The sequence below is a fragment of the Rhineura floridana genome, chromosome 11 (assembly GCF_030035675.1).
Source record: "Rhineura floridana isolate rRhiFlo1 chromosome 11, rRhiFlo1.hap2, whole genome shotgun sequence".
In the NCBI taxonomy this organism is placed as follows: domain Eukaryota; kingdom Metazoa; phylum Chordata; class Lepidosauria; order Squamata; family Rhineuridae; genus Rhineura; species Rhineura floridana.
Window position 1 is genome coordinate 24,823,002 of NC_084490.1, and position 121,896 is coordinate 24,944,897.

Genomic DNA, 121,896 nt, shown 5'->3' on the forward strand with positions numbered 1-121,896 from the left:
GTTTCATTATTATAATAGTCCACATTTTCTTGACTTTCTCTGCTGTAGTAGGAGTGGTGTTTCTTTTCCAGTTCTTTGCAATGAAGATCTTTACAGCTGTCAATAAATTGCCCATTATTTCTTTATCTGCTTCTAATACTAAACACTGCAATTTATCTAACAGTAAATGTTAGCATCCAGGGGTAAAAATATACCATATCATTGCATCAAATATTTGTCATATTGTTGTCTAGAAAGTATGTATTATTGGGGCAGCCCAAAAATATGTGAATGAAAGTTGTCCCTTAGGTCCCATACCTCCAACAGTTAAATCTTGAGTTCTTGGGTAAATCTGACTCAGTCTCTGAGGGGTTAGATGCCATAGATATTGTATTTAAAAACAAACTCTCAACTCTGCTGAAATGAAGTCTGGTGAAATCTTACCAAATCTTTTTAACATACATACATACATACATAAAAAATATCCTAGATATAACTTCCCATCTTATTTGAAACTGATCCATTTTTTTCCCTAAAGCACAAAATAAAATCTGGAAGGACCAAAGAAGCATTTAAAAGTATTAAATTCCTATCATCTACACATATGCACAGGCACACATGATTTACCTGTGGAATCTTATATATATCCAGGATATTTGCCATAAGAACAGAGGTTCTGGAGTCCAGTCCCCCAATCACTGATGTCAGATGATTCTGAGTGTCACATGTGTAATTGGGGACAAACCTTTTCAGTGTAGATGAAAGTAGCATGGTAGCATGATAAGTCCTCTTTGCATTGAAATAGCTGTCATAGATGTGGAAGCCCAAAGTGACATTGGGTAACAATTCAGGGTTTTTGTTGATCTCCATTACTGCAAATGCCAAGGCAAGAATGTGCTGGTAATTCTTAGGCACTATACTAGGAAAAGAGAGCATAAATAAAGTTGCATTCTGTATCAGTAGGATATTCCATACTTCAGAAAATAAAGCTGATGCCACTGTGGTGATGATGATGATGATGACGATGATGATGATGAATATTATTACCAACAACAACAATAACAATTTTAGTATTTACAGTATATATCACCCAGCCTGCACTTTAAGATCAGCAACTGAGGTCCTTCTTACCTGCTCATCTGAACAAAGTCGAGACACTGCCATGGAGGAGGCTGTATTGCATGTCACTACTCAATGTACTTGTCCTGTTGGTGAGATGACAGACAGGGACCCCCGACCCACCTCAGATCTAAGGACATTAGGAAAGTTGTTTGGCTGCAAAGCTTCCCGCTATTAGTGTAGAGTGAAAAGATGGGTTCCCTATGCACAAACGTAACAGGGACCCAAGGTTAACAGAGCTATTTACTTGAGTTATTACTGAGATTTCATGTGGGGATGTTCCTAACCTACATTCATGCCTTAAACCTCCTGTTTATGAGGCTAGCCACTGCACACCACTATTCACTTACTCTGTTGTGTTTGCTGGTGCTGTCACTTGCACAGTGAAGCTTCTCAAAGTGATAAGGGATATACTTAAAATGGCAGTGAGGCTGAGCTCCTCAGTAACATTAGCTGAAGCTGCTTTGTGCTAAGATAACAGAACCAAACAATTTCAGTGTTCCTCTCCAGAACACTTTATACTTACTGTTGGGTTCTGTACCTGTTTAGGGAAAATGTACTAACAGGAGTCAGCAACATTCAAAAATAAAAACACATATAGATGTAACCCAATAAGTTCTCATTTGTCACCTACTGTCTTATGAAGAGCAAGCAAAAAGAGACCTGTTCTAAGATGAGGAATGTATGGAGGTAATGGTGGAACTCATGAGTGGCATAATTCCCACAATGTAAAAATATATGTCCTATGTGTGGCCAGTATTATACATTTGCTATGAAAACGTGCAGAATAAGGAAACAAGGGGCATAAAAATGGAGACAGGTGAGGCAAAGAAACCACAGAAGAACTTTAGGTGACACAGAACTGGTAGAGGAAATGATTGAAATTAAAAGAAAATGTAAAAATAGCTTGTGAAAGCTTCAATGTATACCATTTGGTCTTTCACCTGTGGAGGAAAGGAGGCTTCTTTCTTTCTACCTTCCCTTAGTTCCATTCCCCCCCTACAGCCTAAGCCAATAAACCATTGTTTTAAGACTATAGCTCTAGGACTGGTGATGCTAGTAACAAAATACATGAGGATAAAAATGAACAGAAATGTATGTCCTTACACAAAATCTCCCAGCAATGGTGGTGGGGGTTCTTCAGTGAAAGCTAATAAACTATTCATGAAGCCACCATGAGTTGCAATGCCACCAGTGATGAGGTCTCCTGACTGATGGTACACATGATGTGGATGATGTGGACTATGAATCCTACAATTCATACTGTGAGCTTTGCAGCCCTTTGCATAGAATACTAGGAGGAAGACCACTAAAACCACCATCCTCAGTAGAAGGGCAATTTTCCTCTCAATTCCCTAATCTAAGACTCTATATGCTTAAAACATACTCTTCTAATGGTAGTTTACTCTGGTCACAGACTCAACTCTTGCAGTATGGAATGCCAGTTATGGAAGATCAAACTGTCAGATCCTTGTCTTTTTTTCACTCCCTGTTCCTAACTCTAAATGGTACCAGGGATATTTATAACATCCTTCATAATATTTGCTGTTGATTTTGCTTGTAGTCGTTGACACTTCACCACAGAATTAACTTCACCATGTTTCTCATAATTAAAAAGGGAGGTAATCACCCATTCAGCTCCTGGGATTCCCTGTGGAATTGCTGAAGGAAACTTGTTTTTCACAGCCGAACAGATGTTTTCACTCCTGCTCAGTTTGATAGAAATGGATGCTTGCATTTGGAATGATCACTAGCAACAACAAAAAGAGAGGAACATCAGAAATAATACACTGTGAAGTGGAACTAAAGAACAAATTAAACTCCGCCTTTCTTTACAAATGACATTGAGAGATGTAATCCATGCAAAGTGAGCTGACCCTAGATGTGATGTTATCGCCCTGCCACTGCTTGCAAGTCTCCACATGGCACGGCAACTCTTTCCTTGTATCTGCCATCCTATCCTGCCCCTATAAGGAAGGGAGCAAACCACCTCTTTTTATACTATCAGAAGGTGTTGGGGAAAAAAAATAAAACTAGGAAGCTTCTCCCCTGTCAGGCAGGAGTGTTTTTACATGTCTTACTGTGCTGATGCTAGAGAGAGGTGAAAAAGAGGCAGACATAGATTGCTGTGGGCAGGTCTTTGTTAGTGCTAAACCAGCTCACGATGTCCCTTAGAAGCTCTAGGGGAATCTTTGCCCCTTTTCTTCCCCCTCCCTCCTAATTTGCTTCACTGCTCCTGCCCATGTTTCCTGTTCCTCTGCTCCCCTTCCCTCCCTCCCGGATGGATGGCTATCTGCCTGTAGAGCCCCAGAGCCCTCTTTTCCTGGTTCATGTTGGGGTATACAAAAGTCGTGACTCTCATTTTTTCTGGGATGTGTTTCTCCCATTCCTGCTGTTACCCCACTGGTTTTTATTGGAGAAATGAACTGAGCTGCTTTCTTAAAGTAGCAGTACACTTTTACCATTTTAAACAAGAATCAGGTGACATGCATATATGTGTCCAGTACTGAACATATTAATAATGTGAAGACTTAAATAAACAACAATATATTTCTTTGAACTTCAAGGTAAATCTCCTTGTCTGATTATCATATGCCTAATCTAATCTAAACTAAAGACACAACTACTCAGTGGATGAAGTTCAAGGACACTGAAGGTTCATTATGAATTGGACTGGGACAGAAATTAAATATAAGGAAAACAGGTTTGATTCCCTAATATCCTTAAGGATCATACGGATCCCAGTATTTCACAAATGATGACCTAGTAGTGGATGCTATAAAGTAAGTACCCCACTATGGAACACCAGCCCTCTACATGCTGGTGCTGGATTTTTGTGGGAATGAGAAAGCAGAGGTAAGGGTTAGTCTGACTCAGTATAAAACATATTTCTGTGTTCCTGTATCCCTAGTGATGCCAACAGAGTTCTCAATGTAGAGAGAGGTAGACTGCATTGTTTAGATCACATTCATCCCTTTCCCCCTTCAGTATTCCAGTAGAAGTGTGTGTGCAGGGTCAGCTTGTTCTGGTGTATACACTGGGGCTGTGCTTCTATAAGGCAAATGTGTTCAAGAGGTATTAACTGCCAAGGCTCCCATCAAATCCTATTGCCCTTAATTATATTTATAGCAAAGTGTCCAGTTTCATTAGTCTCTGGTGTGCCATGTGATACAATTAAAAACACAGTATCACAAAACAAAAACAGATTTCTACCTTATTCTTTTACTTGGTGGAAATTTTTATGCAGGACGTTTCTCTCTCTCATCCATGTCTATCTTCCTCCTCCCATCTTTGCTGTTCTGAATTATTTGCAGTGCTCCTCTCTCCTAACTGCCAGGTGTGGTCTTCATTCCATTCCAAGCTTTCTGTCAGCAATGATCAGTGGGCCACAGATGGGAACTGAGTTTGGCTCTTGCCCAAAAGCAGCACTGCTGTCCAGCCAGTGCTTAAACAGCTGCATGGGGGACTAGTGAGAAGAATGCTAGGGCAGCCTTTCCCAATCAGTGTGCCTCCAGATGTTGTTGGACCACAACTCCCATCTTTCCAGACCATTGGCAATGCTGGCTGAGGCTGATGGGAGTTGTGGTCCAATAACATCTGGAGGCACACTGGGTGGGAAAGGCTGTGCTAGGGTGACAATGGGGTGAGCTTGTGAGAGGCCCCTCTGAGCCTCTGGGGCCCTCAGCCATTGCCAATTTCACAGTGACCTCAGCTATATGGGCTTCCTGGCAACTGCCAGCATCACCATGGTCTTATTTGCCAGGAAATCACCTGACATTTTTAATGAAGCCAGTTTTATCATGGTTAGCATGCTAATATTTTATAGTGTTTGGCTATCTTTTGTTCTATTTGAGTTCCAAGTGAAAATACATGCTAGCTGTGGAGATCTTCTCTATCTTAGCCCCCAGTGCTCGGTTCCTGGGTTGCATCTTTCCCCACAAATGTTACATTATTGTGTTGAGTTGAAAAACCCTTCATTACATTCCTGTACAATTTGTTCAATCACAGAATGCACGTCCATATCTGGAAATGGGGTAAGCTGCCTTTCCACTTGTCTTTCCACTTTTTCTTCAATTTGAAATCAGAGTTCAGCTTTTTGGCTTGCATGTTTTCTTTCTGGATTCCAAACCCAGCCTTATACATACATCCCTCCACCAATTCAAAATTAGGGTCAGGGCTGCCAGAGAAAACACCTTGTTTTTTTTTTTCATTTATTACACTTATATTCCATCTTTCCTCCAATGTGTTCAAGGTGGCAATCACAATTCTCCTCTTCCCATTTTATCCTCACAACAATCCTGTCAGACAGGTTGGGCTGAGACACTACCCCAAGGCCACCCAGTGAGCTTCAAGACTGAGTGGGGATTTGAACCCTTGCTTCCCAGGTCCTGGTCCACTTAATATCCTTCCACTTTATTCCACATTCTTGAAAAGGCATATGTAGAAGTGAACAAGCAGGAAATTTATTAGGTCCCTTGTTTATAATCCTGGGTAGCACTTTAAGACTAACCAATTTAGGTTACCATCTCATACCCGTTTACCAGGGAGTAAGCCATATGGAATTCAGTAGGACTTACTTCTGTGTAAACATGTGGGAATGTACAGTTATTGTGGCATAAACTCACCCTGTTACTCCAGAGAGTTAAGGTATAAACGTAAAGAGTAATGTATGTAGAAACAAGATGTTTTAATACAAACGTGTATGCTGGCAAATAAAAATACTCATAAAAGTGCACATACAATAGTGCACATAATAAAACAGAAGCGGCCAAAGGACAAATTCTATGTAGGACCCATGTCCATACAAGTTAGAGGATGAGAAAATCAAAACAGTACCAAACTGTTATCCTAAATTGACTACTAAGCAATGGCCTATTAGCAAAACTCAATACCCAGAGAATTTAAAGTGCATATGATGGCCAGACGTGTTTCGACTAGAAAGTCTTTCTCAATGGCCTTGCAGATATATGTTAATTATTATTTATATTCTGGGATATGGACTGATAGTTGGATAATCTGTAGGTTCAATTTGTTCATTTCATTTTCTCAGTCATTCTCGAATCCCATTCAAAGATTTTTTTGGAATTAGATGCCAATGACCAATAGTGAAAATTCATAGACCTTGCCCCCCCCCCAATATTTCTGTGGACACTCTTGTGGAAAGCCCTCAACAAGAGCCAGTGGAAGCCTGCTCAACCAAGGCTGAACAGCTGGCATGTTTTTTTTTAATACATTTTATTTCTTCTTTGCCATACAAATATCAGAACAATATAAAACAATACATAATACACAACCAAAGAAAGATAAAATAAAATGGCAGTTTTAATATTCAAATGTCACATAGTTTTCTGTCCAGAGACACATGGAAGGGCCTTCTTTCCCATAGTGATACTCTTGGATTAGGATTGACTGTGTGGTGCAGAGAGCTGGCTGGACAGAGAATAGGAGATTGACAGAAATGTACCGTGGAGCCTCTGAAAGTTTAAAGGGAAGTATAACGTATGTGTAGGACAGAAAAGAGTGTATGGTTCTGGTGGATTTTTTTTTTAAGAAAGTTGCTTGACATTCTCCTTGAGAGGGCTATGTCCCAATAGCCCTAGGGCAGGAGACGCTACTGCTCCTAGCTGAGGAGCCTTCTCTCCATGCCAAGCTCTGTGTCAGCAACTATCAATGGGCCATGGATAGGAGCTGAGGTTGGCTCTTGTTGAAAAGCAGCAAAATGGTCTACCCAGTGCTTAAGCAAGTGCGGGAGTTGGCAAGAAAGGTCCTAAGATGGCAAAGCTGTTTTGGGATGGTGAGGAGCCCTGGCTGGCAGATGGTGCTGAACACACCTTTTGGGAAATCATGTTACAGTTTTCCACCCAAATTTTTCAACCAGGGGCATTCTATAAGGAATTTTTTTGCTGCGGGCACGCATGTGTGAGTGTGCGTGTGCACACACACAAACACACATATTTCTAGATCACAAACTATTGCAAATAAAATAAATATTCAAATTCTTAAGCCTTGTCTTCTTATGAGCTGCTCCCTATTGTTCAGCTTTGGCCTCAACAGAATAATATAACATTTGGGAGAAAAGATGCAACCAAGCAGTCCAGCAGTGGAGGATAAGATTGAGAAGATCTCCACAGCGACCACATATTTTCCCTTGGTGCTCAAGTAGGCTGGAATAAAGGATAGCCAAACACTGCAAAATACTAGCATACTGAATGAGATAAACTTGGCTTCATTGAAACTGTCTGGTAGCTTCCTGGCAAAGAAGGCTATAGTGAAAGTGGCAGTTGCCAAGAAGCCCATGTAGCTCAGGACAGTGTAAAACATAGTCACAGAACCTTCATTACATCCCAATACAATTTCTTCAGTCACAGAGTGCATGTCCATATCTTGGAATGGGGGAAAGTTTGATAGCCACATGGAACAAATGCCTACTTGGACAAGAGAACAAGAAAGGACAATGGAGGTGGCCAGGCTTTTCCCCACCCACTTCCTCATCCTGGATCCTGGCTTGGTAGCCATGAAAGCCAAAACCACAGTGACAGTTTTTGCCAGCACACAAGAAACAGCCACTGAAAAGATTATGCCAAAAGCTGCTTGACGGATGAGACATGTCACCTTCTGAGGTTGTCCAATAAATAGCAATGCACAAAGGAAACAGAGCAGGAGAGAGACAAGGAGAGTGTAGGTGAGGTTCCTGTTGTTGGCAATGACAATGGGAGTGTCATGGTGCTTCAGAAATGTTCCTAGCACCAGAGCTGTGATCAAAGAAAAAGAAAGAGCAAAAGATGCTAAACTGAGCCCCAAAGGTTCCTCATAAGACAAGAAGGTTATATTCTTGGGAATGCATAAATCCTGGTTCTTACTTGGATACTTCTCATCTGTGCATTTATTGCAGTCATTCATATCTGAAACAGAAAAGACAGAAGCCCTCTTTCTGCATTACTGGTGTGTAGAGGGCTAATGTGGTAAAAAAAAGGCATCAGGGTTGTACGTTTAGCCTTGCCCCCAAAGTCACACTGCTTCTCTTGCTTCCACCGTTTTGATCATAGTATCTGCCATGAGGAGACTTCTATTAGTGTGGGATCCCCACATCACTTAGAAGTTCTGTATCATTTTGAATTTCACTCACCAGTAATGTGTGAATAGGACTATAGTCTTGAACTTACAAACATGCAGCCTTATACAGCTTGGGACCAGGATACCTGAAAGATAGTCATACCCCTTATATACCCAGTTGATCACTGCTTTCTGTAGGTGAGGGCCTCCTGAAGATACCATCTTATCAGAAGTTCCATTTCGCATAACACAGGAAGTGGACCTTTAGTGTTGTGGCACCTACCCTTTGGAATTCCCTCCCCATAAATATTAGAGGGGGCCATTGTGACGTCCTTCCCTGGTTCTCCCTGTCAGGTTCCCACCTGCTTGTGGCTACTGCCTTTCACTAGGCACCACCAGGGATACCACCAGTCCGGACCGTCCTTTATATGGTTTCTCACTCCGCTCTAGCACAGATCTCACTAGATCCCCCTGCTAGGCAGCACTACCAGTCACATCCTATAACCAATACTTCCAGAGACATTGCCTGAGTCTCTCTCTAGCTGGTTACTATTGTGACTGCGTGCTTATGCTGTTCCCAACCCCCTTGTATCTTTATAGATAACGCATACAACTCTGGGTTGCTCTGGATACTTGAATTGTTATTAATCCTCCCTTCACCACTGCCACCATTAGATACTGTTTCTGTTCAGCCTTGGTAATTACCTTGCCCTCCCTTCTGGTATGTATATCCCCCAGCCAAGGATCAGGCCTTTGGTAAACCAAATAAGTATTTATTAAATATCAGAAATAAGATTAGTTTTAGAATGTTTCACAAGTGTATGGTTTCATCTATTCCTCTTTTATACTTGACTTATTATTAATCAGAACTCCAACTCCCTCTTTCTTCACACTCCTGACCTCCACCCTCAAACACCTCTTTCTCCACACTCCCAACATCCACCACCAAACACCTTCTTCTCCACCCTACTAACATCCACCCACCAAACACTTTCTTCTCCACCCTACTAACATCCACCCATCATATGTCTTCTATATAAACAGCACTTACCATATTTACACTATAAGCAGGAACATCACAGCCATCTCTGTTATCTTTTCAGTGCCTGCTGAAGACCTTTCTCCTTCAACAAGTGTTTTAAGTAGAAATCTCATCCCCGGCTGCGTCTGTTCTGGAATTGCTTTTCAATATGTTTTTAAACTCTTTTTTTTTTTAAAAAAAGATGTTTTAAAGATCTTTTTGTTTTAATATGTTTTTAAAGATGTTTTGTTTTAATATGTTGTAAAGTCTTCTGTTTTTAAGATGTTTCAGAGTGCTATTAGTGATTTTGTTTGCCTCCCTGGGCTCCTTCTGGGAGGAAGGGTGTGATATAAATGTAATAAATAAAATAATAAAAAATAAAACGTAATAAAATCTCAATAATATGCCTGAACTGTCCCTTTCGTAGGGGTATAATTTGCCTGTACAAATTACTGGCTGCATTCAGTGCTGGTATTGTGAATCTTTGCCTAAAGCAACGTCTTTATTATCAACACTAAGGATGCAGTAAACAGATTGAAATAAATATGACCAGATACAGTACAGTCTTATACTGTACTCACAACTTCCCTATTACTTGCTGTTTTTTCCGGTCAGACAATACTCACTAATGGTCAAGAAGAAACCTGGTTTGAGGATTCTAGTGAGCAGTTTAACAATATATTCAAAAGATGTATTCTGAAATAAAGTATCGTCACAGCCACTGAAATATGGCTACCCAGAATATATTGCCATTGTTAAGTATCCTTGATGCATTCAGGATTGCATATGCATGTTTCTCTGGATTACATCCATTCAGTTTTATAACTCTGTACAGCAGAGTTAGGCTCACTTACCCTCCTTGTCTGAAATCTTCTCTTTTGGACATGGGATGCAATTGTAGCAGCAAAATGGCTTCCCCTCTTTCACTTTCTTGCTGGAGCCAGGATGGCAAAGCTCACTACATGCAGAAAGAGGCTGAGCCTATTCCATAAATGATAGAGCACAATAAGGAGTCTGGGCTTGGGTTCTAGGGCCTTTCCACTTCTTTCTACAACATGAAGGGGTTTCAGTAATGTATGCAATACAAATTAAAGTACAATTTCCATTCCAACTTTACCTTGTGGAAGGATTACAAAAGTTGCTTATTGAAAAACATAATCAGCTTGTGCCAAGGTGCATCTAAACAACTAAATAATAATTCCTAGATATAACCTTTCCTATAATCAGTTACTGTCTTTGGGTCACTAACAGAGAAACCAGTTTTGTCTTCATATATCTGCATTGTGAGAGCCAGGGTGGCGCAGTGGTTAAGGTGTTGGACTACGACCTGGGAGACCAGGGTTCAAATCCCCACATAGCCATGAAGCTCACTGGGTGACCTTGCACCAGTCACTGCTTCTCAGCCTCATGAAAACCCTGTTCATAGGGTCGCCATAAGTTGGAATCGACTTGAAGGCAGTACATTAAAAAAAATTATATTTGCATTCTTTCTTAGGCTGCAATCGATAAGCCCTAAAAGTGTTTTGCCTCAGGCCAAATTCCCTAAACCTCTATCCCAACCAAATTCACTCAGAGCCTGGTCCAACTACCTGGGGTACAATATGACTCTGTCCTCAAAGCTCTTCTGGCAGTGTTTCTGGGTGCTTAGACAGTTCAGCTGATTTTTAAAACTCACTTGCATGACCTCCTGTTAAGACCTTTTACACAGAGCAGCCTCTTAGCTTAACACAGCCACTGGCTCCCTTCTGACAAGATGAGAATAGTTACACACCAAAGAAGAATAGCTTAGGCCACATTCACATTATGTTTATTCCAGTATTATTTCACTTTAAACGGTCAGGGCTTCCCCCAAAGAATCCTTGGAAGGATAGTTTGTGAAGGATGCTGAGAGTGGTTTAACAGTCAATTCCTCTTCCCAGAGAACTCCAGGAATTGTCACTCTGTGAAAAGAATAGGAGTCTCCTAACAACTGCTGACAACCAATAAAGTTGTGACCAATTTAATCCCACTTTGAGCCACACATAGTGATTTGCTCCTACATACCAGACATTATTGTGTGCTGGTGCACAATAGATGCACAGAATAAATACATCTGAATGGTCGCCTCATTGAGACAGGATATTATTCAGGCCTATGGACAGATTTCTGTTGAATATTACATAGCATCACTTATGATTTTACAGATGTTCAGTTTCCTCCAACCATTTTTCAATTAATGATCTAAAGATCACATCAACTAGGACAAAAACTCATGAAGCTTTAATAGTTTCATCAGGTCATAAAATGTTCATTGCTCATTCAAAAATTGAATATTTCTACACAGCCAACAATTGGATTCTACCTGGTTAAACCAGTTGTGCCATGTTATAGCATCCTTGTTGATGGTCAGTGCTTCATCTGGGGGAACATGTGGATCCATATATCCAACTCTCATTCTGTGAAAGGACTGGTTTGATGAAACAATCCAGTTGATAACATCAAATCCAGCTATTAATTGCCCATTATGATCAAAGGAAATCTTGTCCCCAGCACTGTTATTAAACAAAACACGTCTCAGAAAGTGATGGAGCTAGATGGAAAAGGAAAGTGTTTAGGATTTTCAGACTAAAGTTTAAGGGCTGTAGCAGAATGTTTTCCTGAAGTTTTGAGTAGGAGAACATTGCTGAAATATCTGCTCACCAAGGAGATGTCACTATGTTAGGTAGGAAAATTATAAGAATATACACTGTTCATATACTAAGTTCAAAGATCTAAAAGAAGGAAACGGGATGTTCCATGCTGAGAATTTACTTCCTTTGTTCACTTTTGATGGTGCATCTTAATGACTTTTTGAGTAAAACATCCATATTTTCCCTATTCAGCTTCTGTTTTTTCTCTCAGTTACTAAGAAACTGTGGCCTTTTTTCTTAATACATTTGAAGAGCTGCACAATCTCTTCAAGTGTAAATAACTAATCACAAAATTGTTCTGTTGCTTTCTTGGCTGATTGTGACATGTATGGGGTACTTTAACCATATTCTTCCCTATGACTAGTCCCCACCCACATTCTAGGAATCAGTTCTAACACTTCCCTTCCAATATGCATTTATTATATCTCTTTGTCTCTACTCCGTACCATTATATCCACAAAGGGAGGGGGGATCACCAGCTGCAACTGGAATTGTGGGAAGGGAGCAGGTAGCCTTTAGGGTTTTCTGCCCATACCGTTTTCAATATGATCTAAATAACAATTTGCTGCCCCTTCATACCACCCAATGGCAGCTGCTTAAGATCCCTATTTTACTTTATGCAATGAACGCACAGACCCAGGAGGCTAGGGAAAAGGGGACTGCCAGCCCAGCTACTGAGATCTTGAATCAGAATTTCTATCCCACTTGCAGGTCAAAGTAGGATGTTACTTCCTAGTTACTGATAAGCAATGCATGACTATGGGCACCCAAAGAAAGTTGACTAAAGTATAGACCAATCTATCACTTCTAGATGGTTTGAAGAGAAAGAATGGTGAAAATGCAGGTTTTGGAAGAGTTTGGAGAGAATGTTCCCTACACCGATTGGAGCCTGTTGTAATCCCCAAGATAATATGTATTGCTGCTACCTGCCACTTCTGTTGATTCTGAAGTCTCAATCTCACTCCATCCACAACTGAATTGTGCTTGATTCTACATGAAGACATGGCGTGTAAAGCATGGGCCACAGCATAGACAGCATTGTAGATATTGTAGCTATGGCCAGTCATGTTCATTTCAAAAAATGTTCCAGGAAGGCTCTCCAGCTTTTCCTTCCCAGTGCAGATATCCCCATTCACTGTGCCCACAACAGTGTCAGGAAATGTACAGCCAAAGGCCTGTTGCCAGAAGTCCCTGATAAAGCCATCTCCTTGTGTGTTGGAAGGATTTCTGCTCTCAATAAATGAGTGGAATCCTGGAAGGTCATTGGAGTGAATTGCGAAGGACAGAGCACCGTGGATTATTTCTGTATCCCAATCTCTTTGATAGACCAATGAAGTGAGCTCCATCTGGGCTGTCATTATCCACACTTTACCTTTTGGTATACTTGTTGCATCTTCTCGTTCTGATAGATATGGAAGCCATCTCATGTACACAACAGCATTAGATTCTCCATAAAAAACTACTACATTGGCTTTGCTGTCCATGATTTCATTATGTAGTTTAGCTCCCTTTTCTAATTTGTTTTCAACTTCATTGAGTGAAATTAACATGGGGATTCTTTCTACGAAAGCAGAACAGACACCACTCTGAGAGAACAGCGGGACAATCATTTGCACAAATCTTTCTCCATTGTCAGTATCCATAACTACCACTCCAATCCACGTCCATCTGAAATGAAGAAGCAAAGAGAGTATCCCTGTGTACTGAAGGGTTTCTGGAGGGGTCATCTGGTAGAAGTAAAGTCCTGGGGTTTTATCATCCCTCATTGGAGCAGAACCATACACAAGCTAAAGAGAGATTCAGAAAGGCAAGAGTTGCAGTTATAGTCACTTTAAAGCTGTAGTTTCATGTCTTCTGATCACTTAATACATTGATATAGAAGGTTGACAGCAATGTAAATGAATAATATCCCATATTAAAGAAGGGAGCTAATCCTGAGAGAATAGTACTAGACCATCTAGATGGTTTACCACTGAGGGAAAGATTGCACTGTGGCTACCTCTCTCAGAACTCACACTCTTTCACAGGTACATTATATCAGCAGTTAGATTCAAATTGGAGTAAATGTTCTCCATTGTTAATTCTGTGGCTGCTCATGGCTAATGTGGTGGGGTAGAGCAGCCCTCCTGATGCCTGTGTTGCTGCAGCGTACCTAGATGGCCCTGGTGTTGGTCAAGGTAGCAGCGAGGTCAAGGCAAGATGGACACACCAGCAGGAGCACTGGATTGGCTCTGCTAGTGCATCTGAACAGTCCTGACCTTGCCACCACCATACATGCTGAAATAAGCTTCAGTGATGCTGGTGCCAGGATGGTGGCTCCACCACACCACACTGGCTGCTACCATCTGTACCTATGTACATGATCGCTTATGCATAAACTACAATCTCTCATATTCATCAGTTATAATGTTTGAGGTGTGTTTTGTTGGGACACGGATGGCTAGGTGATGGAACTTTTTTCTTAGGGAGACCCATCTTACCACATCTCTCATGCACTTTCTTTGCAGTGTCAAGTCTTTTCCATGCCAGCAATAAATTAATATTTATTTATTAAAAGAATAATAAGTAAGAAAGCAAAAAAAAAAAAATCACTTAGCTACGATGTCAGGAGCAAAGAGTAAAACGCACACAAGTTAAAAAATAAAGGAAACACAAACCCTATGTTTCTTTGTCTTGCCATTACAATTTTAATTTGTTTTATCATTGTGTGGGTGTTTTTGCTATGTATAACATTTATTCATTGTGTTATAATGTCATAAGCCACCAGTTATATAATGGAAAGAAAGGATAAATATGATTTTTAACAGAAATAAATAAATAAATGTTATTTTTACTTAGCCAGGACATAACATTCAACAACTCCATCTCATTATTTACAATTCACCCATGTCTGCTGAAACAACAAAATAAAGTCTGGAAGGACAAAAGCAGTATGAAAAAGTACTGCATTTCCATAGTTCAAGCATACACAGGGCTCATTTACTCTACCTGTGGAATCTTATAGCTATCCAAGATATTTGCCATAAGAACAGAGATTTCAGAATCCAGTCCCCCGATGACTGCTGTCAGATTATTTTGGGTGCCACACACATAGTTGGGAACAAACCTCTCCACTGAAGATAAAAGTAGCATTGTAGAATGGTAGGTCATTTTTTCATTAAAATAGCTATCATAGATGTGAAAGCCCAGGGTGACATTGGGTAAGATCTGAAGGTTTTCTTTGATCTCCTTTACTGCAAGGGCCAAGGCCAAAATATGCTGGTAATTCTTTGGCACTACACTAGAATGAAAATTGCATTCTCTGTCAGAAGAATATTCTGCACATTTAAAAGACCAGTGACACTATGTTCTGTATTTTGTTGTTGCTGCTGATTTATTTCAGTATTACAGAACAATCCCAAAGTCAAGATTTTCTGTTGGGGGAGTTATTATTGTGAGGAAGGCAGAGAAGAGCTCATCTGCCACAGATGCCTGTGCTATGCTCATGGAGAGCTCTGTGGGTATAGATACCTACGACAGATTGCCCACTTACAGTTGCCAGCATTAGGCCTCAGAGTAGATTAGTTCATTTTATTTTATTTATTAAATTAATATCGCACCCATCCTCCCAGAAGCCCAGGGTAGCAAAGATTCATATCTGGATCCCTAGGCTCCTTCATCTTGAAAGGGCAGATCCAGGATTGGGATCCACGCCATCCAGGAGCTTGAATAACTAATTTCCTGCTGATTAGAATTGGGTGGTGGTGGTGAAATAATATAGAACATAGTGGCATGGGGAGAGGGAGGTGAGTCCATACACACCCACACCCCAGCTACAGTCTTGGCTGGTGCAAGCCCACCTCACCCCACTTAGAATTGTGTACTGTATTTCTTGAGGCACTCTTTAGTGTTAAGATGAATCCCCAGTTACATGTGCATGCTGCATGGATGTGTCATCAATACTTGTATTTTCTGAGTTCTTGTGCCTGAAAGCACAATGTACCATGTGGATGTCGCCTTATACATTTATAACAGGTGGAGACTAGCAACAGACAAACCACAGGCTAAACTCTATATCTGAATATATAACATTAGAAAATATAAACAGGCTAGATGGTGTGAATATAGGCACAAATAGATATGAAGACTATGCAAAATACATCTTCAACCAACAGATTATCCAATTAGATCAATGGAGGGAGAGAGCGAAATGGACAAAGGCAGAGTAATTACTGATGCCAAACAAGGATATGAGAGGAACAAAGGAAGCTGCTTTATACTGAATCAGTCAACTGGTCCATCTAGCTCAGTATTGTCTACACTGACTGGCAGCAGATCTCCAGGGCTTCAGATGGTGGATGCTCCTGAATTTACCTGGAGATAGGGATTGAACCTGGAACCTTCTGCAAGCAAATCAAATGTTCTTCCACAAAACTATGACCCTCCCCCTGGGCAGTAAGGATCTGGTAGATGCATGGAGGCTAGACACAATTCAAGATGTACATGAAATGGGGTTTGGGCAACATAAGGAGTAGGACAGAGAGTCAAGAGGAGAGATCAAGGAGAGAAAGAGAGACTGAAGGACAGGTATTTATTTACCTATTCCAGAGGGCCAGAAAGACCGGGAAGCTCCTCCTTGGATGCTCATGGTGATCTGAAGATTCATCAAGTGGACCAGATATCACAGCTACAGAGAAGTTGTTCCTCACAAGTTCCAGTTGGGTTTTCCACCCAACCTCTACAAAAACAAGCTGTGGGTTGTTTTCATTCCCCTGCAGGCAAATTTTGTGATGGGAAACTGGCGACTGGCAAGGACTTTTACATTCTGTTGAGTCCTGAACAGTGTATTTCTTAAAGCAAGGTGATATGGTTTCTCTTTGAACCCTTCTAACTGGTGAAAAATAAGTGTCTTAAAGTAGGATCATAGGGTTGTGTATTCTCATAGGTCCCTATCATTAAACAAAATGGATGGTATACAATGATGTTAGGGGAGAGGAGGTAAGGAAGGGAGTGTAGCCGACTGAGGATGGAGTAAACCATCCCAGGAAAAATACAATGAAGGCTGAAATAGCTTGGAATGATCTAGGTGAGGAGGGAATCAATGAGGACTAGTTCTTTGGCAGATAATTTTGAAAGATTCTGTTTCCTAAGGAGAGGAATTTACCTAGAACAAAAGAATCTGCAGGGTACTTAACCTTTCCATTAAGATTTAGGATCAAATTCTGGTTGGTCTCAGATCTGCATAGGGCTGCAGCAACATCTGCCCTGTCCTGATTCCATGTGGATATTTTAGGAGGAATTTGCACAAATCCTTAAAAAAAACCCTGCAAGGACTTTAAAAAAAACAACACCACACACTTATGAGGTAGATTCAGGACTGCCTACAAATGGTTAGCCAGCAGCCAGAGCTATTGCTGGGAGTGATGGGTCTTAACAACATGACTTTTTTTACATACAAAGTATTTTGCATATATTTTTAAGCATCCAATTCTCCCTGAGAGTGACAGCGCATCATCAAGATCCATTGCTCCTATGAAGACTTGCTCATTTTCAATATGTGCAACACCAGGAGCCACTTGCGGAGAGCTGTAGTTACTTTTTTGAAGCAACGAAGTGAAGACAGAGATGTAACCTCAGACCACCTTGTATGAGATCCATAGGGAGGATCCAGCAATGTGCAGTTTCTCAAGCTGAGAGACCAAGAAAATCCACACATTGACTGGGATGGTACATTAGGATTTGCTTTCACTGGCCTCCTGCACCATCCCAATATGGATTACAGAATCTAATTCAAAAGTGCATCTATCTGAATTAGAGTAAGCAGTGTTGTACACCAGCTGCTGCCCTAGTTACTGTCATGAACAGGAGGTGAAGGACTCTAGATGCATGCAAATACCTAGCTCTGTACCTGATGCACACAGCCACAACTAGCATCTTCTTCTATTTGGACAATGAACAGTTCCAGTGTAAATAAATTCCTATGTCATAAAGCAATATCCCTACTTGGCAGTAATCAACAGTCACTGCCACTATATAGGTTAGAAAGCAATTTCCATATGAAACCCCAGTAAGAAATGATTTCAATGTTCATCATCAGACTATGACACCCTATATACTTTGTGGGTAAAGTACCCGTTAGAGAAAGTTTAATTATATGATGAATGTCATTCAAATTTAACTCAAAGAAGCAAATATACATTTTGAAATGTGGGCCTTTACCATGTACTGTGTAATAAGATACTTTATGTGAAACAGAGTTATAGAAGATAATGAAATCAAACACAGCAAGCAGGAAATTATCTGTTTTCATATCAAGAATCAGGAATGTATGAAGCTGTTGGAAGCCCTCATGAATGGAAAGATTCATATAATGTACATGAGATGAAACAAACAAACAAAACTCAGAAATATCAGAAAGACCAGAGTTTGAGAAGCATGAAAAGCAGAAGCAGTAATGTTTCCATACATCACCCAAAAGCCAGCAGTAAATGGATTTTTAAAAGAAGAACCCTTAATTATTTTGGTGATTGTGGTGGGTCCATATCTCCAAGTTACCACACACACAAAAAAACATGTTCAGCAGAAAAACAGAAGTGGAAGCGGAAGGAACATAGATGGGGAGGGGCCACAACTAGAGGCAGAACACATGTTTTGTTTGCAGATGGTCCTAAATTTCGTCCCAACATTTCCACTTAAAAACAGTTCTCATGCAACAGAGTTGGGACAGACTTCTGCTGCTGCTGCCAATAGGCATGGATGATCCAGTGATCTGACTCAGCATAAGGCCACTTTATGTTTTCATTTGAGAGTCCTGTTCATGAGTAACACCTGTTAAAAGTTTGTAGGTAATATCAAAGGAATGTAAAGGGGCCAGTGTGCCAATCTCTAGGCTTTGAAGGTGTGAGATCTGGGTGTATTTTTTGTTCTTTTGTAAGCCTTAAATATAGTCCCTGGAAATTCTCAAGGAAGACTGTTAATCTTTATGTTAACATTTAGCATTAAAAGGTGCTGAACAAAGAAATGAGAGGGCTAACAATGGAAGCAGAACTGAGGCATAAGATTAGTAAAAAAAAATGCACAGTATAACTTTTATACACATTCAAGTAAAGAATTAAAAGTAGGTGAACAAAAATGTAGTTAAAAGAAACAAGGTCATTTTTGAAGGCTTAAATGTATTCCACACAAGTCTTTTTTCTTTGGGGAAAATGAAAGGTTTTTTTTTCCTTTCAGCTTTACCTTAATTTCATTATTTTTTCCTACATGCTAACCCAAGAAATCTCTCCTTATAGGCTGTAGCACAAGCACTGTACATTTCAGTGAAAGATGCATGGAGTCAGAGATAAACAGAAAGAAGAATTAAGTCCTCACATAAACTCTTCAAGCAATGCCACTGGGGGTGCTTCAGTAAAAGTTGTTAGAGTTTTCATGAAGCCACCATGAGTTGCAATGCCACCAATGATGAAGTCTCCTGACTGATGATACATGTGATATGGGTGATGTGGACCACGAACCCTACAATTTACAGTCTGAGCCAGGGATACTTTGTGAGGAACCAGTGCCAGAAGCAAGACCACTAAAACCACCATCCTCAGTACAAAGGAAAATATTTTCTCAGATCTTCCTCTTCTACAACTCTGTCATTGCAGTTGCCATGACTAAATGCATATGTTTAAATGGTACTTTACTTTGTTCACAGACTTGAGCCTTGGAGTATGTAAAGCAGACTATTGGAGATGAGGAACACTATGGGTTCCTTATTTGGACCCAATCCCTCTCTGGAGCTAAATGGTGCTGCATGTATTTTTAACATGTATTAGACTTTGCTGTTAATTTGTCTCATAGTTGCTAAAACTCCACAGAGGACTGAATGAGCAGTAGAGTCAATTACCATGCTTTGGATAATCAAAGAGGAAGACAATCAGCAGTTCAAATCTGGGGATTCCCTGTGGAACTGCAGAAGAAAATACATTTGCCACAGCTGAATGAATGTTTTCACTCTACTTAGTTTCATAGAAATGGAACCTGTGGAATGAGTCACAGCAAGAAAGGGACATCAGAAATTATAAACTATAATTTGGAACTAAAGAAGAAATCAACTTTTATTTATTCCATTCATTTATTATTACGTTTATTTTATTTATTTATTTATTTATTTATTTTATTATACTTGTATACCGCCCCATAGTCGAAGCTCTCTGAGCAGTTTACAGTAACTAAAAACATTAAGACAGTCTTATAAAAACAATTTAAAACACAATTTAAAAATTTAAACAGTTTAAAACACATGCTAAATGCCTGGGAGAAGAGGAAAGTTTTGACCTGGCGCCGAAAAGATGTGTTGGCACCAGGCGCACCTCGTCAACTAGATCGTTCCATAATTTGGGGGCCACCACTGAGAAGGCCCTCTCCCTTGTTGCCATCCTCCAAGGTTCCCACAGAATAGGCACCCGGAGGAGGGCCTTTGATCTTGAACGTAGTGTACAGGTGGGTTTGTATTGGGAGAGGCGTTCCATCAGGTATTGTGTTTCCAAGCTGTGTAAGGCTTTATAGGTCAAAACCAGCACCTTGAATCGAGCTCAGAAACATACAGGCAGCCAGTGCAAGAGGGCCAGAATCGGTTTTATATGTTCAGACCATCTGGTCCCTGTTACCAATCTGGCCGCTGCATTTTGCACAAGCTGCAGTTTTCGAAACTTCTTCAAAGGCAGCCCCACGTAGAGTGCATTGCAGTAAACTAATTTGGAGGTTACCAGAGCATGGACAACTGAAGCCAGGTTATCCCTGTCCAGATAGAGACGTAGTTGGGTCACCAACCGAAGTTGGTAGAAGGCACTCCGTGCCACCGAGGCTACCTGAGCCTCAAGTGACAGAGATGATTCTAGGAGAACCCCCAAGCTACAAACCTGCTCTTTCAAGGGGAGTGCAAGGACAGGCTGGACATCCACAATCCAGTCAGAAGAACCACCCAATAGCAGCATCTCAGTCTTGTCTGGATTGAGCCTCAGTTTATTAGCCCTCATCCAGTCCATTGTCACAGCCAGGCACCGGTTCAGCACATTGACAGCCTCACCTGAAGAGGATGGAAAGGATAAATAGAGCTGTGTGTCATCAGCATACTGATGGCAACGCACTCCAAAGCTCCGGATGACTGCACCCAACGGTTTCATGTAGATGTTGAACAGCATGGGGGACAGAACTGACCCCTGCGGAACCCCATACTGGAGAGTCCAGGGTGCCGAGCAATGTTCCCCAAGCACCACCTTCTGGAGAGACCTGCCAAGTAGGAGCGGAACCACTGCAATGCAGTACCTCCCACTCCCAACTCAGCCAGTCTCCCCAGAAGGATACCATGGTCGATGGTATCGAAAGCCGCTGAGAGATCAAGGAGAATCAGCAGACTCACACTCCCCCTGTCTCTCTCCCGACAAAGGTCATCATACAGGGCGACCAAGGCTGTTTTTGTGCCAAAACCATGCCTGAAACCCGACTGAAATGGATCCAGATAATCAGACTCATCCAAGAGTGTCTGGAGCTGGCCCGCAACCACTCATTCAAGGACCTTGCCCAGGAATGGAACATTTGCTACCGGCCTATAGTTATTAAGATTTTCTGGGTCCAGGGAGGGTCTCTTCAGGAGTGGTCTCACTACTGCCTCTTTCAGGCAGCCAGGGACCACCCCCTCTCACAGCGAGGCATTAATCACCTCCCTGGCCCAGCTGGCTGTTCCATCCCTGCTAGCTTTTATTAGCCAAGAAGGGCAAGGATCCAGCACAGAAGTGGTTGTATGAACCTGTCCAAGCACCTTGTCAATGTCCTCAAGCTGCACCAACAAACTCATCCAAGAAAGCGGGACAAGGCTGTGCTCTGGATACCTCACTTGATTCATCTGCTATAATGGCATACAAACATTATTCTCCCCCTCCCAATTTTATCATCACAATGACCCTGTGAGGAAGGTTTAGCTGAGAGACAGTGACTATTCTAAGGTCACCAAGTGAGCTTCATGATTGAGTGGGGATATGAACCATGGTCTTCCAGGCAGGGCTGGCTCCAGGCATGCCGGGGCCTTTGGGTACCAGCCTGCCCTGGGCCACTCCACTCCCCCTCCACAATCTGCAGAACTTAAGCATCCACGGACCGCAATACAGGAGTTCCATGCCGCCCACCATCCCCCCGCTATCCCCATGCTTCACCTACCTTTCCATTGTTTTTTGCGGCGCACACAGGTTTGCCATCAATCAAGATGGCGGCTGAGGTTTCCTTAAGGGGCTGAAGCCTGTGCTGCCATCTTTGTTGATGGCAGCAATGCGTGCGTGTAGCACGCATGCATGCCATCTGCCAAGATGGCGGCAGAGGCTTCAGCCCCTTAAGGAAACCTTGGCTGCCATCTTAATTGATAGCAAACCTGCGCGCCACAAAAAACAACAGAAAGGTAGGTATAGCAGGGGGATAGCAGGGGGATGGCAGTCTGCGGATGCTTCCGTGAAATGCAGAAGGAAAGCGGAGGGCCCCCTGTAGCTCCAGGGACCCTCGGGCCAGTGCCCCACCTGGTCACCCTTTAGAACCGGCCCTGCTTCCAGGTCCCAGCCCAGCTCTTTAACCACTACACCACACTGGCTCTCAGTGTTTGAGGACGTGTTTGATGACAAGGGAGGCTTGGACAAAATGGCATTGACAGAATGTAAACTAAATCTACACATGATCTTATTCCTCTCCCACTGCTTCCACATCTCCAAAAGGTGCAGCAATTCATTGCTTTTATCTGCCTTCCAGGTTTGTGCTTACAAGGATGGGAACATATCACAGTGCTAATCTTGGAGAGGAGTGAGGGGGAGGCATACTTGTCTTCACTGAGGTACACATTCCTGCAAACAGAAGTTGCAAATCTTCCTTAGTGCTAATGCTACCTGTGATATACCCTGAGGTCCCTAGGAGGGTTCTTAACCCTTTCCTTAATGAAGACATGTTAAACAATTCTACATGCCCAATTTTACCATTGGGACTGGGCTCACAATACAACAGACCCATAAATCACTTGGTGCCACCATCTAGTAAATTGACTGCCCTATAGCACAAGCACCCAGCAGGGCCCAGTGCTGTCTGTAGACCATCATCCCAGCCCTCTTCCCACCTTGACTGCTATCTTTTACTAGCACAATGTTTCTTTGCCTTCATCAGGTGCTAACATACAAATGCTAACTGTTACCAAGATACCAAGCTTTGACGATGGAATGCTCAGAAGGGCTTCATTTGTTGTTGTTGTTTCTGGCTTTATTATTATTGTTATTATTATTATTATTACATTTATTTCTACCCCAAAGGCCCTCAAGGCGGCTTACAAAAAAATAGGCACAAGCATAAAAATACATCAATGAAGGCAATACAATTTACAAATATTAAATAACAAATATCATTATTAAAAAAACAGCAATTACAACATTATTAAAAACAGCAATTACAACATTATTAAAAACAGCAATTACAACTTATACCCCTGCAGATGTTACTGGACTGGATTGGATGTATGCATTGCCGCCTATTCCCACAAATGGAACCTGAGAAACAATGAACAGTCACCTATGCCATGAATAACATCAGAAGTAGACAGGACAGAGTAATTGAACTTGTTAGGAGTTGCTGGCACATTTAGTTGGAATCAGCATGAATTAACGGGAGTCTTCTGATAGTGCTGTTGAAATCTTAGTGCCGCTTGCAGCAGCTGCATGGCGTGGGTGGAGGAAGAGTCCAGGCTGTCCTTCTCAGCCATGAGTTCAGGCAAGTATTTATTTATTTATTTATTTATTTCATTAAACTTATAGACCGCCCCATAGCCGAAGCTCTCTGGGCGGTTCACAAGACAAGAAACATCAAAAATACAATAAACGTGTAACAATATAGACACATTAAAAGTTTAAAATGTTAAAAAATTAAAACAATATCAGCGCATACAAACATATTAAAAAGCCTGGGTGAAGAGAAAAGTTTTAACCTGGTGCTGGAAAGATAGTAATGTTGGCGCCAGGCATATCTCCTCTGGGAGATCGTTCCACAGTTCGGGGGCCACCACAGAAAAAGCCTTTTTCCGCGTTGCCACCCTCTGAGCTTCCCTATAAGTAGGAACTCGGAGGAGGGTCTTTGATGATGAGCGTAGTGTACCGGCAGGTTCGTAACGGGGAAGGCGTTCCAACAGGTATTGTGGTCCTGTGCCATGTAAGGCTTTGTAGGTCAGAACCAGCACTTTGAACTGGGCCCGGAAACAAATAGGCAGTCAGTGCAAGCGGGCCAGAGTCGGTGTTATGTGGTTGAACCGTCTGGTCCCCGTGAGCAATTTGGCCGCTGCATTCTGCACAAGCTGCAGTTTCCGAACCGTCTTCATAGGCGGCCCCACGTAGAGCACATTGCAGTAATCTAATTTTGAGGTTACTAGCGCATGAACTACTGAAGAGAGGTTCTCTCTGTCCAGATAGGGGCGTAGCTGGACCACCAGCCGAAGTTGGTAAAAAGCACCCCGTGCCACCAAGGCTATCTGAGCCTCATGTGACAGGGATGGATCTAAAAGAACTCCCAAGCTACAAACCTGTTCCTTCAGGGGGAGTGCAACCCCCACCAGAACAGGTCGAACATCCCCCATCCTGTCAGGAGAACCACCCACCAGCAGCATCTCAGTCTTGTCTGGATTAAGCCTCAGTTTGTTGGCTCTCATCCAGTCCATTGTCGCAGCTAGACATCGGTTCAGCACGCCGACAGACTCACCTGGAGAAGATGAAAAGGAGAAATAGAGCTGCGTGTCATCAGCGTACTGATGGCAACGCACTCCAAAGCTCCTAATGACCACACCCAGCAGCTTCATATAGATATTAAAAAGCATGGGGGACAGAACTGACCCCTGCGGGACCCCATACTGGAGATCCCAGGGTGCCGAGCAATGCTCCCCAAGCACTACCCTCTGGAGTACTTGCTCTCAGGCTAGGTCTTGGCCACAGACTCAGCGCCGGACAGCAATGGGGTAAGGGTGGTGCTGGAAGCTGGCAGGGGTAAGCTGGTGGCTGAGGGCAGCAGGAGGGGCGGCGGCGGCAGCCTGTGGCAGCCTCCACAAGGAAGACACGGGCTGGCATGACTGGAGGCAGTCCAAGGGAGCCACCAGGCCCAGAGCCCTGGGAACCCGCTGCTGGAAGCCGGCGGGGCCGAGCCAGTGGCTGAGGGCGGCAGGAGGAGCAGCAGCTGAAGCCTGTGGCAGCCTCCATGGGGAAGACATAGCCTGAGGTGACTGGAGGTGGTTCGAGGGAGCCGCCAGGCCCAGAGTCCTGCCCAGGCAGCCAGGTCAGGGGCTCCTCAGTGACCCGGGGCTGCAGCTTGCTCCGCAGCTGGGCCCAAGGCAACTGGTGGAAATTCTGCAGCTGGCCCAGCACAAGCAAAGGGTGGCTTTGCGGGTCTGCCTCGCCGGCGCTGGCCTGGAACTCCAGCTGCACATTTGCCATCTTTCTCTATCTCAGGTTCAGCTTGCGTTCTTCATCACTGCCCCTTGCAAAAGCTAAGTGATTTTTGTACTGTCCTTTAGGTTAAGGCCATGTGGTGCCAATGTGTCTAGGAGTTCCAGAAGTTCTCCCTCTTGGTCAATGCTGCTGGATCTGCTGGCATCTCTGTAGCTGTTATTGATAAGTCCAACAGGCTGTTGCCCTCGGTGTTAAAATGTTTTGCAACTGGTTGCTCCACTTTTTTAGTCAAGATTGCCGATTTGTGGTTTCTGAAGCCTGTGCGTACGTCAGTTGTATTTTTTCCTACATACTGGATATCACATCCTTTTTTTTTTTCATTTGGTGACATAAATTATATTGCAGGACCTGCAGGTGATGTTCTATTTGATGTAATATGTTCTGCCTGTCCTAGTGCTTTTGAAAGTAGTTGTCTCTATGAGGTATACACAGGTGATACAGCGTTTAGAGTGACAAGGATGAGATCCAGGATTACTGCTAGGCGGCTTAAACACAGACCTCGCTATTAGTCTGCGTAAATTAGAAGGCTGATGAAATGCTACAACAGGAGGCTTGTTGATGGCTCCAGCAAGACATTCAGAGTTTTCTAGGTGATTGCTAGGTGATAATTAGGAGATGTTGAGTAGAAATTTACCACAAATGGAATATGTTGTTCTTTGTTTTTTTGAAATGTATTATGATGGAGGAGGTTTGCTCTATACAGAATGGAAGCTCAGTGGATGTTGCAATCGATTACATGTGGAGGATATCCTTTCAGAAGAAGGTGTTCTTTAAGTTCATTAATCCTTCTTTGGTATTTCTTTTCATTGCTGCAAATATGTTTGATTCTGAGAGCTAAGCTATAGATAGTGTTTTTCTTTACATGCTTAGGATGGCAGGAATTCCAGTTTAGACAAGTGTGGGCATAGGTGAGTTTGCTGTAGAGATCAGTGGCTATTTTTATTGGTTTCAATTGTGAGAAGGACATAAAAAAAGAATGTGTGGGTTATCATTTGTACTACTTAGTGTAAACTTAAAAGATGGATGAATAGTGTTGAAGTAATTTTTAAATTGTTCTAAGCTCTCTTTGCCATTTGTCTAGACCACAAGGATGTCATCAATGTATCACCACCATATAAGTGGTTTGTTAATGGCCTTTTTGAGGATCTCTTGTTCCAGGTTACCCATAAATAGATTCACATATGATGAATTCATATGAGTTCTCATAGCTGTGCCTTGTAGTTGCAGGTAGTATTCTCCACTGAATGTAAAGTTGTTGCAAGTCAGGACTAGTGTAGCTAAAGTTGTGATAACCTCTGTTGGAGGACTGTTAGAATTTCTAGTGTTGAGCAACTCATTGAAAGCCTGAATCTCATCATTATGTGGTATATTGGTGTAAAGAGATGTGACATCTAGAGTAGCTAGTATAGTATTGTGGAATTGATACTGCTTGTTTAGAGACTCAGTTTTAAGGAAGAGGTCATTGGTGTTTTGTAAATTTAAGTCAATGTACAGAGAAATCCTTTCAGTAGCTGTCTTGTTGCCTGAGACAATAAAGCATCCAGGATTGCTGGCTTTGTGGATTTTAGGCAGCATGTAAAACCTTCTTGGATTAACAAGCAGATCAGCAGTCTCTTCTTGAAGAAGTTTCCTACTTGTAAGGTTTTTTAAAGTTGCAGTGATATGAGTATTGAGATCTGTGGTGATGTCTTTATCAAGAAGTCTGTGTGTCGTTTCATCCTTTAGTTGTCTCGGACCTTCTGTTATGTTGTCTTGCAATGTTAAGCACCACGACAGCACCACCCTTATCCACAGGCTTGATGACAACATCCCTTTTTATCTGAAGATTCCTTGGGGCTATTCTTTCTTCTTTTGAAAAGTTGTCATAAGAAGGAGTTGGTGTGCGGTTGTTAATGACTCTTTACTGATAAGAGAAAGGTTTTTAGGTCTGAACTCCTGTTAATGTTTGGTGTCCAAGTTTCAGTGGCAGAAACTGTAGCAGAGGATCTCTATTGTAGAGGACTATGTTGTTCTTAGAGTCATCATAAAAAACTCATCCAATATATGTATTCCAATTGTATCTGTATCAACAGTTCCAGCATGGGACAATAGATTCCCTGTCGTTGTGCTCACATGCTCCTGGGTTACTGGGCATGCTATACACATCCTGCATAAGAAGAATGAGTAGAGCTTCATACTAGAGGAGTGAGATGTACCCTGGTGCAGGACTCCCATTTGTGTGGCTTCCCTTGATGTCCAGTTGCCTGCCAGCCATGTCCTGGCCCCTGTCTGCTCCCCTTTCCTACTGGATGGCTCTCTTCCTGCAGAGCTCTGGGACTCCTTTTCTCTGTGAATGACAGCCATTTCATTTCCCCTTTCCACTTTGGAAGTGTTCAAAATCCGACCTTTTTTAAGGTAAAGCTGTGGGCAGAGTGTTTCTTATTCCTCCTCCATGTTTTCTTCTTTTTAATCTTCCTTCCTCCCTCCCTTCCTTCCTTTGTTTTTGGCATTTCTTCCTCCTGTACTGTGCTGGGTGAGCACAGTATGCAACAGAATTTATGTCAGTGTAGCAACAATGGATCTCTTCCTTGGCAGGAATATATCGGTAATAGGTTCACTTTCACTTTATTAATTTTTTCCTATTAAATATAGTTTTAAGTTTGTTTATTTTCCCAGATTTTCCTGAACTTTTTTTTTGCGTATGATACAAAATTATTTTGAAGGGGACAAACAAAACGAGAGTAAAAAAATATTAATCACAGGATCAGCGCCTAGTTAAGCTATGAAACTTGCTCCTACAGGAGATAGTAATGGCTACCAACTTGGATGGCTTTAGACAAATATATGAAAGATAAGGCTATCTATGCTAGTAGCCGTGGTGGTCAGCCAGAGATGCAGGAAGGAAGAGTGCTGTTGTGCTCAGGTCCTGCTTGTAGGCTTCCCAAAGGCATCTAGTTGGCCACTGTGAGAACAGGATGTTGGACTAGATGAGCCACTGGCCTGATCCAGCAGGCTCTTCTTATGCTTTCTGTTTTCCCACAAAAAGAAAATAGTCAATATGCCACTTTTCAGCATTGGAACAGACCCCCTCCACATACTTCTTTTAATATGCATGAGGATGGAGGTCAGAAGGTGGGAAAATACTCCAGTCTGGAATCTGTGCCTGATATAACTGCTTCACCCTCCAGGTTCTCCTCTTGCCATGAATTTCTCATCACCATCGCCCAGGACAAGCTATAGAAATAAATAGCCAGTGTGTTGTAGTGGTTAGAGTGTCAGACTGGGAAGGTTTCAAATCCCCACTTGGCCATGAAGCTCACTGGGTGACTTTGGGCCAGTCACTACCTCTCAGCCTAACCAACTTCATAAAATAGCAAAGAGGAGATCCATGAATGTCACCTTGAGCTCATTGGAGGAAAGGTGGGATATAAATAAATAAACAAATAATTAACAGCTGAAGACCTGTTACCAGACTTCCCTGTCAAATTTATATATCTTCCCTTTTTTTGCTTTTTTATTTTAATTTCTTGGTAAGGAATATACATATCTGCTCTCAACAGATGGTTAAAATCTCAATACATCGTTAGAATTAATAATGAAGGATATAACACAGTAGATTATTTTTCTATTTATTTATCAATTGTTTGTCCCACCCTTCCTCCCAAAGAAGTACCAAACAATAAAACTACACACCAATATATTTGTTACAGTCATATACCCTCACAGCTAATGTTGCCAGGAACAGTATTGTTCGGCCATCAAATGCCTGGGTGGATAAGAATGTTTTAAAGTTCTTACTGAATGTTAATAATGAGGGAGACAGACACACCTAATTAGGGAAAATGTAACAAACGCCCACAATATTTGTTTTATTGTTAGGCGAGGATCCGCTCCCAAGTACAAGGTTTCAATATTACTCAAGGAACGACGAAACGGTCTTAAAAGTAAAGCCAGAGTTTTATTGAAGCACTTGCAAGTGGAGAAACGAACAAAGCCGAGTCTGCCCCTCCCTGGTCGCAGCCAGGTCTTATACCCTCGGCACCACATACATCATGCATACATTAACTGCCTGTTCCGCCTACTTCCTTATTCCCGGTCTTTTCCATATAAGGTCTTTTTGGCTCTTGGCCACATTCCTGAGACAGGCGTTGTCTCTTCACTCGGTGCCATTGAAGCACTTGCAAAACCGGTTTTGCAGGCCAAGGTAATTTACACAAGCAAAGAGATAGCCAAGCCAGCTTATGTAAACAGCAAAGTACGTGCCTATGGAATGTTCACTAAGTCACAGGCATTGTCTTTATTTTCCTTAAGCCAAGCAAATTCTACAAAAGCCAAATAAGCATTATTTCTTGTTTATTATTTTCTACAAAAGCATTTCATAAATGGGGAACCGCTACTGAGAAGGCCCTGTCATAGGCCCTCCTCACAGCCAGGCAGCAGTATCCCAACTCCTTTCACAGAGTCTTTTATGTACTTTGGATAATAACAGGGATATGCTAATACTAGCTGGACTGATCTACATTCTTTTAATTTAAACTTAAGGTTTAAATACAGTAAAAAAAGCCATATTTAGGGTTTGCAGTACCTGATGTGGCCCAGGAGGAAATATGGAAGAAGACCCCCTGCAAGTTCATATGAACCTCTATAAAGGTGCCTGCTCTCAAAGTTATATGTTACTAGTATTTAACCACTTTTACGCTGAGCTATATAAGTAATAGAGCTGTGCACTGGATTCAGCTGAGGACAAAACCAAATTGGGCTGAGCCAGGCATTGGTTGAGTAAGCCAGACCCGAATAAGTTCAGGGATGTTTAACTAGGGCCAAAACTCTCTAATTAAACATATGTCAGCAATCAGTTCTGCAGCGCGCTGTTTCATGCAGGAAACCTGTTTGTGGATGAGCACCCTGCAGGAACAGCACCCTGTTCAGCAGAGGCAGAAATCCTGCACAGTGCTGCTTTGTGTAACTTATGCCAGTGTTAAATTCTCTGGGGGAGTGGTGGAAGTGGGACTGAGGGGGGAGATGTATGCTGGATCCTCAGTCAGCTCAGTCACATGATCTGGCATCCCAGCAGAACTTACACCAGCAAAAAGGATGGTGTAAGTCAAATTCTATTTTCAAGGCTTGTTTTCTCCCTGCCAGCTTTGGTTTAGATCTGGTGTACTTTACTGGTTTAATTTAAATTAAATTATGCTGGCTTCCCATAGATTCCTAAGATTGCTCCTTAAGTTTGAAAAATAATGAAATAAAAATAATAATAAGATTGTTCTGATTCTGTCAGAAGCCTTCACTGGCAGATGTCTTCCTCGTGTTTTACTCATGCTGCAACTCTTTATAGTGTTCGCCTCTGGCCGATTAACCTGCAATTGTAATTTAAGGCTAAACTTTCTCTATCTAAACTCAGGAGAACATAATACTTGACTCAGACAAGGATGATGAGGACCCTAGAAATTAAAGGAAGGGCCATCAATTATGGTCTAAATCTGAAGGCCTTGCTTTGAAGTTTAAAGGAAGATGAAGGTTCCAGGCTATGGTCTGAAGGCACAAGAGGCCAGCATCTTGCTGAAGCTAAGCAGGGTCAGGTCTGGTCAGTGCCTGGATGGGAGACAGCCTGGGAACCATATGTAAGCCACCTTGGGTTTCTATCATGAAAAGAAAGGTGGGGTATAAATGAAATAATAAATAAATAAATGACGGAAAGATATTAGTTCCAGATTAGAGCTGAAACTGCCTGAAAAGTTTGAACAGCACTTTCTCTGTTAACTGTTAAGCATTAGAGCAGTGTTTCTCAAATGGTGGTTCAGAGCCTGTCAGCGGGCCTCAGGCTGCTTTCAGGTGAGTCTCAGTACCACAACCCACCCGGTACTTCCTCAACCCACCCTGTGCTGCTCCCTGGTGTGCTGTAGCCTTCTGATTAAATCACAGGTGGTTGGAAGACAAGATAATTTGCAGGGAGGGGATGAAGGGAGGCCTCCCTTCTTTAAGGAGAAAGGGCCAAAGCAGGTGTTGAAGGAAATTGGAGACATAAGAGGTTAGATAATAGTAACAGCAGCAGCAGCAGCAGCAGTAACAATAACAACAACAATAGGAATAGATAGAAGACAAGACAGGTCTTGAAGGAAGAAGAAGCTGCAGGGAGGATGAAAGCAGCAAATAATTTTGAAGGAATGGGTTACAAATTAAGTCTGTAAACATCTGCCCTGGATGACTGCAATTTTTGTCATTGTCCTCTCTGAATCCAGAGGTTTTGGAAAATGACTTTCCAGGCTCTAATATTCCTTTCCTCAGCAAGGTGAGTGAGAAGGAGGTGGCCAGCCTGCAGCAGGTATGTCTGGAGGAAGCAGATCAGCTAGACTAATTTCAATCTGGATTCAGGGCACTGAATAGTGTTAGTTGCCCTGAAGGATTACTTTTATTATGATAGAGACAGGGAGAATGTCACCCTCTTGGTTCTCCTTGATTTCGCAGTGTTTTTTGACAACATTCACCACGGTGTCCTCTTGGGATCACCCAGGGAGTCATTCCTACCTGCAAGGTCATCACCAGAAAATAGGATTACAAGAGTCCCTTCTGTCATCCAGGATTTTGAAGAAATGGCGCAGCTCTATCTCTCTATTCCATCTGAACCAGAAGAGTTTATGAAGGTGTTGGACCAGTGTATGGAAGCAGTGAAAGGCTGGATGGGGGCCAATAAACTGAGGCTAAATCCAGATATGACAATGGTACTGTAGGTAGAAGGCTCCCAAGTCTGGGAATTAGGTGTACAACCTGTTCTGGGAGGGGTTGCATTCCCCCTGAAGGAGCAAGTTTGTAGTCTGGGAGTAGTCCTGGATTCCAACTTGTCACTGGAGTCTCAGGTGGCTCCTGTGACCAGGAGTGCTTATGCTTATTCTTGGACCAAGGTAGCCTGGCCTCAGTTGGTCATGCTTTAGTGACCTCCCACTTGGACTACTCTTATGTACTCCGTGAGGCTGCTCTTGAAGATAGTCCAGAGGCTACAGTTAGAGCAGAATGTAGCTTCTAGGTTTGTAAGTGGGGCAGCCCAATGGGACCATGTGCCATCAATCCCAAAAGCTCTGCAGTGGTTACCAGTGAGCTACTGGTATTCAGGATGTTAGCAATTCAAGGTGTTAGCACTGATGCACAAATCACTAAATGACATGGGATCCAAGTACCTAAAGGAGTGACTCCTCCAATACCAGTTATCTCAGGTTCTACAATTGGTAGGGGAGGCCCTGTTGGTGGTTCTTCATTGGGTTATTGCCCAGTTAGGAATAACCCATGACTGGACCTTCTCAGTGGTTGTTCCCTGTTTGAGGTATGCCAACTTTGGTGAGGTTGTCTGTCTCTCCCATTATTGATTTTCAGGAGAAATTTGAAAACATACTTCTTTACCCAGTAGGGATGGGTGAAAATTCCACTGAATTCAGATATAGCACCAGATTTTTCAGTGGTCTGCATATTCTCCATCTTTGTAGTGAGATCCAACTTCATGCTCCAACCTCAGTGGCTTTCCCCCAACACCAGATTTTTTTACTCTTGAATATTCCCTCGAATATATTGTTCTTTTATTCATTTTACTCACAGCACAGAAGAGCACTACAGGTTTCCCCTTTCTTTGGCATCCCCTCCACTCAAATAATCCAAGCTCCAAATGAAATTAAGCTAACCAAGTCTTAGACACTTTATGTACTCTCTAGGCTTGCTGAGGAGGAGTGGTTGGGGGCACTGAAAGCTGCTTTTCCTCCTTTCCTTTCCAAAAGGAAATCAGTCAGTCTCTGCCTGCTAATGTAAAAACTGACCAATCTCAGTTGCAGTGGAGGAGGCGATGGTGACAAAGCCACATTTCTTTCCTTTACTGATATTTTATTTCAAAAATAGTGATATATCAATGTTTTTGGGAAGGGGAAATCAAAGTGGACAAAAAATGAACTCAAATTGATACTGCCTGTTAGGTTGATGGAATGCTTTCAAAGCAGCACCGGCCAATGGATCCCATCCCTATAACCCAGGCATTTGATGGCTGATAGACACTGGCTATTGCAACCTTGACATTAGTAACTATGAGGATATGTGATTGCTTTTAAACATTTTTAGATGTTTTGAAATTGTTTACATGTTTTTATTTGTAGTTCACAAAGCTGCAATTCCCTGAACAAACTGCAGTTATTTTGGGGAGGGAACACCATGTGCTTTAAACGTGTGTTAAATCTGCTTTAAAATTATGGTGTGGATGTGACTTACAAATTATAACAAAGGACACAGATATTGAAATCCTTCATACTTTTCTTCTTATTAGCTGTTCCCTGTTGTTCAACTCAGGCCTCCACATAATAATGTAACATTTGGGGAAAAAATTGCAACCCAGCAATCCAGCACTGGAGGCTAAGATAGAGAAGATCTCCACAGCTACCATGTATTTTCCCTTGGTGCTTGAGTAGGTTGGAACAAAGGATAACCAAACACTGCAAAAGACCAACATGCTGAAAGTTATGAATTTGGCTTCATTGAAACTATCTGGCAGTTTCCTAGCAAAGAAGGCCACAGTAAAGCTGGCAAGTGCCAGGAAGCTCATGTAACTTAGAACAGTGTAAAATATTGTTACAGACCCTTCATTACATTGCAGTACAATTTCTTCAATCACTGAGTGCATGTCCTCATCTGGGAATGGAGGAGAGGTTGCCAACCACACTGTACAGATACCTACTTGAACAAGGGTACCAAAAAGAATAATAGAGTTGGCCAGTCTCTTCCCCACCCATTTTCTCATTGTGGATCCTGGTTTTGTGGCCATGAAAGCCAGAACCACCAAGATGGTTTTTGCCAACACACAAGAAACAGCTACTGTGAAGATGATCCCAAAAGTGGTTTGCCGGAGGAGACATGTCACATTGTGAGGCTTGCCAATGAATAGCAATGCACAAAGAAAGCAGAGCAGGAGGGAGATGAGGAGAGTGTAGGTGAGATTTCGGTTGTTGGCTTTGATGATGGGAGTGTTGTGATGCTTCATATACATTCCTAGCACCAGAGCTGTGATCAGAGAAAAAATAAGAACAAAGGAGGCTAAAATGACTCCCAAAGGTTCTTCATAAGACAAGAAGGTTACAATCTTGGGAATACATAAATCTTGATTCTTGCTTGGATATTTTTCTTCAGCACATTTATTGCAGTCATTCATGTCTGATATAGAAAATATGGAATTGTTATCTCAAAAATATGCAATGAATTCTAAATAACAGGCTTAAATTGTTCCTTTCACAGAAGTAAATGTTGTCTATAAATTGCTGGATAAGTTTATTGCTAATACTCTGAAATGTACTTAGAGCTTTGTACAACTAAAGCAGCATCTTTAATTTTGAGGACATAGTTGTAGTAAGCAAACTGAGATCACAGAACCCATCTAAATGTGGCTATTGTTGTGTATAATCTGAAGCTTGTAAGAAGTGTTTGATGAAAGATGCAAACAAAACACATTGCAGTGAAGTGTGAAGTTGACAAATGCGTGAATACTAGGTACTAGGTCTAGAGTAAAGATAACAGCCTCCCTGTTAATCATTACTGATTTCAGACAATATTCCCTGATGATCAAGGAACAGCCCTAGTTCGATAATTCCAATAGGAATGGTGATTCTCAATACTATATTTCAAATATAGGGCTCCTGCTGGGAGGAAGGGTGGGATATAAATCAAATAATAAATAAATATGTGTTTAGCAGAAACACCCAGCCTCTTTATATTCAGAATGTATTTTTCTTTCCTCTATGGCAGCTTCCTCTCAGATTTTACATTTCAAACACATTAGAAATACTGGAGAGAGAAAAAAGTAATCTTGGCGCACAAATTACCATGTGTTCATATTCCTCTGGATTACAGCCATTCTGTGTGATAATTTCATACAGTATATTTCTTACCCTCATGGTCTGACATCTTCCCTTCTGGACATGGGATGCAATCATAGCAGCAAAATGGCTCCCCTTCCTTCACTTTCTTACTAAAACCAGGATGGCAATTCTCACTACATGTAGAAAGAGGCTTGGCCTAATCCATAAATGAAAGAGCAGAAAAAGTGGTTAAGGTTTGGTGAGCTTTGCATTTGTTTCTATGGTGAGAAAGGATTTCAGTCACGTGTGAAGGAGCAAAATGATGCAGGCTTCTAAAATCTTATTCAGGCATTGAAGACATATGATAAGGCCAGAGAGGGAGGGGGCATGGATGCTTCCTCACCTCCACTGTCATATACTGTGATGGATTCTCCCAATTTTTTTTGTTCTAGATGCTGTGGTCATAGGTTTGCTGCTGGTTGACAGGGATGGGAAAGCATTTTATCCACTGCTGTGATGGATTTATCATTATGGTGGTTTTTTGCTTCCTCAAACAAATATTGCTATGAGGGAGAAACTACCATAATGATAAGCCCATTACAGCTGTGGATAAAATTCCTTCCCATCTCTGTGGTTATTGATGTACAACAGCCTTCACCAACCTGGAGGCTTGGTCTGATGGGAGCTGTAGTCCAAAACCTCTGTAGGAGACCAGATTGATGAAGGCTGATCTACATTAATATTTGTCATAACTTTTTGTTGCACACATGGGAAGCATTGGTTAGATGCATGGTCTAGTGAGTGAGGGTGGGGTGGGGGCATCTGCTTCCCATCTGGGCTGCCACCTTATATGGTTTTGGCATATTGTTTTAAGACTCAGCTCTGGCACATGGATGACACAGAACACTCTCTTTCAGAATCATACAACACTCTTTGACACAGCCTTTCCCAACCTTTCTGTCCCCAGATGTTGCTGGACTACAGTTCCCATAATTCTTGACCAATGGCCACATGGGTTGGGGCTGATGGGAGTTGTAGTCCAGCAACATCTGGGGACCACAGGTTGGGAAAGGCTGTTCTAGCATACAGGCTGAGATGGGGACATTGGCCACCAAGTGGGCTGCTCAGTAGCTGGATCCCCACCCTATGCTACACCCAACTTGCTGAGCTGTAACCAATTAAGTTTTGGCCAACCTAGCCCACCTTAAGCCTGTGCATAGTCATTCTCTCCCATACACCACACAATATTGCACATTGGGTACACAATAAATGCACAGTACAAACATATCTGAGTAGTGGTCACATTCAGGCAACATTATATTCAGTCCCACGGAAAGAGTTCTGTTGAATATTGAATAGCATCATTTGTTATTTTAAAACCAGGAAACTAGAATTATTATTTTTCTAACAACTTTTCAATTAATCAAGTAAAGAACACAACAACTAGGACAAAAACTCATGAAAGATTAATAGTTTCATCAATTCGTACAATGTACATTTCAACCAAAAATCAGTTTTTAATAGAAATTTACCATTTCCCAATGAAATTTACAAATCCATTTGAGAGTCAGTGCTGATTCAAAAATGGAGGATTTCTAAAACTGCCAATGATTTGATCCTACCTGGTTAAACCATCTGTGCCATGTAATGGCATCCTCATCAATGAGGAATGCTTGGTCTGTGGGATCTTCAGGATCCATCCTTCCAACTTTCACTGCATGAAATGATTGATTTGAAGAAACAACCCAGTTGATAATATCAAATCCAGCTAATAACTGTCCATTGTGATCAAATGAGATCTTTTCCCCAGCACTGTTGTTAAATGAAACATGTCTCAGAAAGCGATGGAGCTAAATTGGAAAAGAAAAGAGTTTATCAAGAGGTGCAATGGGATTTTTTAGTCTAACATCAACAGCAGAATAATGTCATGTACAGTTTTCAAGTAGGTTAAGATTTATGAAATATCTGCTCACGCCTTGATGACCCACAGATGACAAGTAGTGTCACTATGTGAAAAAGCAAAATTACAGGAGAGGATGCAGAGGATGCTTCCGCACTGGGCATTTATTTGTGTGGATGACTCATAATAAAGATGTCTCATTTAGAGATGGTCAGACCCATTAAAGTCTGGTCTACCTCACTTGCCCAAGGGGACAGGACTAAGTCCATTCCATCTCGTTTCCAGGTGAATTTTTAATGGAAAATCATTGAAAATCTAAGTGGATACCCACTTTTTAAAAGTTGCTTATATGTTTTTGATTTTAAAATATCAGCCATCCAGGCACCCACAGTCGAGAGTGGCTAGTGCAGAGTTCTTTGCTACCATGCACTTTGAATGCAAATGCAGCAAGCAATGGTACTTGATGACATTTTGTTGCTGCCAGGGGAAATTGTAAGGGAAAAAAGCATGCCCCCTATGTTTACATGGGCCCCTCAATGCTTGGGAAGAAGGAGTCGCCAGCTTTGATACAAAATGTCATTTGAATTCAAGCAGAGTTGCTATTCCATATGAAGATTGAAGAGAATATCATATATTGGTAGCTGATAAATCTATATAGTTTGGAGAGGACAAATGATGAAAATGTGATTACATGAAGAGCTTTGGGAACAGTTTCATACATGGATTTGGGCATATTGAAACACCCAAGATATTTTACATTGGCACATGAGGATGGTCAGATGGTTACCTGCCACATCTGAAGATTATGAAGCTTCAATCCCCTTCCATCCACTATTGCCCTGTGTTTGACTCTAGATGAGGACAGGGCATGTAAAGCATGGGCCACAGCATAGACAGCATTGTAGATACTGTAGCTGTGACCAGTCATGCTCATTTCAAAAAAATCACCAGGAAGGCTCTCCAGCTTCTCCTTCCCAGTGCAAATGTCCCCTTCCTCCTCATTTAGAACTGTATTTGCGAATACACAGCCAAAAGCCTGTTTCCAGAAGTCCCTGATAAACCCATCTTCTTCTATGCTGGAAGGATTTCTGTCTTCAACATATATCTCAAATCTTGGAAGGTCATTGGTGTGAATTCTGAAGAAGAGAGCACCATGGAATAGTTCTGTATACCAATTCCTTTGAAAGGCAACTGCAGTGAACTCCATCTGGGCTGTCATTATCCACAATTTGCCTTTTGTTAAGTTGATGTCATTGTCTTTTTTTGATAGATATGGAAACCATCTCAGCAGTACCATGGAGATAGCTTCTCCATAAAACACCAATACATTGGCTTTACTGTCCATGACTTTGTCATGTATTCTTGCCCCCTGTTCTAGCATATTATTCAATTCTATGATAGAAGATAACATGAGGATTTTTTCTATGAAGGCAAAGCAGATACCACTTTTGGAAAACTGTGGAACTACCATTTGCACAAATCTTTCTCCATTGTCATTATCCATAACAGCGACTCCAATCCATGTCCATCTGAAATGCAGAAATAAAGATAGAATTCCTCTATACTGAAGGGATTCCATAGGGGTCATCTGGTAAAAAGAAAGGCCTGGCATTTTATCATTCATCACTGGAGCAGATCCATATACAAGCTGAAAGATTTGGAAGGGAATGAGAGATGCTAAGAGTTGTTTTTAGGTAGCATTTTCACATGTTCAAATGCTTACAGTGCAAGATGTTGAACACCTCTGTAATGTCAGTTAATATTATTCCTATTCTAAAGATAGGGGTCAAGTCCCGAGTGGATTATGTCTAGGCTAAGGCCACATAGTCATCTTACAGCTCATAGAAGAATTGCAATGGGAACTATTTGGCGCAGAAGTCACTTTCTTCCACAAATACATTATACCAGCAGTCAGAGACTTACAAAAAATCACAATGTAGTATGCATGTGCATGGTCATGCACATTACAGTGAAAATTCATTTCAACCTGGGTCAAAGCCAGATTTTTCTTCAGTTAATGATTATGTGCAGTTCATGCATACAGGAGACTGTACCCAAAAGGCATCCCCACTCAACAATCTTCCTATCATGAAAACATTTTGCAACTGTTTTCATTACAACAACAGTGGCTGAGGGTCTATGGCACTGAACCACAAAGCTCAACTCCCCCCCCATCCACTCATTGTTTGCTTTTTGACATGCACAAAAATTAAGACCTTGGAAAATGTAAACTACTGAAACGGGTGTACGATTTCATGTGACCGTTTATACTGAATATATTTTCTCTTTCTTTAGCTCCTTGGGTGCCCATATAAATATAGCCCTGAATCACAATTTCCATTTTTTTCTCCTTTATGTCTGAATTATAATGTCTGATATGTGCTTGTTCGAATGGCCACACCTAGGAGATGGGATTTCCAGACATGCTGAATTTATGAAGATTTTCTGGCATTAGTAATCAGAACTACTGGGAAAGATATGCAACAAGTTGCAGGATGTTATATCCTCTCTCCCCTGAATGCTAAAATAAATACTATTTTTCCCTAAATGAAACAGCTCTCTGTGAAAGGGCAGTATTCAAGAACACAGAAACATTTAGTATCTAAACTCAGCAGCATAGTGGCAAATTCAGAAGTGCAGGGTCCCTGCATGATAGTTATGCCACACACCCTCACAGCCCTTTTCCACTTTCCATCATCTCCCTTGCTCTCCCTGTCATCTTGTGAGTCCGCACTCCCCTACAACAGACATCCCTAGAAGCCAATCAGCATGAAAGGAGAGGCTGTGTGTTAGCTACTGAGAAGATTCTTCTCAGTGGCTGATTCAACTCCTTTCACTCTGATTGGCTTCAATCAGTATGAAAGGACAAGGACTCTTCTCAGTGGCTAACACGCTCCCTTTTCAAGCTGATTGGCTCCTACATAGGGCCTGGCTTCCCAAAATGTAATGGGTCTATGACCCCTGGTGTCCCCAGATGACTACACTCCTGTCTAAACTATTTCTAGAATAGATAAATTACTTTTTAAATATAGAACAAATTAAGAGCTATAAGATTAAATGAGTTGAAAGTGTAGGGGAGAAAGCATAGGGAGGATAAAAGGATTTCAGCTGGAGCTAAGGGCTTGGGTTCTGAGATATGCCAATAGAGGGGTGGGTTGAAGCACAGCAAAGTGAGAAAGAAGCAAACACAGAGTGTGAGAAAGTGAGGGACAGAAGTGGTGAGAGCAAAGTGAAAGATGAAGTACAGGAGAAATGGGAGGAGAGTGTGGAAGTGTAAGCAGTGGGAGAATGAATGCGAGAGAAGGAAAGACAGACAAAGGAGATGGAAGATGGGTGTGAATGGGGAGCTGAGAGAGGAGATGGTTGTAACTGGACAACCAAAAGGGGACAAGCTAGCAGACTGCTGGAAGGTGTGGGAAGGAATATCTGAGAAGCACAGACAGTGACAGCTTCAGTGGGAGGGAGGCAGAGCAAATGAAGAGGGAGACAAAGATTAAACAGCAGCAAGGAGAGATTAAAGATGCTGATAAGGAATGAAAGGGACAAGAAGCAAATCCCAGTAGGAGGCAGATAGTGAAAGAACTGGCTGTGGGGAACCTAGTATAGAAAAGGTTACCTGGCTGATTCTCTCACATCATAAGAAAGGGAGCAGAGGCAGGAAGGTTCTGAAGATTTCTGGAAATAAATACCTCAGTGGCAGACCAGAGTGTGAGGAAGAGTGGGAGTATTTAGGCAAAACATATTCTGTGATGATAAGCGATAAGAACACAGGAGTATCACATACTCAACAGGGGGCCCTTGTTAAAAATCACACTGGATATCTGAAAGCTCTATAACCAAAACAAATAATAGCTGAGAAAAGGCCATCCTTCCCTTGTTCCTTTTGATAGATTAAATGTTTTCAAGCCATTTACAAGAACCTTGGCTTTAGGATTGGAGGAAATAGCTTGAACCCAATTTACAGAATTAGCTCCAAAATTACAATTACACAGTACTCCAAATAGAAAAGGGCACTCCGCATTATCAAAGGCCTTCTCCATATCCACAAACATAAACAGTGGTTCTTGATTTTCATTATATGAATGATTCATAATATTAAATGCCTTTCTTATATTATCTCATTCTCCTGCTCCTCGACATTTTTAAAATGGAAAACAGGGAGAAATAGTTTTAACAAATATAAATGAATGCTTGTTATTTTTCTTTGCCAGAATACAATATTTATATAAAAAGTAAGGTCAATATTATTATTGCTTCCTGTCTCCAAATAACAAAATAATCTGAAAGGAACATGAAAGAAGTATTAAATCCACAGAAATGACACATACACATACACCCATGCTCATATATCCTACCTGTGGAATCTTATAACTGTCCAAGATATTTGCCATATCAATGGAGACTTGGGAGTCCAGTCCCCCAATCACTGCTGTCAGATTAGTGTGGATGTCACATATGTAGTTGGGAACAAACTTCTCCAATGAAAATATTAGTAGCATTGTGGCATGATAGGTCTGTCGAGAACTGAAATAGCTGTCATAGATGTGGAAGCCCATGGTGACATTGGTTAAAATCTGGGGGTTTTCATTGATCTCATTCACTGCAAATTCAAAGGCTAGGATGTGCTGGTAATTCTTCGGTACTACACTAGAAAGAAAGTTGCATTCTGTATCAGTAGGATATTCCATGCTTTTTAAAAAACATGCCCTGTGTTCTGCATTTTCCCTCATTATTCATTGCAGTATTTATATACTGTCTTTCTTGAGACATTTGTTAGCCTAAGGAAGGCTATGGTAAGGTAACAAAGATGAACAAAATCACTGTTCAGCTTGAGAAAATAACACTCCTTATACTTTCTCGGTAAGGTACCTACTGAGAGAAGGTTTACTTATATCAGTCTTTTGAACATAGAAAACAAATATGCAGACACTTTCAAATAAGTTCTTATTCTACAGTATATATGGTTTTATCAGCTGTTTCCTTATGAAGACACACTTTACTTATTTTATTTAGAAGAATGTATAAATCACTCAATCAAAGAATCCCTGACTGGTGTACCTAAACAATTATCAACATACAAATAAAATCAGCAAAAAATAAAAACAGGTATACATTGCTCATTTACATGTCTGGGTACTTGCCAAAGAAGGAAAAGTTTTAGCAAGCATCTAAAACAGCACAATGAAGGTGCCTTCCTAATATTAATAGGCTGGGAGTTCAAGAGCACAGGTGCTGCCATATTGAAAGATCCACAGATGTGGAAGTTCGACAGATGGAAGCAGCTGACATAGGGAGAAAGACAATCTCTCAAATACACTGGTTCCAAGCTGTTAAGGGCTTTAAATACTAACTGTAAGACCTTGACCTTGGCCCAACTGCAAATCAGCAGCTACTAACTGTAGCTTCTGCACAAACCACAAGAGAATCCCCACATTGACTGCATTGCAGTAATTCACTCTTGAAATGAAGAACGCCTGAATCACTGTGGTCAAGCTATCTCAGTCCAGGAACAGCAGAAGCTGTCAGAACAGCTGAAACTGGTGGAAAGTGATCCTCATCACCAAGGTCACTTAGGCCTCTAATGACAGATCCAGGAGCACTCTCAGACTATGAACCTAATCCTTCAGAAGAAGTTCAACCCCATCCAGGGCAGGCAACTGGCCTGTTTTTAAGACACTGGAACCACTCACTCACTGAGCCTCCAACTTTACTGGATTCAAGCTTCATTGATTCACCCACACAAAGCCCACCACTGCATTCAGGCATAGGGTTGCCAGGTCAGAAGCATTCCAAACCGTGAGATATCAAGGGCGGGCCCTAGTGATTGTCATGGAGCTGGTCCTGGTGATGTCACAGAGGCGGGCCCAAGTGATGTCATTAAGCATGATACATTAAGCATCAACCACAGTTGCTTGGAGCATACAATTCAAACAAAAACATTTCTCTGATTGGAAATTAAGATAGAAATCTTAGCTAAAAGTTAGAGTCTGAGTAGAGAACATTTAATCTAGCCTACTTGCTTTCAGCAAGAAGGGTTTAAGTACCTCAGGCCAGGCCAGGCCCCAGAAGGCCATTGTAGGAAGAAAGGAGCCTAGTGTTGTGGAGATGTTAGATGGGAGCACTCAGGAGTAAAGATGGATGTCCCTGAAGGCTGCAATTCTAAACACACTTACTAAGCCCCATAGAACTCATTTGGACTTACTTCTGAATAGATATGGTTTGGATTGTGCTGTTGGTAAAGCTTGACTAGGAATCCTCTGCAAAGATATGCATATCCAAGCAGGGTTGGCAACCCTCTGCCTGGAATGCCCTGCCCCTATCTTTTAACATGGCTGCTCCAAACATCTTTACAAATTTGACCCTTCACTTCAGAAAGAGATTTGAGAAATGAGTAAGAGTAAGAAGATTCTCTACAGAAAACTCACTTCAACAGCCAACCCAATTCCAGTGAGTAATAACTGACAGAGAGAAAACACACATGGTTTGATCTACCTTCACAGGCAACAGCTTGGGAACAACAACAATTGCAACCACAGTATGTGAATTCTCTTTTACCACTATTGGGCAAGAAACAAACCGTCATGCAACCAACAAGGTGCATCATCAGTGGGTTTAAAGGGGTTGAGCTGAGTACATGGAACCACTATTGTTGCTTCTATGGATGTAAGGGAGTGAGATTAACAGTAAATGAAATGCAAGTAGAAAAACAAAAACAAAAGAAAGTGATCATCTCCTAAATGCAACCACAACAAAATTCGTATGCATTAGGCAGAAAACTCAGCATCACACAACTATCCAGGGTTCCTAACCAAAAACCAAAACTAAAAAAATCCCGGCAGCCAGTCAACCAAGGTCACAGAAATCCCCATGCAGCACTACCTGGCTTGGGGACTGCAGTTAGTGCAGAATGCTGTGGTACAATTGCTGACGTGACTGAAACCCTATCAGCACATCTTACTTCTGTTCTAAAATCTGCACTGCTTGCTGATTTGCTACCAGGCCAAGTGCAAGGTGTGTTTTCCATGTTACGGGTGCCACATAGTACTTGTTCTGCTCTTGTAAGAAATCAGTCTTTTCGTGTGGCAGTACCTACACTGTGGAACTCCCGGCCTATTGATATTAGGCAGAGGCCTTCATTGTACTCTTTTTGGCACCTTCTAAAAACATTTTTGTTTAGGGAAGCCTACCCAAGCATGTAGAAGCTATTGTGGTTTTTATCTGTTTTTAACTCATTGTTGGTTTTATTATTTTGAATACTTTTAAATATCGGTCTTTAACTGTTTTTGCCAATAATTTTATAGTTTTAATTCCTTCTGTAAACTGCTTTGAGATTTTTTAAAAATAAACCGGTATATAAATGTACATAAAATACATATATAAATTTTGGAGTCACTGTTGCCCTTGAGTCTCTTTACTCTTTTAGGGACAAAGGAATCTGCCTTATACTGACTCAAGCCATTTGGTACTATCTAGCTCAGTACTGATGACATGGATTAGCATTGACTCTCCAGGATTCCAGGATATTCCAGAGATTGAATTTTGGACCTTTGCATTCAAAACATATGCCCTACCACTGAGCTGCAGCCCTTTCCCTCCATTAACAGTGATCTTGTAGCTCAAGGGTTGGTAATATGGTGCCCTGAAGATGTTCTGGTCTACAACTCCCATTTAGCCTAACGATTAGTCACGGTACCTAGGGCTAATGGATGTTGTAAATCCAGATAATCTTACATCTGCTCTAGCTGTTCCACTTCTTTATTCCTCTTGCATTCCCACATTACCAGATAGCATCTGCAATATGTACATAGCGGTGTGAGCATTTAAGTGGGACTCCATAAAAGCAGAGCCTACCCTTTTTAATGTCACTGACTAATTATAAATGGCCATGGAATCTGTTGGACCTTGCAGACAGGGCCGGCCCCAGGCATGCCGGGGCCCTTGGGCATCAGTTTGCCCTGGGCTCTGGCATGTGTGCGGGCCCCCCACATACCTGTCTCCTGTCTTTTAGCATTGCCGTTAACCAAGATGGCAGCAGCGGTTTCCCTAAGGGGATGAAGCCTCCGCTGCCATCTTGGTTGATATGACATGTGCGTGCTATGTGCATGCATCTCTGCCATCAACCAAGATGGCGACAGGGGCTTCAGCACCGTAGGGAAACCTCAGCTGCCATCTTCATTAAGGGCAATGCTAAAAGGCAAGAGACAGGTAGGTGGGGCGGGGGAATGGCCGGCATGTGGAAGCTCCTGCTCTGCGATCCGTGGCAGCAATCCTGCCACGGGCCCCACCTGGCCGCCCTTTAGAACCAGCCCGGCTTGCAGAGAACACAGAGAGCTCTATGCCCCTTCCTATTAAGCATCCCTCCTCCTTAAATCTCTCAACCTAGCCTACTTTACAGGGTTGTTGTGAGGATAAAATATACGCCACCATGAGCTCCTTAGAGGAAAGATGGGATATACATATAATAATAAAGAAATAAGTCATTCTCCTCCCCCACTCGACTGCCACAGGTTTCCTTGCCTTTCCTCGACTCCTTTGCTAATTCCCTTCTTATTCATAATATCTGAGCCACTTTGCCTGCCCCTACACCAACTTCTCTGCCACTTCTCCCATCTCACACAGACAGACAGACAGACAGACACACAGACAGACAGACAGACAGACAGACAGACAGACAGACAAGGCATCATAGATCTCCCTTCCATTTTTCAGTCTTTCCTCTCATGAACTGGCAGGAATGATGGGATAGCACCGACGGTGCCTGAAATAAATAGGCATTTTTTTTTTGCCTGCTGTGGTTTAACCAGCTTCGTCCAGATGACGGAAAAATCATGGAGACTGCTACAGGTAGGGAAGTAGCTGGGTGTCATGGCCCCGTCAGAGGACTCATCAGAAGAGGATGACTCAGGAGTAACAGCAGCAGACCCAGAAGGAGAAACGGAGGAAACTCCTGAGAACCCAGCTCCTTCTCCCTCTCAGCTGCAGAGCACCCCAGACACAGCTGAAGCCCTTCAGCCAGATTTATTTATTTATTTTATTTTATTCGATTTATATACCGCCCACAGCCCGAAGGCTCTCAGGGCGGTGCACAACATAGGATAAAATACAATAAAATCACAAAAACAGTAGAGCATAAATATTAAACAATAAACAGCTTAATATACGTTAAAAGCATAAAAGATAGATTAAAATGCCTGGGAGAATAAAAAGGGTTTCACCTGGCGCCGAAAAGATAGAAGTGTAGGCGCCAGGCGGACCTCATCGGGGAGACTGTTCCATAATTCGGGGGCAGCCACTGAAAAGGCCCTAGATCTTGTTACGACCCTCCGAGCCTCTCTGTGAGTCGGAACTCGGAGGAGGGCCTTAGATGTTGAACGTAGTGAACGGGTAGGTTCATATCGGGAGAGGCGTTCCGCTAGGTATTGTGGTCCCGCGCCGTGTAAGGCTTTATAAGTCAAAACTAGCACTTTGAATTTAGCCCAGAAATGGATAGGTAGCCAGTGCAAACGAGCCAGAACAGGTGTTATATGTGCGGACCGCCTAGTCCTCGTCAGCAGTCTAGCAGCTGCGTTTTGCACTAGCTGTAGTTTCCGAACTGTCTTCAAAGGCAGCCCCACATAGAGGGCATTGCAGTAATCCAATCTAGAGGTTACCAGAGCATGCACAACTGAGGCGAGGTTGTCGCTTTCCAGATAGGGACGTAGCTGGGCTACCAACCAAAGGTGGTAGAACGCATTCCGTGCCACCGAGGCCACCTGCGCCTCGAGAGACAGGAATGGATCGAAAAGAACCCCCAAGCTACGAACCTGTTCCTTCATAGGGAATGTGACCCCATCTAGAACAGGTTGAACATCCACCATCTGGTCAGAGAAGGCACTCACCAACAGTGTCTCAGTCTTGTCAGGATTGAGCCTCAGTTTATTAGCTCTCATCCAGTCCATTATCGCGGCCAGGCAGCGGTTCAGCACATTAACAGCCTCACCTGAAGAAGATGAAAAGGAGAAATAGAGTTGCGTGTCATCAGCATACTGGTGACAACGCACTCCAAAACTCCTGATGACCACACCCAGCGGCTTCATGTAGATGTTAAAAAGCATAGGGGCCAAGACCGATCCCTGCGGGACTCCACAATAGAGAGTCCAGGGTATCGATCCATGCTCCCCAAGCCCTACCCTCTGGAGACGATCCACCAGGTAGGAGCGGAGCCACTGCCAAGCAGTACCTCCAACTCCCAACTCTGTGAGCCTCTCCAGAAGGATACCATGGTCAATGGTATCAAAAGCAGCTAAGAGATCAAGGAGAATCAACAGAGTAACACTCCCTCTGTCCCTCTCCCGACATAGGTCATCATACAGGGCGACCAAGGCTGTTTCAGTGCCAAAACCGGGCCTAAAACTGGATTGAAACGGATCTAGATAATCGGTTTCATCCAAGAGCACCTGGAGCTGGCTGGCAACCACCCATTCTAAGACCTTGCCCAGGAATGGAACATTCGCTACTGGTCTATAGTTGTTCAAATTATCTGGGTCCAGGGAAGGTTTCTTCAGGAGTGGTCTCACTACTGCCTCTTTTAAGCAACTAGGGACCACTCCATCTCTCAAGGAGGCATTTATCACTTCCCTGGCCCAGCCGGCTGTTCCAACCCTGCCCGCTTTCACTAGATGCAGGCAGTGAACAGGATACCCCCCTTACCTGCAGAACGTAGACAGCAGAAGGTCAGGCAGAAGCGGGGCAGGCCTGTCCACTTAAGGCCAAAATGCTGAGGGCTCACACCTGCTGACAAACCTGCTCCTTAAAAGTCAAACCTTGGCTTCAGCTTGTTGCTGACTACAACGTCAGGCATGGCTTCGTGTGTTTCTAGTTTCCCTGAATCTTATCTTGGACTGACCCCTTGGCAAATGAACCCGGACCTCTACTGACCTCGCTTCTGGACTTCTGGCTTGGCACGTACGCTTAGGACGGGCCTTGCCCTTATCATGCTTCATCCTCGTTAGCCTGGCAGATTTACGACCAGACTGCCAGCTAAGGACTTTCCCGCCCTGATAACTACCCAGGAATTTCCAGCCCCCACCGGCACTGCTGTCTCAGTGCAGAGCTGACAGTGGGGGTGATGCTTTCTGAATGTGTGTCGATAGGTGGGCTAAGCACACACTACTGACATCAATAACTGTCCTCTGCTCTTATGGTTGCAAATCCATTGGGAAGAACTCACTGAGAAACAAAATGACATAATTTGTAGTTTGGCCATAAAGGAAGCTATCCAAGCTTCATAAATGAAATATTACTTTGTGTACAAAGGGTTGCCCTGGGATATCACCCCCCCCAAATTTCTTTGAGCTGCAGACTTCCAAGCCACATTGCACACTGAATTTGAATTTTCCCTAAGTTCCAAGAACAACTTCAATGTGCATGGATCCTGTTGCCATTGGTTAACTACTGGGGGGGGGGGATTAGGGCACCCATTGCCTGCTGCACTCAGACAGGCTCCATCACTTCACTTGTTAATTCCTTGACATCCTTCCCTCCTAGCTCCTCCTTTGCCTTCACCTCCATCTTACAGGGCAGCCATGGTGCTGCTCAGCTGCCTGGGTGCTCTCCAGCAGGTGGTGAGACACCCCCATGCCTTCTCTGCATGCAGGGAAAGGAAGCTGGCCCTCCCATTTGGCTCAGTGCAATGTAGACAGCCCGAGTAGAGGCCATGCGGGCGGGACTACCCATTCCCCAAGGCCAGGCCAGTGGGGTTCTTTGCAGGTACAGTAGCTTCCTGCCAAGGAGCAGAACTGGGCAGGGTGAATCCTCTTGCTTAACCAACTGATACGCGAGTGGATCCATCCAGTCTGGCTGCTGCTCCTTGGCGGGTGCCTTCTCTGCATGCAGGGAAAGCCCATCTTTCCAGCACAGCTTCCCAGTTGGCTCAGTGTAGTGTTGGCTCCCTATACACCCAATTTGCCTTGCCGGCCTTGCCCTCCAGGTAGGGAAGCCAGCCAGCCAGCCAGCCAGCCACCCTCCCCACCTTGTTCCACCTTCACTTTCACCCAGGGGTGTAGTCATCCAGGATCTTGACGGGGTCTTAGACCCCTTACTTTTTTTAGGAGCAGGGTCCCAATGTCTCCAGTGACCTATGAGCCAATCAGCATGAAAGAGGAGTGTGTCAGCCTAGAAGAGTCTTCTAACATCTTTCCTCGTTCTTTCCTCCTGATTGGAGCAAATCAGAGTGAGTCAGCCACCGAGAAGACTGTTTTCATTAGCTAACACTCTCCCCTTTCATGCTGATTGGCTCCTAGGAAATCTATTGTTGTGGGGGAAGGCATTAACTAGGATCTCATTCTCAACCCAGCAGCAAAAAAGGTGTGTGTGTGGCTGTGACTGTCATGAAGGGACCCAGTACTTCTGAATTTGCCACTACACTACTGCTTTCTGTACCTGTACCTCCTTGCTGCAACTAAAAAGTGATTTTTAAAAAATAAATACTTGATGCCATAAAGTTAGGGGTACCCTCTACTATAAGTGGGACTTACTAAGTTGATAAATTTCCTTCAGACACCCACCTCACTGCAAGAAGAAACTCCTAGACAACAAGAAAGTGTGGTTATACAGATCACCAGCAGCCCCAGGTAGCTTGACAGACAAAAGAACAAAGAAAGAAAAGGAAGACGGAGGGACAGAGGAGAAAGGCAAAGCCAGCAACTAAACTTTGAGGGGACATGAAGCTTGCTGCTGCACCTCTGCAAGCATGCAGAGGGAACTGGCTGCCAAGCCTTCCTCGCAATGAGCAGAGCTAGTGAGGAGGCAAAGACAGTGCTAGTCTGGGCTCGTCTACAGCACCGGGATCAGCAGGGAAGGAAGCCTCCCCTCCCCCGAGTGTCAGTGGGGGTACCCAGTAGAGACTCCAAGATAAAGTCAGCTTTCTTATTCTCACTCCAGGGCTGCCCCAAAGCTTCCAGCCTCCATTGACCGAGCTGATCCAGCATTCTCTGTTGCTGCCAGATCGACTCATGCTCTCTCCCCCTCCAACATCTGAAATTACCATACAAGCATGAAGCTACTTTATGCAATAACAACCACCCCAGGACTTTCTCTTGAGACCTGCCAAGGTCTGTAGGAGACACATGGAAGCAATTGAAGAGGTGCTCTGATCTACCCATGAGCTGGTGGGTATATGGCAGCTCATCTTCACCCTCACCCCTAGTGTTTTCCCTTCTTGTTTTTTATTGGGAGATAGAGAGGAGGCTCTGGAGTTGCCAGCACAGGGAGCATATGGTGCTTCCTCCTTCCCCTTAGGAGCGATCCCTTCTTTTCTGCCCCAGAGACCTGCCACCAGCTGGCAACTCATCCAGCCTTAACTATTCTCCTCACTCTAGATCTCCTTCATCTCCAGCCTAGCAGTAGCACAGATAAAAACTTTTTTTAAAAAAAAAATCTGACCAGGCTGCCCTTTGAAGGCAGGTTAGTAAATATTTGCACTCAGGAAAAGACAACATTTCTGACCAAACACTTCCTTTTGTTTCAAGGCCTTTAGAACATAGGAGAAGAGAGAAGGGGAGAGGAAAAGAACTATTGCTTTCATCTAAACTTGTGGGGTGTTATCATATATTCTAATGTTATTTTTCATAAATTAATTAAAAATTAACCATGCAGGGTTTTTTTTTACTTTTAAACTCCTGAAGATTATGCTTTGAGTTTGGGGCAAGCTCACAGATTTGATTAGAGATGCTCTATTATCATCTGTAACTTTTAATGAATTTCAAAAAAATTATGAGATCTTCTGCAGAAAAATGTCCAAGAAGCTTCTTGAATTTTTCTTGTTTTTCATTTTAACTTGTGGGTTCTCTCTCTCTCTCTCTCTCTCTGTGGGGGGTTGTGTTTCACCATAAAACTTTCAAGGTTGTAGAGCAAGCGATTCTGAGCCTAACAGTATAAGGCTTTCAAGTTTCTGTTTTGAATTGGGGTTATACAAAGCACCAGGAATGGTGCGTGTGTGTGTGTGTGTATGTATTTTAATTTAACATGGTGGAACATGAAAAATCTATTCCGGCTATAGTATCCAGTCACTCTCGTGGCTGTATAATCTACTTAGGAGTAAGAATCACTGAGTTCACTGGACTTACTGCCAGGAAAGTATCCATAGGACTGTGGCCCAAATGAAGTAACTGTAGGAAGACTGAGGGAATATAAAAGAATGCTGGTGAGATTGAAGGACCTGCTATCAGTGTGCAAATATGGCTCCTGAAAAAATGCAAGGAAGATTGTTCAGATATTTCCCAATATGACTAAAAATGTTTGTTCTATACATAAGAAATATATATTTTGAAGGAAGAAGAAATTAGTGGAAATTGAGATAGAAGTGAAGCATAAGATTGGGCAGAGAAGCCACAGAGGAACATGTTGTGACACAGAACCAGTGGAGGAGAGAACTGAAAACAGAAGAAAGAAAATATAGCTGGAAGAAGCAAAATAACTCCCAAATGCTTGGATGTATAACACATTATCTTTTTTCCTATAGAGAAGGAGAGTTTATCTTCTTTAGCACTCATTCATTTCAGTAATGTTTTCAACAGACTAAGCAGAAATAACTACAGTTTAGAGCAGGCATGGGGAACAAAATACAGCTGATGGGCAGGATCCTGACCTTTTCTACTACCTGCAGATGACTTTGACAGGTGGGTAGGCCTCCCAGCTGTCAGTCACCTAATATCACTGTGATTTCAGGAAATTCAACATGGCTTTCTGATATGCTAATCAGCTACTAGAAGCTTATAGCAAGCCCCAATTTCATTAGGAATCATGAACTCCGATTCAAGCAGGGCTGTCTGTAAGTACGCATCAGCTGATTGGCACTAACAGGAATCCCTGGTCTGGTATGGGTAGGTGGGCATGGTTTTGGGGGAAAGGTTGTAGGTTCTCCACTGCAGGACCACAGGCTGTAACTATGAAACAGGTCATTTCAATGAAAAATATATGGAGATAAAAACAAGCAAGAATACCTGAGCTGTTCAAGCAATGCAGGTGGGGGTTCTTCTTTGAAAGCTATTTCATTATGTAAAAAGCCACCGTGAGTTGCAATTCCACCAATGATGAGGTCTCCTGACTGATGGTACATGTGATGTGGACGATGGGGACCACGAATCATACATTTCATAGCATAAGCCTTCCAGGTCAATAGCAAGACCAATAAAGCCACCATCCTCAGTACAAGGGTAAATCTTCTCTATACACACAGATCCTCCTATTCTCTTCTATAACAAACCACCCACTTTAATGGCAGTTTACTCAGACCCAAGTCTTGGAGTATATAATGCAGACTATTGGAGATGAATGATGAAACTGAGGTTATCATACTTTGGACACATCATGAGAAGACATGATTCACTAGAAGAGACAATAATGCTGGGAAAAACAGAAGGAAATAGAAAAAGAGGAAGGCAAACAAGAAATGGATTGATTCCATAAAGAAAGCCACAGACCTGAACTTACAAGATCTGAACAGAGTGGTTCATGACAGATACTCTTGGGGGTCACTGATTCATTGGGTTGCCATAAGTTGTAATCAACTTGAAGGCACATAACAACAACAAACTGGAGATCACATTGTTAGATCCTTGTATGGACTCAGTCCCCGTTTCTAGCTCTGAATGGTGCTGGGTTTATTTATAACATACTTTACAGTCTTTGCTTTTCGTATTTCTTGTAGTCACTGAATCTTCAGAAAGGACTGAACGAGTAGCAGAGTCAATTACTGTGGTTTGGGTAATTAAAGAAGGAGGTAATCAGCAGTTCGGGCTCTGTGGATTCCCTGTGGAATTGCTGAAGAAAACATGTTTGTCACATTGGAACAAAAGTTTTCACTGCTGAAGTGGGATCCTGACGGGTAGGGGCCTGACAAAGTGGTGAAAGCAGGTGCGAGCCTGACAGAAGCACCTCCATAGCACTGTGGTGTAGGCTGTTTTGTTTTTTATGCCCATGTGGCCATAGCATACCAGCAAATCAAACATGGATGCAAATGTTCTTTCCTCTTAGGCTGTCTGCCCCATTCATGCCTCCTCCTCCTCGTCCTCCTCCTCTTTGTGAAACTAAACAATCTGCACCCAGTTTCCTGGGACGGGAGAAGATTGCACTACTTCTCTTTCAGGCACCCAACTTTCCCAGCAGCAAGGGGAGGAGGTGGAAGTGGTGGTGGTGATAGTATAATGTGGTATGCAAGTGAGCATGAGATGCCAGGCTGACAGCACTAACACTTCTACCATGTTAAAACTGCCCCTTTGTTGCACATTTGCATCTGGTCAATAAACAATGAAGCACTGAGGACTGGGGGGACTAAATGCCATCAGATCCCTAACAGCTTTTGTGAAAAAGTATGGTTTGCAGTGTGTTTATCTGGGGTTTCTGGTGCCCCTCCTGCTGTGTCACTCACATCACCCTCCAAACATTGATTTGCTTTAACTCTGAAATGGCTCATTAGCCTTTCAGTTTTGCCTCTTTCTCCTCCTTGCCCTGTGGCTGGCTGGTGAGAGGCCTCATCAACCACATACCTGCTGGGCCCTGTATTAAACAGAAATTAATTTCCTTGCAGGCATCTTGTGGATGCCCTTCACTCCTGTAACTTGGCAGGGGTTAATGAAAAATATATTTATGATGTCCAAGTATGATAGAGTGGCAGGAAGGGTATTATCTCTGAGAAATGATGACAAGAGGTCAATCACACAAACAATGAATTTCTTGCAAGGTCATTCAGTCTGTCCTCCAGAAAGTGTCAGGGTTAATGCATGGCCTTCCTGGGCAATGGTCTGTGATTAAATCTTTGGAGGCCAATTTTTAATGGGCAAGGGCAAACTGTAAGAAGTGAGGTTCCAATACCCTCCAGCACGTCACAAGAGAAAACAGGGACATGCGTGCTTTTAACTGGAGATGCCAGTGAGCTGCTAGATTCAGAATTATTTCCTCCCCATTTGGCTTAAAAACATTGTCTGGCCTGAGGCAAATGGACAATATGGTGCCTCCTCCCCCTTCCACATACAGATGGTGACACCTGCCTCTTACTTCAGCACTGAGGATGGGACAGCATCCTTTACCACACCTAAGGCAGTGAGCCAGTGTGGGGGTGGGGGGAGACAAGCTATGTGGCATCCATAGGTCTGTCATCCAACAGAAGTAATGGCCAGAGGGGCTTAGAAGGAAAAGACAAGGGGCTGCCCCTGCTGCCTCTCAGCATCTCTTGCCTTAGGTGGTTGCCTCACTCTGTCTAAGGACAGGTCCAGCCCTTTCAGCAGGGAGAAATTAAAATACTGCAGGGATAAAAACCACAGGGAGGGCCTGCAATCCCTCTTGAGTCCTCCAGAGGGAGTCAGCTTTCCAATCACACCTTCATTTTTTGCCTGTGCAGTATTTCCTCCACCCAGGCAAAAACAATCAAGAAAGGATGAGGTAGAGCTGTTGAGGAGTATGGTGGGGACAGTGGGTGTGGATGAGGAGGAGGTGAATGGAGGAGAGTCCTGAGGACCAGGTAGAGAAGCATGAATGGCCCCATTTGGCCCCTGACCCTGAGGATCCCCACCTCTGCCATAAAATATTATGGGGTGGCTTTGATTTGGGGAGGCTGTGCCATGGAGATGGGCTAACACCCCTGAGCCCTCAGATTGGCTGACTCACAAAAATTGCCATGCTTGCCAGACAGTGCCGGTGCCAGGCTATTTTGCGCCCTAGGTAAGGCTAACTACCTGCACCCCCCCCAAAATGGCTAACTTCAATTTTCAAGAACAGATGTCTTGTAGAAAAAATGAAAAGCACAAAACTTGAAACTGCTGAATTTATTTTAAATTGCAAGAATAAGTAATACAACAATCTTTGATTATCTTTCTCAAATACAAAATAAAATGTTTTAGCACACAAATCATTCTGAATAATCTTGTGAATTGTGATGTTAAAATTTAAGTCTCTTAAAAGTTTCAATTTCAGGCACATCAAAATATCACTTTGTGTGCCTTTTGCTTTGCAAATTTTGTCACCAATTCCTTCAGGCCAAGTGCTGATGAATGTTCAATTGATATAGTTGCCAAGCCAATTAGTTGGTTTTGCAACATTGTAAGTTTTTATAAGTTTGAGCTTTGAGAAACTGTGTTCACCACTTGCCACTGACATTGGAAGTGTGAGAAGGATCCTTAGAGCAACAGAAACATTAGGCACATTATCCAGGAGTTTTTGTTGTAGTATGAAGAGAAGTACTCCTTGTGGTGGTAGACTTTGGAAGTCTTCGAGCTATTGCTATAAGTTCACAGCACAGATCTTCAGTATCAATGTCTTTGTTTCCATTGTGCATCAATGATTTTTCCAAATTCTTGCAGGCCTTAAGTACATCTTCAATAGTTTTTTGTTGATACTGTATAGTATATATGTATATATAGTATATATATATGTTGATATGTATATAGAGGAAGCCAAATAGGGAATTATATTGTAGCTGTTGGAATCTCTCTTCAACAGATTGTATGGCCATGTCTAAGACAGCATAGCAGAAACCTACTTTGAATTTCTGCTTTGGATCTTGTGGTGCCTCTTCTTGGGCCTCATACTCAAGGCTGTTTCTCCTTTTTCTAACCTATTCTGTCTCAAAGTTTGGTAGTATTTCTAGCTCCTTTGCAATCTCAGTAGCATCTATCAAAACTTGTTGAAAACCCTCATCACACCTGCAGCCCACAAGGTAATTCCTGGTCTTGCAATTGGCTTGTAGCTGAATTTAAATTGGCTTCCTTATTTTGTAGTAGGTTGCTTGCAAGATTGACTTCCAAAAGGATGTTGTACAATGTAACAAGGGATACCACAAACTTGAACTTACAAATTGCATCAGCAAGGGCCTTAGCTTCAACTCGGAAAGTATTTCCAGATAAACATTTTAGGCTTGTGCCAAGACAATATCTCAGTGGTTTCAAAGCATCGATCGGACTCTCCCATCTTGTTTCGCTCAATGGCTTAACAGTTATGCCTAAGTCTGATACATGGCTAGTTAGAATTTGCCAACACTGAGCTGATGCAGAGAAATAATTATAGATCTGTTGAACCAAATTGAAGAAACTAGTTGCTTCCAGAAAACACTTAGCGGCATCATTGACTACCAAGTTTAAAGAGTGTGCATTGCAGGGCACAAAAAAGGAACGTGGGTTTATGTCCAGGACTCTCTTTTGTACACCATTTTCTTTGCCTTTCATGTTACTCCCATTATCCTAACACTGACCATGCAGATTCTCAATTGGTAATCCCATTTGCTCAAGCTGTCCAAGAAGAGTTTCTGTCATAAAGGCACCTGTAGACTCCTTTAGTGGAACAAATCCCAAGAAATGTTCTCTTATGATAACCTCAGGCTCAGACATCTCATTGATGGTTTGATTACATTAACATAACGTACAATCATTGTCATTTGTTCAATATGACTAATATCAGGTGTGCAGTCCAGAATAATTGGGTAGTATTTGGCTGAGTTTGCATGTGCTAAAATTTTCTGCTTTATAGCACCTGCTATAAAATGAGTACCCGGCATATGCTGGGGGGTAAAGAAAGGCCGGGGATGGAACTGGCAATCCCACCCCATATATATGGTGTGGTGTAGTGGTTAAGGTGTTGGACTACGACCTGGGAGACCAGGGTTTGAATCCCCACATAGCCATGAAGCTCACGGGGTGACCTTGGGCCAGTCGCTGCCTCTCAGCCTCATGAAAACCCTATTCGTAGGGTCGCCATAAGTCAGGATCGACTTGAAGGCAGTACATTGACATTGAGAAGCTGTACAAGCTCATTTTGAATATCTTTTCCTAGGCAGTGAACCATTGTTTCTTGATCTTTAACTCTGCACAAATGTTCATTCATGATAGGATCAAAAAGGGCTAGATATTCTACAAACATCAGAAAATTTCCATTGCTAGCACTGTACAACTTTTCAGTTGTACCACAGAATGCCAAGTTTTGAATGCCAAGATCTATGACCAAAGCAATCAAGCTTTCCAAGATTTGTCGCTAATATTGTTCTTCTTGCCTAATTTTCTGCTGGTTAATATCATCAATTGTTTTTCCTTTAAAAATAATGTAAATGTACTGCCCTCAAGTCTATTCCTACTCATGGCGACCCTATGAATAGGGTTTTCATGAGGCTGAGAGGCAGTGACTGGCCCAAGGTCACCCAGTGAGCTTCATGGTTGTGTGGGGATTTGAACCCTGGTTTCCCAGGTCATAGTCCAACACCTTAACCACTACACCACACTGGCTCTCTTGTTTTTCCTTTAGACAAGCACAATTCAAGTTCTCTCCAGGTCTGATAGTTTTCTAAATGGTCAGTATTCCTAAAATTGCACAAACACGCTGTTATTCATTCGAGTATAAAAAGGATAAATAAAAAACAATATAGAAATTTTTCATAAGATTTTATAATTAATTATATCCCATAGCACTGTTGTGGTATTTATCTTAAAATAAAAAATATAAATTGTCAGTTGCATTTTTACAAGGGTTAAAAAAACTAATCTGTATAAAACTGTGCCCCTCAAAGGTCAGTACTGCGCCCCTCTGAGGTCTGCACCCTAGGCGGCTGCCTAGTTGGCCTAATGATAGCACCGGCCCTGTTGTCAGACAAAGTGCTCAGTATGTGATCAGGGGGATGTTCTCCACCATTCTGCACTCTGCAGTGGCAAGCTTGGGAAGAGGGTGCAAGCCAGTCCAAAAGAGTTCCACAAATTCGCTTGCCTCGTTTGCCAGACTGGGTGCCCATCCCCCCACAGCAAGCATGCTGAGCCCCCTCCCTCCCCCACTTTCTCACAGTTAGCCCATTAGCTACCGGGCTAAGTTCAAGGTGTTGGCTTTGGTTTATAAAGCTATACAGCTTGTGACCAGGATCCCTGAAAGATGGTCACTGCACTATGCAGGTGAGGGCCTCCTGCATATACTGTCTCATCAGGAGGTCTGTTCCGCACAACATAAGAAACAGATCTTTAGTGTTGTGCCTCCTACCCTTTGGAATTCCCTCCCCTTAAATATTAGACAGGCACCATCTTCATTGTCTTTTGGGGGGCTACTAAAGACCTTCCTCTTTCAACAAGCCTTTTAAATAGAAACGTTATCCCAGTCTGCATCTGTGTTGGAACTGTTTATAAAATGTCTTTAAAGGTTTTTTTTTTTTTAAAAAAGATACATATGTTTTTGTTTTCGGATGTTTTGTTTCAAAGATGTGTTATGGATGTTTTTAGTGCTTTGTCATTTGTTTGCGGCCCTGGGCTCCTTCTGGGAGGAAGGATGGGATATAAATGTAATAAATAAAATAATAAATGAACAAAAAGCTTTGAACTGGGAAGGAGGGCAAGGGATAACACCAGTGGATGCTGGTGGTATTGGAGTGGGAGGTCAGCCAGCATAGCCAATGGTCAGGGATAGTGGGCAACTCCCACAACATCTGCACAGCCACCAGTTCCCCATCTCTGCTTCAGATCATGACATGGGACCCTGCAATAGGCATGTTATTTCAGGTGATGCCTGCTCAGTAAAATTCAGAGTGGGAAAATCAATGGTCATTTCATGAATTCATTGCTTCTGCTAGCATAGCCTTTTTTAAAGGCTTGTTCTGTGCATTAGTTCCTTGGGGTTCCAGGTTCTGGGAATTTAGCTAAGCTTCCTTTGCAATGCCTCATTGCAAAATTCCTTCCCTGTGGCATGTGCTACCCTCTTCTTTCTCTCCCTTTTGTGATCTCTCTCTCTACCTTCCTTACACAGCCCTCTAGAGTCAGTTTTAATTAATTATAATTGAACATGACATGATAGTAGATGACATTTGAGGATTAGGAGGTGCTTCGGCAACAGGACATTTCAACATGGTGAGACACTGAGATTTGGGAAGGGTCACTGCTGCTGCACTGGGAGTTGGGAATTCTTTGATATACACTTTTCTTTTGTAACCTGGAGATTCCAGGTTGGTAAAAACTTAATGAGAAGAACTCATTTGAGAAGAGAATGGAGGATGATAGAGGCCTGATGACTGTTCCTGCACATACTTTGATGCCAAGTCCTATGGCCATAGAGGACAATCATAGCTCTCTGATCTCTACGCTTACAGCTTGAAAGCCAGACAACACCCCTTAGTCAGTGGCTCAGTTTGTCCAGTGGCTTCCAAATACTGATGCCTGCTTTAAATTCTTCTTGCAGATAACTGGGAAAGGACTGTAGCTCTGTGGTACAGCACATCTTTTGCATGCAAAAGGTCCCAGGGTCAACCTCCAGGAAGGGCTGGGAAGAACTCAGAGAGCCAGTCAGCTAGTATAAACCAGGGGTGTGGAACCTCTGGTTCTCCAGATGCTGCTACACTTCATCTCCCATCATTCCTGACCAACTGACCATGCTCATCAGGGATGATGAGAGTTGGAGTCCAACAACATTGGGAGGGCCACAGGTTCCCCACCCCTGATGTAGACAATACTAAGCTGGATGAACAAATGGTTGGACATGGTACATGACAGCTTCCTGATCAACCTGGAGTCCTGCCTCTTCCCATTAATTTATAGCATATAGGGAGTGGTACTGAAGGATCTGAGTATATAGCATATAGGGAGTGGTACTGAAGGATCCTCCGTGGCGTAGAGTGGTAAGCAGTGGTAATGCAGCTGAAGCTCTGCTCACGGCCGGAGTTCGATTCCAACGGAAGGAGGAAGTCGAATCTCCGGTAAAAGGGGTTGAGGTCCACTCAACCTTCCATCCATCCGTGGTCGGTAAAATGAGTACCCGGCCTATGCTGGGGGGTAAAGAAAGGCCGGGGAAGGAACTGACAATCCCACCCCATATATACGGTCTGCCTAGTAAACGTCGCAAGACGTCACCCTAAGAGTCGGAAATGACTCACACTACAAGTGTGGGGACACCTTTACCTTTCTTACCGAAGGGACTAAAAATATACAAATTAAGAACAAAAGGCATAAAACAGTTTCAGGCTCTACCTTCAGTCCCTCCCAAAGGCTCTCTGGAACAAGATGGTTTTCAAACCTTTTAGGGAGGGAGCAGAGTGGCTTCTTGGCGTACAGTATTCCAAAGCTTGGGGATCACAGCTGAAAAGGCTTTCTCCCGCGTGCCTGTCAATCTAACAGCTTTCATTCCAGGCACACAGAGGAGACCAGAGGCAGATGATCAAAAATCCTGGGCAGGTATATATGGGTGTAAGCGGTCCCTCAGGTACATTGGTCCAAGGCCATTTAGTGCTTTAAAGGTCAAAACCAGTGCTTTGAATTGGGCCCAGAAACAAATTGGGAGCCAGTGGAGTCAATAAAGCACAGGACTGATATGCTCCCTGTGCCGTGCTCCAGTTAACATTCTGGCTGCTGCAATTTGAACCAACTGTAATTTCCAAACCTTTTTCAAAGGCAGTCCCACACAGAGTGCGTTGCAGTAGTCAAGCCTCCATGTCACCAATGCATGTGTCACTGTGGCCAGGTCAACTGCTTCCAGGAACAGATGCATCTGGTAGACCAGTTTGAGTTGGCCAACAGCACTCCTGGCACTTCCTGGCTATGAAGTAGTGTCATACTGAGTCAGACCATTGACCCATGTAGCCTGGCACTGACTATTCTGAATGGCAACAACTCTCTGGGGCCTTAGGTTGAAGTCTTTCAACATTACCTAGTACCTGATCATTTTAACTGGATGTATTGGGATTGAAATTGGGACCTTCTGCTTACAAAGCAAGTGCTCTGCCACTTGCCAAGCTGGGTATAGATTAAGGAAGCCCATTTATGGGTTAATATATATACATAATATTAGATATGTCATCATTTTAATTATTTATCTGCATCCTAAATTATCATAAAGCTGCTGCTGCTTCCTTTTTGCATATATGCACCCTGCTAGATTTCACAGATGAAAGATATACACCCTTGTAAAATCCTTATCTCACATCACAGATCAAACCAAAGATTGGCCAATGAGGACAGCCAGATCATCTTGAGAATGTCCCATGGGGACAACATGGCAGAGCTTCATTCCCATGGGGCATCCCATCCCAAATTTCAAAGGGGATGCTGCTGGACCTGCTGAGGGTAGTCATCTCATTTTCAAAATAAGGCCACAACATGTATGTTCCATGAATTTGCCTCTCTACCGTTGAACGTCACCCATATCCCCTTTCTTTCCCTCCCCCCATACACACTGTTGCAGGAGGCATGAAGGGAGGATATTCAGCTACAGCTTCAAAGGTCAAAATACAATTCATTCATAAATTTAATGAAAGTATATCCAGCCTTTCAGAAAGATTATCTCACAAGTTGGCAGAGTGAACCATTCCAACGTTAAGGTTCCCCTCTACTCTCTTTCTAATTTGCCGTAGTGACGCCAGAAGTTGTAAACTCTTGGCTTTTTCTGTGTTTAGTGGTTTTATGGATATAATTTATTATGTTGTTTTATTATTGCATTGCAAAACAGCCTGTGATCCCAACTGGATGAAGAGCAACCTATAAATGAATCAAATGAATGAAAGTCAACATGCAGAATAGAAACCTGTAGTACAGTCATGGTTACAAAGGAGCTGTCTTATACCAAGTCAGACTCACTTATGGTCTGTCTCATATAACATTGCCCACACTGATTAGCAGCAGCAGTCTAAGATTTCAGAGTTGTTCTCAACCACACTTGTGGATGGCAGAGATCGAACCTGGGGCCTTTTGCATACAAAGTATGTGCTCTCCTAATGAGCCACAGCATTACCCTACCTTTTCATATCTGGAGCACAGTTTGTGTACAGGATTAAAATTGGACACAAATTTCACTCAGCAGTCAAAGTGAAATTGGGCACATACTTCACTTGACACTCAAATGAGACTTACCTTATCTCTTATACCCCCCCCCAGTAGGTCACTACACTCTGCAGGAGAACTTCTCTGTGAAATCCTAGGCAGAGCAATCCACACTATAGGAAGCCAGTGTAACTTAGGCCAGCCTAAATCAAGCAGAGTAAATTATCCTTATTCCATATTCCTTTCAGGAGTTGGGCTACTGTCAGCTGAACCAGCCCCCAAGCCCGGAAGAGGGAAAACAAACATTTAAAATGGTGTTTAACGTAACACTACCCCTTTTGCCAGTGTAACTTCCACTGGGTTGCTAAGTTTAGAACAGAGGTAAGTCTCCCCTGCCCCATCCCATCACACCACACCCCTGGAACACCCCCTTTTCAGGACTTACTCTGCCCTTTGAGCCAGCTGAGCCCTGACTCAACCTGAATAGAGGACTTATGCCGGTGTATCTCCAGATGAGCTGGGATGAGGGACTTCAGCCAACACAGCCAGAGATCCACCTATTCCAAACCCTCCCCATCCTGGCAGATCCTGGGTTTGGGTTGCTCTCTAAAATATCAGTCCTTCTGCTCTAGTAACTTGGAGCAGGGCTTTCAGTGTGGCTGCTCCTTTCCTATGGAAGAGTATCCTGGCTGAGCTACAACAGATGCCCAGCATTTGAACTTCCTGGAATCAATTGAAACCATTTTTGTATTGACAAGCTTTCTCAGCTGAGCGAAAAGGGTCTCTGCCTTAGGTGTTCATTCTGTATTGATTTAAAACCTATTTTAGTTATTTTTTGTACTGTTTTTAGTTTTTATGTAAATTGCCTTGAGATTCCTGTGGAAGAGTACTCAAATACATAAATAAATATTTTTCTTGATCATATGGGCAGGCCTTACTCCTTGAGACTGGAAGGCAGTTGGGTTAATACTGCGTTCCCGGGCCAGTGTTCTCTCTCTCTCTCTCTCTCTTTCTGAGCTTTTCAGGAAACGATTTTGCTTCAGGGATTCCTCCATGCAGCCATAGCCCAAGCTGCATGAGAGAATCCCATGCATGTGTCCTTATTCCCTCCCTCCCCAGGACGATGCCATGGATAGACAGGAAGGAGGATTGATGCTTCATAAGGCCTCCTTCCTCAGAACAGATTAATCCAACATTGTGGCTTATTTTTCAAAGGGCTCTCTTCAGTCCATCTTACCGGTGTGCCCTGAGACACAGTTTGAGAGAATCAGAATGTTGAGTCTGAGTGTGAGCCTTGCAAGTCCTTAGATCCAAACTGTGGAACAGCTCAAGCTTTGAATTAATTCCTAGTTAGTGCTTTCAACAGCTCCATTGCCAGCAGACAAACTAGGGAGATGCCTAGATTAGAAATTATAAAGAGATATTTATGACTCCACCCTGCTGTTTCAAGTAATTTATTTATTTATTTATTTATTAAATTTATACTTTAAATTACTTCATATTGCCTTTATCTTATTTGTATTTTGTTTTGCTTCGGGCATAGATTTCGAAATGCCATCCAAATGTGTCCAACTATTTTAGCATGCTAATGACTGCACTGGTTTTCTTGGCACGCAAGAGCACCCTGTGAATTGGCAGGCGCTGTGCAGTTTGTTTCCATGCCACCACAAACGGAGACAGAACGGTGTGGCACTACCCAATACAGCTAGTGACGCACTACAAATGAAGAACTCACCAGCAGGGATTCCACTGAAGGTGGAGATTTTACTAAGAAATTCAACAAAATTCAACAAACTCCAGAGGTAATCAATTGAATATATTCAAGGTTAAATTGAAAACATGTGGCTTATTTCAATGAGGACTGGTGGAGAAATTTGATTCAGTTTGCATTTAAAGAGAACTTACCTAATTCACACTTTCTGAAATAATATACGAACCAAACCACAGCCATCCGGCCAAATTAGCATTTCTCTGAATTTTGCATTGCTATTCTCCCATCAGGTAATAGATACAAAAATGCATACACTAGGGTAAAGTAACATGCACATATGCACATATTAGTGAAAATAACATACAATATGCATTATATTACAGAACATTGCTTTGGAAAAAATGTGTATATGATAAACTGCATATAACAATGTGTGTATGAGGAGAAATTCACACTAAAATGCTGATGAATACTTGAGTTTTTTTTGTTTTATGCAAACATGTGGAAATGTGGAGAACTGAATTTAATATTGGAAAAATGAGACTCTTAGAGAAACTGAAAGTGACATATTCACCCATACCTAATTTGAACATATGGAGCTGCCTTATAGAGAATCAGACTATAAGCCCAGCTAGCATAGTATTGTCTACACTGACTAACATCAGCTCTCCAGGGCACACATAAAGTTATATACTGTGTGTATGTGTGTGTGTGTATATATATATATATATATATATATATATAATACACACACATCTCAGTAACCCTTCAACATTTCACAGATGAAAACAGGAATGTGTTTATAAATACTCTTTTTCAAGGAACCACCACCCCTGTCCTGATTATCCTCCTAATTATCATGAGACAGACTGCTGAAGCTTCTGCTTTGCTCACTGAATTTGAAATATAGGAAGCTGCCTTATACCAGGCCAGACTAGCCTAGTATTTGTTGGAACAGTATTGTTTACTCTGTCTGGCAGCAGCTCTCCACAATCCCAGATGGAGCTATTTCCCATTACTTACTATTTGCCACAGTGGCTATAACCCTCTCTCTGCCCCACAACCCCCCCCCACAAACTCATAGTAACAATTTCATCACAAACACTAGACAGAAAAATAAATCAGTCAAATGTCTTCTGATCAGCCACATCTTTACCGGACCAGATAAAGCCTCTGTGTGGACCTCTGTGGTATAGAAATGATGGTCATCACATGAACATAACCTTTCCACACTTTGGACTTAGATTTGAGTTCGCTTCATGCTTTGTGGTGGGTTTTTTTTACCTGAAAGCTGCACCACAGCTCCTCAGGACAACCTGTTTATTCAGCATCCATCCTTCCTGATTTGCTTTCATAAAGCGTATGTGGCAGTTAGATTAGGTCTGGTCTTTATTGAGCCTATATCTGATTTGTTATTGTTAATAAGGGTGTTCTATAAAAATGACAATTCATCCTACATTTTGTCCTGATTTGCTTGTGTGTGTGGGGGGGGGGGTTGCATGCCTTCTCTTTAATCATTTGTTCATCCTACATTTTTCATTTCCCCCATCACTTTTCAACTCGCAAAAGTCCTTTTTTTAAAAAGAAAAAGAAAAGGTGGAATTGTGCTATGGTTACAGAATGATTTAACCCAGTTTAACTGATAAGTTCTGATATACACTTGAATCCCTGCTGCAAAAAATGGATAGTCTAGAGGTACCTCTAGATGTGACATTTATTTATTTTAAAAAAATTTGTACACCACTCTAAGCAGTGTACAGACTAAAACAAACAATATAATTATTCATATCATTAATCTTTGTATGATTGGGATTTTTTAAATAGACAGCAAGTATACCCCTCACGCCAAACCAGGACGGTGGGGGAGGGGGTTCACTCTTTGCTGCTGCAGTCCCATATTCTCTCTCTCTCTGTCTCTCTCTCCCCTCTCTCTCACACTCACCTGCTATTTGCAGTGGGAGGAAAGTGCCCATTGTCACCTCTTATAGCAAATAGCAGAAGGCAAATCCAATTTTGACCAGGGCAAGAACAAAGGATCTTTCTCACCTCTATTTATTATTTATTTATGAAAAGTTCCATGCATGGGCTAACAATGTGAAAAAAGCAACACATCCAGTGATGGCCTCCAGCCTCTCTGGATTCCCCAGAAGCAATTCATTCTGTGCCCTTGCATAGTAATGAAGGGGGGGAAATGTAGCAATTTTGTCTAATAGTTGCATTGCTGTTCTGCAGCAGTTACACCTACAGATTTGAAAGAAAGGCTTCCATTGTGCTGGACTCTGAGCAAACAAGCCACTGAGGTGGCAAGAATAACAAAAAAGGAGGGAAGGAATGACACCGGGTATCATAGGGGGTGGTGAGGGCTGGGACAGAGAAAAAATATTGGAAGGGATTTCTGTGGCCTTTACCCCACGCATTGGGAACTAAAGAGGAGACCAAACCCTTGGTGAATCATGGAGGTGGCAAACAGGACCAAATTCTGTCTTGGTGTAATTGCAGTGAAGTCACTGGTGTTGCTCAAGTGATTTATTTAACCCTGAATGTCTCATCATCAGCAAAGCAAGGACACCAGGCCTTGTTTGTTCCCAGGTAAACCGGGAATATTTGCAAATATCCATATAGGCCAAGGACAAGCAAAAAGATGGCCCTGTCGGTGTTGTTGGACTTCAGCTCCCTTCATCCCTGACTGGGGCTGGTGCCTGGGGCTGGTGGGAGTTGAAGTCCAACAATATCTGGAGAGCCACAGGCTCAGCATCTCTGATAAAGTCAGAGGAATGTTCTGAAGGCCAGTCCAGACATTAATGGATTACCAACTACAGCTGACCTAAATGGGGCCTCCCATGGCGGCAACCACCATGTTTCCCCCTTTCCTCAGTACCCCAGCATGATGTAGTATCCTGTTCATTTGGGGGCTAAGGAGATGGTGGCCTGTCCTTTGAAAGCAGGCTCTGTTGCAGTGGTGAGGAAATAACAAAGTTAAAAAAAATAAAACTAGAAGAAGCTGCTTCAGATTAAAAGGGTAAGGGAACCCAAAGGTCAGTGAAACAAACACAAATTCAATGCAAATCCCATTGCAAATGCCATAGTGGTACACAGTTCTATGTGCTGCTATGATATAGGACAGTGTAGTCTATGTTTTGCCCTCCAGATGATTTGGACTACAACCTCCATCATCCTTGACCATTTGCCATGCTGGCCAAGGCTGAGAGAAGCTGTAGTCCAAAACATCTGGAGGGCACCACATTGACGATTGCTAATATAGGGTATCTTGATGGGATACACCGCTGTGCTAGATAACCATGCAGTTTCTTCAAGCTCTTTGGTACTATGGTGATTTCAGTACATGAAAACAAGGAGTGATGCATACATTAGCATGTGTTAATTGCATGCCTCAAGCACTCACTAGCTGTGGGTATTAATGTTATGAAGTAACATCCTTTGATGAGTAATTTTGCAGCAAACAACAGTCAGCATATATTTGCAAAAATAAAGAGAATGATCTTAGCTTAGGCCAGGATTTCATAATACCTAATAATATATGTCTTTTTGTTTACTGGGAAAGAAAGATCTGTTCCAGCAGCTGAAATACTGTGGGAGGAATGGCGTTCGAGACCAGATCTTGGTTATCATAAGAATAGTTTTCTTGCAATTCTTTGTAGTCCCTGTATAGAGACTGGCAATGTTAGCTACAGATAGCTGAGACATGCTATTGTGCATAACATATAGGCTATTGTAACAGAGCTGAAACAATTGTGCATATGTTCAAGATTTAGCTGAATTTTCAAAATGTGAATAACTTTTTTTAATCAATTTTGGTTTTAAAATATCACTAGTTCAACAGCTTAGACTCTATGCCTCCTCCCCACAAAAAAATAAATTGACCAACATTCAAAATTATTTATAATGCTGAACTTTCTATACAGTGTGCTGTGTTAATTTTCCCTGTACAGTAGGGCTCTGCTTACCGGCGCTTCGCTTCCCTGCGTTCCGCTAATGCGGCGGCTTTCATTCCCCCTTTTTAAAGCCGATTTTGTGGCATTTTGCGGCATTTTCGCACGATGTGCCCCATTATATTCAATGTTGTTCCGCTTTATGGCGATTTCTGCTTTACGGCGGGGGTCCAGAACAGAACCTGCTGTATAAGCGGGGCCCACCTGTAGTAGCTTTTCCTGCACTATATTAAAAACGTAGGTTTGTCCCATAATCTATTACTGAAAACAGAAAGACTCCTGCAGCCTAAAAATGTGTGTGTGTGTTGGGGGGGAAGTAGGGGGGATTTTTTTCTGTAATATATTTCATTATTTATTAAAAATATTAGGGAAGGGTGGGTCTGATTACGGGCCTGAAAACAGGTCAAAATAATCACCACCATCATGTGAAACAGAAGGTTATGCATCGGTTCAGTGGTACAGCACATGATTTTGCATGCAAAAGAACTGGGGATGGAAGGATCTGTCAATTTCTGTTCTCTCACTTTCTCATTTTTCTAATCTTAAATTCAGTTCTCCCCGGTTCTGCAGCAATTTGCATTTTTTTAAAAACGTCATGAAAATTCTCCAGCATTTTAGTGAGAATTTCTCCTATTAAACACATTTTGTATATAGTTTTGACTAATGTACAAATGTTTGCAAGCAATTTCTACTAATACAATGCATTTTGTATCTTATTTTCACTAATGTATTCATACTTATGCCCTTTCCCCTAATATATGCATTTTTTCAAACATAGTTGGAACTGCAGGGCAAAATTTGAATAAGTGCGATCTGGTAGTACATGCCCTGGTCACCTCTCGTTTAGACTACTGCAATGCGCTCTACATGGGGTTACCCTTGAAAACGGTCCAGAAATTACAACTTATACAAAATGCTGCGGCTCGACTACTTACAAATTGTTGCCGCCAGGAACACATCACTCCAGTGTTATTCGATCTACACTGGCTTCCAGTTATTTTCCGGGCTCAATTCAAGGTGTTGGTACTAACCTTTAAATCCCTACACGGTTTTGGACCAGTTTACCTGATGGAGTGCCTCCAGCGTCACCAATTATGCCGCCCGACAAGATCAGCCACTCAGGGCCTTCTCTCAGTCCCACCAACTAAAACAGCTAGGTTGGCGGGGACAAGAGAGAGGGCATTTTCAGTGGCGGCCCCCACTCTCTGGAACTCCCGTACGATCTTCGGCATGCCCCTTCCCTGAACGTATTCCGCAAAGCCTTGAAGACCTGGCTTTTCAGACAGGCCTTTGGGACTTCCGGGGAGGGTTAATTTTCAGGACTAACTGCCTATTACTCTGAACTGTTATCATTCCTATTTATAGTTTCCTTGTTATATTGTATTTTATGTGTATTTTATTGTGCTGCATTTACTGCAACTGATTTGTACGTCGCCTAGAGTGGCCATTGGCCAGATAGGCGACACATAAATTAAATTATTATTATTATTATTATTATTATTATTATTATTATTTCTTCAAGGGATAGCTGTGCTTCAGTTCTCATGTCCTTCTGGAAACAGCGAATTTGATAAATTCAGCTTTAAATGCGAACTGACTTAAATTTCTCCCCCATCCCTAAAAAGAACTGGGGTCGATCCCAGGAATTACCAGGCAGAGGTGGGTAAGACCTGTGCCTGAAGCTCCAGAGAGTTGCAGCCAGTCGCAATACTGAGTTGACGGACTAATCTGGCTTAGCATAAAGTAGCTCCCCATGTTCCTTAGTGTTCACGACTGTGTGCATTTTAGATGTACATAAGAAAGATACAGACACACCCACTGAACTTTTGGATGAGGTAGCAGGGGAAGGGGAGACAGCTGTAGCTCTTATTTATTTATTTAAGGCATTTCTATACTGCTTAATATATATAAAAATCTCTAAGCGGTGTACAGAAGATAAAACAGCAAATATTATAAAAATATACAATAAAGCCACAATACAAATGCATACATAATACAAATTAACAAAAAAATATTAAAGCAATTGTCTTGTACTTATCCACTCAACATTTCTCAACCTCCTGGCTCTCACTCAGGATTCCACTTATCCACCCTGGCTTTCACCCAGGGTCCAACACACACAAATCGCCCCCAAAGTCTCACAAGCTTCCCAGGGGATCCCAAAAATGGCAAACAGAAGGATGCGGGGGCAGCTGGAGGCCCAGGCTGGAAGGTGCCATTGACAAGGATGCCGTTCTTGCCGAGGCAGCGTAGGTAGCAGGGGCGTCACTATCAGGTTGCGGAGGGTGCAGCCCACACCCGGGTGTCACCATGACGGGGGTGACACCCAGAGCTGCCCCGCCCCGTGCCGTTGCCTGGCAAGGCTGCTCCAACTCCTCCTTGGAGGCAGGTGGGCGAGACCGGGAGCAGCATCGGCGGGGTGAGGGAGGCGTGCTGGCGTTCCCAGACCTTCTCCGGCTGGGTGCCCCTCTGGCACGCACCCTCCCAGGGGCATGGACGGGGGTGGCTGGCCTCGAGCGTGCATGCACGCATGTGTGCACATGTGCACGCAAGCCCAGGCACCTCATCCATGCCCCTGGCAGGGCGCACGCTGGAGGTCCGTACCCCCCTGCACTCCTGCTAGTGACACCGCTGGTAGGTAGAAGTGCGGGGCATGGAACGTGAGCTCCAGGTGGTGGTGCAAGATGAAGCTATAGTGGTCCATGTTGAAGTCCACTGAGTCCTGCGTGGAGCTGCAGCCCATCATCAGTGATGCCCACCACATCATGAACTCCAGGTTGGAGCCCCAAAGATACACCAATGCCAGAGGCAGCACCGACACCGGGCCCGAGGAGGAACAGGAGGAGGCCACCAACCCTGACATATTCTATATCTCCTAACTCTTCCATCTCCATCTCCTCGGACTTACTCGGAGGAGCTGAATCGCTCTCACTGAGATGGGGCTTCATGTTGGAAACTTTTGTGCGCATGCCTCCTAACAGCAAAGCGCTCACTGTGAGGCTACCAATCTCTCCTTCCAGCCCTCCTCAGAAGGAAGGGCCTAGCTCTTGTGAAATGGAAGGTTGTGCACTAGCTCAGGGGTACAGCACATGATTTTGTGTGCAAAGAAACCCAGGTTAAGTCCCTGACATTTCCATGTAGGACAGGGATATGCCTGACTTTGGTTATCCACGCTCTGGTAACCTCCAAATTAAATTACTGCAATGCGCTCTACATGGGGCTGCCTTTAAAGATAGTTCAGAAACTGCAGCCTGCGCAAAATGCAGCGGCCTGATTGGTAACAGGGACAAGAGGGTTCGAACATATAAAACCAATTCTGGCCCGCTTGCATTGGCTGCCTATATGTTTCTGAGCAGGATTCAAGGTGCTGGTTTTAACCTATAAAGCCGTACACGGCTTGAGACCACAATACCTGATGGAACGCCTCTCCCGACACGAACCCACCCATATACTATGCTCAACCTCAAAGGTCCTCCTCCGGGTGCCTACGCCAAGGGAAGCTCGGAGGATGGCAACAAGGGAGAGTGCCTTTTCAGTGGTGGCCCCCAAATTATGGAATGATCTCCCCAATGAAGTTTGCCTGGTGCCAACATTGTTATCTTTTTGGTGCCAGATCAAGACTTTCCTCTTCTCCCAGGCATTCTAACAGCATGTGCTGAGCTCTGACCCCAGGTCTTTTACCTTGTTTATCTGTGCTTCATGATTCTAAACTTTGTATGGTTTTTAAAATTGCATATTTGTTTTTAATGTTCAATTTTTTTTATTTTTGTAAACCACCCAGAGAGCTTTGGCTATGGGGCAGTATGTAAATGTAATAAATAAATAAATAAATGTAGGACTGGCAATTGTCCCCTGTCTGAAAGACACCCACTGTTGATCAGCATAGACCATACTGAGCTGGATGGACCAGTGCTCTGACTTGGTATAAGGCAGCTCTGTATGTTCCTAAGACCCTGAGTAGGGAGCTGGATGCTGAAAGGTGGCTATTCTTGCAACTCAGACTAGCAAAATATGAACAAAGTATTAAAAGGCATTTTTTAAAAAAAGCAGTATAGAAAGCTGCCTTATACCAAATAAGACCCATTGGTTCATCTAGCTCAGTATGGTCTAAGCTGATTGGGACCTATTGCATGCAAGGCAAAAGATCTATCACTGAGATATATTGATTGATTGATTGATTGATTTATATCCCGCCCTTCCTCCCAGCAGGAGCCCAGGGTGGTTGAGCCTTCCCTATAAACAAAATAGGGAGAAAATAGGAAATACCAGGAAATAGTATATCGTCCATGGTATGTAGGGAGAGGTGGAGCATGCAAGAAGGGACTGGAATGAGGAATATATTTGTCCGCATAGTCCAACATGTCTTCGTGCATGGTCAGTAACTGTAAAGACTCAAGGAATGTATGCATTTGGTCACGGCCAACACCTTCCAAAATCCAAAGAGTGATGAAACATTCACTGTTGTTGTTTTTAATGCCTGAAAAGCTTCCTTTGCAAGATGCATCTACTTCACCTCTCCCATTCAAAACAATTCACAATACGGCAAAGCCATGAAAAAAAACACCTGCTAGCAAATTTGAGAATTTGCTTTTTATATCACACACACACACACACACGCACACACAGAAAATACAGTGTCTGCTCTAGAGCGAGTCCAAGACTATAAGTTAGAAATTCTGTGATGTGTTTCTATGTAGGTTATTTAAGGGTAGATCAAGATATCAGTGAAGAGAATCCAGAGCCTAAGTACAGATAACATTGTACGTGTAAAAAAAGGACTCTGCACAGTCCCCCATGCATCCTGGGGCTTCAATCCATGGGCTCCAAAGCAGGCCGACCCTCTCTGGGCCAACCCGGGGACTACTCTGGGCTGCCTGATCCAATCTACAATGATCTGGGTCAGTCTCAACCCAACTCGACTGATACTCGGATCTCCCTGAATTGGCCCAATTCAGTTCAGGACTTGGCCAAACCCAGTGCACAGCCCTAGTGGAAAACTATTTAATTGCATTAATTACAGTATGGCAGTGATTTGTCAATTGCATTCACCATACCATGCAAATGCTGTGGACAGCTACTGGGGAAAGGACCTTCTCAGTGATGAGTGTATGGAAAGAAAGGCTACCATCCAGGATCTTAGTGCCAAGCAATGAAGGGTTCTACAAGGTTAAGAGCAGTGCTGTGAATGTGCTTGAATATTTCTAGCAACTGTCCCAGGAACTTGCTTGAATATTTCTAAACCAAATGAGCAAGTGACATATTAGTAAAGTAACATTTATTTTTTATAAGTGAAAAAAAAGATGGGCCTAGTAGTGGATGCTGACAACGTCTGTCCCGCTCCACTCAGTTGGTTGGAATACAGGAAGGCAAGAACATGTTTGCTTCTTAGCAAGTAGTTGTATAGAATGTTGCCTTCACACCTCTCCTTTGAGCTCTACAAATAAAAGAGCTAAATAATATGTAAAAATGAAAGCTGAACATTCAGGGAAGGAAAGAGGGTAGAACATAAGTAAAGGAACTAGATTCCCATAGGTCTCTTGTGGCTATGGCCCAGGAATGTTTCCACCTTCCTCCATAAATACATATTTCCGGGTAATCTGCTAGAGATCCAAATCACATACTCAACAGGGGGCCCTTGCTAAAAATCACACTGGATATCTGAAAGCTCTATAACCAAAACAAATAATAGCTGAGAAAGGGCCATCCTTCTTCCCTTGTTCCTTTTGATAGATTAAATGTTTTCAAGCCATTTACAAGAACCTTGGCTTTAGGATTGGAGGAAATAGCTTGAACCCAATTTACAAAATTAGCTCCAAAATTACAATTACACAGTACTTCCAAATCCAATGTTTAGAAGGAGATACCACATATTCCATGAACAGCTAATTCCATTATCCAACCACTTTATTAGCTAGGACATATCCCTGATGTATCAGGGCTGAGGGAGTACAGCCCAGAACATGTGTCTTTGGTCAAGTGACAATTAACATCTACGTAGATGCTTTATAAAGGGGTTCCTGGAAAGTCCAACAAGCCTCCATCTAAGGAGACTCTAATTAAATAGGGAATGAGTGCCTCATTATTGGAAAGCAAGAGAAGTCTACTAACTGGGGCCAAAGCAGTAAAAGGAATACTGGTTCCTCCGTCTGCCCCCTTATGACTGAGCCCTGTAGCCAGGGTGGGGCAAATGGGTGTACTACCCCACTAGAGTTGTGCTTCACCACACCTAGGATTTTTTTTTAAATCCTCCTTTTAATTTATGACATGATAGACAATGTCAGCCTCCTTTTAAAGAATGACATCATGTTTTAAGAACAGGAGCAATTTAAGAACAGAACCCTCTGAAAAAGTCAGTGAATACACAAAAAACTTAATACCATTGTCTTTATCAGTGTACTGTGTTTATCAGACTGAAGTTTTTTCTGTACCTCATTGTAGGTTGTTTTTGTTCTAATTACTTTTAAAACTTAACAAAGTTTAAATAAAATTCATTGAATAAGACAGGGTGAATGAACAACAAAAGCTTCATCAGGAAGAGCCCCCAAAAGTCTGCTCACTCAAGACTCTCTCTGATTGAGGGTGGATTTTTCATGATCACTGTCACTCAATAATTACTTACATGATTCTGAAAAAAACAGCCTGCATAGTAACATGACCCTTGAAAAGTTAAATATTCTATCTTTGTATTATGGACTAGAGTTAGACTCCACCCCTTGGACTTTCCTTTGCTTTCTTCCATAGGCAGTATGGATGTGACAGACAATATGGATGTGACAGAGCAAAGATTAGTTAATCAGCCCTTTGCTTACCCAGTGCCTTAGAGTCTTAGGCTGCATACATACTTACCCATTCATAGCACAAAAATGCAGTTTTTCTCAATCTTGAATTGTTCATGCTCATCCTCAACAATTCTCAGTCTAGTTGGATTCTGGATCCTATCATCCACAAGGGTGGATGTGGTTACTTGATACACATTTGAAACCCCTCCCCTTGATTAGGTTGTTGACACCTTTTCCTCCTTGCATGTGATCAAGGTGAATGAAGAAGGCAGCTCTATTTGAGAGCTTGAGTCTTTTACCTAGCCTTCTCTCACCATGTGTGGGTTACTGTCATCTTCTGAGCCTCATCATTAAGGGAAACCGGATAAACCATTTCCCATTCCCCCTTCCCTCTTTATTTTTCCGCTGTCCAAAGAATTCACATCACAAACGCAACGTCTAGTACTAGGGCTGCTTAATGCAGTTCTTTTCAGTAGAATTCTTTAAGTAAACAGTGCAATCCTATAGATGCCTACTTCAGAAATAAGTCCTACTGAGTCCAGTAGAGTGTAATCCAATGTAAGTGGGTAAAGAGCAGCAGCCTTAGTTGAGACATCTGAAATACCCTTGCCTGTGATCTTTGTTCCTCTAACTCAGTGATTCTCAAACGGTGCACCTAGGCACACTGGTGCGCCCTAAGAGATGACTAGATGTGCCTCAAATATTATGAAAGTATATTTTAAAAATGAGAAGAAACCCATTTGTATAGGGTAAGTAATAGTTTTCTATAGTTTAAGTTATTTTTATTCATAGTTTAAATACATTGTTTTTAATTTTGTACACGAAGTGTGCCAGAAAATTTTTATGTTTTACAGTGCGCCACAAACCAAAAAAGTTTGAGAACCACTGCACTAACTCCATCACCCTCAGCCATCTGAAAGCTTCCTGCTTCATCCAAGAACTCCATCCATTCTCTCTTGCTGCCCCTTATGCTTTGAACTATTTTGTAAAAAAACCTATGTACTACAACCTCTCCCACTTCCTTCATATTTCTCCTCAAAACCCATCTTTTATATGAAGCTACTAGCATAATCTCCCCCTTCCCATAACCCCTAAACCTCCCACAAACAATGGGAAGAATATGCAATTGCAATTGAAATAATTGCATATTCTTCACACAGTTTTCCTTTGCATCTATCTCCATCCCCTTCCTCTCTTGTCTCCCTGTTCTTCCTCTCTTGTCTCCCAGGACAGGGACATCTTATACTTTGCAAAACACCATTCACATCAGTGGTAGCATCAATATAATCCTTCTGCAACCTCATCAAGAACATCACAGTGCTGCCAGGTTTACTGAGTATTATTGCACTTCAGTGTTACTGTTCATAAGGAATTGTTTTAAGGAGCTCAGATTTCAGCTTATGTTACCTGGTGTGTCACCACTCCCAAAGTGCTAGACAAAGAATGAAGGCTGGTATGGAGCTGAGGGTGGATAAGACAGGAGAAAATATGGCTGGGCATGGTAGATTCAGGTGTGGTCTCTTGGTTACATCCACATCTTCCTGGCAACCAGGGCAATTGGCCACAGAAGGATGGGTATTAGAAAGGAAGGTGAAGACGTGTGCCAAGATCTGCTGAACTTGTTGGTCAACATTCTTAACCAGCACCCAACCCAGCTTCCACAGTCAGCTATATAAATGAGATGACTCTCATCATTGAACATTGGTGATCTGTCAACAGCTCCTAATCACTTTTGTGCCCCCTTTCTGGACAGCTACAGATTCTTCCTTTTTGGTTGTTTGGCTACTGGCACTAGCAGAACCCACCATGTTGGAGTGGCAAGCGGTCAAACGACAAGGCCTCGTGGCAACCAGGGAAGCCCGTCTACTCATGCTTTTGCTGGCATTGATGGGTAAGGAAATCTGCCATTTTGGTTTTTCTGACTGCTAAACTAATTAGACTAAAAAACAGCAACCCCAAACCACAGTGAGTGTTAGAATTTCAGACTGAGGTATTGTTGCTGGGTTTTGTTGCTAGCTCTAGGACAGAAGCGGTATGCTGTGGTAGTACAATTTGTAGGGCAAATGGTGATCAACCTAGTTCTAGAAGAATGAAATTCAAGGTGGACATCTGGGTCCCAGATTTTGTTTCAATCTCTTTAATCTTTACTTTGAATCCAAGGTTGCTGTCATTGTTTTGACCTGTTATTCTTTAATGTCCTTTTAACAGGTTTCTTTCCTGCCTTGTATTCCCAGACATTTAGATATACATATAGAGGAGGAAGGCGTGTTTTCACCTAGGACTTTTAAAAGAATTCTGAAGGACTCCTAGCTCAGTGGTACATTTGCCATATTAAAGGTACCAGCTTAAATCCATGGCATGTTCAGTTAAAGGCTCTCAGGTAGCAGGCACAAGAACAAACAAACAGGAAATTTCCTTATACTATGCCAAACTATTTGTCTTCCTAGCTCAGTATTATCTACTCTGACAGCAGCTCTCTAGGATCATAAGCAGAGGTCTTTCCCATCATCTTCTACTAGATCCTTTTTAACTAGAGATGTCGGGGATTGAACCAGAGACTTTCAGCATGTGACGTATGCCCTGACACTGAGCTGTGGTCCCTCCATAGGATTGGCAAAGACCTTCAAGAGCCACCACCAATCAGAAAAGACTATACTAGGCTACATGGATCAATGGTCTAACCTAATATAAAGCTTTTTTTTACAATCTGCATTAGCCTATTTGTGGGCTACTTTCCTCTTTGAACGTTCATTCTGTATGTAGACTCTAAGTTTTGCTCTGGCTCATTGCAGGGATGGGCAAGAAATTCAAGTCAGTTTGCATGTCAAGCCAAATCTATCAAATTTGCATTAACCAAAACAATATGAGAACAAAAACACAGCCATCCTTCAAAATTCCCACTTATTTGAATTTTGCAATTTAAACCAATGTTTACAAAAATGCATATGTTGGGGAAACTGTGCCTAAAAATGGATACATGAGTGAAAATACCATACAGAAAGGCATTATATGAAGAGAAAGTGCTTGCAAAAATGTATACATTAGTCAAAACTGCCTACAAAAATGTGTTTATTAGGGGAAATTCACACTAAAATGCTGGAGAATTTTCATGAAGATTTTTTTAAAATAAATTGCTGCAGAAATGTGGAGAACTGAATTTAAGAATGGAAAAAAGAGAAACTGAGAAAACCAAAAATGACAGATCTTTCCATCCCTAGCTCATTGCTTGTAGATTTTTGTGTAGGTATTCCTGGAGCTTTGCCTGCCCTTTCTTCCTGAATGTCTAGGATTCTAGGCAGATCTTCACAAGGCTCTTTAAATGCCATAAAAGAATTAAAAACTCATATGTTACATTAAAAAAAAGAATGAATATGAATATTTTAAAAAGAATGAATATGAAACAATGCTGTCACCAAAATGACGCTTCCAGCATCATTTCCAGGGACATTCTTTATTTTTTATTTTATTATGAGATCTGTTAGTCGCCCATCTGGCTGGTAGACCAGCCACTCTGGGCGACGTACAGATTAAAACAGTATATAAAACAGTTAAAAATTTAAACACAGTAAAACTAGCCCGTTCCAAAAGCCTGCCTAAAAAACCAGGTCTTCAGGGTCCAGCGGAAGCTCGTTATAAATGGGGCATGGCATAAATCATTTGGGAGAGAATTCCATAGGGTGGGGGCCACAATTGAGAAGGCCCTCTCTCGAGTCCTCACCAGTCTAGCTGTTTTGACTGGTGGGATCCAGAGAAGGTCTTCTGAGGCTGATCTTGTTGAGCGGCATCCCTGTCAATGCTGGAGGCGCTCCTTCAGATAAGCTGGGCCACAACCGTATAGGGTTTTAAAGGTTAGGACCAACACCTTGAATTGGGCTCAGTACACAACCGGTAGCCAATGCAACTCCTTCAACACAGGAGTGATGTGATCTCTACGGCAGCCACCTGTAATCAGACGCACCGCTGCATTTTGTACCAGCTGTAATTTCCAAACCGTTTTCAAGGGTGACCCCACATAGAGCGCACTACAGTAGTCTAGGCGAGTGGTGATCAGGGCATGTACCACCGGTGGGAGCAGATGATTGGGAAGGTAGGGGCGTAGCCTCCGTATCAGATGGAGTTGATACAGAGCTGCCTGGATCACAGCCGAAACTTGAGCCTCCATGGACAGCTGGGAGTCAAGAACGACCCCCAGGCTACGAACCTGGTCTTTCAGGGGCAGTCGTACCCCATTAAGCACCAGGTCTATGTCTCCCAGCCTTCCCTTGTCTCCCACAAACAGCACCTTGGTTTTGTCAGAATTCAGCTTCAGCTTATTTCTTCCCATCCAGCCACTCACCGACGCCAGACATTTGGACAGGGTTTCCACAGCCAACCTTGGTGAAGATTTAAATGAGAGATAGAGCTGCGTGTCATCCGCATACTGATGACATTGCAGCCCAAATCTCCTGATGATTGCTCCCAGCGGCTTTATATAGATGTTAAAAAGCATTGGCGAAAGGATAGATCCCTGTGGTACCCCACAAGTGAGGGGCCAGGGATCTGAAACCTCCTCCTCCAGTGCTACTCTTTGGTACCTCCCAGAGAGGAAGGAATGGAACCACTGCAATACAGTGCCCCCAATACCTAACCTCTGCAGGCGGTCCAAGAGGATTCCCTGGTCAACGGTATCGAAAGCTGCTGAGAGATCGAGAAGGACAAGGAAGGTGCATTCGCCTCTATCCCACGCCCTTCTCATATCATCGACCAAGGCGACCAAGGCTGTTTCTGTCCCATGTCCCGGTCTGAAGCCCGACTGAAATGGATCGAGATAATCCGTTTCTTCCAAGTGTGCTTGCAGCTGTTTAGCCACCACCCGCTCAACTGCCTTGCCTAAGAATGGCACATTTGAGACTGGGTGAAAGTTGTTCAGATCTTGGGGGTTCAAAGAGGGCTTTTTTAAGATTGGTTTTATTATCGCCTCCTTGAGCACTGATGGCATTACTCCCTCTTCAAGCGATGCATTTACCATCAGCTTGATTCTTTCTCCCAGTCTATCTTTGCAGCTCATGATGAGCCATGAAGGGCAAGGATCAAGTAGGCAGGTGGTTGGTTTTAAAGTTGAAAGCACCTTGTCCACTTCCTCAGAGGGAAGAAGCTGAAACCGATCCCACGCCATTGAAGCAACACTGATCACCTCTGGCTCCCTCCCTGTATCCACAGTGTACGGAATATCGCTTTTAATACGATCGATTTTATCCACAAAGTATTTAGCAAACTCATCACAGGAGACCTTATCATGTTCCCGCAGTGCTGGAGCAACTGGACCGACCAGGCTCCGGACCACCTGGAAGAGTCTCCTGGGACAGCACTCTGCAGATGCAATAGAGGCAGCATAAAAACCCTTTTTTGCTGCCATTGCCACATGATAGGCTGCAGCAGCGGCTCTAACCAGTGTTCGATCGTCCTCAGAGTGAGACTTTCGCCACCGGCGCTCTAGCCGTCTCACCTCCCGTCTCAGAGTTCGCAACCGTGGGGTAAACCACGGTGCCGTCTGAGTTCTGTTCAGGGGGAGAGGGCATTTTGGAGCCACTCGGTTCAGCGCCCCGGTGATCGCGGCATTCCAGCCCTCCACCAGGGCCTCAGCAGAGAGCTGTTTGCTTGCTCCAGAGTATCCCCAAGCACATTCAAGAATCCATCTGGTTCCATCAAACGCCTGGGGCGGACCATCTTAATGGGCCCTTCAACCCCGCAGAGGGTTTGCGGCAGTGAAAGGTCCATCCTCACCAGGTAGTGATCTGACCATGACAAAGGGGTGATGGATGTATCCCCAATTTTCAGACCACTCCCCTCCTCTCCCGAGACAAACACAAGGTTGAGTGCATGACCGGCTACATGGGTGGGGCCCATTGAAATAAGGTGCAGCTCCCAGGAAGCCATGGTTTCCAAGAAGTCCCGAGGCGCTCCAGAGAGACTGGCCTCCGAGTGCACATTGAAGTCCCCCAACACCAGAAGGCTTGGGGACTGCACCCGTACATCCGAGACCAGCCCCAGCACCTCGGCCAGTCTCTTGAGCTAAAAAAGGGATATAGCTGCCCCACATAGGAGAGCCTCACCGGTGTTATCAGTAATGGCAAGTGTTTTGTTTTGTTTGTTTAAACACAAAAGGGGGGGGACCTTGGCCACCTTCTATACTGAGCAAACCAAGGTAAGTCACGGACCCTCTCTGCAAATGTGTAGATATTTGTTCACCCACAGCCTAGTAGGAGGAGAATTTTATTTCCACTTCTTTACAAATTGTTGGTGAGGGGAGGGAGAAAGCTCAGCTGAAAGGTTTGGCCCAGCTTTGACCTCAGCAGCTGCAAAGTATGAACTGGCAAGCTGCGTATATAATGGTGCCTTGCATTGATGTACAATAGGCAATAGCTCTTCCAGACTGGTACTCTTTGGAGAAGGGAATTCAATCACATGCCAAAAATATAGATTGCATAATTAATTTTGATTTGGAGCTGTTATGCAATAACCGCGCAAAAATTAATTAATCAGACCTTTTACAATAAGGAAAGTTATGGGAAAGTGTGAGATAACATGCAACATCATCTAATTGATGCTCAATAAATAGCCAACATTGTCTACTCTCCCTGCAAACATTCTGCAATAAAAAGATCATCTAGAACTTAGTGACCTGAGACTCAAGCTAGATGTAACTTTCAGCAGGTGATTCAAAACCCTGATTTAGACTGTCCACTTTCACATGCTAAAAGGTACATCTAGCTTGTCACTTATTCCTACTGGGCACCCATATTTCTTTGGGACAGTGATGTGCATGTAGGAGGATAGCTTTTTTCCCTGTATCAGTTTTCTCCCAGAAATCCCCCTCCCCAATCCCAGAGCTGCTTTTTGCCCAATCTTTTTAAACTATGTCTGATATAGGACTGCCCCCCCCCAAACTGAGTCAGGGTTGTCATGAAAGGGCAGTAAATTATTAGTTATATATCGTTAGCAGTATCAGCATCAGCATCACTGTTGCTGCTGCTGCTGTTGTTACATGTTTATTGCCAGGGAGAGGGAAAGGCACTTGTGAGATTTTTCTGGCTCCGGTAGGTAATCTGGGCTAGCGATCTGACTCGATATAAGGCTAGTTCTCAATGTTGCCCTCATTTTGTGATGTGCAGACTTCTCACATGATGACTTTGCTCCTTTGCAATGTGTAGCACATGTGAGGGGCATGTTGAACATCCTGCTTTCCACCTCATAACAACATTAAGAGCCCCCCAGGATGAGGCCAGTGACACATCTAGTCCAGTGTTCTATTCTCACAGTAGCCAACTGGGTGCCTATGGGAAGCCTGCAAACAGGACTTGAGTGGAACAGCACTCTCCCCATTTGCAGTTCCCAGCAGCAACTGGCATTCAGAGGCATACTGCTTCCAACAGCTGACATTGAACAAAGCCATTAGGGATCCTGTGATACTCTGGAGTACTTCCTACTCACTTGGAAAGTGTTTGGCAGTTAAGTTCCCATGGGACATGGCTTGGGAGGGAGTTTCTGGTCTGCTTGAGAAGTTTCTGCATCAGTCACACTGTTCATCTTGTACAGTCTATCTAGCACATTTTTTCTCTGTGTGTGTTTTTAACCCTCTCAAGCCGCTAGCAGGAAGGGCAGGTGTCATTAGTCTACCTGAGCAGGGTGCCCGTGTTAGTTTAGGGTGGACAATGTAGAAACAAAAATAATTCTATGGAATTGCAGAGATGTGTGTAAAGAACTCCTCCTGCTAAATTCTTTTAGGAACCTAGGAATGTATAAAGTTAACAACTTCATTGCAAATTCTTACAGACATTTGCCAAACAAGGCATCTTGAAATGTCTTCCAATTTTGCTCGAGGTAAAATTGGGTAGCAGCTGTAATGGTTTGTTACCAAAAGAAACAACCACCTCATAATATAGTCCTCAGGGTTACTTTTGTAGCCTTCAAGTACAATATGCATGGCCCTAAGATCGCCATCCCACCGTCCCCACCTCTTCCAAATACTCTAGACTCTGGAGGCTGCTTAAGACTTTTTGACAAGAGGCCAGGGCAGAGTACCTGATTCCCTTCTGTTCATTTCAGGGATATACTGTGCGCTATGGAAGATGTTTCCACAGTGGTACAAGCACTGCTATTTACAAATGTTATGGTTGACTACTGGTGGTGGTAGAAATACCACACATCATACAAAGCTAATTTAAACAAACAACACACAGGGCAGCGTATGCCTTACTTCCCATGCCACCACCAAATAACAATGTAATAAATGATAATGTTTAGCCCTGATGTTAGGCACTTTAAAAGGATAAGAAATTCCAAATCCTGTTAACCTAAGGGTGCATACATACCATAAATTTAAAACAAATTCAGAACAGGTTTTACCCTATCCCAAAGAACCCTGGGAAGTGTAGTTTATCGCTCACAGAACTACAATTCCCAGCACCCTTAAGAAACTACAGCTCCCAGGATTCTTGGGGGGGGGGTTACTTTAAGGGTATGATGTGTAAGCAAGCGGCCTAAGATAAGTGTGAGGGGACAGTGTGTTGCTACAATTTCCTGAGGTGACAAAGAGAAATCACTGAGGAATATAACCAGGGCCAGACATTTTATTGCCTGAGAAAGGGAAAGTTGGTGCCCACCACAGTCCATATACAGGAGCCAATTGTACTGGCACTTAAAACTTACTATAATACTGGTGATCAAACAGCATCATCCATTGCAACTGAAGGCATTGGGATAGCTTAGGGGGAATAAGGCACTTTGCATAGGACACACAGCCTTGTCTTCCAGTAGAAAGGAATACCTGAGGGGGGGGCCCTCAGCAAGAACAGTAGGGGAGGACACAGAAGCTGCCTTACACTGAATCAGACCATTGGTCCATCTAGCTCAGTATTGCCTACACTGACTGGCAGCAGCTCTCCATGGTTTCAGGAAAGAGTCTCACCCAGCCTTCCTGGAGATGCTGGGGATTGAAACTGGGACCTTTTGCAGATGCTCTAACACCGAGCTGCAGCGCTCCCCCACTGCTGCCTGAGGAAGTTGCCTTGCTCTGCCTGATGGTAGCTTGAGCCCTGAACATAACAATCATGCTACAACCTGGTCCCAGGCTGCCTTTGAGGTGAAGCATCCTGTGGTGTTCTTATAGGAAGGTACAGAAAAATCCCCACCTATCATCAATGAATGTGTGCGAGGCTTGTGGCACGGCACCAGCTAGACTTGGCCCCATCTTCCCAACAGCCACAGTTCCCCACTGGAGCTAAGGAAGTGCTGCTAAGCTGGGGTGGTTTAGATAGGAAATTAATTGGCTTGCCTTTTGTGAAATTTATACTCTAGTAATTATTCCTATATTTGCATTTACATTAGCATGTGCAAATTTATGCTTACAGGCCCTTCTCCTGAACTTTTAAAGTTCTCAGCAATGCCCTGTTATAAGATCTATTATTTAATTCCCACCAAGCTGTCTGAAATTATTAGTTCCTCCCCACCTGGCTACCTGCATTGCAGTCACAATCTAGTTCAAGCTCCTGGCAGCCTCTATCTTTTAAAGACATACAGACACACACATTAGGGTTGCCAGGTTCATGGCCTGATCCTGTATCTTTAGGAGAAGAGAAAGTCAGCCAAGTGCATGTGTTCTTGCAACCCTGTAATGGGAAAAACCACAAGGTGGAATTCTCCCTTCTCCCTGCACAACTTTTAAAGATACAGAAGACCTCTTGGAGGCCGGGCCTGGCAACCAAGAGGTCTTCTGTATCTTTAAAAGTTGTGCAGGGGGAAGGGAGAATTCCACCTTGCGGTTTTTCTCATTACAGGGTTGCAACAACACCTGCACTTTGCTGACTTTTGCTCCTCCTAAAGATACAGGATCAGTCTCAGGCTATGAACCTGGCAACCGTGATACACATACATATATGCAAAGATGCCTTAAGACAGTGGTTCTTGACTTTTTGGGGGTGGTGTCACATACCCCTCTGAGAATCTGATAAAATCTATGGGCCTCCTCACAGAAACATATACATAAATACATGCACACAAATGTTTTCATACAATTTATTGCATTGCATTGGATTTTTTTTGTGCCCAGTTCACGGACCCCCTGTAGCCCATCCATGGATCCCCTAGAGATACATGGACCACAGGTTAAGAAGCCCTGCCTTAACCATTGCATATTTATTTCTGTAGAACAATTGTTTTCCTCATTTGTAAATATATACAGGTTTAATTATTCAGTTAATCAATTGACCATATCCTGCACAATCAATCATCCAAGGTTTCTCCAATGAGGTGACAGCCTTCACCTAAACATCTGGGGTCCTTACGTAAAGCTAGTCACTGATGATATTGAGAGAACATGACAGACACTGCATAGCCAGCCAGTTTCCCCACAAAATTCCTTTGTTCACTCCTGGGAAGGGAACTGGTATTCCTCCAGCAGGTCTTGTGTGCACATAGTTTTACTATACAAAATACAATACTATCCAGATAATGCCACCAGCACATGAGAAGGAGCCGAGTTCAGTGGCAAAGCACAAGCTTTGCATGCAAAAGGTATTAGGTTCAATCCCTGCCTTTACTAGGTAACGCAGAGAAAAATTCCAGCCTGATGTCCTTGAGAGCTGCTGCGAGTCAGTGTAGACAGTGCTGAACTAGATGGACCAGCAGTTTGTCTTCGTCTAAAGCAGTTTCCTATAATGACATATCCAGATTGTTTTTAACAGTTTCCCCTCAAACTCAGTATGTATCCCAGACTGGGGTTCCTTCTAAACATCAGTTCCAGCCCTGAATGTTTTTCCCCACAAACATTGTATACAAAATTTAGCCAGCTGTGTCTTGAAATCCACATTACCTCATTCCCTCACATCTCAACCAGATGGCTTCAATTTTGAAATCACAGCAGAGAGGATTTGGCTTTCTGCTGGAGGGAAGAGTTATGCCAAGCCTTTCTTCGTTTGCTTTCCCTCTAGTTCTCCAGAATCCTCTCACCAGCGGGCCCACAGATGCCACTAAGTGCTGCAAATAAGTTTCCCTTGTGTTTCCATCAGGGGATTATATATGCATGTATGTATCATATGTCTCCCCCAAGACAAGTGCCTTCATTCCTGGGTTGTTTTAACATCTCCTTGATGGTCTATTAATTTTACAAGCTCTTGTGTCCTCACTGACATCGACTCAGCCAATGTTCCCTCTAGTCTGTTTTTTCACACTCCTCCAGGACATATTTTTGGAAACATTCTTTCTTCCCCTTGTAGACGTTAAATTATTCTGCCTCCCTCCCCTTTTTGTTGCCTCCAAGTTCTTTTTTTTTTTACCCTGCCTGATCCTTTGATCTCTGTTGATTATTCCTATGTGGTTGTGGTTTTGTAGAGATCCCAATCAGTGCCTTTAGAGTTGACTTACCTGCTCCCTCATAGCTTAATTGTCCCTACAGCCATATCACTCTGAACACACCCAATCTCTTCTGATCTCGGAAGCTAAGCAGAGCCAGGCCTGGTTAGTACTTGGATGGGAGACCGCCTGGGAATACTGGGTGTTGTAGGCTTAGAAGAAGGCAATGGTAAACCATCTCTGAATAATACTTCTTACCAAGAAAACCCTATGAAAATATATATAAAAAATTCATAGCGTTGCCATAAGTCATAATCGACTTGAAGGCATATAACAGCAATAGCTTAACTGTAGCTGTTGATTATTACACAGTAAGTAAAGCATTTTGACCTTTCCCTGCCCATACAAATGTTGAGATTTTAATTTTGAATATTTAGCCTATCCTTCCCCATCCTTCTTCGAGGAATTCAGGGCAAAAGTTCTCTCCTAACCCCAGGATAGGGACTGGCCTGGGTCACACTGTGAGCTTCATGGTTGAGCAAAATTGTTGTAGTGGTGGTTGTTATCACCCACCCTTCACCCTGAGGTTGCAGGACAGGTTACAGCAACTAAAAATGCATTCTTAAAAACAATTTAAAACAACTGACAATCACAAAAATAGGATGAACCAGGAAATTTGAACCTGGATCTGCCTGAAAATCTAGCCACTGAACCACACTGGTTTTCAAGCCTGCTCCCGAATTCTGGGGTAGGTTAATCATTGTTGTAAGTTGGGCCTCTGTTTGGGTCTAGATTTTGGGAATGAGGTAGTAGAACAGATTGTACCACTTCACACTGCAGATGAGAGGATCCTTTTTAAAAAATGTGACTCCATGTCAAAACTCCCTATAAATAGAAAATTAATGCATCAGGAGGTTCTACTCTGCCTTTCTCTCGTGCTATGCTTGGCATTTTTTTTAATCACAGGGAAATATTAAAAAATGTGATTCCCATCCACCTGCAGTCGGAAGTGCTACAGTCCATTCTACTACCTCAGCCCTTGGCCATCTTATTCCCACCTCATTTTGCTGCTTGGATAGACCCAGCCATAGATCCAACCTATGCTAATATAAAAAAAAAGTTAAAAATAAAATGTGCTTAGTACTAGCCATAGCATGGCTCTTCCTTTAGTAAAAGCACTTTCTGATACAGATTAGGATTGCAGTAGGAGTGGAGGATCAGAGCAGTTTAACCCTTTCCCTTTACATTACTGCAAATCAGTTGCCATTTGCCCCTGAAGGTTTTCAAGTCTGTGGCTGAATCCTGTAATATGTAAAGCAATTAGAAAACATCTCTGAACATGTACAGAGTGCCTTTTCTCCCATATCTGAGTAATTGCAGCATACCCTCCCAATCAAAATTAGGACACACTTGTTAATACTCCATTTTCTCATACCAGGTGATATGACATAGGAAGCTCCCTTATATTTAGTGAGACCATTGTTCCATTTAGGTCAGGATTGTCTATGCCAACAGTAGGGAACCAATGGTCCATGGGCCTAATTTGGTCATCTAGGCCTCTCAATTTGACACATGAGGCCATTTCCAACAAAACACACCATTTAGGTCTGGCTGTTCTTTTGCTTGCTCATGGCAGCTAGAGAGCTCTCAATTACCAGTTACCTGTGAGTGCTGAGGATAGGGATGGGTGGAAAATTTAATTCAGGTCACATTTCAAGCTGAATCAATCAAATTTGCACTTTTCGGAACAATATGAAAACCCAAACACAGCTATCCTTCAAAATTCACATTTATTTGAATTTTGCAGGTCACCAAATGCAGGTCGCCAACCAAACAATGTTTACAAAAATGCATGTTAGGGGAAAGTGTGCTTAAAAATGAATAGATAAGTGAAAATAGCATATAAAAAGGCATTATATGATGAGAAATTGCTTGCAAAAATGTGTACATTAGGCAAAGCTGCCTACCAAAAATGTGTGTGTTAGGAGAAATTCACACTAAAATGCTGGACAATTTTCATGAAGATTTTTTTAAAATCACAAATTGCTGCAGAAATGTGGAGAACTGAATTTAAGATTGGAAAAATGAAAAACTGAGTGAACCAAAATTGACAGATCTTTTCATCCCTAGTTGGGGATCTCAAATTTAGCAGGTGAGATGCAGCTGGGGAGGCATCACTGAGTGACAGAGAGGCTTTTAATCACAACAGCAGGGGGTCTTTTAATCATGAAAAGGAGGAGATAGGCAGACAGTCAGAGGGGATGGTTTTATTTTGTTTCACTGGAGGGCATTGTTCTTTATATTTGGCAAGCAGCTTCATATCTGGCATTGCTTGGGAATTCTGAGAAGCCAAAAAAATCAGTGCAGTTTTGACATCAGTGGTTAAAATCAATGCAGTTTCCAAAGGTTCAGTCCACCATCTTGATTCAAAATGGCATCAAACATAGACAAAAACCTGTTCCTTGATCTAGGAACCATTATGCAAAATTTAATTACAATATCTTAAGAGGTATTCAAATGTATAGCAAAAAGAAGCAACTTTCCAAAATATATAGCAGATTTTAATTGATACTTCTGGAGGAAATTTCATTTCACCTATTTATTTCTTCTTTGGCTGCCCTCACTTTTCCTCACCCGCTTCCACCTTTGACCCTTTCTGCTATTGGAATGCTGACCTCAGAAGGTTGGCCATGTTTGAATCCAGCCAATCAGGCCAAAAGAGATTCCCCACCCCAGGTCTCTCCACTGACTGATAGTAACTCTCTGAAATCTTCAAAGTCTTTCCAACGCTACCTGGAGATTCTAGAAACTTAACCAAGGACCTTTTGCATTTAAAGCATGTGCTCTACTCTACCACTGATCTATAGTGCCAAGGATCACTACCAATGCCCCCCATCCATTATTACACTGTTGCTCAAGGCTGTACTCTGCTGGTTGTATGTTGTATTCATTTATTCTGCACTCTCCTGTCATCCACTGATTGAAAGGCCAAAGGGTGTTTATTCCTTGGGATAATAATGTACTGTTATGCTCACCCAACTTCTCCAAGTGGTGAGAGGTTCCAGGGGTGCAGCACTTACTTGGGTTTGTTTCCCTTTGGAAAGTGGTCATTGCAGTCTTATTGATATTTTGTAATATTGGCATTTATTTACAAATGGACAAGTTGAGCATAGGTGGATGTATGATTTAAACACTCCATCAGACAGGCAAAGTCCCCTGCCTTCACATTAGATCTCTGGAGAGGTACCCAGCATCCTAAGATGCTTACAGAGACCAAACTCATCTCTCTGTGTCTTTCTCAGTCTCTGCCTGGCTCAAAGCTGCTGTTTATAGGCAGATACCTAGATCACATCATCCTCAGTAAGGAATGGGCAGGGGAGGTATCCTCCTTTCAGATATTTCCTACGCATTCAAAAGGACAGCAGCTGAAAGAAATCAGCCAGTCTCCCTAACAAAGGAGATACTTGGCAACTTTTCCAAGACTATTAAATGGAATCTCCAGTAGCATTCCTGGACCCATTCATTAACCCTCTCTAATCCAATCCCACAACAATTCTTTGAGTTAAACAAATTAAAAATAAAAGATCACTGTCTTGCAACATATGCTCAGTTGAAAATATATCTTAGCCACTGCAGTGTGTGAATGTACAGGATAGGTACTGCATGGTGCCATATTCATGTAAATGCATAGAGTGTAAAGGGTCAGTGTGGTGTAGTGGTTATAGTGCTGGTCTATGACCAGGAAGAAGATCAGGTTCTTCTGACAGCTACTATCTCTTCACCTAACCACCCTCATAGGGGTGTTTGTGAGGATAAATGGAAAAGGGGAGAGTTGTGAAGAGAGGACTGTATCCTAAAGAATGACAACTCCACCTACTCTCATTAATATTTAACAAATCATCCCCCATTTTTTTAAAAAATGCAAAACATAGGGACAGTGATTTACTAGGACGTTATCAGCAAAATAAGAGCTATTCCTTGTTGATTGATTGCTTGGTTAGTTCCTTATAATACTTATATCCCACTTTATAGGCATGAGAGTCTCTCAAAGGAGCGTACAAAAGATTCACACAATGAAAAATCACATTCAAGTCTGGTATCAGGAACAGAAACAATATCCATAAAGCGCCAGTATTATTCAGCTGACATTTTGTACCTTGGCCTTGGTCTTCCTTGATGGTACCCTTTTGCCTCCACCTACTAGGCAGCAGATACCACTGATGACCTGTGAAGAAAGGTAGTGAGGCCAAGCAGCTGGATCTCACTCAGCCAATTATGAAGGCAGATCTTTCCTTACTGGTCAGAGATAAACAAATAGTTCTGTGCTGAAAGTGGCTTGATGCAAATGTAGGATTACAGAGAAGAGCTCTCAGACAGATCCAATAGGTTTTTAGGCAGGTTCAGGGAATGTTATTTTTTGGTAAAAGAAAACAAGCATTTCACTTCATGTGTGGAAAACTCTGAAGAGATCAACACAGTAGGTATCTCAAACCAGTCATGGAAATATATTGTTTGCCAGGCATAATGGTTACTCCACCTCTGAGACCCATTAAGTATTCCAGAACCAAAATTTCTGTTCCTAGGATCTGTGAAAACTCTTCATCATTTGGGTAATCACCACTAACCATAATTCACTTTAAAAGTAGAGAAACTGATGGTAAGAATCTTTGTGTTTCCTTTTGAATGTTTGAGTATAGTTAATGTGAAGAAATAGCCATTTTCCATTCAACTTAGGCCAGATCCAGACTACAAGCTTATATTGGTTTTACCATAGGTGGATTTCCACAATGTATCTTGTGAATTGCCATTTGGTGAGGATAGGGAAAATTCTTGAATAGAAATCCCTACACAGTACACACACATATGCCTTTCCACACTAGACTTCTGACCACTAATTGCTAATAACACAAGAAGAGGAATATCAATTCCCCTCTGATGCATGATGGTAATGCTTTTTCAATGGCCACATGACCACCTCCAGGGGTAGGTAGACTTTAGGCTTGCACGGTCTTTGTTTTTCACAACCATCCCAAGATCCATCAATTGGTGCCATGTGGAATATCGTGGTTCAGGTGGGCAAACAGTCACATACTTTGAATTAGGGAACATGGTGCCTCTGAGCCTGTGCCCAACCAGGAAGTTATTTTCAGTACCAAATTTGAGCTCAGAGTCCTGCCCCATAACAATCCACTCCTGGTATTCTCCCAAGCTTTCTTTGTTTCATCAGTCTAATCCAGCCTTTCCCAACTAGTGGGCCACCAGATATTGTTGGACCAGAATTCCCATCTTTCTTGACCATTGGCAATGCTGGCTGAGGCTGATGGGACTTGTGGTCCAACAACACCTGGTGGCCCACTAGTTGGGAAAGGCTGGTCTAATCTATCTGGTGGTGGGAAACCTTTTCTTACCACTATTGTTAAATCCTTCCATCAGTAACCCTTGCAAATCTACTGCAACATGCCCAGATATCTAACCCAAAGAGCCTGGTCAATATCTGCCTGCCCCTGAATCAGGAGGATGTAGGAGACCCTATAGCACAAAAGGACCACACTTCTGCAATACAGCACATGCTTCACACAAAGAGTTGTATCCAACCAAATTATTATCCACATGGAACATCTTCTGCAAGTGCAGCAGAACTTCCCCTTCCTCTCCTCCCCCTGCAAGACCCTCCAATCTTCTCTGGTGGTTCCCCCAATCCTCTGAAGCAGATTTGGGGGTGGGAAGGTGGGCACACAATGGGAGGAGAGAGAAGGGGTGTTCTATATTCACAGAATCCATTTCATGTGTGTAATTGGATGCAACCCAAAGGTCCTAGGTCAAATTCCCAGGATCTTCTCAACTCCTGTCTGAAAGCCTGGACACCCACTGCCACTCAGTGCAGATAATACTGATGTTCTGTAGATGGCCCAATGGTCATGGCATAAAGCAGCTCCCTGTGTTTATCTACCTGGATACAGCTGTGATCCTTAACAGGACCTCTCTGTCTCTGACCTCAGAGGAACACAAGGCTTCAGGGAAAATTTGTGGCTCACAGATTATTCTTTCTCCTCCTTTGTTTTTGATTTACTAACAAGGGGAGAGATACCATCTTAACAAGCCTGCACCAGATGAGTGCCGGCAAAGAAAGGTCATGAATGCCAATGAAGAGGTGCCATAATAGTTTTGTTAGGTCAAAACTAAGATTCTGAGCTGTCCACTTGACCTTACTCACCTCACGTTCACCCCAGGAAGAGTGCGGAGCTGAGTCACATGAACCCACTGCCAGAGACCCAGGCAATAACAACAACAAAGAACCTTTGACAAAGGGGACCCAAACCTGTCCAGCAAGATGCCTTCCAGAAATGGGAACCCCGTTTATTGAAAGGGGTTCAGATTATATACCCTCAAGGAGGGGCTACAAGTCAGGGGGATGAACCTCATACAGCATAAAGAAATGACACGGTAGCATAAAGGTCAGGACAAGGGGGAGAAGGAGAGGAAGGGGGAGAAGGAGAGGAAGGGGAAATGGGCGAAATTGCCCGGGGCATGCTGCCCCTTTGTAAATCAGATTTTGCAGACTGCTACAGCCTTGAGATAAAGGCTGGAGCCAGAGAGCTCAAAACAACCAGGAAGAGGATTTTTAAAACAAAGACATAGCACAAAACAAATGCAAAACATATTCTTGCGGGGACAAAGGTTTTCATCCTGTGGCACATATCTGTTAAAGCTCAATGAGCATATGAAAAGGTGGATTCAGTTTGCATTCCGAACCAAAGTTCTTCCTGCAAAGTTACCTGGGATGGGGGTCAGGTTAGGGGCAAATAAACCAAAATCAATTTTATTTCAACCCTGATTCATTTTAGTTCAACAGTTTCTTGAGCTGATTCTGATGATGTTATAATTGGGTTTCAGGGCGTTGACAGGCAGGTGGGGGAAAGTAAATTACAGCTTTGCTAAATTAGTTTTGAAGAGAGAGATTCTCTTTAGAGCACTGTCCTTTGACTTGAACGGAATTTCTGATGCCATTGTATAGAAAGCTGGTCTGATCAAGATGGACAAGGAGGAGCAGATGTCCCAGACAGTGGGGAATTACGGCGCATACCAGTCTATTGTTTCCCAATTGTGGCTGGCGACAGGAAGATATGGATCACTGTGGGTTGTTGCGATGAAGAGATGAGCTAGGCTTGCAGTTGGCTTAACTGCCCCACCTCTGGCACTGCTCAAGCCAACAATCCGCACACAACTATCCTTTCCTGCTCTGTAATTCTGGATAATTGCTGTCCCCCACCCAGTTAAAGGCAGAGTAAAATATGTGTCTGTGTGCTGACATTTCTGAAAAAGATAGGAGAAGGGATCTTCCAGTCCTGTCCAGGAGAAAGAATATGTACATGGCAGGAGGAAGTTTTTACGCTGGATTTCAGCTGAATGTGGTCCTTGGCTTGATTCTACTAGAACCCATTTTTGTAGATGTCGGCCTGAGTCTCAATTTTCCTGGGATCATTTTTTTAAAAAAAATCTCATCCTCTAGAATGTTTGCACTCCTTCCCATTTCTGATTCATCTGCAAACTTGATACACTCATACACCTGTACACTCTGCTCCTTTGTCTGGATTGACAAAGAGTCCTACTATTTTCCTTTAGAGACCAAAGACATCCCCAGAGAGCTTTTATTTGGAGAGTTCACTGCAGCAGGTAATGTTTATGGTTCATAGGGTTGCATATATTATATAGCCACAAGAGTGGCTGTATACAATAGCCAGCATGGATTTTTTGTATTCTGCCATGTTAAATTGAAAATACCCCCCATGCCATTAAGCTCATTTCAAAACAAAATCTTATAAAACATTTAGTCCTGAACTCAGAAATGCTTGCTTAACAGCCCTCTATGTTCTCATGGTGATACACAGATGAGAGAATTGTCATTTTAAAATCCAAAACAAGAGTAAAAAAAATCCAGACACAGTTGGACTTCTTTCTGTCAGTGTACTCATAATTTGTTGAAATTAATTAAAAATTAGCCATGATCAGCCATGTACCTGTAATCCTTTTACTGACCTTGCCCCATACTCTGACCTTTATCTTCCGCAGTTTAAATTGTTTTAAAATGCATGGCTAATTTTAATTACTTTTAAAAAATTAACATTGGAGTCAATGATAAGCACTGGCATCAGTGTTCTACAAGCCAGACTAATAGCTGTTTGGCTTGGCTAATCAGAAGACTCCTGTTCCCCAGACAGAGCGCCAATGGCCAGAGCAGTTTAACAGTCAGCCCCTCTTCTCAGAGAATTCTGATGACTGGCGCTTTGTGAGCGGAATAACAGTCTCCTAAACAGCTCTCAGCACCCTTCACAAACTACATTTCCCAGGATTATTTGAGGGAAACCATAACTGGTTAAAGTGGAATAAGCATCTGGTGTGGATGTGGTCAGGGACAGCTTTGGTTTAAATTTGGGTGGGAGACTACATGTGTTTGCTGTAGAATAAAAAGGTGGGAAAAACCATGAAATATAATAATACTGTTCACAATGTTTTCCTTTTGGAGAGGAAAGGTGCTTTCTTTCTGCCCAGTGCCCACCCACCCAATCTCCTCCCCTCCCCCCCTCTGCTCCTCCCCCTCTCCCCTCCTCCTTCCTCTCTCCCCTCCCCCTTCCTCCCTACCTGTACCCTTCCCCCCTTCTCCCCTCCCTCTCTCCCTCCCTGTCCCTCCTCTATGTCAGTTTCACCTATCCTAAGCATGATTGTATGGGAGTAAATCCCACTGAACCCAATAAGCATGCAGATGATCAGTCTGTCCCCCTCCTCCCTTCTATTTCCTCCCTCCTCCCTCTCCTTCCTCCTCCTTCCCTCTCCCCTCCCTTCCTTCCTTCCCCCCTGTCCCCTCTCCACTCCATCCCTCCCCCTTATCCTCTGTCCCCGTGTTCACCTTTCCTAAGCCTGATTGCATGGAAGTAAATCCCATTGAACTCAGTAAGCATGCAAATGGTCAAACCTGCCTTCCTGCTCCTCCTTCCCTTCTATCACTTCCCTCCTGCCCCTACCCTCTCTCCCTCCCATCCCCCCTTTCCCCCCCTTCCCCCCTCCCTCCCCTTCCCCTTCCACAGAGGCATGTTACCAAATTCTTCCAAGCCAGAGCTTGGAAAAGTTACTTTTTAAAACTACAACTCCCATCAGCCCCAGCCAGCATGGCCACTGGATTGGGCTGATGGGAGTTGTAGTTCAAAAAAAAATAACTTTTCCAAACTCTGTTCCAAGCTATACAGGAAGTGGATTGGACTGTGAAAGACCAACCCATATTGTGTTTGCATTTGACAGATTTGTAGGGCTGTACATTATCTCAGAGAGGAGGTCAGGTCTCCTGCTCCCCTGATGCATTCACTATAGCTGCCCAATCTCCTTGCTTTTTAAAGTTTGATAAAAATATTTGTTGGCTATAGGTACATTCTTAAACCACAAGGGTTTGTGGGGGGTTTGCCTGTTAGTGTATTGTGGTGGTGGTGGGATGTCGTAGGGAAAAGCATCTTGGCTTTAACAAGGATACTTCCTGTTTTAAGAACATTGGCCTGGGATGAAGTTAAGCTGTTGTTTGGAGATACAGTGTGGCTGAATGGGACAATTAGCCCAGGACTCTTAGTGAAACTCCAGTGAAACCCATTGGGTATCTTGGTATTCTCTTACTGTTGTCTTGTTATGTTGCAGGTGTGCAGGAGATCCAGGCAACCAGAGGTGAGTGTGCATTTCCTTCATGACTGGCATATTTCTCTTCAATCAATTTCAAAAGTATCATTCTGGATTTGTTTGTTTTTAGTGATGGGCCAAGACATGGGTATGACATTTTGACTATGGAGGGAGAGAGGAATTCAGTGGAGAACTCTCTGGTGGTCTTCCAGACTCATCTCTGATTGGCTGCCATTTTAGTTTCCCTAGAATGCCCCAAAATGATACCACATCACAACGTAGCATCATTGCAGGGCCTCCAGGGAAACCAAAATGGCAGCCACCAGCAGTGAGAAGCTGAAGCAGCACCACATTGTCCACGCACAACAGAGTGTGTTCAGTGTGGTTTTGCTCTGGGTTATCCCAAGGAGCTGTTCTGCTGGAACAGACCCACTGCCTGCAAGGGGAAGAGGACCATCGCTGCCCAGGGAGGGAGAGCCATCTGCCTGCTTTGCTGCTGCTGTGCTGCTGCTTGGATAACATCTCTGCTCTCTCCTTCTTGGGCTCCTGCTCTGCACGTGGGCACCTTGCAGGACCAGGCCTCAGGTACTCAGCCAGCTGTGCCTGATACTGTTCCATCTGTCCCTTCTCTGGAGGGGATATATAAGCCGGCTGGCTGAGGGGGCTTGGGAGACCCACTGCCTGCAAGGGGAAGAGGACCATCACTGCCCAGGGAGGGAGAGCCATCTGCCTGCTTTGCTGCTGCTGTGCTGCTGCTTGGATAACATCTCTGCTCTCTCCTTCTTGGGCTCCTGCTCTGCACGTGGGCACCTTGCAGGACCAGGCCTCAGGTACTCAGCCAGCTGTGCCTGATACTGTTCCATCTGTCCCTTCTCTGGAGGGGATATATAAGCCGGCTGGCTGAGGGGGCTTGGGAGACCCACTGCCTGCAAGGGGAAGAGGACCATCACTGCCCAGGGAGGGAGAGCCATCTGCCTGCTTTGCTGCTGCTGTGCTGCTGCTTGGATAACATCTCTGCTCTCTCCTTCTTGGGCTCCTGCTCTGCACGTGGGCACCTTGCAGGACCAGGCCTCAGGTACTCAGCCAGCTGTGCCTGATACTGTTCCATCTGTCCCTTCTCTGGAGGGGATATATAAGCCGGCTGGCTGAGGGGGCTTGGGAGACCCACTGCCTGCAAGGGGAAGAGGACCATCACTGCCCAGGGAGGGAGAGCCATCTGCCTGCTTTGCTGCTGCTGTGCTGCTGCTTGGATAACATCTCTGCTCTCTCCTTCTTGGGCTCCTGCTCTGCACGTGGGCACCTTGCAGGACCAGGCCTCAGGTACTCAGCCAGCTGTGCCTGATACTGTTCCATCTGTCCCTTCTCTGGAGGGGATATATAAGCCGGCTGGCTGAGGGGGCTTGGGAGACCCACTGCCTGCTGTCCATCACTTTTGGGCCCCTATTACATCAGCTACTACGGACTGCCGGTTGCTGAAGCCCCTCGGATGCTGCTGTGCTGTCTGAATGTATGAGTGGGTTGTATGAGTGAGTGTGTGATTGTGTGTATATGCCATGAGTTTTATTATTTATTTTATTTTTATTATGTGCCTGGGTGAGAGGACAGTGTTGTGGGAGGGAGGACCAAAGGGGGCCCCTATTAGTGTAGTGACGGGTAATGGGAGGTATGGCGCTGTGAGTAGGACATGCCAGTTAAGGGGAACTCGCCCCAGACAACTGGTGGCTGTGACGTGTTCCGGTCCTCCCCACACCCACAGGATTGCTGGTAGTTCTATCAGCCAACCCTCGGATCTCCAGTTGCTGGTTTTCAATGCCAGATCAGTAAATAATAAAACCTCCCTCATCCATGACCTAATTGTGGATGAGGCGGCCGATCTGGCATGTATTACCGAGACCTGGGTGAGCGATCTGGGAGGTATTAATCTCTCCCAGTTGTGCCCACCTGGGTATTCGGTTCAGCATCTGGGTAGATCCGAGGGTCGGGGAGGGGGAATCGCTGTGGTCTATAGAAGTTCCATCCCTCTTGTTAGGCACCCTATCCAGGTGGCTAATGGTCTAGAGTGTCTACACATAACGTTGGGTCAGCGAGACAGACTGGGAATACTGTTGGTGTACCGTCCACCCTGCTGCCCAACAGCCTCCCTAACTGAGCTGACAGAGGTGGTCTCGGATCTATTGTTGCGTTCCCCCAAACTTTTGGTATTGGGGGATCTCAACATTCATGCTGAGGCCGCTTTATCTGGAGCAGCTCAGGACTTCATGACCTCCATGACAGCCATGGGGCTGTCTCAATTTGCTACTGGCCCTACGCATGTGTCGGGGCACACTCTGGACTTGATTTTTGCCTCTGGATTAGGGGATGGTGATCTGAGAGTGAGGAATTTTACATCTATTCCTTTGTCATGGTCAGATCACCGCCTATTAAGGTTTAGACTCACATTGTCTTCTCCCCTCTGCAAGGGTGGAGGACCAATTAAGATGGTCCGTCCCCAGAGACTAATGAATCCTGAGGGTTTTCTGATGGCTCTAGGGAATTTTCCGGCTGATAGAATTGACGGTCCTGTCGAAACCCTGGCCACACTGTGGAATACAGAAATGGCCCGGGCAGTTGACACGATCGCCCCGGTGCGCCCTCTCCGTTGCAGAACTCAATTGGCTCCCTGGTTTACCCCGGAGCTAAGAGTGATGAAGCAAGAAAGGAGACGGCTTGAGTGCAAATGGAGGCGAACTCCCGACGGCTGTAATCATGCACTTGTGAGGGTCTCTACCAAACTCTATGTGAAGGCAGTGAGAGCAGCAAAGAAGCAATACTTTGCTGTCTCTATTCAGTCATCTCTTAACCGCCCAGCAGAACTTTATAAAGTTGTCTGGGGACTTTTACAGTCTGGTCCCCAGGACGCAATAACACCATCAATTGCCCGCTGTAATGAGTTTGCGCGACACTTTCGTGATAAGATCATGAACATCCGCCGGGACCTTGACTCCATTATTGTAGCAGTTGATCCTAATGAGGTGTCCAGAGCACAGTCTTGTCCTGTTTTACTGGATGAGTTTCAGTTGGTACAGCTCGAGGATGTGGACAAGGTGCTTGGACAGGTGCGGGCGACCACTTCTGCTCTGGATCCTTGCCCCTCATGGCTAATAAAAGCTAGCAGGAATGGAACAGCCGGCTGGGCCAAGGAGGTGATTAATGCCTCTTTACGAGAGGGAGTGGTCCCATCCTGCCTGAAACAGGCGGTGGTGAGACCGCTCCTAAAAAAAACCCTCCTTGGACCCTGATAATTTGGACAACTATAGGCCGGTAGCAAATGTTCCATTCCTGGGCAAGGTCCTAGAGCGTGTGGTCGCTCGCCAACTCCAGGCTCTCTTGGATGAAACTGATTATCTGGACCCATTTCAATCGGGCTTTCGGCCGGGGTTTGGTACAGAAACGGCCTTGGTCGCCCTGTATGATGACCTCTGTCGGGAGAAAGACAGAGGGAGTGTAACTCTGTTGGTTCTCCTTGATCTCTCAGCGGCGTTTGATACCATCGACCATGGTATCCTTCTGGAGCGACTTACGGATTTAGGAGTGGGAGGCACTGCTTGGCGGTGGCTCTGCTCCTATCTCGGGAATCGTCTCCAGAAGGTGATGCTGGGGGAACATTACTCGAGTCCCTGGGTACTCCAATATGGAGTCCCACAGGGTTCAGTTCTGTCCCCCATGCTTTTCAATATCTATATGAAGCCGCTGGGTGAGGTCATCAGGAGTTTTGGAGTGCGTTTCCAGCAATATGCTGATGATACGCAGCTCTACTACTCCTTTTCATCTTCGTCAGGTGAGGCTGTTGATGTACTAGACCGCTGCCTGGCCGCAATAATGGGCTGGATGAGAGCTAATAAACTGAAACTCAATCCTAACAAGACTGAGATGCTGTTGGTGGGAGGGCCCTCTGCCCAGATGGTTGACGTTCGACCTGCCCTAGATGGGGTTACACTCCCCCTAAAGGAGCAGGTATGTAGTTTGGGGGTCTTATTAGATCCGCTCCTGTCACTTGAGGCTCAGGTAGCCTCGGTGGCACGGAATGCATTCTACCAGCTTCGGCTGGTAGCCCAACTACGACCCTATCTGGACAGGGAGAATCTCGCCTCAGTTATCCATGCTATGGTAACCTCTAGATTGGACTACTGTAATGCACTCTACGTGGGGCTACCTGTGAAGACGGTTCGGAAACTTCAGCTAGTGCAAAATGCTGTGGCCAGAGTTCTCACTGGGACAAAGAAATTTGACCATATAACACCTGTCCTGGCGCAGCTGCACTGGCTACCGATATGTTTCCGGGCCAGATTCAAAGTGTTGGTTCTTACCTATAAAGCCCTAAATGGCATCGGACCGCAATACCTGGTGGAACGCCTCTCTCGCTATGTACCTACCCGTTCACTACGCTCGACGTCGAAGGCCCTTCTCCGGGTCCCAACTCATAAAGAGGCCCGGAGATCAACAACTAGATCTAGGGCCTTCTCGGTGGTGGCCCCCGAACTATGGAATGCCCTCCCAGACGAGATACGCCTGGCGCCTTCTTTGTTATCTTTTCGGCGCCAGGTAAAAACCTACCTTTTCGCCCAGGCTTTTTAAACATTTTAAATTTAATTTTAAACCTAATATGGATTTTAATTTATAAACTCATGGCAATTCTATTTCGGATTTTTATCATGTTATATTTTTCACACTTGCTCATATTTTAATTGTGATTTTATTTGTTGTACACCGCCCTGAGAGCTTTCTGCTATAGGGCGGTCTAGAAGTGTAATAAAATAAATAAATAAAAAATAAAAACTAATTCTTCCTTGTTTCTGTCTTTGGGCGACTGGAGCATTCAATCACTCTGGATTCAAAGGCAGAATTTATTCACCTTCAGAAGAATCTGCCTATTGCATCCCAGCAGGAGTCACTGCTCTTGACTTGCCTTCTTCCCAGCAGGGATAAAGACGATCATAGTGCGAATGATATGATTGCCTGAATGTACCATTAAGGTTGAGTCAAAGCTATTCCCACAGTATTCTAGTTAGGATCCATAGGATCTCAGTGCTTCACCCCCAAACCCCAAATCAGTGTGAAATGAACCTCTGCTCTTTCTTGCAGCCTGTGGACAGCCTCCTGTGAGTCTCAACCGGATTGTGAAGGGACAGGACACAGTGCCTGGGGAGTTCCCCTGGCAGATCAGCTTACAGCTGAACAAAAGGCATTTGTGCGGAGGGTCTCTCATCTCAGATGACTGGGTGATAACTGCAGCACACTGTTTCTATCAGTGAGTATAAAAGATAGGGTGGGAAACATAGGCTGATGATGCCTCCTGAACCCACTGTCCTGGTCCCCCATCACACAACACTAGGGACAGATACACACCGTATCTCCAATATACAAGGCAATTGGATCTAGGGCTATATCTAGGACAGGTCGACACCATACATTTAAAGCACATCCAATGCACATTTAAAGCACGTGATGTCCCCCAAGGAATCCTGGGGACCGTGGTTTTCCTTCACAGAGTTCCAAATTCCCAGCACCCCTTAACAAACTGCAATTCCCAGGATTCTTTGGAGGACGTCATGTGCTGTAAATGTGCATTGTATGTGCTTTAAATGTATGGTGTGGACCTCTCCTAGGTATGGCCCTAGATCCAATTGCCTTGTGGGAAGGAAAGGAGAGTGAGAAGGACAGGCACACACACACACACACACACGTACACACACAAGCAAAGGATCCCAGGAATGCAAGGAAAATAGACAAAGAAGCATCAGGAGCCAACTCCTGCTCCATTTGGACTGTCCCCTCTCCTCACAGGGCCATCTGCCACCATGTCCCCTGTGGGAAAGATGTATTGCTATTGATATCGTTTATTGTGGTTTTTAAAGTTAAAAATGTGCGTTCATGTTACCTAGAAGCCACACTGAAAGAATTTGTTTGTGTTCTGAAAGGCAGGATATAGTTTGCAGGGTCTGATTTATCCCTGCTGTGTAAGATGATACATTTGCATAGATGAATCACTTTATTTACTTGCAGATTTAGAGTATTATGCCCAGATACTTCAGAAAATTTCAAAACACAGTTAAAAAAATACAAAAATATGCGGCCCTATCTCAGCAAAATCCACAGGATTTTGTGTGTAATCACTCATGCACTCCATTTGTTGAATGGGGTACTGAAGTTCCCTTTTCCCCTCATGAATGAAAAGCATCAGCGTTTACACAGTGCTAGCCATACAACTCACCTGGGCTAGATGGGCAAATAATCCATCTGACCTTGTAAAACGCAGCTTCCTGCGTATGTTCTTTTTATTTCACCTGTTGGGTGGATCATTAAGTGTATAACCCAGGCACACACCCACACATCCAATGCCCAGTGTCCGAGACTGTCATCTGGGTCACCTGCCCCAGATCCAGCCCTGAATACCATTCCTCCCCCCAGCCTGACTCTTTCTGTCATATTTCCAGGTTCAGGGATCTCTCCCAGTACCAGGTCCTCCTGGGAGTCAACCAGCTATCCAATCCTGGTCCCCAAGCATGCTGCTTGGGAGTGAAGCAGGTCATCGTAAACCCCACTTATGCAGGACTGATGAGCAGTGGGGACATCGCCCTTGTGCAACTGTCCAGGAAGGTCCACTATTCAGACTTGATCCTACCCATTTGTCTTCCTGATGCCTCTGTGAAGTTTCCCCCGGGCAAATTGTGCTGGGTCACCGGCTGGGGCAACCTGAATCATTCAGGTGTGTGTGAGAGAGAAGTCGAGGAGGAGGGGGAGACAGAGAAAGATAAGGGGGTGGGGGGACTATCTGACAGGAATAGCATGACATGGTGGAAGATTATAAAAAATTATGCACTGTATGGAGAAAACAGATATAGGCCCCATCTGTGCTATACATTTAAAACAGTATCATATCACTTTAAACAGTCATGGTGTCCCCCAAAGAATCCTGGGAACAGTAGTTTGTTAAGGGTGCTTAGAGTTGTTAGGAGACCACTATTCCCCTCACAGAGTTACAATGCTCAGAGTGTTTTATGAGTCAACCCCTCTTCCCAGGGAACTCTGGGAACTTGAGCTCTTTGAGGGAAATGGGAGGCATAATTATAACTTCACCCTTCATCCTTAACTATATAAATCATGGTCACCAAATGATATTTCTTTACAGCAGACTGATGATAAAGTACTTCCTCACACAATGAATAATTAACTTATGGAAGATGGTCGTGATGGCTAAACAGAGCCCTCATATTTAGAGACAGTATACAAGTAGTGGTTTCTTTGAATATTATTTGTTCCTGGACAAACAGTGAAATCAGGCAATCATGTTTGTGCTCTTTGTGAGCTTCCTGGAAACATCTGATTGGCCACTGTTGGAAATAGGGTGCTAGACTAGTTGGATTTTTGTTTTGATCCAGCAGGGCTTCATCTGTTAATGAGACAGGGATGCTATGAACATTTAATTCCAGATACAAGAGGTGCCGAGGTTCAAGCATGCCTAATTATAATATTCTATGACTTGTAAATAAATCTTCAGTTATCATTCCCTCTATTTCCAATGTTCAGGGTGAGTGCTGTTGCTTATGTATCTATATAACATGTATATAAGATGGCTGTGTGAGAAAGCAGATGACTATGAGTTTGGAGGCACCAGAAGTAAAACTATCAGGGATGGACTGGTACTGGGTAGTTTAGCCAAATATTTATCACAGAGACTACAGGTGGAAAGTAACACCACTTAGGTAGCAAGTACAGATTATAAGAAATTCAAAACCAGTCAATGGCCAGGTGCAAAACCAGAGAGCTTTAAAGAAGCTTCAAGAAATAGGCAAGAAGCCGCCACCCTGCAAACAGTCCCATGGAGGAAAGAAAAGGCAGCAGCCAGACCAGGCACACCATACTCAAGCACAAAATGAATCCACCCAAATACAGAACCAGGACCCTTGAAGTGCATGCTGTGGGAAAGAGGCACACACAGAAAGACCTCAGCATGTCACACCTGCAAACTCAAGATAATATATCAAGATAATATTAATATTCTTCTGGGATCTGTCATGTGTCTAAATAATTCTGCTGATCCTTGGGAGGTGCCACTGCCAATTAATGACATCTTAGTAAGATTCAAAATTGATACTGGAGCTTATGTAAGTATGATGCCGGAGTCTCTTTACAGAAGTTTTCACAATCCACTCTGTTTCCAGCACACATCTGCAACAGACTGGCCCTGGAAGACAGAAACTAAATTGTGCAGGGTACTTCATGGCCAGCACTGGATACAAAGGCACAAATTACGACTTTAAGGTGTATGTGCTCTGAGCTGAGACTAATAAATCTTTTGAGCTGTGACACAACCACCACAATGGGCCTGGTGCATTACTTAAAACTCTCTGCAGAGCCTCCCAATAAGACAGGAACTTTGAAGATTGCATCAATAAAGAAGGAATAAACTAAAGGAAGGAGCTGTACCCTATGCAATCCTTACAGCCAGAGCAATAGGAGTCCCATTTCTTCCCAATGTGAAAGCCAAGCTAAAGATGACAGTACGATATAGGATTATAGAATCAATTAGAGGACCCACTGACTGGTGCACACCAATGTTGCCAGTTCCAAAAAAAGGGTGGTACTGTATGCAAATGTGTGGATTTGAAACAGGTGAATAATGCTGTAAAAAAAACTACATGCTTTCTACCATTGACAACATTCTTCCATGGCTAGCAGATGCTCATGTATTATCACTGTTTGATGTCACCAGGGGATTCTGACAGATATATATTTCTTTAATAGAGCTCCCTTTGGGATTTCTAGTGCTCTAGGGTTGTTTCAAAGGGAAATGGCATGTGAATGGGACCTATGCATGTACATGCATTGAGCTCGAGTCCCAGGAATCACATGGAGGAGTCCTATGCACATGTGACGATATGCACACGGGGCATCTTCACTTGGCCAACAGATGTGCAGCTAGACAGCAGGAGTGTTGCTAGCATGCGTGTAATCATCAGGGGCATGGCTAGCTGGCATAATTCTATGACTCCCCTCATTTGTGTTTTCAGTGTGTGAAGGGACATGTGGGAAGGAACCCCCAAATATGTAAATGAGTGAATGATGGAATGAATTATAGGGCAGGGAAGGGGAGAAGAAAGTTAGAAAGAGGAAATAATTCATCACCTAAAATGTTCACAGTTAAAGGTGGGGAAAGGAAATAGAGAGTGGCAAAGAGATCCAATGTTGGATCAAAGTATCAGTTTGGCTTGCAGCTAAAGTCTTACAGGTCTTGCTTTGCCAAGCTGAGTTTACCCTTGAAGAACAGCTGAGGTTGTAAAATACAGTAGTGGCTAGTGCCACTTGGAACTGGTAGGGTGGAAGGCAAGGAGAGTAATATTAGTGGAGCCAGAGTCCATGACAGGCAGAGCCAACTATTCTCAGTTTTGTCTTCATTCTCCTCCCTACTGAGTTGTAGAAAGGCAACACTGCCATTTCTGGACAAGGATAGACTGACCACTGTCATCCATGCACTGGTAACCTACAGTGGATTACTGTAATGCACTTTATGTGGGGCTACCCTTGAGGTTGGTCTGGAAGCTGCAGCTGGTGCAAAATGTGGCAGCAAGTCTGCTCACAGGAGCAGGTTATTGCCAACATGTCACTCCGCTACTGAAAGAACTGCACTGGCTACCTATTAGCTACCAGGCTAAATTCAAGGTTATAGTTTTGGTGTACAAAGCCCTATACAGCTTGGGACCAGGATACCTGAAAGACCATCTTACCCCTTATATACCCAGTCGATCACTGCTCTCTGCAGGTGAGGGCCTCCTGCAGGTACCATCTTATCAGGAGGTCCGTTCTGAACAACATAGGAAGCAGACCTTTAGTGTAGTGGAACCTACCCTTTTGAATTCCCTCCCCTTAAATATTAGACAGGCACTATCTCTGTTATCTTTTGGGCACCTACTGAAGACCTGCCTCTATCAACAAGCCTTTTAAGTTGAGACCTTATCCCAGTCTGTGTTGGAATTGCTTTTTAATACGTTTGTAAACCTTTTTTTAAAAAAATGTTTTTAAAGCTTTTTTAAAAAACTCTTTTAAAGATGTTTTGTTTAAATATATTTTAAAGTCTGTTTTTATGATGTTTTGAAGTGTTTTTAGTGCTTTTGTTGGCCGCCCTGGGCTCCTACTGGGAGGAAGGGCAGGATATAAATCAAATAATGAATAAAAATAAATAAATAGTATCTAGGGAACCAGAGTTCAAATCCCCACTCAGCCATGAAACTCACTGGGTGACAATGATCCTGTCATTATCTCCCATTCTAGCCTACCACACAGGGTTGTAGTTTAGGATAAAATGAGGAAAGGGAGAAGCTTTTATGCCAACTTGTGCTCCTTGGAGGAAATGTGGTATATTAATGTAATAAATAAATAAATAAAGTGATTAGTAAAATATGACAAATGATGGGACAGATGGGCGGAATAAATGTCAGTGCATTTATGGGAGGACTTCCCGGAGGGTGGGCTTTAGAAATAATGGCTTCAGTGGTGTGCGGTGTTGTCATTGCAGTCGACCTTCCCTCCCCACAAACCCTCCAGAAGTTACAGGTGCCCATTATTGACTCCAAGACGTGCAGTGACCTCTACCACACCAACACGCAGGATGGCCTAACCCCACGGGTGATCAAAGATGATATGATCTGTGCTGGCTTTGCAGAGGGCAGGAAAGATGCATGCAAGGTGAGACTGCCTATTGATTGCTTGATTTTCGTACTTCTAAAATGTGTAGACCATCCTTCATCATGTCAAAGCGGTCTCAGGGCAGTTTCCACTAGTACATAAAATACAACAAAAACATCAGAAGCAGCAGTAATTAAAGCAATGAATGAATTTAACTATCAGTAGCGACAACAGCATGTGATTACAAAAAACAGCCGCTGGCCTTATGAATTTACTCCGAATGCTTGGGAGAGTAAGATTATTTTTAACTTGTTGGTTTAATCCCATCAGAGTCTCCACCATCCGTACTTCCAGTGTCTTGGTTCCAGTTAATTAGAGCACAGGGCAGCATTTCTCAAATATTTTGAGCTTGGAGCTCACTTCTTAGCATCTCTAAGGGCTTATCCAAACAGAGCGGGATAATCCACGGTTTCCATATTCGGTTTGTCATCTGATAGTCCTCACTTTGCCTTTTAGTTCGCTCTTTCCCAATTAAAAAAAATGCTTTTTTGCACCCGCACACGCAGCGGTAAGACCCTTACATTCTTTTCACTTTTTCCAAGCTCTGCCTCTAAAACCTCCCCCTATCAACCAATTGGTCAGCAAAAAAATTACGTATGCTCCTCTCCCCATTTGCAAAGAAGTACAATATGGCTGTAAAGGAGTTCTCGCCTGGGAAGGAAAGGCTGCTGGTCGGTTTCACGCCTGCCTTCCCAAGGAGAATGAAATTGACAAAGCTTTCCGGAGCAGGCTTGAAACCGACCAGAAGCCCGTTTCTTGTTTGCATTTGTGATATTACACTTAAACGAATGTATGCTTTTCTGCCTTTATTGATATTTAAGGAGATACACATGCTGGCAATGCACTTATTTCTCCAAAAAAGCAAGAAACATGTCACCCCCCTCCTTCTCCCTTTCCTTCCCACGGAGAATGAAATTGACAAAGCTTTCCGGAGCAGGCTTGAAACCAACCAGAAGCCCTTTTCTTGTTTGCATTTGCGATATTACACTTAAACGAATGTATGCTTTTCTGATTTGAAGCAAAACCCCCAGCAAGTAGAATGAAATTGACAAGGCTTTCGGCAGGCTGAAACCGACCACCCCCCCCTTTCTAGCTTGCTGTGCATTGCAGATCTCACCCAGAGCGGCCGCTCAGTTTGCAGGCTGGCAAAAAATAAAATGCATCTGCGCAGTAGTTGCAGACCCCCCCCCCAACACCCCACCATTGCGATGATTGGTTCAGTTTTCCCAGGCTTATTCTCGCACATGCACAAAAGTGCAGATACGCGATTGGCTGGAATGAGGAGAAGGGGCAAGGGGAAACACCCAAGAACCGCCCATCAGCTGTAAAGTCCGCGGTATTGCATCCTAACTCCTGAAGGCACAGCGGATGATTCCCGATTTTAAACAGCAAATCTCATTTTTGCCGGTATTGCAAGGAGCGGATTTAACCTGCGAAAATGCGTAACAGCGCAAGACGTCATTTGGACGACCGAAAAATAATGAACACACATAGCGGGTGTGTTACACATTTTGCAGTCGTCTGGATGAGCCCTCAATCTGTCCCCACTTCAGCTCACCATCAGAGATACTAATCCATAGCCTTGTCATTGAAGCTAAGTGTTGTGTGCAGAGGAAGGCTATTAGGGGATGATAATTCAACAATGACAATAGAAACAGACTAGGACAAGAGGTTTCCAAACTAGGTAGCAATGTGTCCTACTTTATGTTCCAAGTTTGACTGAAATATATTCAGAAGGGAGAGCAGGAGAGGCCTTGAAGTTGCCCATCCACAGTTAGCACCCATAGTCACAGCACACTGAGGACACACACAGGTCACGTGGTCCCACACTTGTTCCTCACTATGGTGAGATGCATTATATTTCTATTGAAATTATAGCAATTTTAAATACATGTAAATAGGTATATGTAGATTTTATGCAAATACATGTTCTCTATTTTCTTCCAAAAATCTACTGATGGAGAAGATGGATAGGGTAGAAGAAAGCAAGAAAAGAAGGTGCTGTAGGGCTATGGCACTCCTCTTGACCCTCCCATACCGCTTTGCATCTTCTGCTGCTAGCATTGACTGGAGACAGATGTGTGTGTACATGTGTGTGTTTAAGAGAGCTGAAAGTATCTTGAAGCCCAAACTTGATATGACATGGAATGTGTGATTATATTTAATGTTTCTAGCTAAGCAAACAAACTGCAGAGAGGATGAAGATCACAGCATTGTGGGGGGTAACTCTCCCTCCCCACTGAGGACTTAATTAAAAGCCTCTACCCTCCAGAGCTGCTGTTACTTCCAGGAGAAAAGCTTGTGTTCATGTCAATCAAAAATTTATTCCTGGGATTAATAGAAACTTCAGAGGATTTTCATTAGGCCCACGGCAAGAGAGAAGGTTAGAACATAGGTTATACTGAGTCAGACCGTTGTCCCATCTTGCTCAGTATTGTCTACACGGACCGACAGTAGCTCTGCAGGGTTTCAGGCAGAGGTCTCTCTCCGTCCTATCCGGAAACGCTGAGACTGAACCTGGGACTTTCTGCCTACACAGCAGATGCGCTGCCACTGAGTTATGGCCTTTCCCACTCCCTGCACCATGATCTGTGCCATGTGATTAGAGTTCCCCCTCTGGGCTGTAATTTAGAAGAAAAGGATTAGGCAGATTGAACACAGTCAATCACTTAACATCACACCTTGTTTGGCCCTGAGACTTTGTTTGCTGTGATATACACAGATGCATTTCCAGGGCCAGTTCTAGGTCTTTGTGGGCTTGGAGCATGAGATCCACAGTGAGCTCTCCTCCAACCGAAAGTGGACCCACCTGATAGATACTCACAGGAGTAGCTGTGCTGTGGCTTGCTACTCCCCTCCAGTGATTAAGAACATAAGAAGCTACCTTATACTCGAGTCAGACCATTGGGCCATCTAGCTTGATACTGTCTATACCAACTGGCAGCAGCTCTCCAGGGTTTCAGACAGTGGTCTTTTCCCGCCCTGTCTGGAAATGCCAAGGATTGAACCTGGGACCTTCTGCTTGCAAAGCATGTGCTCTACCTCTGAGCTGCAGTCCCTCCCACGGTTGCTTCTGGCAACAGTTGTGACTGTGCTGCTGCTGCTGCTTGTCCTTTTCACTGCCTCCTTGCTGCCTTCTCCTAGGGAGAGAAGTGAGCAGAGAGGGAAAGGGTATGACAATATTCTTTTGTAAAAGTTGAAAGGATGCCCAAGGCCAGGGGTTTTACTCCTATCAGCCTCAGCCAGCATGGCCAATGCCAGGAATGATGGGAGTTATAGTCCAAAACATCTGGAAGGAACCAGATTGGAAAAGGTAAGGCCACTCAGTTAGTCAGAAGGAAGCAATGCTGGGATTTACCACTCAGGGCCCCTCCAGCCTGGTGTTTTATTGCAGGTGTATTCTGCAATATGTTCTTGACACAATCATGATGCATTAGTGGTGGATTTATTCTGGTTTAGTTTGTTCTGCAGTCCTTCCTCAGTGATACCTTATTACAATTGTCCAGGCAGGTTATAGCACAACCAAAGCAGGACAAATATAAATCAGAACATTTGTGGTATAAGAAATTACAGGATTTCAGGAGGAAGTTACTGGATATGCATTGACTGGAAATAAAGCAGTGTGACCACCCCAAATCTTTGCAAGCACAGTGTTGAAAGTGGGATTGTGCATAATCACCCCAATAGCATCATGAATGCAAATCGTCATGAATGCACAATAAAAAGAATGTCTGGAGGAGGCCTCAGTGTCCAATGCTGAGGTCTCCATTTTCTGTCTACTGAAATACACCTGCTCTTGGAATCACAGAGTCATAGAATAGTAGAGTTGGAAGGGGGCTGTAAGGCCACTGAGTCCAACCTCCTGCTCAATGCAGGAATCCAACTTAAAGCATACCTGACAGGTGGCTGTTCAACTGCCGCTTGAAAGCATCCAGTGTTGGAGAGCCCACCACTTCCCTAGGTAATTTGTTCCATTGTCATACCACTCGAACAGTCAGGAGGTTTCTCAGTCCAAATCTGGCTTCCTGTAACTTAAGCCCATTATTTTGTGTCCTGCACTTTGGGATGATTGGGAAAATATCTCGGCCCTCCTCTGTGTGGCAAGTACTTGAAGAGTGCTAACATATCTCTTAAAGGTAATAGATTATCTTGCTTGTGATAATAACCCTGCCATTCATTTTCCCCATTATCCATTTCTGTCTTCTTGTTTCACAGGGTGATTCCGGAGGTCCCATGGTGTGTCTGGTTGGCCAGTCATGGGTCTTGGCTGGCATCGTTAGCTGGGGTGAAGGATGTGCCATTGAGAACCGCCCTGGTGTGTACAGTCAGCTCACATACTACCAAAAGTGGATCCACAGCCATATCCCAGGCATCCAATTTGTCAAAGACCCAAATAGCAACGGATCACGTGGGTGGCGGCGAGACACCAATGGCCAAAAGCATCCTGGGGTTCTCTTGTCTGGCCATGCCTCCTCTCTCACTGCCAGCCTTTTGATGTTCTTACTGTGTCTACTGATTCTCATGTAACCAGGACAAGAGACAGTGGATTTTCCCCCCCTTAACAACCATCAGGCTTCTCGTTGACCTTTCTGACTCTAAGGGTTTTTTTTTCTTTTTTACCCCCAGAGAGGCTTCAGCATTAGGTGTACTAAGTAACATGGCTTTTATTATCTCCTTCATAAAAAGGGGAATTGGGGAAGGATCGTTCATTTTCTTTATTGTTGGAAATTTTTGTTAGAACAATTTTTATCTCTTATGTGAGAGACATTTCAAGTACTTGTGTGCAAGACAAGCAGAACAGTGAAAACAACTCATGCTCTTCAAAGACTGGTTTTAAATTAGGTAGAAATGATGATTTTATTTTTATATTTGGGTGTGTGGTCAGTGAGGATTTTTGCTGGTCATTTCTTACTTAACAGTTCAAAATTTGGTGAATATTCCCTAACATATCAGTTTTCTGTATGCAAGATATCTTCTCATATTTACAATCAGAGTGATCTCCTCTCCTCTCCCTGACACACATACAGATTATAACTACATTTCATCCTGGTTTAAAGTTTTCAAATATAAGTCCGGAAACTGGATTTAAAATATGGAAACTCTAGAGGTTCCTCCTCCAATCTGAGCCTGTATTTCAACTGTTTGGTTTAAATGAAATAGAACAGTTTAATAGTTCTATTTCTTAGTGGAGTGTGTATTTTGCAAAGGGGAATGAGAATTAACCAGCCCACTTTCCCCTCATACAGACTAGTTGAATAAAAGCAACAGAGGCAGTCTTCTTTGGTAAAAAGTATTAAGAATGTTCAGGAAACATAGGCCACTGGCATATTTAAGTTTTGCAATCTTCTCTTTCATGCCAACCTGTGATTTAAATGATTTCTTGAGTAGTACTGAGGTATTTTTTTTGTATGGGTGTGTTGTTTGTCTAGGTCAGTGGTGCATATAGATTTCACGGACAGGCATTTGGCTTTATAACTGCAGTGAGGAATATTGATTTCATTTTTAGCAAGAAAACAAAGCTAAAGAGACACAGCTGGGTCCTGGGATTAATCTTTATGGATGTCTTGTTCCCTCCCCACCCCCAGCTCTGCACGTATGTTATGCTATGTTGCATGGACAATATTGTTGGCTTGCCACCCCAATCTCCGAACGGTGAGAGATCTCCAGGGGTACCTGCGTTTATCCAGGGTTTGGTTTCCTTGGGAAGAAGGTCAGCAGAGTCTGTGGTGTCTTTATGAAATATGGTTTATTTATTTGCACACATTCCAGCCTGAGCTTAAGATGGAAGGGTTCAAAGCATCAGCAGTCCAATAGATCTGGCTTTTCCATTGGGCTTACAGGAGGCATCCTAAAGCCATGGTGCAGGGAGTCAGCTTCTCCGCCTGTCTCTGTTTCCCAGCCTTTCCACAGACTCCACTCATAACTTGAGCCTCTCCTTGGCCTCAGGAAGTGGGGGGGGGGCTCTCCTGAAGAGTTTCAGTAACGGTAGGATCTCCCTGGCCCAGTTAATGGGCACTTGATAGACCCATTAGCTTGCCTGGCCACTCTATTAGATTAACGAAAGAGACTCATCTGACCAGCAGAATAGGCTTCTTACCTCCAGGTGCAGGATTCCAAATCAGAGGCTGGGACTCATAGAAATCATCTATCTCAGCCCCCAAACCCATAACAATATTAATAATGCATGTTGGTTCCTTAACTACATTGAGGGGTAAGGGCCTCAACCCATGGAGAACTTAATAAGTAAACAAAAACTGTGTTTGGAGGGATCAGAAGAAGCTTGTGTTTCTTCTAACACAGGCCTACACAACTGTGATTCACAAGCTCGACATGCACTTGTCAGATACACCCTGATTTTGCAGCTCCAGGGAGACAGCATAAATACAGTGGCCTATTTCTATTGGAAGGGCTATGTTGGCTAAATCCCTGGCACAGGGAGAGCAGAAGGGGACTTGAAGTTGCCCATCAACAGTTAGCACCTGAACAGCTGAGGCACACAGGTCACCTGGTCAGTCTTTCCCACCATGCACTGCATTCCTATTTAACCTAATTACTTAGAAATTTGCATCTATATATTTATTTATTTACATACATAGTTTTGTATGCTGCTATTTCATTTTTTAAAAAACAAAAGAACAGTTTACAACTAATAAAAATTGTGTAGTAAAAACCATTAAAATACAGTAAAAACAAAGGTCAACTAAATATAAATTAACATCTGCAAACTATACTGAAATCTTTCCCCTCTTTTGTGATGATCTATTTCTCTCTCTCTTTTTTTCAATGTGTAAGTGACCACCCTAAGTGAAAACAACACTCCTGTTGGGCATTGACCCACCATAACTAAGTAGTGGAATGGCCATGGGACAGAGGTAGAATGCATGTTTTGCACGTGGTAGGGCCCATGTTCAGTTTCTTGCACCTCCTGAATCTCTGGAGAGCTGCTCTGTGTTGGTGGCTGCATTTGCACATAAAGCTAAGACATTGTTCGTTTTAACAAACCATGACTGCTCCTACTAATAAGCAAATAAGCCAGTTTATCCAACGCTTGGTTTTATTTTCAATGGCTGGGATGAGGTCAAACAGATCACGGTTAAGCAAGGCTGTCAAGTTCAGATAACACCAAATCATACTCAAAACAAGTCAGGGTTCATAAGCTAAGAACAAACAATGACTTCACATTATGGTTTGTTGCCAGAAAACAAACCATTGTTAGTCTGCTAGGCTGGGTTCAGATATTCAAGTAAACCACACTTTGGCTAAACAAACCATGACTATAGCTGCATACATATCATATATTTAAAGTACATTTAAAGCATATGGATTCCCACAAAGAATCCTGGGAACTGTAGTTTAACCCTCACAGAGCTACAATTTCCAGCACCCTTAATAGTTCCCAAAATTCTTTGGTGGGAGGCAGGTGTTTAAATGTCCTTTAAATTGTATGCAGTCTTAGTGTTATGTATGAACCAAGCCAGAACAAACAATGCTGAGCTAGATGGTCCAATGGCCTAGCTCAGTAGAAGACAGCTCCCTATCTTGTGATGATTGCCTTTGGCTTGGCAAAATAAAGAACATAAGAAGAGCCCTATAGGATCAAACCCAAAGCCCTCCTGGTCCAGCACTGTGTTTCCCACAGCCAGCCATATACTGCTGGAAAACTTGGAAATAAGAAATAAAGGCAACAGCCCACTCCCAGTCTTTGCCTTCACACACACACTCTGCCCTCATGAATTAAAAATCACAAGTTGTGTAGGCCTGTTTCAACAGGAGGCTTTAAGAAGTACTGAGATTTTGTGAAACAACAGCAACAACAAAACCCTCTCTTCCTTTACCCAGACTTTTTTTGGGGGAGTAGGTATCTGACTGTGCACTAGTGTTAGAATATATGTAGCTCATTGGCTCTGATCTATCACTGTGCACATTCCCACGTTAACACATCGTTCTCATATTGCAGACTTCCCCTTTCTCTCCAATGCTGCTCTCACATGCTAACAAAGTGCAGTGTTCATGCTGGCATCCCTGAATGTGCAAGTGAAGGAACCTCTTGATTGGGCTGTGTAATTCTCTATATGATCTACCTCCCTGGCTCTCTTGCATCTAATCTACATCCTCCAGTTTGCTGATGTCCTGCTCAGTTTCATCTCATGTTTTTCTTTGTTGAAATTTCTTAAACAAGTTTATTGCCAATGAAGATGTGATAAAGCTTTGTGAGCATGTTTGATAAAAGGAAACCTGTGATAAACAAATCCAAGGCTTGCAAAACTTGGTAGTACACCTCCTGGTTTTCTGGCAGTGGTGAGCTGAGTGCTGTAGAGAATATACAGTGGGTGAATGCTCCTTGTCCAAAGGACTTCCAATGATCTTTAATTACAAGCAGTTTAAGGGGCGGCACTGGCTATCAACTTGCTCCTCCTTAGTGTTTATTTTATTTATTTATTTATTTATTTGATTTATATCCCACCCTTTCTCCCAGTAGGAGCCCAGGGTAGCAACCAAAAGCACTAAAAACTATAAAACATAAAAACAGACTTTAAAATATATTAAAACAAAACATCTTTTAAAACAGATGCAGACTAGGATAGCGTCTCAACTTAAAAGGCTTGTTGAAAGAGGAAGGTCTTCAGTAGGTGCCAAAAAGATAACAGAGATAGCACCTGTCTAATATTTAAGGGGAATGAATTCCACTACACTAAAGGTCTACTTCCTATGTTATGCAGAATGGACCTCATGATAAGATGGTACCTGCAGGAGGCCCTCACCTGCAGAGTGCAGTGATCTACTGGGTATATAAGGGGTAAGACAGTCTTTCAGGTATCCTGGTCCCAAGCTGTATAGGGCTTTGGACACCAAAACTAGAACCTTGAACTTAGCCCGGTAGCTAATAGGTAGCCAGTGCAATTCTTTCAGTAGCAGAGTGACATGTTGGCGATAACTTACTCCTGTGAGCAGACTTGCTGCCGCATTTTGCACCAGCTTCCGGACCAACTTCAAGGATAGCCCCACATAGAGTGCATTACAGTTATCCAGCCTGGAGGTTACCAGTGAATGGACAACAGTGGTCAGGCTATCCGTGTCCAGAAACGGCAGTGTTGCCTTTCTACAACTCAGTATGGAGGAGGATGGGGACAAAACTAAGATTAATTGGCTCTGCGTGTCATGGGCTCTGGCTCCATCTACTGTTACTCTCCTTGCCTTCCACCCTAACAGTCCCAGTGGGTACCAGCCACCATTGTACAACCATTTTACAACCTCAGCTCTTCTTCAAGGGTAAACTCAGCTTGACACATCAAGACCTGTAAGAGTTTAGCTGCAAGCCAAATTGATACTCTGACTCACCTAAGAGACCAGAGAGGAGCCATAGTTCAGTGGGAGAGCACCTGCTTGCATGTAGAAGATCCCATGGTTCATTTCCTGGCATCTCCAGTTAAAAGGGTCAGGTAATAGGTGATGAGAACAACCTCCACCTGAGACAGTGGAAAACTGCTGTAGACATTACTAGTCTAAACGGACAAATAGTCAGACCTGACATAAAGCAGCTTCCTCTGTTCAAGCGCAGCAGAATGACAGTAACCTCTGCCTCCACTATAAAGCATAGCAATATTAAATCATAATCTTTTGGGGGGTCTTAATTACAGTTAGGGATGCTCTCCAGATGCATGCAACTGTCAGTTCACACAGTGTAGAATCATGGGCCTGACTTTTACAAAATATGAAAAAATGTGTGCAATATGGATGAAGCCCTTGAAGCCCAGGGGAAGAGCTTGTTTCCACTTCTCGCAGTGTATAAGATCTGCCTGATTTACACATTCAGCTGAATGAGGTGGGGAAAGGTGGGAATGTACTGTGATGGCTGAATGGATTGTACCACTTCACACTACAGGTGAGGAATACCACAGCTGAATGCTCCCCCCAAGTAATAAGCTCTTTGTATAGCAAAAATGAATATAATAGGGAAAAAGGTTACCTTGCAGCACTCTGCCTGCTGGGCTAGTTTTCTATTTGCAGGGAGTTTATAACATAGACAACAGTCACACACTTTACCCCCACCCACCCATACCTGCAACCTGAACTGGAAGGCATAGCCAATTCTACCACCTGAGCATTCTATCAAGAACCAGTGTGGTGTAGTGGTTAGAGTTTCGGATGAGGACTTGGGAGACCAGAGTTCAAGTGTCCACTCAGCCATGGAGCATGCTGGATGACCTTGGACCAATCAGTCTCTCAGCCTACTCAACCTCACAGAGTTGTTGAGAAGATAAAATGGAGTGGGAGGAGATCCATGTACGCCACCTTGAGCTCCTTGGAGGAAAAGTGGGACATAAATATAATCAACAAACAAGTGCATGTGCATGTGCAGACTCAGGCCTGTGCTGGTCCAATGTTGTTTGGATAGAGCACACCTGTTTCAAGAAAGACCTATATAACTTGTGATCCTCCAAGCCACATACAGTCCACTGGGGAGGGACTGCAGAAATGGGGGGGGGGAGTTCCTCAAGCACATGGCAACACCATGGATTTAACACGGTGGAGCATAACTTAGTCATGCTTCATTTAGGATAATGCAAGAGGGATTAAATCCTTTTTAGGACCAAAAATTAGGGATCCGACTATTTCTAGATTTTTTGTCTTAACAGCTGCATTAGCCAATTCTGTCCCCTAAAGGCCATCTCGACCATGTTGTAGGGTTGCCCTTAGGCCACTTTAGAGCCGACATGATACAATGGCTGACAGCCAGGAACCCCCCTGCCCCCCATACAGAGAAAATGCAACCTTCTCTTTTCCACCAGGAACTCACTGGATGACTTTGGGCAAGTCACTGTTTCACAGCTTCTGCTCCACCATCCATGCCATGGATATAATGCTGCAGGAGTATGACTCTAACTTACAGGTCATTATGAGGAGAGAATGAATGGGAGTTACACACACTATTCAGTATGTGTAAGCCAGCCGAGGATACGATTTCATATCCGGGCCTGGCAACCAAGAGGTCTTCTGTATCTTTAAAAGTTGTGCAGGGGGGAGGGAGAATTCCACCTTGTGGTTTTTCCCATTACAGGATTGCAAGAACACCTGCACTTGGCAGACTTTCCCTTCTTCTAAAGATACAGGATCAGTCACAGGCCATGAACCTGGCAACCCTACTCTCTCCCCTGTGACAAAAAGCTTCCCTCAGTGCCAGGGAGAAGGAGGAAGGGGGAATACCTCACCCAGCATTGTGGTCATGGCAGCACCTCTCCCTCCTGCCCTCTTCCTCTCAATATGACCTATTTGGCTCTGAGGTGGATTCCTGAGGGGCCAGCTTCCAAGTCTCAGCTCCGTCCATATGCCTCTTGCTTCCCCCAGTGGCTCAGATTGGCATCACAGTATGAGGACAGACCAGTACAAATATATACCTACATACACACACAGCTCTCCCTATTATTCCAACCCTTCAACTCTTACACTGTTTACTCATTTGTTCAACCCTTTCCCCCCTCTGCCATCATGTATTTAAATTACCAGCCAATAATTAGCCTCAGTTCACCCACCAGCCGCCGTGGTTAAGCAGGGTAAAAACAGCACAGCCACCGCTTTAAAGTGAACAGACACAAAACAAAACAATGTAATCTGTATTTTATTTTGAATAACAATTAATAAAAAAACATGTTCATGCGGGCGTGAAAGGTTATTACATAGTAAACTTAACTTGGCTACTGATTATGATTACTTCAGATCAGAATGTTTAATGGGTTAATTTAATTAATTTAATTTAATTTATTGGATTTCTTAGTCGCCCATCTGGCTGGCCATCCAGCCACTCTGGGCGACGTACAAAATGAACAACATAACACAAAATGACACACCAATACAATAACATTAAAATCTAAAAGCAATAATGTTAAAATCTAGCCCACCCCAAAGGTCTGCCTGAAGAGCCAGGTCTTCACGGCCCGGCGGAAACTCATTGTAGAGGGGGCCTGGCGGAGATAATTTGGGAGGGAATTCCACAAAGTGGGGGCCACAATTGAAAAAGCCCTCTCTCTAGTCCTCACCAGTCTAGCTGTTTTGACTGGTGGGATAGAGAGGAGGTCTTTTGAGGCTGATCTTGTTGAGCGGCATCCCTGATGATGTTGGAGGCGTTCCTTCAGATAGACTGGGCCAAAACCGTGTAGGGATTTAAAGGTCAAAACCAACACCTTGAATTGGGCCCAGCAAGCAACTGGTAGCCAGTGCAACTCTCTGAGCACTGGAGTTATGTGATCTCGCCGGTGGCTGCCTTTAATCAGGCGCGCCGCAGCGTTCTGAACCAGTTGCAGCTTCTGGACTGTTTTCAAGGGTAACCCCGTGTAGAGCACATTACAATAGTCAAGGCGAGAGGAGACCAGGGCATGTACCACCGATGGGAGCAGATGATTGGGAAGGTAGGGGCATAGCCTCCGTATTAGATGGAGTTGATACAGTGCTGCCTGGCTCACAGCCGAAACCTGAGCTTCCATGGACAGTTTGGAGTCAGGAATGACCCAGAGGCTGCAGACCTGGTTTTTTAGGGGCAGTTGTACCCCATTGAGCACCAGGTCCAAATCCCCTAACCTTCCATTGTCTCCCACGAACAGTACCTCGGTTTTGTCAGGGTTCAGTTTCAACTTATTCCTTCCCATCCAGGCACTCACCGACTCCAGGCACGTGGACATGGTTTCTACAGCCAACCTCGGTGAAGATTTAAATGAGAGATAGAGCTGTGTGTCATCCGCATATTGGTGACACTGCAGCCCAAATCTCCTGATGATAGCCCCCAGCGGGTTACTATTGCTTTAAGAAGATAGCTCTGAGAAATTCAATTCATTCCTGATTTAAACTACTAGTCACTTACCCTATGCCACTCCAACGCAGTTAACTCTCAAGAACTTGGCATTTGCAGTCGTTCGTCTGCTGCTTGACCATTTGCCTCTGGAGTCTCTCAGACGTCTGTCTGGACTTCCGCCCAGCATTTCACCTTTGTCCAACAGCCTTTGCTGACTTGGGCACTCAGCTACTGAGATATTCTTGGCTTCTGAGCTCCCTCCACGACTGTCTCTTGGGACTCTCCCTCACAGTCTTTCTTCTACTCCAGCCAGTGATTCTTGGTTTCCTGAGTCCCTTTAATGTCCTTCGCCTGGGTCCTTATTCCAGCTTCATCAGCAGCAGACCCACTGCTTGTTCTTGGGTCCTCTTTTTCACACATTGACCTCTTCACAATGGCTGACCCACACAGACAGACCCCTACTGTGACCCTCCAGTCAATCATTTTAAATTTGGGTAGAATTCTTCCCTCTCATCAGGCTGCTAGTCAGGTTCAATGAGATGAGGCAGAACGCCCACTAACTGTATCAATCTAAATCTACCATTTCCAATCAGCTACGTATATATAAAATAACCCATGCTCTCAGAGTTGGTTTTGATGCAAAAATAATATGTCAGTTAACTGTAGGGATGGAAAAATCTGTCTGTTTCGGTTCTCTCAATTTCTCATTTTTCCAATGTTAAATTCAGCTCTACATTTCTGCAGTGATCTGCGATTTTTTTTTAAAAAAAATTCTCATGAAAATTCTCCACCATTTTGGTGTGAATTTATCCAAATAAGCACCTTTTTGTAGGCAGTTTTGACAAAGATACACATTTTCGCAAGCCATTTCTCATCATTTCATGCCTTTTGGCATGTTATTTTCACTCGTGTGTTCATTTTTTATGTACTTTCCCCAATATATACATTTTTATAAATGCTGCTTAGTTGGTGAATTGCATCCCAAAATTCTAATAAATGCAAATTTTGAAGGATGTCTGTGTTTCAGTTCTCATATCGTTTTGGAAATTGTGAATTTGATAAATTCTGTTTGAAATGCTAACTGAATTGAAATTCTCGCCCATCCCTAGTTAACTGCCAGCCAGCCACTTGCACATTCTAAGACCTTGTATCTCTTACACTTCCTAATAGAAAGCATCTACTGAATGGCTGTGAACAGCCCCCTCCCCACGATTTGCCCCCTGGCCCTGATCTGTGGCCCCTGGATCAGGCCAGTCTGCCCTCTGCTGAGCCGGGGACCCCCCACCCTGCCCCAGGTCCATCCCCGAAGAAATTCAAGGATGGTGCTAAGAGTTTTTTCAACCCAGTTTTAAACATATGGTTGGGAGAGGGAGGAGGAAGTAGGAGGCACTTTGTCTCTTTCTCTTCCCCCCCCCAACTGAGAACAGGCGGGTATGATCCTTCGGGCTGCTGCTGTTTCCTGAAGGCAGGGAAGCCTTTTGTGAAGGAGCAGCAATCGACACCACACAGGATTACCAGCTGGTAAGTGGGGAGGGTTCAATCCTGCATGGTGCTGTGGGAATAAGGAGAGGCCTGGTAGGAAGAAGGGGAAGTTAGGCAGGAAATGCATCCACTCACTCCACCCTTGTCTTCTCCCACAAAGATGCAGCCTCCTGGTAGGTCCCTCCTTCTTTCCACCCATGCTGGTCTCTCCTTCCTGCCTGACGCTCTGCCCCCTGGCAATCCCAGCTCACTCTGGGCTATCTGACCTAACCCCAGTGGACTGGGGCGGTCTCATCTCAACCCACCTCACCCAATACCCAGATTCCCCCAAATCAGCCTAATTCGGTTTGGTGCTCGGGCCTCAGCTAAATCTGGTTCACATCACTAATATGCGGTTTGCAATAGTTAACCGTTTACATTTCACACTGTGAATCCCTTATATATATATCTTTTAAAACATTTTTTTTACCTAAGAAAACACAATTTCTTTGTGTTTTGTCCACAGGCTGGGGGAAAAGGCCCTATTGAATGCAAAAGGGTTCAGTTTGAGTTAACATGTATTAGATTGTGTTGTTAGTCTTTTGAGTGCCACACAGAGTTTTTATAGATATGAACTGACAATCAATCATCAATGACAATCTAATCAAATAAGAATTGGGGATGCTGTTGAAGTTCTTCTGAGTTGGGATTGTACTGCAGAACACCCCCCCCCAAATCCTCCTGTTCAGTTGAAAATCAGAGTGGGAGAAGAATTACCAGCATCCTCAGCTGACAAAGGCTTTGCATGTCTTGAGCAAGGCATTTGAAAGCCAAGGATTATGGAGTTTTGCAATACTTCCCTTAAAGCTCTTTAAAATTGACCCAATGTAGTGTAATGGTGCTGGATTGGGAGTGGGTGAAAGCCTATCCCCTTTGGATGATCTGGGGTGGGTAGTCTTTTGTGCCTACCCTTCAGTTTCACCACAGCAGTGTCTTGTTCTTGTCCCCATAGGAGCTAATGGAGGCATTAGTTCTTATGGCAGTGGGAAAAGGCTCCTGAGGGTGCCTTCAGACTTTTAAGGCAGGAATGTAGAACTTGTGGTTGAACTATGACTCCCATCTTCCTTGACCATTGGCCATGCTGGCTCTGGCTGATGGGAGTTAGAGTCCAACAACTGGAGGGCCACAGGGCCACCATCCCTGGTTGATGCCCTATTCAACACAATGGGAATTTCTTATGCGTAAACACCTATATGATTAACTGCATAATCCTAACCAGGGCCAGCTCCAGGTTTCTGGGGGTCTTGGGCACAGGATATTAGTAGGCACCCTGTCCCCCTTGCTTTCCTCCTTAAACCACACCCCTCCTCCCTCTTGGTCCCATCCCTTCAAAGTAAAACAAAGCTTGACCAATATGGCAGCTCCCTATTGCCAAACAATATATCTTGAACCTTTGATATCATGAGCAACATTTCTTCATCAATGAATGGAAACACCACACCCACACATCTAAAATTAACCCTTGGGTCTCTCTACTATAATTTCATTTCATACGTCCTTTTTGAGGGGCAGGGCCAGCTCCAAAGGGCAGCCAGGTGGGGCCCTGGCCCCTCATTGTGGTGGGGGAGCAGTGCTCCCCTTCTGTAGCAGGCTTCCTGCCGTGAATCACAAGGAGGGAGCTGTCCGCCTGCTCGCCAGCCCACCCAGGCCCGCTCTCCCCCAGGCCGGCTCTCTGTCCCCCCTCTGCTCAC

At 43.5% G+C, this 121,896-nt stretch overlaps 3 protein-coding genes and 1 pseudogene across 3 annotated transcripts; 2 read left to right on the plus strand and 2 right to left on the minus strand.

Annotated features, from left to right (window-relative positions):
* Nucleotides 1-7,089: 7,089 nt before the first annotated feature.
* On the minus strand, nt 7,090-25,298 carry LOC133367557 (vomeronasal type-2 receptor 26-like). Its single transcript, XM_061591649.1, has 3 exons — nt 24,915-25,298; nt 10,027-10,153; nt 7,090-8,000 (listed from the first exon to the last, which is right to left on the minus strand). Exons 1-3 carry the CDS (start codon nt 25,296-25,298, stop codon nt 7,090-7,092), a joined length of 1,422 nt encoding a protein of 473 aa, XP_061447633.1.
* Nucleotides 25,299-33,570: 8,272 nt separating this feature from the next.
* LOC133367558 (vomeronasal type-2 receptor 26-like) lies at nt 33,571-38,517 on the minus strand. Its single transcript, XM_061591650.1, has 4 exons — nt 37,801-38,517; nt 36,736-36,963; nt 35,204-35,330; nt 33,571-34,472 (listed from the first exon to the last, which is right to left on the minus strand). Exons 1-4 carry the CDS (start codon nt 38,515-38,517, stop codon nt 33,571-33,573), a joined length of 1,974 nt encoding a protein of 657 aa, XP_061447634.1.
* Nucleotides 38,518-75,884: 37,367 nt separating this feature from the next.
* LOC133366783 (serine protease 27-like) lies at nt 75,885-117,504 on the plus strand. The gene is made up of 6 exons (XM_061590267.1): nt 75,885-76,084; nt 95,200-95,226; nt 100,300-100,465; nt 101,652-101,923; nt 105,731-105,900; nt 110,116-117,504. Exons 1-6 carry the CDS (start codon nt 76,000-76,002, stop codon nt 110,425-110,427), a joined length of 1,032 nt encoding a protein of 343 aa, XP_061446251.1. The 5' UTR covers nt 75,885-75,999; the 3' UTR covers nt 110,428-117,504.
* LOC133368153 (5S ribosomal RNA) lies at nt 85,617-85,735 on the plus strand (annotated as a pseudogene).
* Nucleotides 117,505-121,896: the final 4,392 nt, after the last annotated feature.

Excerpts from the sequence above, each read along its gene's own strand:
- LOC133367557 (XM_061591649.1), bottom strand. The coding sequence starts at position 25,298 with ATGGCAAATGTGCAGCTGGAGTTCCAGGCCAGCGCCGGCGAGGCAGAC. Across the intron at positions 10,154-24,914 it reads TGCCAGCCCGTGTCTTCCTT|GCTCAGCCTCTTTCTGCATG; the intron begins GTGGAGGCTGCC and ends TTTATGGAATAG. Across the intron at positions 8,001-10,026 it reads GAAGATTTCAGACAAGGAGG|ATATGAATGACTGCAATAAA; the intron begins GTAAGTGAGCCT and ends TTTCTGTTTCAG.
- LOC133366783 (XM_061590267.1), top strand. The coding sequence starts at position 76,000 with ATGTTGGAGTGGCAAGCGGTCAAACGACAAGGCCTCGTGGCAACCAGG. Across the intron at positions 95,227-100,299 it reads GGAGATCCAGGCAACCAGAG|CCTGTGGACAGCCTCCTGTG; the intron begins GTGAGTGTGCAT and ends TCTTTCTTGCAG. Across the intron at positions 101,924-105,730 it reads GGGCAACCTGAATCATTCAG|TCGACCTTCCCTCCCCACAA; the intron begins GTGTGTGTGAGA and ends TTGTCATTGCAG.
- LOC133367558 (XM_061591650.1), bottom strand. The coding sequence starts at position 38,517 with ATGGATAATGACAATGGAGAAAGATTTGTGCAAATGGTAGTTCCACAG. Across the intron at positions 36,964-37,800 it reads ATAATCTTCAGATGTGGCAG|CTCCATCGCTTTCTGAGACA; the intron begins GTAACCATCTGA and ends TTTCCAATTTAG. Across the intron at positions 35,331-36,735 it reads GGCACAGATGGTTTAACCAG|GCCAAGCCTCTTTCTACATG; the intron begins GTAGGATCAAAT and ends TTTATGGATTAG.